The sequence below is a fragment of the Alosa pseudoharengus genome, unplaced genomic scaffold (genome assembly GCF_046254945.1).
Source record: "Alosa pseudoharengus isolate Yale_2024_CS ecotype anadromous, Long Island Sound unplaced genomic scaffold, YU_APseudo_1.1 YU_APseudo_1.1_scf_2, whole genome shotgun sequence".
Taxonomy (NCBI): Eukaryota; Metazoa; Chordata; class Actinopteri; order Clupeiformes; family Clupeidae; genus Alosa; species Alosa pseudoharengus.
Window position 1 is genome coordinate 20,453,533 of NW_027468663.1, and position 143,769 is coordinate 20,597,301.

At 42.3% G+C, this 143,769-nt stretch overlaps 10 protein-coding genes and 2 long non-coding RNA genes across 14 annotated transcripts in view; 5 read left to right on the top strand and 7 right to left on the bottom strand.

Annotated features, from left to right (window-relative positions):
• Positions 1–1,124, top strand: part of LOC143135114 (collagenase 3-like) — a 2,727-nt gene extending 1,603 nt beyond the window's left edge. The window contains exons 6-10 of the mRNA XM_076295837.1: positions 1–35; positions 142–275; positions 375–534; positions 618–721; positions 833–1,124. The exon at positions 1–35 is cut by the window's left edge and continues 95 nt beyond it. Coding sequence (XP_076151952.1) covers positions 1–35; positions 142–275; positions 375–534; positions 618–721; positions 833–933 — 534 coding nt within the window. The 3' untranslated portion in view covers positions 934–1,124. The remainder of the gene's footprint in view (positions 36–141; positions 276–374; positions 535–617; positions 722–832) is intronic.
• Positions 1,125–2,652: 1,528 nt separating this feature from the next.
• On the bottom strand, positions 2,653–4,506 carry LOC143135115 (uncharacterized). The gene is made up of 2 exons (XM_076295838.1): positions 3,948–4,506; positions 2,653–3,736 (listed from the first exon to the last, which is right to left on the bottom strand). Exons 1-2 carry the CDS (start codon positions 4,285–4,287, stop codon positions 2,937–2,939), a joined length of 1,140 nt encoding a protein of 379 aa, XP_076151953.1. The 5' UTR covers positions 4,288–4,506; the 3' UTR covers positions 2,653–2,936.
• Positions 4,507–8,039: 3,533 nt separating this feature from the next.
• cactin lies at positions 8,040–18,555 on the top strand. The gene is made up of 10 exons (XM_076294104.1): positions 8,040–8,326; positions 10,468–11,104; positions 11,507–11,602; positions 11,990–12,135; positions 12,244–12,406; positions 12,608–12,722; positions 12,909–13,101; positions 15,694–15,810; positions 16,013–16,374; positions 17,600–18,555. The coding sequence occupies exons 1-10, from the start codon at positions 8,085–8,087 to the stop codon at positions 18,088–18,090; spliced, it is 2,562 nt and encodes an 853-aa protein (XP_076150219.1). The 5' UTR covers positions 8,040–8,084; the 3' UTR covers positions 18,091–18,555.
• A 513-nt stretch (positions 18,556–19,068) lies between these two features.
• On the bottom strand, positions 19,069–27,395 carry sema4e (semaphorin 4e). The gene is made up of 15 exons (XM_076294105.1): positions 27,274–27,395; positions 25,135–25,455; positions 24,763–24,908; positions 24,197–24,259; positions 24,001–24,099; positions 23,518–23,617; positions 23,275–23,385; positions 22,730–22,881; positions 22,059–22,231; positions 21,661–21,817; positions 21,206–21,428; positions 20,785–20,912; positions 20,334–20,503; positions 20,161–20,213; positions 19,069–19,761 (listed from the first exon to the last, which is right to left on the bottom strand). Exons 2-15 carry the CDS (start codon positions 25,241–25,243, stop codon positions 19,151–19,153), a joined length of 2,295 nt encoding a protein of 764 aa, XP_076150220.1. The 5' UTR covers positions 25,244–25,455; positions 27,274–27,395; the 3' UTR covers positions 19,069–19,150.
• A 1,620-nt stretch (positions 27,396–29,015) lies between these two features.
• stap2a (signal transducing adaptor family member 2a) lies at positions 29,016–37,642 on the bottom strand. The gene is made up of 11 exons (XM_076293165.1): positions 37,541–37,642; positions 34,564–34,635; positions 34,230–34,349; positions 33,745–33,801; positions 32,638–32,789; positions 31,999–32,130; positions 31,614–31,683; positions 31,260–31,362; positions 30,945–31,040; positions 30,370–30,501; positions 29,016–29,818 (listed from the first exon to the last, which is right to left on the bottom strand). Exons 1-11 carry the CDS (start codon positions 37,640–37,642, stop codon positions 29,760–29,762), a joined length of 1,095 nt encoding a protein of 364 aa, XP_076149280.1. The 3' UTR covers positions 29,016–29,759.
• A 1,758-nt stretch (positions 37,643–39,400) lies between these two features.
• Positions 39,401–58,484, bottom strand: LOC143134044 (endophilin-A2-like). Of its 2 annotated transcripts, XM_076294107.1 has the most exons (10): positions 58,123–58,484; positions 49,682–49,750; positions 49,244–49,316; positions 48,992–49,135; positions 47,109–47,242; positions 46,809–46,967; positions 45,101–45,204; positions 42,803–42,933; positions 42,259–42,312; positions 39,401–40,456 (listed from the first exon to the last, which is right to left on the bottom strand). In XM_076294107.1, the coding sequence occupies exons 1-10, from the start codon at positions 58,165–58,167 to the stop codon at positions 40,263–40,265; spliced, it is 1,107 nt and encodes a 368-aa protein (XP_076150222.1). In that variant the 5' UTR covers positions 58,168–58,484; the 3' UTR covers positions 39,401–40,262. The 2 variants fall into 2 exon arrangements, with proteins under 2 accessions (XP_076150222.1, XP_076150223.1); XM_076294108.1 differs by lacking the exon at positions 42,259–42,312 and having other exon boundaries at positions 58,123–58,479.
• A 712-nt stretch (positions 58,485–59,196) lies between these two features.
• LOC143134043 (nuclear receptor ROR-beta-like) lies at positions 59,197–72,949 on the bottom strand. The gene is made up of 10 exons (XM_076294106.1): positions 72,622–72,949; positions 68,560–68,645; positions 67,966–68,107; positions 66,992–67,495; positions 66,549–66,670; positions 66,149–66,281; positions 65,117–65,224; positions 64,147–64,257; positions 62,287–62,399; positions 59,197–61,951 (listed from the first exon to the last, which is right to left on the bottom strand). The coding sequence occupies exons 1-10, from the start codon at positions 72,626–72,628 to the stop codon at positions 61,790–61,792; spliced, it is 1,488 nt and encodes a 495-aa protein (XP_076150221.1). The 5' UTR covers positions 72,629–72,949; the 3' UTR covers positions 59,197–61,789.
• Positions 72,950–90,525: 17,576 nt separating this feature from the next.
• On the bottom strand, positions 90,526–91,794 carry LOC143134046 (uncharacterized). Its single transcript, XR_012988588.1, has 2 exons — positions 91,717–91,794; positions 90,526–90,829 (listed from the first exon to the last, which is right to left on the bottom strand). It is a non-coding gene; the product is annotated as an uncharacterized LOC143134046 (long non-coding RNA).
• A 113-nt stretch (positions 91,795–91,907) lies between these two features.
• Positions 91,908–95,836, top strand: LOC143134045 (G-protein coupled receptor 35-like). Its single transcript, XM_076294109.1, has 2 exons — positions 91,908–91,997; positions 94,598–95,836. The coding sequence occupies exons 1-2, from the start codon at positions 91,980–91,982 to the stop codon at positions 95,510–95,512; spliced, it is 933 nt and encodes a 310-aa protein (XP_076150224.1). The 5' UTR covers positions 91,908–91,979; the 3' UTR covers positions 95,513–95,836.
• Positions 95,837–106,519: 10,683 nt separating this feature from the next.
• LOC143133401 (G-protein coupled receptor 35-like) lies at positions 106,520–108,725 on the top strand. The gene is made up of 2 exons (XM_076293166.1): positions 106,520–106,528; positions 107,799–108,725. The coding sequence occupies exons 1-2, from the start codon at positions 106,520–106,522 to the stop codon at positions 108,723–108,725; spliced, it is 936 nt and encodes a 311-aa protein (XP_076149281.1).
• An 8,767-nt stretch (positions 108,726–117,492) lies between these two features.
• Positions 117,493–118,143, bottom strand: LOC143135116 (uncharacterized). Its single transcript, XR_012988805.1, has 2 exons — positions 118,045–118,143; positions 117,493–117,736 (listed from the first exon to the last, which is right to left on the bottom strand). It is a non-coding gene; the product is annotated as an uncharacterized LOC143135116 (long non-coding RNA).
• A 5,053-nt stretch (positions 118,144–123,196) lies between these two features.
• Positions 123,197–141,701, top strand: LOC143134048 (G-protein coupled receptor 35-like). Of its 2 annotated transcripts, none has more exons than XR_012988589.1 (2): positions 123,197–123,533; positions 138,364–138,682. XR_012988589.1 is itself a non-coding variant. In XM_076294110.1 (2 exons), the coding sequence occupies exons 1-2, from the start codon at positions 123,531–123,533 to the stop codon at positions 139,603–139,605; spliced, it is 1,002 nt and encodes a 333-aa protein (XP_076150225.1). In that variant the 5' UTR covers positions 123,197–123,530; the 3' UTR covers positions 139,606–141,701. The 2 variants fall into 2 exon arrangements, 1 of the variants encoding a protein (XP_076150225.1); XM_076294110.1 differs by having other exon boundaries at positions 138,607–141,701.
• The last annotated feature ends 2,068 nt before the right edge of the window (positions 141,702–143,769 follow it).

Here is a 143,769-nt window from a genome sequence, read left to right on the forward strand (position 1 = left end):
ACTTTGCGTGGAGAGATGATATTCTTCAAGGACAGGTATGAGATTGATTTAGCACATAGACTACATCAACCTATCCGATCTGATGTCTATAAACTTGGTACACCATAACATAAACAAAAGTGTTTATTAATCCTTTTGAAGATTCATCTGGCGGAGTTATCCACTGAGACCAAATCCTCAACTAACCCTAATGAGTAACTACTTCCCTGATGTCCCAGAGAATATTGATGCAGCCTACGAAAATCCACAATCTCAGACAGTGTTAATTTTCAAAGGTGCAAACTACATGCTACAATGCAGTGTCATTAACAGTTTCTGTTTATACCTCTCTCTCCAACAAGTGTCGCTTATAGAAACTCTTTACATATCTCCAGGTCAAAAGGTTTGGTCGCTGGATGGACAGGTCCTTGAAAAGGGATATCCCAAGAGCATAACCAGCATGGGTTTACCAAACTCTGTGAAGTACATCACTGCTGCACTTCATGATCCTGTCACCAGCAAGACATTGTTCTTTGTTGACAAGCACTACTACAGGTATATGCAACATATCAAATGTATTCCAAGTACAAAGTGACTATTAGTTGTGCTGTATCCTGACAACTGGCTCTGCTCTGCAGCTATGATGAAATGCAGAAGAAAATGGATGAGGGATATCCTAAACTGGTGGCAGCTAGTTTTCGTAGGATGACTGGAAAAGTGACTGCTGCTTTCATGTTCAAAGGTATGCAAGAATTGGATTTGGACTTGTCTTACAAGTTACCCTGCAGATGTTGATTAGCCTAAGATCATAACTTCAGAATTCTTCAACCTTTTCCAACTAAATATTTTGCAGGTTATGCATACCTCTACAGTGGCCCCAAGATGTATGAATACCACTACAGGACCAGGAAATTCTACCGAAAGCTGACCACAAACTATGTATTTAGCTGTTAGGTGTTATGTACACTCCTATTCTCTCTATTTGATTTATGAATGTCAAAGGTAACATTGATGGTTTGTTGAACACTCAAAATTGTAAATTATTTTACATGATATTCATGTGAAATTAATGGCATGCATGGTTGTTAATTGAGTGAAAAAATTAATGAAAAGTTGTTCAATAAAGATGGATGTCTGGTACACTATCTTCAAACGGCTTCCATCATTAAAGGGGATTAAGTATCATATTAATGAATGAATAGGAATATTCATGTCAGTATCAAAACATAAGTAGGCAAGCCTTATTTCAAAATGAGGAGTGTTTATATGGGAGGAAAACTGAAATCCTTGGATTATGTATAATAGCCAAGCCATATACCCCATGCTTCAAAGCCACTATGACTGCCAAATAAATCATGCGCATCAACACTTGATGACTACCACCCTGTAATAGCAAAGTATGGTAAAAAAAATATTGATCAAGATTACATTTACAAAAGCAGGAAAAGGGGGAAATATCCCAGGGGGTGAATACTTCTTTTATAGACTATGTTTATATTTGCTCATTGACCTTGAAGAAACACAATTTCATTCCACTTTGTTACACTTCTAACAAGCTATTTAATGCTGAAACAATTCCATGCACTGTGTGCCGTTGTCACTTCAGCTACAGGAATTTAACCAAATCTAGCTGTCGTAGTTGGATGTGGGTCATTTTTTTGGCATCATACTCTGAAAAGCCATTTTTAAACAGCAACATCTGGAAAACTCTCTCACCTGTAGCCTTCAAATTTACAGTCAATATCTGTTACTGATAGCATCCAGACATGGAATGTCAGGGGTGTAGCTCAAGTATAACCTAGAATGGTAGGTACTTAAACTTTTTCGAAAAACGAGACTTTGATCATTCAAAAAAGTATGTTTGGACCTGATACCTGTTGTCCGTTTTTTGGAATATGGCTCTGAAGTTGGGCGAAGAGGTGTTTTTTTCCTTCATTTTTGAGCCTTAATATCTGTGAAACTTATCATCTAAGAGACCAAATTGTGTAGTGTTTAACCGGGTACCAGCGACGCTTACTGTAAAATCTAAGTATTCTATCTGAAAAACAGGGGGCTCAACAACTCTTCAAATGTGCTATTTTATTTCACCAAGCCAAATTTTGGAAGAAGTTAAGAGTGCCTACCATTCTAGGTTATACTTGAGCTACACCCCTGACATTCCATGTCTGGATGCTATTAGTAACAGATATTGACTGTAGACATTGTGAAGGCTACAGGTGAGATAGTTTTCCAGATATTGCTGTTTAAAAAGGGCTTTTCAGAGTATGATGCCAAAAAAATGCCCCTCATTCAATATTTTTTTAATGAGAAAACTATTAACAGTAGAGACTAATAGTTAATATTTTGGATTTTTCTTATTAAGAAGTGTATCTTTTTACTAGAATTTTTTCAGGAAATTCTGAGATGGTCAGGTGAGAGGCATTGGGTGAAAGGAGACGGAATGACTCTCGTATAACCTTACCAGTGTAGCACTGGTTAGCAATAATGATTTGCTAGTTCTTGCTGAAGGTTATGTTCCTTTTGCAATACTGTAGTTAGGTTGCCATCAGGGAAGCTGACAATTCATTATGTACTGTACATGGGTAAACAGAAGAGTTGAATAATTAACATTTCTTAGACAGCTGATATACTGATTAGACAATACATCTTTGCAGAAAGTAAACAAACATAACAAGAGTTTCATTCTAGTTTAATATGAATTTAGATCAAAACAAAGATCTCGAGCTTACAGTCAATGTTAACACACCTGTGAATAAGACGGAAAGAAATTCATAAAAAATAAATGAATGAGTGAACAAAGTATCAAATCAATTCATTTTGCAGCCATTGTCTCAAGAAAATTACTAAGAAATGGAAAGATACTCCACACAATTCATTTACACTTTTCAGTTATTTATCAAGCTTCAGTGGATAATGGGATTTTTGGAGGTACGGATAACCAACTCACCAAATCTTTATCAAATCACAGATTTGGCCTTGCCACACTTGGCACATGGTCTTGTGGAACGTCTTCTAAGTGTGTAGCCTTCAAGTGATTCTAAGGAATCTGCCCCACACAGGCTGCAGGATTCCCCTTTTTCCTTTGACTTGTGGTACCACATGTGTGATTTAAGCTGGCCTTTGCTAATAAAGGACTTGTCGCACACATTACAGCTGAAAGGCCTCTCTCCTGTATGAATACGAATATGATTCTGCATTTGGCTCTGGAAAGGGAAGGTGATCCCACACCACTCACAGGTCAGTAGCTGCTTCTGTTTGTGACTAAAACGGTGCTTGATGAAATCCTTTGGACGGTAAAAAACCTGCTTGCACTCTGGGCAAGTCATGGTGGAGGTTACTTTTACTTTTCTCCTTCTTCTGATATCCTTAGCTGGGATTCTCTCAACTTCTTGTGTCTCTGCTATAGTTGTTTCTGTGGTCTCTGCAACAGCAATTTTGGGCAACTTTCTTGGTCTTCCAACACCTATTTTGGGTGACTTCCTTGGTCTTCCAACCTTTTTCTTTCTTGGTATTGATGAATTTGCATTGTGGTGATGAATGTTAGAGGTCGGACTATGGCGCAACACCATCGTACCCGACTCTGCTTCTTCTGTTAATCGGTCCACCTCAGCTGCTTTCAATTCAAACTCCAGCTCACCAAATTCACCATCCCCATACTCAGACCTGGTGCAATCAACAGGATCCCTCGAGTACACTGTTGCCGTGTCATCCACCTCTTCCTCAGTCAACGGAGATGTTTCACTATCATCATTGACCCCTGCAGTACAATCACACGTCATGTTAAATTAATTTGAATAAAACCTTACAGAGTGGTACTTTTTCATGTCATGCTTCTAATTGAAAATTTTATTTTATGCTGAAATTATGAACATTGCACTGCTCTGTGTGTGACTTTTCTGTCTCTGCTACCAGAAAAAAAACAATAGCCAAAGCGTAGCGTTAGACTATGGCTTACCTAAGCTCCTTACCTTCAAAATCATATTGTTGTTCATCAGGGAAGTCCCACTGAGTGACTACGGTAGAACTAGATTTCGGCTCCAAATCAGTTTGTTCATTCGACGTTTGGAGATTGACTGAAAATTCCCCGTAAGACAACACGGAAGGCTTCTCATGCACGATGTTTCCCGCCGTGTTCACATCTTGCGGTGACACCAACTTTTTTTTAAGGTGATCGATTTCATTCTGTTTCTTACAAAGTTCTTCGATGAATGCAGCAAAAGTGTTATCAAACAATGTAATGATTTCAGCAACAGCCTTTTTGGCCAAGTCATCCAAAATAAGAGCAACGTGGGACTGTACAGTCGACATCTTTCCACAATATGACCAGATTAGTGCTATGCTGGTTACTTGCTAACAAGTATGATGGCTAATCGGTCCACTTTCCTGTTGTTCAACTACTATGTGTTACAACCATTGCAGCATAAACAACGCTGATCAAACAATATAAAATCGTTACTCTGTATGGATTGTTTACCTGTCTAAGGTTATGCTACATATCTGTCGTTCACTGGACTCCTCCAGTTCTTACTCTTACAATGGCTGCCTTGATGCAGACCAACACGGATATAATGGTTGCCACCTACAGGCTCGGAGTCAGAAGACGAACATTTTGTGGCTTTTCTCTTTCCTCAAAGCCCTTTTATATCTTTTGCCTTCCACTCACTCTTGCAGGAAAACAGAGAGAAAAAACATTAAAATAGTCTTTTCTAAAAAGATGGGTTTTAACAATATGCTAGATATAGCATATTGGGTCTTGAAATATTCACAAGAATCCATAGAAATTGAATATTCATGTCATTTGATCCAATATTAGTTATGCAGATGTATCCACCAATTTAATTAAAAATAGAAATTATAAAGATTTATAAGTTTTTGTAATTATTCCATATTTAGTGTAGTCATTCCATATCAGAACCCCTGAAGTATAATCAAAATACAAGCATGAAACTTCAATGTGTTACCTTTCATTTGAGACCAAGATTATGCTTCTACAAAGGGGTTCATATGGAGTAAGCATTTTGGATAACCAAAAGTCCTATGGGGAGTTTCCATAGGGCATTTTACAAAACGCATGAGCATACCTTGGCAAATAATGGTCTAAAGTAAGTAGTTTTCATTCTATATTGATCTAGGCTACATTTGCACACAGCTTCACAAGACCTGATGCTGGCTCAGTTGTGTTTCTAAGTCATCTCAAGTGACCTAGAGGGCTGAAATGTGGTCAGTTCAGAGATGCTTGTTATCCGGCAGAATGAGAAAATAATATTCTAGCCTCTGTAACTCTGTGTCAGTACATCACAGTTTTTCTGATTGTTGTCCGAGAAACTAAAGTGTCTAAGCTTCCCAAAGAGGTCAGGCATTTGATTATAGGCCAAAGAATGTAGGAGCAATGATCTCCTAAGTAGATGATGTACACTGTCGGGCAAAATACTCAAAATGGGGCTTATGCATAAGAATTTAAGGCTTTTTTTAAAAACACAGTCTGTAGGGCCCTTAGATGGACAGGGAGATTATTCCACAGACTGGGTGCAGCTGAACAGAAGGCGCGGTCGCCCATAGTTGATGCCTTGTCCTCAGAGGCTGGAGGAGGTTGGCCTGTCCAGAGTGGAGATGGCGTGAGGAGGAATGGGGGGTAATGAGTTGTCTGAGGTACAGTATAGGGGGGCAGTGCCATGGAGGCACTGGTGGGACAGAAAGGAAACATTGAATTCAAGCCAGGAAGCCAGTGGAGGAATTTGAGGATGGGTGTGATGTGGTGGTACTTCCGCACCCCCATCAGGATCCTGGCAGCACAGATCTGGATGTACTGCAGCTGCTGGATGTTTTTGCTGGGGATCCAGTTGTCCAGCCTGGAGGAGACATTGGCGTGGACAAGTTTTTCGGCATCGGGGAGAGAGAGTATGGGGTGGAGGTTTGCAATGTTCCTGAGCTGGAAGAAGGAGGTATTGCAAAGATGTTTAATGTGGGCCTCAAAAGTCAGGTGAGGGTCCATTCTGACATCGAGGTTTAGATTGAGTATGAGAGGTGGATGTTGTGGCCGGATAAGGTGAGCTTGGGAAGCTATGGGAGGGGGTTGTCACCGCACTTGGCCTCGAAGCTTTTACTAGTATTTTGTACTTCTACTTTCAGTACCCCCCCCCCCCCCACACACACACACTTTTTTACTTTTTAACATTAGTTTACATGCTATCCACCCCGTTACCATTATTGATCTGGCCCAATATATTTTTCTCATAGTTTAACATGTCCTTTTTCAGATAAAATCAAGTCAATTTTTTATTATTTTTAATCCTCAAATGGCACCATTTGCCAAGAATGACCCATAACCACTGAGCTACAGCAATAGAATAATATTTAAGCTACAATGCAGAGGAGAGTACATGTAGCTAGGAATTACCACTGCATCTGTCAGTAGAGGATAGGAGTGGCCACATACTGTACTGTATTAAGTACTAGTCAAGTGTGGTAGGAGAAGTGGTAGAAGAGGAGGTAGAGAAGGGAAGAGACGTAAGTGGAGAGGACGGAGGTAGAGGAGGGAAGAGTTTGTATCAGGTGTGTGAGGTTGTAGGAAGTGCTAGGAGATTAGATATTCTTGGAAGTTGTGTATTCAAGAGTTTTTTTGAGGACAGAGAGGGACGCCCCTGCTCTGATTGGACTTGGTAGATTGTTCCACCATCGGGGGACCACAGATATATTTTTTTTTAAAGTCTGGATTGCCGTGGGTGTGGGGATGGCAGTGCCATACGACGAGTGCAGCAGCCGGGGGTAACAAGCCTTTATTAAAGCATTTAATAAAGTGGGTGCAGACCCAGCAATCACTTTGTATGTAAGCAAACTAAGTACTGACCTGTCTACCTGTAGGACCTGAGGTCCTAAGCTTCCGGACCTGCTGAACAAAATTTAGCCACTTGCACTTGTAGAAAAAGGAAAATTAATTTTTACTGTTTTTTTTTTAAAATCAGTTTTACAGGTTTGCTCTGTGACCCTGGACCTATTAACAGACCACATGTTACTGTTTAAAAAATTGTGATTCCGTGCTACCTATTACTGGAGGGTGTTTATATTAATACAGTACTTGTGTTGGGAGATGCATGTTTTATAAGGACATGTTCTCCTCTGCCATTCCATGCATTGCAGGGTTAACAAATGTGTTCTTCTTAAGAAAAGGCTAGACCAAGGAACAGAAATTGTGATTGGGATCTGAATTGAGTCATGTTAGCCTACATTTGACCTATTTTTGGCATTTTGAATGTTCAGGTGGTGTGCTGTAGGCCTACACCTAGATTCATTTTCGAAGGGACAATTTCACAATCTTGTTCACCCATTCATAGCCTATATTAGCCTATCACTTCAGTCGGGTGACAGGCCATAGTGACAGGCTCATCAAGGAAACGTAGCCTAGCCTACTACACAAGCAGACTAACTTCCTGTCCCTATCCCCATTTGTCTCAGGAGTAGCCTCCTTAGGCCTACTACGTATTTATTACAGTGCTACCAAAGATCCTTGATTACTAACTTTAACCCTCTCTGGTGCTACTTAATTGGAGGTTGTGATAGCCACACTAACGTGTTAACGATTTATTTTAAACATGCGAACGATTATTTTATTTTTGTTTGCACATGATCACCATGTCTTCTCCCGTGCTCCGTATTTTCTCTTTTCCTAGTTCCTCCGTTGTTCTGAGATAGCATCCATGTTTGTATAATTATTTAAGTTAAATAGAGTGTTCAGTGTACTTTTTAGCATTACATTCTAAAATATCCCTATTTAACAGGCCAAATTCATAGACAGTAGACAAATCGGCTAAAGCCAGAGAATGTGTATTGTCTACCGCGTCCAGTGCTGGTTCAAGTCCCATTGTGGAAAACCACATATATGCCTGATTGAAATCAGGTCTTCTGGTATAGACGAACTTAGTAATGGCCTTAATAATGATTAAAACACTCTTTTTAAATGAAATCTAGACTATATTAGAATTAATGTTACCACTCAAATACCATATACACCACAAGAAATTCGGAATATCTTTCTATGCAACTATAGGCAACCTATTTACGCGACGATAGATCTTTAAGGACCCAAAAGCGCTCGAGGAAGCCAAGCAATGGAGTCCAGCCGTCGTAGATCAAGACCACGGTCTCGTTCTACTGATAAAGAGCGGAAAAGATCTCACAGTAGATCTAAATCTTCAGATGAAAGGTCAAGAAGAAATTCCTCAGTGGGCAAAGACACCAGAAGACGAGTGCGGTCCAAGAGCGACAGTTCGCAAAGCAGCAGTGGGTCCGCAGGCCGCTACAGCGGTAGAAGGCAGAGAAGTCCAAGCCCAAGATCTAAAAACAGAAGCAGGTAAGGTTAACGTTAAATTCTCCGCTATCGAGCGTTGTTTATTGTTATCTGAGGATGTTGCACAGAATACCTTAAATGATTTCCTTAGTTAAGAAAAAACGTTAAAGGATTTACTGCATTGAAGGGTTTTACGGCAGGGAAAATATATTTCCACGGAGATTTTTCGTTTGCCAATTCGTGCTTGCTTTTCTGAGGGTGCAGATTTTAATCAAATGCGAGACTGTCCAAAATAATATCAAGCTGTGTGCACATATTGTCCATAAAATCGGATAGCGAATAATATCAGAGTATAACTTATTTTGACACGTTTGACGGGTGACCGCCAAGCACGGTTACATTAATTTCACGATGTTAGCCATAGTTTACACCTATCAATAGCTAATGTTAGCAATAAATAACTCAACTGGTACGTTCAACAGACTGCTTGCTAGTAACTTATGCCGTTAGTCAGCAACCCAGCAAACACAGTAACCTAAAGCGTAATGGTCTTATAATCTTACCTTAATAATGTTCGGGGACATTTATCCGTTCATCAAGTACCTCCTGAACATTACTAGTTAGTTAGTTAGATATTATCCTGACTGACTGTCACCAGTGCACCAAAACAAACTTTTCATTCTGATATACACTTGGTGATACCAGTGCACCAAAACAAACTTTTCACTCTGATATATACTTGGTGATACCTGTAATACACTTTGAAGCTTTTGAGAACATTGTTGCTGGTGTGTCTTATTGCTTCCCAGGCCTGCCTCTGAACTTCTCTCTGTGAAGATAAGAGTCAGTGCTTGACTATTATACCGGAGCAAAATTATTCATTTTCACTTTTTCACTTCAGACTTCACTCTATAAATGTGAGATTCCTTAGAGCAGCGTTTTTTCAAACTGTGGGGCGCGAACTGACGTGAAAAACAGGAGTTTTTTTTTTTTATTATTTTTTATCTGTAGCCTGGGCCCAGGTAGCACCCGATGCGCAATGGACGCACTGTGTTATTCACAGGGAAGCGCTCGTGTCAAGGCAGTTTAGTTAGTCCCGACCTACATGAGATTTTGAACGTTGTTGTGAGAGTGGTGAATTTCATCAAACCCCTGCCCTTAAAAGCGCGTCTATTCTCCACACTTTGCCAAGAGATGGTAGCTGACCAAAAGGCTGTACTGTTTCACAGCGAGGCAAGGTGGCTTTCCCGAGGTAAAGTGCTGTCGCGCGTGTTTGAGCTTGAGCTCCTTGGAGGAAGAGCGCATGTTTGAATCTGCAAGCACGTTCACTAATGAACATTTCTTGACGAAGCTGGCCTATCTTAGCGATATATTTGATATATCTTAGCGATACATTTGAGTTAAATGTCCAGTTTCAAGGCAAAGACAAGCACCTACCTCACCTAGCAAATACGATGACTGCATTTACCAAAAACACTTGAGTATGGGACAGGCGCCTCGATCGCGACAGTATTATGCCTTTGAGATTTCTGAGCGAAATCGCTGAAACGTCTGATTGGGAGCCACTCTTGTGATCCCATGTATTAAACAGTAGGCCTACATCACATCCCTGCAACGTTTATTTCAAAAATATTTCCCAACCAGCAGTGCTCAGTATGACTGGATTATGAATCCATTTAATGCAGCATGTTGGTATTTCATTGAATATATTGTACAATGCTGTAAAATGGCCTATGCTTCCTAATATGTTGCTGGAAAACAGAAATATGTGTGTTATGTATTTATTTATTATTATATCTGCAGCACCAGCTGATTTTAACTCTGTTGAAGAGGATATATTTAGAACTTGTCATTATTTCAATAAATTTGACAATTTTAAGCTTGACCTACCACTTTCTTAGAGCGATGAGGGACAGGTGGGGCTCGAGAATGCCCCCTTGATCAAAGTGGGGAATGAAAGAAAAAGTTTGAGAACCACTGATCTAGTTTGTTAACTACCAGTCACGAGTTGGGTCGCGATAGTCTGTCATTTTTAAAAAGTGGGTCCCCAGAAAAAAAGTTTGAGAAACACTGCCTTAGAGTCTAATTTGAGTTTAATTCGGCCTACTGATAAATGATGTGGCATTATCGAGAACATGGCAATAAACTTGAAACGTTTAACTAATATAAATTTCAGCTAACCCCCGTTTTCAATCTACTCATAGTGCAGAGTCAAATGACCACAGGGGAAAGAACAAAAAGGAGAGGAAGAAGAACAAGAAGAAGTCTAGTAGAGATGCCCGACGAAGCAGAAGTGTATCTCCATCTGGGTCAGATTCTAGCGTGGACAGACCGCGACACCGTGAAGGAAGTAGTCATGACAAGAGGCGCAGGAGGAGTGCCAATAGAGACAGCAGATCTCCCAGCACAGAGCGACAGTGGGGGAACAGAGACAGAGAGAGGAGAAGTCCCGATAGAGGAAGAGGGCACAGGAGCGACGACTCTAGTACCAAAGACAAAAGGCAGGACAGAGGCCGGAAAGGAGATGGCAGAAGTCGTGACCAAGAGGATCGTCGGGAACGATCCGTGTCGGGTTCTTCTTCATCCTCCGATGAATCCAACAGGGGTGGCAAGTCGGAGTCTCAGGCCCAAAGTGCAAAGGAAGAGAACAGAAAACAGAGAGAATTGATGAAAGCTCTTGAAACGCCTGAGGAAAAAAGGTCCAGACGCTTGGCTAAGAAGGAAGCTAAAGAGAGGAAGAAACGAGAGAAGATGGGTTGGAGTGAGGAGTACATGGGCTATACAAATGCTGACAATCCTTTTGGTGACAACAACTTGTTGGGAACTTTCAAATGGCAAAAGGTATTTGATTTCACCTATAGTTTGTAGATTTACTGGTAATCATATTAGTATTCAGTGAGTCACATATAACATTTGATGTCCTTTTTTATTGTTTCATGCTGCAATATAAAGAATGTGTTTGAGGAGGAGTGGTTTCAAAGCTCTTCTAAATATTACAGCAACACTGTGAACAAATTTATATCTATGCTCTTTGGTGTCGTCAATAATCAAAGCCTTTTAGCGCGAAGACAGTTAGTCCAAAACCAACTCATAATCCTGCCTGATCATTGCATTGGCAATGTCAGAGAATTGATCTGCCATATAGTCATTGTAGCATCAGAATCAGTTTGAAGCCATTCTTTTGAGGTAAAAGAACTGCACTGTGTTGCTTGACATTAAGCTTCTTTTTGATTTCTTAATTAGGCTTTGGAGTTGAAAGGAATATCACACTTGAAGGAGAAAGAGCTGAAGGACAGAAACAAACGCATCCAAGAGGACAATCGCAGAGAGCTTCAAAAGGTTTGCAAACTTGATGCAAATGATTAACCTAGTCTAGTGCATGTTTATATGTGATGGTAATTTGCACGTAATATCATTTGCAGCTGTTGTTGTTGTTGCTGTATTGTTACTCATAAATACTGAGGAAGTTACTTTAGAATGTGCAACCTTGTTTGTGTATAATGTGTCAGTGGTGTGTTCAGTCTGAGGGTCTGAAGTGGTGTGTTTGTCTATAATGTGTCAGTGGTGTGTTCAGTCTGAGGGTCTGAAGTGGTGTGTTTGTGTATAATGTGTCAGTGGTGTGTTCAGTCTGAGGGTCTGAAGTGGTGTGTTTGTGTATAATGTGTCAGTGGTGTGTTCAGTCTGAGGGTCTGAAGTGGTGTGTTTGGTGGGGTGCGCATGTTGCAGGTGAAGCAGCTGCGTCTGGAGCGGGAGCGCGAGAAGGCCATGCGTGAGCAGGAGCTGGAGATGCTGCAGAGAGAGAAGGAGGCAGAGCACTTCAAAACGTGGGCCGAGCAGGAGGACAACTTCCACCTGCACCAGGCCAAGCTCCGGTAAGCCACCCACTGCCCTGGAACCTCACTATGCTCAATCCTATCAAAATCAATAACTTGCTTGAGACTGACTGTTATACGCATGTTGGGGCATTGATGTGCATGCAGGTCTAAAATCCGCATCCGGGATGGTCGGGCGAAGCCCATCGACTTGCTGGCCAAATATATCAGTGCCGAGGACGACGATCTGGCTGTGGAGATGCATGAACCATACACCTTCCTTAACGGCCTCACCGTCACTGACATGGATGACCTGTTGGAGGACATAAAGGTGTGTGTCTGTATATAGCTTATGCTGTCGAGGCCGTCATGAATCAGGTCTCTGTGAATGGCATCAGGGGGTTCTTGGTTCATCTGTCCTGCTCATTTATTTGCCTGTGGTTTTACAGAGATGTACACAGTGGTCTCATGTGTATGTGTAGCAGGCGCTCATATGAAATGATTATCATCTGGTTTCCATGTGATTTTACAGATTTACATGGAGCTGGAGCAAGGCAAGAATGTGGATTTCTGGAGGGACATGACCACCATCACAGAAGATGAAATCAGCAAACTTCGCAAATTAGAAGCTTCAGGCAAAGGACCTGGTACTGTCAACATCAGCACATAAAGGCTAACCCATTTAATATTCCGACACATTATATATGGAAAATGTTCTTTATGTAAAAGTGCTTAATGTTATTAAACATAATTCACAAGATAGTACGGTGTTATATTTCGGTAAAGGGTTTTGCATTGTTGTTTCTAAGCCATTGTGTCATACCCTCTCCCAGGGGACCGCCGCGAAGGTATCAACACGTCAGTCAGCACAGACGTCCAGCTGGTGTTCAGGGGGAAGACTTACAGCCAGCTGCAGGCCCTGCACCTGAACATCGAGACCAAGATCCACGCCGGCGGCTCCAACCTGGACATTGGCTACTGGGAGAGCCTGCTGCAGCAGGTGCGCGTCTACATGGCTCGTGCCAGGTGAGTGACATGCACTCACACCGGGGGACATCATGCTTGGTCTCACAAAGGCCACCTTTAAAGATGCCCAGCCACACGTATTTCATTACTCTGTGGTAATGTCTAAAGTTCTACCATGGACTCTGTAACATTTTTTGTGGAAAACATGCCTTGGTTACCTTGTTTCAAGCCATTTTAGCGTGGTATTGAAAGCCTGCATGAAGTCTCAGCTCGATTTGCTCCAGTTCTCATTAATATTCAACGAGCTAAGCTGCTTGACTCTGATTGGCTAACAGCTAGTAGGTTTCGTCCATAACATGACAGGCGTTATCAACAAATTTTAGCTTCATGGCATGAACTTAGCTTGGCTAGCGAGTAGTGCTGTCAAACGATTAAAATTTTTAATCACGATTAATCACTGAATTCCTATAGTTAATCACGATTAATCACATATTTTATCGCATGATTAAAATTATATTATTTTGCATTGCTGAACTTTCCAGGAGTCCATATTAACAATATAAAGCAATTATTGTGTATCTTGATTAGGATTCAAATGAAAGCCAAGTCGACCAAATATAACTGAATCGTGATTTACACGGCGGCAAAGTGCGATGCTGGTGTGCAGAGTTGTATTGAAAAGAATGGAATCTAATGTACAGTAAATGAATGTCGAAAGCAGAGTGTCCACAGCAATTTAAAACACCATTCAGCTGACGGGGAGTTCAGAACTGCGTTGGTGTTTATCATACGAATCTTTGGCCGGCTCGTAAGCCCAAACAAGTGTGTGCAGCATGCCTTTACGTAGCCTACTAAAGGCGCATCATAAAGATAGGCTACATTTAATCTGCATCACGCCCCATTTTAGCGGAAAACAAGTTAACATTATATCATTGATTTTCACTGATGACAGCTAGCCTAATCACACCTTGATGTTACATCTAGTTATTAATTTACAGGCCATTCAATCATTTTACTAACAGGGCAGTTATGAAGAATTATGTGTATGTAACTTACTCATGTCTAAACTATGTACATTACAACCCATTCAGAACGTAGCTACACTTACCATATCCCATGTAAAACGGTTAGCTTGCTAGCTAGCCAACTGTGGAACTTCAGTATAACAGGCATAGCCAATTATCTCACCTAGTTGTAGGAAAAAGGCTACGTTCATATTACAAGTGATAGAATGAATGTGTGACTTATGTTTAGTTGATGTTATGACATGTAACGTAAATGACATGTAAGCTTGCCGAACTTATAGTCAGCCACGGGTAGTTTGACTGTGCCTACATTCGTGACACTCCTGTTAGTAGGCTATAAACTGGAAAGAGCATAATGGTCACATTAATCCCATAAACACACAGATAACTCTTACACCAACCTTATTTTGTGCCTTTTATTCACGTTTGTTTCAAGATTTAGTAAGTATAAGCCCTTTTCGCTCCCCACTTTGATGCAGCATAGGTTTCCATTATCCAAACAGCTCCCTTTCCCCTAAAAGGGGGCGTGTACATGCAGCACGGTCTAGCTAGATCCAGTGTAGTTGTAGTTGTTCTAACGTTACGTAGTTGTTGCAACAGCATGTGAAAAAACTACAAAGTTTGTTACACTAAAAAGAACGTTAATCTCGCCATAAAAAAATTGACGCCGTTAAAATAGGTTTACGTTAACGCCGTTAATAACGCGTTTAACTGACAGCACTACTAGCGAGTGCTAGCATTGTCCAAATGTGAATAAATAAAACCTGCTAAGCTACTGTAGCAAGTTCATTAAACCTGTATAACATAGCACTTCCTTGAGTTGACAATTTTTATTTACAGGCACTGGTCGTAGACTGCGATGGTAGCCTACTGCTCCAGGCTTCAACAGCAACCTTTTCGCAAAGCCTGTGGCATTGTTCCAAAAAAATAAACTGAAGCCATTTGATCCTTAAGTCTTGGTTCTTGGGCAAAATGCATTGTTGAAGTTAGATTTGTGCATTGCGCACAAGTCCGTTGACATTCAGCCATCCTTGCATAGGCCTACGAAAACTGTCACAGAGCTAAACGAATTTTGTGGACATGGTCTCAACTGGGCGAGCTCATGAATAGTAATGAGCTCATCAATTCCATGTCAATCTGAAGAGCTTTTGCAATTGGCCTAATTTCTCCGCTTATTTCTTTTCAGTGGCTAGAGCTGACAGAGGAGGTAGCTGTTCATTTTCACATTCATGACATAGCACAAACACATATGGACCTAACATGTTTAAGTACAAGTAAAAACGGGTTTGTGTGGCAGGGCACCTTTTAAGCTTAGTCCTATCATGTCTATGTGGCATGTATCTGTTATGAACTGACAAGGGCAATTGACTAGTATAATATTGCGTAATGGGTATATAACAGGTACTGGTATGATCGATGAAGCACACACGTGTTTTAGTTCTATCAATCTCAATTATGTAATCATTCTAGTCATCATTTCAGTAGTTTCAAAAAGTATGTTTACTTTTGCTCCTCGTAAGAAGATTGGTCAGTGAGTTTGGCTACGAACACATGCCCTGAGTGCTATGGGTATGTGTAAGTCCTTGTGTGTGAAAATGAAGGTGAGTGTGTTTTATGGTGTCTGCAGGCTGAGGGAGCGCCATCAGGAGGTGCTGAGGCAGAAGCTGTACAAACTCAAACAGGAGCAAGGAGTGGAGAGTGAGCCGCTCTTCCCCATCATCAAAGAGGAGCCGGATGATCAAGAGTGAGCTGGCTTCTCTTTTTGTTTTTCTATCTCTCTCACTGTCTTTCTTCCTACACCATAACAAGCATACAAGGACTTGAAACTGGAAGAGGATGAAAACTGCGTACCGATACACACAGTTGATGTGTTTGTCTTATGCTCCCGTGTCTCTGCAGACTGCCTTTTCTTGTGTAAGACATGTTTTTGTCTGTTGGGTTCCCAGAATGCAAGAGGATCAGCCAGCGGCATCAGCCGAGGCGGGGCCGTCCCGCAGCTCTCAGCCCGGGGCCTCCGACGAGGACCAGGAGGGGGACAAGGGAGCTCCGAGGAGCGAGAAGGAGGCGGAGGACGGGCCGTCCACATCAACAGCGAAGGAGGGCGAGGGCGAGGGAGAGGAGGGCGGAGCGACTGAGTCGGTGCTCACAGAGGACGACCTCATCCAACAGAGCCAGGCGGAATACGACTCGGGCCGCTACAGCCCGGTGCTGCTGCAGAACTCTGAGCTGCCGCTGGACGCTCACGTCATCGAGCTGGACGAGGACCTGCATCGCCTCCATCTCGCCCGCCGCCAGTTACAGGTCACAGGTGGGTGTACCTGTGCAGCTCACATGTTCACTCTCAGTCGTACATACATCATGCCTACAGCATATATCATACATATAACATACTCTCAGTCCTACATACATCAAGCCTACAGCATATATCATACATATAACATACTCTCAGTCGTACATACATCATGCCTACAGCATATATCATACATATAACATACTCTCAGTCCTACATACATCAGTATATATCATTCATATAACATACTCTCAGTCGATACATCAGTATATATCATACATATAACATACTCTCAGTCGTACATCCATCATACTTACAGTACATATCATATACAATATAATCATATATATAGGTAAATATGAGTTTTGTATTAGGATGCTTCTTTTTTATTGTGACTTAATTAAATCACTGGATTTTGTCCAGTGATTTAATTAAGTCACAATAAAAAAAGAATATACCATTCATATACTCTCAGTCGATACATCAATATATATCCTACATATACAATGTTTCCCACAGAATTAAATTCTATTTGTGGTGGTAGGTTTGCAGAATTAACTTAAATGCAACAGTTTTTAACAAATTAGCACAGCGTGGTTATGATGCTAACCAGATTTAAGCACAATTTAGTACAACCTGGAAAATCAATGTGTGGTGGTCAATGTTGATATTGTGGTGGGCCGCCACAAATAAGTCAATGTATGGGAAACACTGATATAACATACTCTCAGTCGATACATCAGTGTATATCATACATATAACATTCTCTCAGTCGTACATACATCATGCCTACAGTATATATCATACATATAACATACTCTCAGTCGTACATACATCAGGCTTACAGTATATATCAAGTTTGACTTCTTGAAGCGCTGCACATATCTGGCTGAAGGTGATGCATGTTTACAATACAAACATGTAACCAGATCTGTGTAACGCTGCAAGAAATCAAACATGATTAACACAATTTTACTCCCAAATAAAAGTTTGAACTTTTCTTGCCTTGTAACATCCACATTGTTCTGCCGACCGTTTTGCTAGCTTGTAAACAAATCCATGTGCTTTATCGTTACTTTTTTTCCACAGTTTGAAATGCACAACTGCTCCAGCAGAGGGGGAAATATAGCTAATCCTACCAAGGGGGCCTTTAACAATGATAACAACTTGCTCATCAGTTAGCCTGTACATCCCTGTATCTATTTTAACCCCGATCATGTCTCCTGTCTGTGTCCTGTGTCAGGTGATGCCAGTGAGAGTGCTGAGGATGCGTTTGTGCGCCGCGCTAAAGAGGGCATGGGAGCGGACGAGGCCCAGTTCAGCGTGGAGCTGCCGCTCACGGGCAAGATGTACCTCTGGGCAGACAAGTACCGGCCGCGCAAACCGCGCTTCTTCAACCGCGTGCACACCGGCTTCGAGTGGAACAAATACAACCAGACCCATTACGACTTTGACAACCCGCCGCCCAAGATTGTGCAGGGCTACAAGTTCAACATCTTCTACCCGGACCTCATCGACAAGCGGTCCACACCGCAGTACTTCCTGGAGCCCAGCCCTGACAACAAGGACTTTGGTATCCTCCGTTTCCACGCTGGACCCCCCTATGAGGACATTGCCTTCAAGATTGTCAACCGTGAGTGGGAGTACTCGCATCGCCACGGTTTCCGATGCCAGTTTGCCAATGGCATATTCCAGCTATGGTTCCACTTCAAAAGGTACCGTTACAGGAGATAGATCATGTGGACCACGAGACTGTATTTTATGTTGCAGCGGTAATAAACTTAAGGCTGGCTCTGTTTGTGACTCAGTCCTTCTATGTGATAGGAAGTATTGTATGTATATGAAGGGACGGAGGATGCAAAACCTTAAAATGTTCAGCACAGTAGTTATGTTTTGTACAAATGTCCTCTTTGCAAAATATGGCTTTGATCAGCAGTCAACCTCTCAGGTGGCTTTGAAATTCTAAAACTGGCCTCTGCTCAGATGCAATGCAGTGCTGGGCAGCACACCGTACCTGCTACCTTTGCAGCTAGATCCTCATTGCCTTTAGTCACAATTCATGGGTAAAGTAAAGCATTATGGCAACACCAAGAGGGGGTACAGCTCTGCTTCTAGTGCCCCATATCTCGCTCCTTTCCTCCACATTGTAATACTTATGTTTTCTAAATTTGTAATTAAAAAATTCACTTGTAAATCTTTTCTAGGCCTGTCCTTATATGTGTTGCACACAAACACCTCTGCAGATTTCGGTCATAAATCTCTTATATCCAAGTTGAAGCGTTTTTGAAATAAGACACAGAACAAAATGTGTGGTGCTGGCACTTGGAATTTATGGATTTTTGTAGAGTTGCTTTGTATTTTACAAAATTAGAGTGACAAGTTCAAACAAATGATTCAAATAATTTAAGTCTTGTTTAACCATTCACAGCATTGACTTCACAATTCACCACCACACTCAACCCACCTTATAACAAACATATCTTACCAGAAAAAATGAAACAATCCATTTACAAATGCAATGATTATATATTGTTTTCCCTACAAAAGTCAGTAATTTTATACCGCTCAAAGATAATGTCTATGGTGAAATTGTAAAGTTTTTTTTTTTCCAACGTGAAAGTTCTTGAACAATAACTTTCCAAACATATGCACACCCTTATCTTTTCTAGCAAAAATAAAAGTAATGTACGATAAAGTAGAAAAAGTAAAAAATTCAAAAGGCCCCTTTTTGTTGGACTCAACATTTTTTTTTTTTATAAAAATGTATGTGGGATGAGTGAATTCCCCCCAGAACTTAAATAACAGACACGTCATCATGGCCATGGCCATCCATTGAGATGGTGTTCTCCAGGTTGGCGTGGTTGTTGTTACGGTTACCCGCCGGGGCTGAGGTTTTCTCCTCGGTATGCTGCAATGGCTGCTGTGTGTTGGCCACTTCACCTCTGCTGCTGTCCGTGTGAGCCTGTCCTCGTCCCAGCTTACAGGGCAGTGTCAAATGGCCTTTGTAGAAATTCCATGCAACTAGTAAAGCCAGCATGACGGACAGTAAGACCACCAAGATCTGCAAGCCGACCAGATGCGGGCGGCTGGACTGGGCCTGAGGGGAGGTGGGGAGCACCCATCGTCCGTCCCCATTGGTCTCCAGGGTGAGCTGGTACTTGGCCTTCTGCCACCGGTACTCATGCTCATGGGAGCGTTCCACTGACCAGCAGGAGTAGTTGGCCGCGTCGGCCGCGCTGGCGTTGAGGATCATCAGGCTGTCATTGTGGACGTTGTACTTGTCCGAGAGCACCAGGGTTTTATCGCCCACATACCAGTCCGGCTTTGCCAGGTTAGAGATAGGCTCACACTCCAGCTTCACGTTGTTGCCTGGCACAAAGGTGCGGGTCACCAGTTTGGCCCTCTCTGTGAAAGGACAAGGAAGAAGTGTAAGGGGGTTCTCCATGATGCATCATTAGTGAAATCTAGAACAGGCATCTTTCCCTCCTTCAGTTGCAAAGGTCAAAAGCCACAATACATAATGGCTCTCAGAAAATGGAGTACATATCAGCTCGTCCACTAGAGCTCGTTTAAATGGACACGGGCCCAAGACACTGGTCCAAAACAAGACATTTCACATGTTCTGGTCTTTCTACCTGGGCATACACTTTTATACTCGCATCACTGTTGGAAAACCATTCCCACAAATGTATTGTCAATCACACTTTAAGTTACTTTGAGCGTGTTATATTATCAGAATTATCATGGAGCTTAATTGCTGGTTTAATAAAGTAATGAAGATCAACGACAGACTAAGTATACTACCTGGAGGGGGGCAGCCAGAGGCATCTCCATTCTGCAGATTCTGAATCAGCTTACTGAGGGACAGAATCAGAGAGGGAGAATTAGCTTGATTAAATGCAGCGTAAGGAAGCAGTGTGCAAGTCCCACAACAGACATGGGGAAATGTGTCTTGTGTGGCTGCTGGCAGCTGGTACCTCTCTGCTTGAGTGGCCACTGGGCTGAGGGAGGTGCACTGCGCTGCAGCGAGGTCCCATGCACAGAACGGGTCCCGGGCATGGACACAGTCCCCACAGGAGGTGTAGCGCCCGCAGGAACTCAAGGGCATCTGCACCACGCCTACCTCAGAGCCCGCAAACAGGTGGCCCTGAACATGCAGTGAAAATCAGAGTTACTGGTACATCACACTGTCACAAACATCGGATCATAATCATACAAATAATAACATCTAAGTGCTTTTTTGTTCAAAATCATTTGGATTAAAAATATTTTTTTTGAATTTGTCACTCAAATTAAGATACATTGTGCACCCACCCATGCATACTGTATACATTAATTATGTAAGGCAGTAGCTATGTAGTACTGTGTATCGTTATTATGTAAGGCAGTAGTACCGTGTATCATTGTAAGGCAGAAGCTATGTAGTACCGTGCTCTTGGAGAGACGTAGGATCTTGATGGCCTCCGAGGACTGAAAGAGCTGCAACTCTTCGATGATGGACGTCTCTCCAGTGTTGTCCTCAGCATAATTAACAGCCTTGAGCACAGAGCCAGTCGCTGTAAGAGATCACATTTCTTATTAACTAGGCCACAGCAACCCTGTTCTCTTAACAGATTATGGGACAGAAAGTAAACTCCAGGTGGTGCAGTAGAAGCATTTAACATTTATATTTGATAATAATATTAATAATAATAACAATATAATAAAATATTATAACATATGCACACAGTGGTATCATAATATAATCTCCACACATATCACATTAACACCCAATACACAAGGCATTAAAGTAAATATGACTTCCAAACTTCTAATCAGAAAAATACAATGTGTATGTGGATATCTACACCTGTGCCAATAAACATGACGTGGTAAGTAGCTCCATCCAAAGCCACTACACTGGCTACTACAATGCGAGTGAACGCGGCTCCTTTCTTGACCAGTAGTGGGCGGTTGTTCATCGGCTCTATCTCTTGGTCCATCAACGGACGGTCTCGAATGAACTGCAGGGTCTTGTCTGGCAGATCCAGAGAGCTAGTAATGCCCTGCTTACGTGCTGCTCCGTTGATACACTACAACCATTCACATGAATACAGTGAGATATATTGACAATACATCAGGGGTGCATTTTCAGGGGTGGAGCAATCTAGTGGTCAGCCTTTTATGGAGCATAAAATGTGCAATGATTTAGGGTGACAATTTTAACATAAAAGAACATTCAGTGCAAAAAACAATAGGTCTAAATCAGAAGGACAGGGATGGGTGGGGAATGGCAACGTAGGCTATCAGGCGAGCGAGCCTCACCGCTCCTGGTCGAGGGGTGGGCAGATCGCCGCTGAACATCACCCACTTCACAAAAGAGGTTTCCACGGTAACAGGCGTTTTGAACTTTCCCTCAGTAAACACTTGTTTTATATCATGCATGCTGTAGGCACACACAGCTGAGTGGTCTGAAGAGCGCCTGCCAAAACAAAAACAATTCATTTGTCTTTACCACCGAAACCACTTAACGGTTCTTCAGCTCTATTTCAACAGTGTGAGAGACTGTCCGCAAGACTGCTTAAAAAGCAGCCCTCCATCAAACTGATGGGAATATGTTACGGTTAGTGGTAGACATGGGGAGGCATGCATTCAGTAAATTGACAATGACTCTTATTTGTTACCCAGACGTCAACAATAACAAACTGAAACGGCTCACGTACATCTGAGGGGTGAAGATAGCGTAGAATACACATGTAGTCCAGCCAGCAGGACACACGCGAAAAACATCCTGCACTAAGTAAGGCAACTGGGACTTCAGGACAGGGCATTCCAGACGTGCTTTTACAAAAGATGTCCATTTCCTCTGAAGGGTTCTTTGTCCACCCATGTCTCCCTATGGGAAAGAGAGGAAACAGGTCTGTATGTCAGGCCAAATTGCAAAAACATTTTTGTTTTAAATAACCATTCAACTGACTTGTCATTAATACAATTCACTGGAACTGTATTTCATATTATTCTAATTCAATACATTTGTGTTGTCAAATTCAGTAAATTGCTTGTGTTTACACTCAAAATAAATTGCTTGTGTTTACACTCAAAAAATACCAATGCTTATAAATAGTCCTTGCATGAATTGGAAACAAACAAAGTGGCTCAGACAAAAACATACACTACTCCAGCCAATCAACATGTTGCTGCAGGAGCACAAAAAGGAAGGGCAATTAGATTATTTCACTTAAATATCAAAAACCTCTTGCCAGAATCACAGACTGCACACTTTGTTGTTTAAAGGGTAACGGTGCAACGGTGTAATCGTGGAAATATGTGTAACAAGGAACTGTTTGACCACAGTTTATTTCAAGTAGGCCATTACAGCTTGTGCGGGATGTACCTTACAGACCCTTGCTACCCGAGACACAGCCAGCTTATGGTAGAAGTCATACTCCACAGCGGTCTCACTGAAGAACAGATAGACCTTGTCATCATCTCCATCAGGGCTATTCTCACTCTCTGGGATATGGTCCATGTAGATGAAGTTAGGCTCTGCAACCAGGAGAAGCTTGAGGTTAAGTCTCTGATCATGCATTTAGTGGTACTCCTGTCAGTTCTTTGGTAGCCTATTTTAGAGAAATGGGTCTGACAGAGCTGTGATGAAACTTTGTGGCTAAAAAAACAGAACATAAAACAATGATCTTATCAGGGCCTCTCCTTGCATGCATGTTGTCTTCATATCAGCAATGACACACAGACAAATAATCGGTTGAATATTCACTCTTCTCTCTTATTTGTTGTTGTTTGGGTACATTCCCATTGATATTGGGCATATTTTTCCTGAGTATTTTAATCATCAGTAGGCAAAATATCTTGACCATCCAATCAGATCGCATGCTTATGTGGTTGCTCAGCAACATTGCTCAGAAAGGTGCTCCATCTCACCATTGAGCCAGGAGCTTTTGAAGTCAGTGCGGATGGGGTCTTCAGAACTGCGCATCACCACAGGCTCAGAGCCCAGGAAGTTCATGGAGGTGGCTGAGTACAGCTCTCCCTCTGACAGACCAGAGAGAGAGAGAAGAAAGATAGAGAGAGAGAGAGAGAGGGGGGGGGGTGGTTTTATGAGTTCTTAAAGGTCTTCAGAGATATTTCAGGGCATTTGTGGACGACGAGGCCATCTGTACTCACCAACCCACACTGAGGAGTACCTCTGGAAGGGATTAAAGGGGCATTTCCCTTTCCCATCCTCTTGGTTATTATGCATTATCAACTGCCCATCTGTGTAGTTCTGGAAAAAAGAATGACAGTGGGAACATTGGCCTGCATGTGAAACACATTTCAGATGGACCCGGAGGCAGTAATATATCTACGGCATGCATCCCAGATTTCAGGGGAAAACCAATGGGTACACTGTCAAACCCATGTGCTGTCAATGTACGGTTTCTGTACACAGAAACAGAAGAAAATAGATATCCAAACTGACCATTTTTTAAAATGTCGTCCCTCTCCCCTTTTTCACATGTGAAATGTAACAGGAAGCAAGAGGTAGGCTGCTTTGAAACCAATAGTGCTAACAATAGTGATGAAAACTGTGCTACTTGAGAAGTGAGAACTATGAGACTGAACCATTAAACTCTCACATCCCCATGTTTCTTGTGTGTGTGAACTCACCATGTAATCACACATTGGATGGAAGGCATTGGTTCCACACACATACATCCTGCCATCCTCTGTCCCATGCAGAATGCGGATGTAATTCTGGCAATCTATCTGGTGAAGACGATGCACATAATAAACAATCAGAAACTAGGCGTTTGCCTTTTCCAGTAGGACTGTTTCATAGAACTTTGTTACAGCAACCACTTACTTCTGGGTCCTTTCCTTTATATGTGCATTCTTTCTGCTGTTTTTCGGTCACACCCCATCTCACCTGCACAGTGACCACAAAAGATGCTCTAGATCTGTTACATCATAACCACAGCCTAGATTTCAGCTATAATTCCCTCATACAGTCAGAGGTGTTTAACAAAAAAATCTTGTGGATTCTGGAATTATTTAACAAGGCAAAAGCACAAATCCCATTATTATGAATAAGCAAAGGCGGTTTACAGATGGTTTACAATGGTTTAGAAAGGGGTGCTTCATATTCCAATTCATATTCCTCAGTATCCTATTATCCAATCATATCTTGTCAGTTAACTTATTTTTTTGCTGTTATCTCAAATATTACCATGTAAGGTAATGAATTTCAGTCAGAGCCTGTAGTCAACAAAACCACTTCAGCCAAATAAAGGCAAAGCAACGCCAGTGTTAAGCACTGGATAGGCAAGAAGACCCAGACAGCACAGGCAAATTACAGGTGATCAAAACATAGACTCATTCTTTTTTTCTTTATTCAGTGTTGATGCAAGTGTAGTTCTCAGATGGTCTTACTGAGGCCTTCTTATTGTTGATGTTGTTAATGTCTAGGGCAAAAATGGCTCCTCTGGTTCCCAGAAAGATCAGACCCAGGTCCTCTCTGAGGGCCATCGTGGTATAGTTCCACACGTCATTCTCCCTGAACAGTTTCCCATTGTCACCTAGTTACACAAAAAACCCATCAGTCAGTGCTGATTTACTTGCCCAGGATATGGCAGCTGAAGCCATCTAAGTAAGTGTATATACTCTTTTGATCCTGTGAGGGAAACATATCCACCAACCGGTTGTACAGCAGTGTCAATAACAGCAAATGTCCATGGACCACTTGAAGTCAGTTTGGGAAAATGTGAGAAACTACAAACACCAGAAACTTAATTCAGCACTTACTGTGGTAAGGGACGGTCTTTCGGGGAGTACAGTCCAAGGGCCAGTCTTGGCTGGACGTCGGAGTTGAACAGAAGAGGTAGAGGACAAACATAGCGGCCAGGACGTACATGGCTTGGCAGCATTAGTGGGTCCAGGACAAAGGCACAGTGAAAGTCCTGGGAGCCGTCGGCAAGCTGTGGCTCCGGATAAAGCAGTGATTCAGGGCACGACGCAGGCAGTCGACTCCTCCACTACAGCCGCTCAGAAGACAAGCCATGGTAAAATATACAGCTGAGAGGAGAGAGACACGGCTTCAAAGGCCTGGGACCTGTGTACGCCCATCTGAGAGAAAGAGACGGAGAGAGAGAGGGAGAGTCGGAGAAAAGGCAATGAAAGGACGCTAAAGGAGTCTTGGTCCTAACAGCAGTATATCTGTCAGCGCTATAGAGATGTAAATGAGAGGTCAGAGAGCTGTTCATGGGGTGCGAGGAGGACTTTGATTTCAGCCTGCCAGGCACCTCGGTATGTGATGAAGCTGCTCAAAGGAGAGTCTCTTGAACAATCTATGAGCTGCAAACAACACATTTCAAAACACAAGTAAAGAATCCTTGCTGCATCACTAGAGGTGGATATGAAGAGCATTTTATGATTGGTAAATAATGTGCTGGTTGACACTGTAAGGTGATTACACGTTGCCAGGTAACTTTAGTTCTTTTGCACAAAGGTGTGCATTGCACCTTCTCTGTCTAGCTTGAGACAAATCCCCAACACCTGCTGAGACTGTAAGCCACAGAGACAGTGGTCTCCACTCATTTAGAAACATCAACACATGCACTACTCTCCTGCATGAAAACTGTGAGGAGCATCAACAAGTATCAATTTTTCATGTCACCTTTTAAACTATTATTGATTTTCTCCAGATGGAGTCCAACTCAATATCCTTTACTGCAGTGGACTAACAGCTGTTGATGTGTCACTGCTAAATATAAGTGTGAAACATTTGTCTTGTAGAGACACTTTAGCAGTCATGGTAAATGCAATGGAACAGAATGTGGCAAACTCACATCCTGTTCACTTAACCGCTATAGTACAGAACTTACCACACTGTACAGTTCAATAGAGCTAAACAGGTCATGAACAGAATAAATATCTCTATGTACTTTTGGAGATGTTTTGTCAATGTATATGATTCTTCATTTTACATTTCAATGGTTGTTTGTTTGTTTGTTTCAGCAAACGAATTTCAGGCTATTTAATGGCCAGAGCATTGTGTGCTATAGAAGCTTAAATATGTTTTTAAAAATCTATGCTAGAAAGAAATTCTAAAACCTTCAAAGGTGAGACCTTACTGAAAACATCAGCTACAGAATTTTGCTGATAAAATTGTTGCCTTTTGGTTTTTAAGGCAGGGCCATTTCAATGGTTGTGTGACTTTCTAATTGGAGATCTGGGATTCACTGGGAACACTACAGCGACTTCTTCTGCGTCCAGCCTCTCCCTCTGCCTGGATCCACATCCCCGCAGAGCTGCATAGCAGAAATGAGCTCCATCATGTCCAAGAATGTAGGCTGCGCCCCTGACATGATAACATGCCTCACTCACATATCTCTCGCCTTGGGCTAGGAGGGGCCACACTCACACAAGCTCACTAACAGCAACCCAGGTTTTAAAAATGGCATAAGTGGTTACCACATACTTGACACACCTGGAAAAGAGGCAACTGTTGTGCAGGTTCATTACCAAGATTGTGTACTTAAGGAATAATAGGCTACTACAACCCTTGTGCTCAGTCTACAGTCCACAGACTGTACAGAGTACAGTCTATATTTAGAAACATATTTGTTTCTCAAACAATAAGAGTTAAAGCTGTTGTTCATCTTAAAGTATTCATTTAACTGAAGTAGTTGTGTAAGCATGCCTGAAACCCATTCAGTAATTCAGTCTAGTAAATGCCAGTCCAGTAAATGTTATTTAACCAAATGTGCAGAATTTGGTTAGAGTGCCGTGACTTCCGTGACTTCAAGTCTCTGGAAGTAGACACACCTTGACATAAGAACCTTCCTCTAATCTGTGTGTACAGGTGTAAAATAAGTATAGAATAAAATAAAATTTAAATACTAAAAAAGGACACCATGATAGAGGAAAACAGAATGTACTGACCTGCCCATTCTTTATCATCTGCAGAGAAACGTAGAATCAGGTTAGTCCGGCTGTCAAAATATGTGGTTCAAAACAAATGACCCAACCTCCTACTTCTGCTGGCTTTGCAAGAAATCTTGCAATCATTAGCGCAGGAACGCCCCTCTATTGAGAGTGCCTGTGCTGCGTTGGTGTGCTTGGGCTCTGAATGGAGCGGAGTGGAGCACAAGAGGAGGGGCCACTCCGCCTCTCAACACTCACCAGTCGGCAACAACCAAACAACATGCAGAGACAGGCTCCCCGACAAGTCACTACAGTTGTCTGCTTGTGTGTGAATGTCTCTGTGTGTGTGTGTGTGTGTGTGGGTAGGTGCACGTCATAAGGCAAGGGATGTGGATGGGGAAAAAACAGCGAAGAGGAAGTGTGCATGGGTGTGTTTATGGTAGTATTGTTGAGGGAAAGAGTAAGAGTAAGACAAAGAGTGGATAGAGGGAGAGAACAAAAGAAAGAAAGAAAGAAAGAAAGGAATATAGAGAAAATGAATGAGAGCCACTTGTTAAATGTTATCCAGTCGAAAAACACACCCACTCCAGTCTGTTTACTTGAGCTGTTGATTTCCCGCCAAAGTTACACAGGTCCTCCTCAGTCTGCAACACATAAGGGGTAGAGGGGGCTTTGTCTCACCGCTGAAAAGACTAATTAGACAATGACAAGTACAGAGGGCTTTCCACAGTTCTCCAGGAACTGACAACATGTTCAGGGGCCTCTGTGGGTATGGAAAGGAATCCAAATGCTGCTAGGTGCTAATGCTCAATAGCTGTGGCTCAATGGCCACAGAGTCAAGAACATATTATAGGGCCTCGTAAGAGCACAAAGGGCAGGAATGTAATCATGTGCAATATGACCTCACATGATTTCCAGAGTGGATGGAACTAGGTCACATGGCAGCTACTGTAAAGCACCAAGTGCCTGGAATAAGATCAAATGTCTACACACATATCATAAACCAGTGCTGGGAAGAGTGATTAGGTACCAGACAATGACACTGTCACATGTGACGCTCAGGCTGAACATGGTTTAGGACAATCTGATTTTGCCCCCATTTGACCTAAAACAGCATAATCTGCATAATCGCACAATTTGATAGGATACAGGTTAATATTGTATTGATAGGTGCTGGTGAAGAAAGTGTCTCTCTGACTCTGAAAAATGTAGAGATAACAAGATGGGACAGATAGATGGGTGCAGACCATAGACTGGTGCAGACATGCTGAGGAGATAGAGAGATATATCACTTTTATCCTCCAACCATCTGGGGAATAATAATTATTTTATGCACTCTGTCTCCCCCTGCAGGTAAATATGGAGTAGCAAAATTACAGGCTACACTTCCATACCAGATTTCTTAACATCATTAGATATAGGCCTACAGCAAGTACGTTTCTGGATTTAGAAGAGTCACTTATAAAGGAATTATCTGAAAATGCACAATGTTAATTAGTTCACAAAAATGTGCTCAAGTGAACCTAATGTCTTCACACATGTATTGAAATGTACCCAAGTAAACTTTTTACATGACAATGAGATGGTAGATTTGCTCTTATCTTTGGAGTCCATAGTAAAAACAAAGATTTGACAGCTGCCCATGCGAAAACCTTTTTTTAATTCAACCATAAATTTGACATTATAAATAACACTGATTTTTTTTTATAAATAATACAAAAACAAGGACAAAAAGAAGCAAATGTATGCAAAAGACAGGATCATGCACAGGTAGACGGTCAAACACAAACATCAGACAAAACTCCATGAGCTTGGGCATCAACACAAATGTAATGGACGAACACGACTAAGTACTATCCTTTTAAGGTATCTTGTGGTTCATAGTTAGTTAGAGGGTCACGATGGAAGATGTGGTTAGTAGCAGTCACTTCAGTGGTTAATCAAATGAGGCCACATGCTGCTGATTGGTTCTCTGTGTGCTTCTTTTTTTCTGTCCAGACCTTTACCAAAGACAAAATAAACAACGTTTGCCCTTTTCTGCAGTGGCAGTTTCTATCGTCAGATCACAGACACGGTGCCCAGTTCTGTCCCAGAGGTGTCATCATGGGCATCCGGAGTTTATCCTGAATGCCAGGTGGACAGGTCACTGTTCAGACAAAAAAAGATTTTACAGTGAGAGGTATATATTGCAGAGTAGTGGCTGCTGGTAGAGCTTTGACCTGTAGTAAACCTGCTGAATTTGAGTGATCTTCTCCAACACCTGGGCAGAGCTCTGTTGACCAGATCTCACAAATGGTGTTTGGCTGTAGTTATCGTCTTTGTTGCCGTTGTTATCCGAACCTCCAAAGAGACCGCACCACATTTTGAATTAGAGTTCACCAGAATGCACCACGTCTGACGAAATCCCGTTGACACAGCGTGATAACAGAAGGCACTGGCAGAGAGAGGAGAGCTGAGTGGCACAGCAGCAGCAGCAGCTAGGGGCGGGGGCCAGCTGGGACAGCTCACTCCTGATTGGTTTTCTGTCTCTTCTCCAGCTTAATTTTGAGCTCCTCTGTGAAGCCTGTGGAGTGGAGGAGAGGAGAGGAGAGGAGAGGAGAGAAGGGGAGAGGAAGAGAGGAAGACTGAGTCTTGACTGGGGATGAGGAAGTAGGCCCTTAGGCAGCATGAATGAGACGTCTGCCTGTGCTGACAGTCTCGTCCTGCCCCCGGATTGTTTCAGAAACTAGGCCACAAGGCCTCCATTGTGCCCCTATTCATGTGGAGTGGGTGAGTGAGCGGGCGAGTATGTATGTGTGTGTGTGTGTGTCTCTGTGTGTGTGTGTGTGTGTGGGTTTACAGTCTGTCTGAGTAAGGAAAGAGGGTGTAACTGAGTGTATAGGCACTCTAGGCAAGACCGGACATTGTTTGTGTACAAAGAGTTAACAATAGCATATGTCGATGAGGTCTTAAGGTCTGAGTGAGTCAAGGATACTGCATGTGTGAGTGTGTGCGCGCGTGTGTGTGTGTGTGTATGTGAGACAGAGACTGAGAGAGTGTGTGTGTGTTTGTTTATATTTATGTGTGACTTATTCCTTGTGAAAGGCAAAACCAGTGTCCATGTCCATGACCTACTTTGTGCGAGAGGAGAAGGCGAGAGGGTGAGGCGCTTCATGGGGCTCAGCGGCGTCTCTGTGGGGGAGAAGGAGCGGGGAGACGCACTCTGGGAGAGCGCCTGGTGCCGCGGCGACCATTTGTCTGTCCCTGCTGAATTAAAGGTGGGAGAGCAAGCAGTCAGAACACAGAGGAGAGAAGAAGGAAGAAAGAAAGAAAGAAAAAAAAGAAAGAAAGAAAGACTCAAACTGCTTGGAATGAAAGGAGTGAGTGGAAAAGGCTAGTGAGATATCACACAGGAAGCCCACCGCTGTGCCAAAATGCCAAAACAAACTTTTGGTTTCATTCATTTCCTCCTGAGCCTTGGCTCAGTAACAGACTTGGCCCCCTGTGAATGCTTCAGTTGTTGAGACTCTTTCTGTCCCCTTTCCTACTCTCATCTTTGCGAGCTGCCTCGGCCATTCGTAAATACTCGACCATAAACAGTCATGCAGCATCACAAACACACGTGCAAAAGCTTATGCAAACATACAGAGACACACATACACTAATACGCATATTGAGGCTGGTAACATTGATCATCATTATATGCTTACCTTGTTTCGGTGGCAGAGCGGGGCCTCGATAGGGTGGCCCACCGCGCACACAGTGAAGTGTTCGTTCCCCATTCTCATCATTAGATGACACAAATGCTGAAGGACAAAAAAGGGGCATGTTGCTTAGTTGTAAAGAACACGTTAAAACAACATGGATCCACAGTTTTGCATGATTAATGGTTTATATGATTTAATGTACAAAATGCAACTAAATGCAAAAAGGAGGATCCAGAAATGCACATGCAATTGTGTGCATGTATGAATGTACTCTGTGTAGAATGAGATCTGCATTGGTGCATATGTATTGTGGCTTACTGATATTCTCTTCGTAAGGCTCCTCCAGTAGGAATGGCTGCAGGGTCCCTGATGTTTTCTCCACAAGAGCGTTTATAACATCATAGAGTGTTTCACACGGGATCTAAGAAAACAGAGAATTAGTTAGCCTAAATGATATTATGGAGCGAAGATGTCATGCATAGTAAATAATACATAACTACACATTAGTGTCTAATGATACCTTCAACAACATTACCTATTCTATGAAGTAACCTACAAAGCATTATCTAAATAATGTCAATAATCAGTTGAAAGGGTTGTCAAGTTGAAAGGTAGTCAAGAAGATGATTTGATACTATTTGCATACAACTCAGGTGAAACAACCGCACATACCGGATTCTCCACATCAATTACATATCCTCCCTGCTGCTTCTGAGTAACCCGATAGTGCCTGAAGACGGACCTAGGGGAGGAAGCCACGAGAAAATGAGACCAGGAGGAGAGGCCAACACTCTGGTCTGTCTCAGTATATAATTAGGTCACTGTTGATATGATGATATGAGGAAATGGCAGCAAAATATATTGTGGTAAATTTGACCAGAGATAAAATGCATTATAGATATAACCAAATAGAATTAAGACTGCAGCAGAGAGAGAGAGAGAGAGAGAGAGAGAGAGAGAGAGAGAGAGAGAGAGAGAGAGAGAGAGAGAGAGAGAGAGAGAGAGAGAGAGAGAGAGAGAGAGAGAGAGAGAGAGAGAAAAATGGTGAGGGCATTACCCGTTGAGATCTTGTCTAGTGGTGACAGCCAGTGAGGTTCCGTCTCGACCCGGTCTGAGCACCATGTTCCCACAGTCAGGGTACCTCTCCAGCAGAACCTCTGCCTCCACACGCGACACAGGCCGAAAACACCTAGGCAGCACACAGCTGTCACACAACCTCACCACCACACACACGCACGACAGCTCCTCTACAGTCTACAATATAATACACACACACACAGACAGACATGCTGCTGCATGTACAATCAGACACTCTGATGTCAATACAGCAGGCACATTGGACTGGGTCAATAATAAAACAACTTTGTGTTTTATAAGTGCTTAGTGCCTGAGTGCCCTGTTTTTTGTATTTTGAGCTGCATCTACACTCAAACACAAAACGCACATGCGCGCATGTGCACTCACACACACATGCGCGCACACGCACACAGTCAGTCACAACCGCAACGTGAGACAAAGTTTACGTGCTATGGGTGAATGATAAGCCAGCATGCTGGTTTCAAATGCAATAAAACAGTGATATATGACCGTAACAAACCGTTTTTCTAGTAAGCGCTTCTGGAAAGCTCTCAGAGTACCATAGAGTCTCACACACACCCTGAGGAGGCTAAGGAGATGAGGGTGAGAGCAGACTTACGGAGGGATCTCCCCCACCAGGGGCAGGGAGAGGGGGGAGGAGGGCGCACGGGAGAGGGAGCGTGTCTTTCGCCGGAGCTTCTCCTTCTCCACCACCTCCTTCAGCATGTGCAGCTGGCCGGGAAGAAGAGTCAGAGAGCTGGGTATAGAAAGCTAGAGAGAGAGAGAGAGAGAGAGAGAGAGAGAGAGCGAGAGAGAGAGAGAGAAAAAAGCTGATTGAATGGCTTGCAAAGTCATAATAGAGGATGAAAAGCTCTTCACGTCTGATGTAGATTAGTCAAGCCCAATACCAGAATGTCAACAGAGCAATATCAGAGAATAGAGGCTGTCTCCATGACTGCCCATAAAAAAAACATGTTTACTACCAGTTGGCAAATTCATTTCTGGCACAGGGCAAGAGGCTTAACCCTGAACATCACTAGAGAAGCTACTCACCATGACGCCCAACCTCAAACTAGATTAAAAAATGTTACAATGTTTGACCAAGGCCAAATACTCAGACGGAGTATTAGGGCCACACATGAACATGAACAACATGTCAACATTAAGTTCGAAATTTCGAGAATAAAGTTGAAATATAATTTTGTCTTTATTCTCGACATTCAAAAATAGTTAGTATAGTTGTTGCTAAACCCGGAACAATTCTGGTACAATTTCACCAAATCATCTGGGCTACACAAGGCATTTTGGTGAGTCTGAGACTGACTGTCCGGATTCAGTGGAGTGGATTTGGAACGGTCGCTCTCTCTCCAAACTAGTTTTGATGGACATGTCAAAATGAAATGTCGAGATTAAATATGATGTCAACTTTATTCTTAAAATTTCGAGATTAAAGTTGACATGATATTTCAACTTTTTTCTCGAAATTTTTAATTTAATGTCGACATGTCAACTGTAAAGTCGACATGTTGAGTTTAATCTCGTCATGGCACAATTCTTTTTTTCCTTCATGTGTGGCCCTAATACTCTCATGTCTTTAAATATTCCAAAAAAATAACAATTCTATACTACTTCCACTCAGAAAAATCGCAACAACTATTAAAAGTACAAACTTTTGAGCAACTAAAATATCTGAAGGTATTTGAAAACAAAGTAAGCATTTACTGACCTCCACAACGGCATAGAGGAATCCCTTCCAGAGCTCACGTGCTTCCAGATTTGATGCCTGTGACAGAGGATATTAGGGAAAGACAAAACAAAGAGACATTAAGTAAGGATTGCTACATGAAAGATTTATGGGTTTCATGTGAGGAGACAAAACACAACACAAAGAGCTATGAGTGGAAGTAGAGAGGGAGAGAGAAAGACAGAGTGAGTGAGAGTGAGTGAGTGAGTGAATGAGTGAGTGAGAGACAAAGACAGAAAGTGAGTGAGTGAGTGAGTGAGAGAGAGAGAGAGACAAAGACAAAGTGTGTGAGAGACAAAGACAGAAAGTGAGAGAGTGAGTGAGTGAGTGAGTGAGTGAGTGAGTGAGTGAGTGAGTGAGTGAGTGAGAGTGAAAAAGAGAGAGAGCCCTTGGCAATGGTATGATGGCATGTCTTCTCTCATCCCTGCACCAGAGTGGTAATCAGTCCTGATGGATCAGAGCCTTACTGTCAGTTTGGTCTCTCCATCCTTCAAGCGCAGACTGAGGCGCGCTGCTTCCAGGTTTCTGTCCCGACCACAGTCATCCGCTAATGAGATAAAGCCACTCAGGTCCAGCTTCTCCACATACTATTTCACACAGAGGATGACAGGGATACACAGATAATATAATTATGTGCTGAGATACATAATCATAGATTTAAATCACATATGAACAGGTAAATGAAAAGTGACCTTTCCGAATTCCTACCAATGCAGCTGCAATAATGCTAAAAAAGTTTGAGACCCTGGTAAAAGCCATTGCACTCGTTAAGACCTGTTTTGGACACCCTCTCTAACTCACATGTGTGTCCTTGGTGTTGTTGAAGAAATACAGTGAATTTCCACACAGACATGTCCACAGCCGTCGAGACACCTGCATGACAACAGACAGATTCAACAATAAGCAAAATACCTCATCATCTGAGAACTGTCAGTCCTATTTTCAACATTTCATCCAGCAGTCTATTAGCTGACTAGCACAACATAATCCCTTTTATACAACAGGCCCGTAGTCGTTAGTGGATGTGGGCTATCAAAAGCTTCCATCTGCACCATACGCCTGCGGTGCGGTAGGCTTGTCAACAATATCGCAAAAGCTACCGGTACAATTCTCACAAAACTTGTTTGAAAGGTGTAGCACAGCAAGGCCGTAATCCTTTGGGGGGGACCAAACTGTGGTGGGGTTTGGGAGACCCCCAAACAGAATTTCAATACATTTCCTGCCATGCAAAATCATTACCAAAAACCACAAGTCAATTGTTAAGTTAGTCAATTAGGGTATTCCAAACTTTTGACAGACATAGGCATGGATAGATTATGAACCCCTGGGCACAGATGCAAAAAGGCCCCCCAGTTAAGATGTAAGGGGGTCCGGGGCATGCTCCCCCAGAACATTTTTAATTAGAAGAATTACCCTTTAAATGATGACTTCTGGTGAGTTTTGTGTAAGAGAAGAGAAGGGTGGAGAAGAAGCAACTTCACGCAGAGGCTTGGGCTTCGGGGCCCCCTGAGCTCTTGGGCCCAGTAGGCCCATTCAGTAATCCATCCCTGGATATACAGTAAACTTATGGTATGACTCCATTTGTCTCCCAAATGTATATCTTAAAATAAATGACAAACGCAATGCAATGGCTCTTTGACTAATTACTTCTTTTTTTTAACTAAGACTTAGACGGTTTGGAGCTGTAGCCTATAAGATTGGTATTTGTATTTTGATTTTATTGTGCATGCGGCTAATCACTAGCCTGACGAGCCAGACCCACATTAAAATGTAGGGTCTGGGCACTCACCGTTTGCAGTGCTCAGTGAGGGGCGGGATAATCAGTTGTCTTTCAAATTCCCTCACCACGCATTAGGACAGCGCTATGAGTCCCAAGCGTTTCCCACCAGCAGAGCTAGTTGGCTAGTTCAAACTTTTGCCAACTTAATAAAAGCTTAACTCATGTCACACTGTTCGCCAACAGCAACATTATCTTATTTGTTTTCAAGTAGCAGGGAATTCAAGCCAAACCGTTGCAACTCTGCCATCAATCATTATGTTAAGCCCGCCTAACGACTCTATACACGATTTGATTGGCCTGATAGAAGTTTAATTTTCCGAGCTCACAAGCCAACGGAGAGTTGCTAGACTAGCCCTGGCTGCCGCTAGGGTGCGTCTAGATTTCTAGGCTAGCTAATCACACAATTTTAACATAGTTTGAAAGGGACAGGATTCAGGAATAGGCTACTAAGACAGGTGCCTCTTCTTTCTGCCTCACCTCACCCCATGCATAGCCTGTCCTGGTGGTTTTGCATTTTTTGTTAGTGGCGTGGACTAACTTATCTTGTGGTTTTTAGTAATTATTTTGCATAGCAGGAAATGTATTGAAATTCTGTTTGGGGATCTCCCAGACCCCCGCAATGTTGATGACTATGATCATGACTATGGCCCTGTTATACAGAGAGAGAGAGAGAGAGAGAGAGAGAGAGATGGTGAGGGCATTACCTAGCCTATATCTGCGAGAACTATCACTTCTGCCTTGAGTCACTACAAAAAGTGGCATACTAAGTAAATAAATAAAACAACTGACAATGACCAGATGTTTATAGGCGTATTAAGTCCTAACTGTGTTTGCTTGAATCATAGTATGTGCTACATAACATTAAGGGTTAAATGCGTTTGCAGAGTTACATTGACGGTCACACACTCCAAAGCTAGCTAAAACGCTGTAAATATCTAAAGCACCCAATCATAAATCATCTCCTCCAGTCCCATGAAGCTCTCTGTAATCTGCATCTCTCTTGGACAAAAGGCCCAAACAGCTCCCTTAGGGGCTCCGAGCACACTCGGCGCTGGGCCACAGCTGTTCCCAATCTGACCCAGGCCCAGCCTCCCTACACATCCTGCACCTGAACCCCCTTTGGCCCAATATCAGCTGTTTTTGTGAAATGGACGTCCTTACCATGCCTTTAGCTCAACGCGCTCAATCTGTCAGTTAGACAGTCATGACACTACGTATAGAAAATGTTTACAGTAGCTGTATTATTACACATTGATCCCGCGTGTAACGCAGTCCATGACACTTGGGTATGTCCAGATAAAGATGATACAATCATGTCAGCGTCTCTCCTTATATAGTCTGTAGAATGTTTTAGCGCTGAATAGGGCACTAAGACACACACATAGCCTATATAGGCTACCAGAGGCATGTCAGGAAATGTGGGATCGTTTTAAGGATGACAACACCAAATTCTCTTGGCAGTAGATAATATAGGCTACAATGCGTCCGATTGTTCCATTGACGCGGAGTCGGAGACAGTGGCGTCTTCTCACTGGCAAAGTCACTGGAATGGCAAGGAATGAACGACAGCGAATGTGACAGATTGCAATTCGACGTCAATTAATTGCACCAATCAAATAATAATAATTATTACAAAAATAATTGAATTAACGAGTAGTGCCGCACTTACAAAGACCGAAAGGTGTTCAAAAATGGTCTAGCCTAAATAGCAAGTGCTTCTGCCAGTGCCAGAGACGAATGTTGCCTTTTCCTCGATAAGAAGAAAGTGTTTCATTGAAGCAACATTATCATTAGGATAACAGGGATGGACTTAATATTGCATTCATCTGTAAAAAGCAGATGATTTAAAGCCCGCCTCGCCCATGCAGTGAACTCTCAGGCTACCCATGGTTACTTATAGAAACCATGTGGAATTAATACTCAGCATACCGGGAGTAGCCTATCAACTATATTTATTGTCTATGTAGACAGAAGAAATGCACGACTGAAGTGGCTCACCTTCTCTTTCGGCCCTCTTTTTTCGAGGTATCCCTCGTAATAACACGGCGGCAGTTGCGCTCTGGATCCACCGGTACGCTGCTTGACTGGAGCAGCCGCCATATGTACCGCCAGCAACGGATTAACAGGACAAAGAGGCTGCTACAGTGATTTGGGAAATGACACGCCTTTTTCTGATGAGAGATCACTGGGGATATCCGTGAATAGTATTCCGAACGGGGTCCTATACCCACGTCTCGGCACAGCGATAGTAATAGGGTTCAATGGGTATCAGTTTAATGCATAAAAAGGTATTCGTAAAAGGCAGTAACACCTTGCGCGTAGCCTACAGTATACCTGAGCGTTTCTTAAATCATATAAATTAGATTTTCTTATTTCTTAACAAAACATTTAATTTAGTGACAGCCTGGACAGAATAAACTAACAAGTTAAGTATAATCAAGACATTTAATTTATTTATTTCATGATTAAATTGCCCCTATACAATGTGTAAATAAAAACATTTCACAGATTGTAGCCTACAAATATCTGTGCAACCAAAACATACCACAGCTATAGTGAACATAATCATTAGTAACATGAATAACATTTTCTATGTAACATTGTCATTAATAAAGTATCCAGGAATGCTAAATACATACACAACATTTGGATGTTGTTTAACTGTTTAATAAAATGTTATGGTCCCCACAAAAGTGTAATACCTATAACATTACCCTAGTATCAGCATGCAAGTACTTGGGTTTAGTGTGGTCATACATGTAAATCATGAGTGGTTTTCAGTTTTTTCACATTATAAGACATCTGAAAAGTCTACAGCATAATGAAAACAACCTTCAACCCAGGACCCTTTAAGCTGATTTCCTGCTAATATAAAGAGCGGTGTACCAAATAACCAGAGTGAGACCCATCATCTGCACTTCCCTATGGTTTTATGGCATTACTGAGAAGAACAGCACAACTGCTGAAACAGACGCATGCCAAAGGCCTTGCAGATACATGCAGAAACATGCAGGCAAGCATAAACTGCAAGGTGTATTTAAAAGCCAACTACATGCTGAGCAAGCTCTGAGATGATATTGATCACTTTAGAAAAAAACACAGAAAACAAACACACACACACAAATCAAACAAACACAAATCAAACAAACGCGCATGCACGCACGCACACACACACACAGCATAAATAACAATAGGGACATATGTAAACATTTAGGTTAGGTTAAGTGTGTCCCTAATGATAAGACAAATGTTCTAAAGCTCAAAATGTTCAGAAATGAGAAGGCTAAATAGCGGAAACAGAGGCTCTGCCTTGCTTCCTATTCCCTTTCTATTGTCATTCACCAACATATTATTTGAGTGTCAAATTATCATTTTCACAAGGCCACTGGCAGTGCTGTGGGAAAGCTACACCAATGAAGCTTATTTGGCCATGAACAGAGAGCAGGGCAGGAGAGAAGCTCATATTCATACTAAAAACAGGGGACCTGGAGCAGAGGGGGCTGACTGATCACGCATGGGATTCATTCAAACAGCCTGAAATCATGGCTCTCCAAAAAGCTTGTTCTGCTTTCTCAATCTACCTAAGCTCTGTCCTCTTAGTCCCTTCATAAAAATGCTGATGTGGATTGTCAAAAAAAAAAAAAGCTGCATAAACCATTTCCACCATCTCCTTTCTGTTTTGCTTTTATCCACTTGTTTTGTGTGCTTTGCCTCCTTGCTCAAAAAAGCACACAAGAGCAAAAAAGAGAGAGTACAGGCAAAGTGTGAAAGAGAGAGAGAGAGAGAGAGAAATTAAACTACAGCAGCTGCTCTGCTGTGACTCAGCCTGCTTGCATTCTGATTCTGATAGGAGCTGCGGTCTTGCAGCAGCAGGAGCAGCAGGCGCAGGTCACGCCAGACGCAGGCCACGCCGGACGCAGTCAAACACTGCAGCACCCAGAGGGGGCGTGAGTCACTCCGGCTGAGAAGGACAGACTCATTCCCACCACTGTCTAACTGACCAACTCAAGGTAACAGAGACTACATTTAACCAGGTTATTATTTCCTAACCAATTCTCAAGTAGTGTTACTTCGCTTTCAAGACTAACTATTTTTAAAAAAATACACCAAACACACATCTGACTCTCTATATAAGATAAAATCTGCAATACAGAGTGGTGTCACAAAATCTGTAGCAACTGTACAGTGTACGGAGACGCAGAGTTGTGACGCTGAGTCATGTGAATGAGTAAATTATTAGACAGCTGCTCATTGTTTTCCTGTTGTGAGTCTACGTCCCTGCTGCACTTTTAAATTTGGCCACTAGAGGGAGGTAGTCATTTGCAAAAAAGGATGAGAGGATGAACAGTAGTGCAGGTGTGAGTTAGAAATTAGATACATACTAAAAGTGTTTTGAAAAAAAAAAAAACAAGAGTGTAAATAAAGAATGATAAGCCAACTCGCAAGAAATAATAGCAGCATGTAAAAGTAATAAATGGCAAAATATTGCTGAACATTTCAGGTGACACTTAATATTGGTTAACATTGGTGCAAAATACGCTCACCCACGTCACTAAAAACATCAAACGACATTTTGTTCATGAAAAGACACCAATAGTTACAGATATTTTTTGGGATTGTAATGTTTTGTCTTTGAAGAGGCAAAGTGCAGATATAATAGGATGTACACCTCCAACCTCCACTCCTCCTCCCACTCCCCTCCTCCACCACTCTCTCTCCATTAGCGTGGCAGAGGCACCACCACCTCCACATAGTTGCAGGGGAAGAAACCTGACTGGCCACGCAACAAGCCCTCGAACCAGTTCTCGTCGATCTGATTGGTCAGCGTTATAACGTCCCCCTCCTGGAAGGCCAGCTCGCCGGCATTCTCTGGATCAAAGTCATACAGGGCCTTGCAGCATGGCGGCTCTGTCGCTATAAGAGACAAAAGGGGAGGACACAAAACGAGACAGTGAGAGCGGACATGATGGAGGGGTGGAGAGGAGAGGAGGAGAGGAGAGGTGAGGAGGAGAGGTGAGGGAGGGGCACAGAGAGAGAGAAGAGACAGAAAAACACAAGTGGAATATGGGAGGGTGCTGAAGCCCTTTCTCCAAATAGGCTGGATTAAAGGAATAAAAGAGTCAAGACAGTTTAACATTCGCCCACACCGGCCATCACCAACAATGTATTTTAGAACAGGGGTGTTGCTATGGGATGGAACCTATTTTAGAACCTTTTTGCATGCCCACATTTATGACATTACAGCACAAATATGAGCAGCTATGGGTAAGAGAAAAGGCAACAATCCATAACAATGAGGAGGTCATTTAGTCACTTGAATCTCTGTTTGCTCCTTTCGCTATTGCAGGTGACCAGACACAGCAGTGTGATGGACAGCAAGCGTGATTGGAAAGAGCTTAGCCAATCCGAATGACAGCTCAGGTCTATAAAGCCAGTGACTGAGACCCCTCCAACATTTAAATGTCAGTCAGTCATGCTGGGATGTGACAAGTGACACACATGGTCTCTTCACAAAGCCTGCTATAAAACGGCCAGAGTGTGTCCAGTCCACATGCAAAACACTAGCACACACACACACGCTTGCAGACTCCACTGTTTTATAGCCTACTGTAAAGATGTTCAGATATGTGGATAATGTCTACAGTCTGGGTTTAAAATTCCTAGAGCTCAAGTTTCTTTGGGCCCGATGGAAAACGGAGTGAATAGAATGGACTTTCTCTGTAAGCCTTATGTTTCCTCTCCTCTTTTTTCCTTTCCCCTCCATTTTCTTTTCCTGCAATTTGTCAAACTGTCTCCACCCTTCCCATGTGGAAAAGCCTGAAACTCACAGGCATGCTACACCAGCGCAGGCATGCTACACCAGATGTGATAGCGGCACAAACATTCAAAGAAATTAGACCCGTCTTCTAAAACTATTTTTATGAACAGAGCGCTTTAATTGTGCATCTGGTGTAGCCCGGCTGTTAGAACTTAAAATCAGTTGGCCTTCATTCTTTCTTCTGAACAAGTAGTTCAAATAATGTACAACTTCATGTAGCATATGAAAACTATGATTAATAGTCATCAGTGGCCTATCTCCATAACAGCAAGAACTACAGGTCCATCTTTGAGGTGTAGATACCATTGGGGGTTTGATGTGCGAGATGAGTCGTTTGACTCCATGCAACTGCTGCAGCCTTCGTAATGAGTTCCTGATGTCCCAGGGCAGGCAGGCCCCAGGGGGGAGTCAGGTCAGATGGTTTGCATACCAGTGAAAGAATAACAGAGAGGTGGCAGCCACTCCCACAGCAGTACTATTCACCTGTGTGTGTGTGTGTGTGTGAACCAGATATAACATAGCAGCTTTGTCATGCAATGAAATGAAAATGTCAATTATGTAACGCTGCAAGTTCACACACACACGCACACACAGAGAGAGAGAGAGTCCTTTCTAATCCTTTTCACCGGACTGCTGCATCAGGTCTGAATCAGACAGGCAAGTGGAATTTGGCTTCATTCTGGAAGATATTTTAAAGGTTTAAAAGGTTCTCACCTCTGTAAAACCAATAACTCGTCCCCATTGCAATTTGGCTATCCTTTCTGACAATTGATGAATCATTTTATTATTATTATTGCTGTAGCCAATCGACTGTGAATGATAAAGCCTGTGTCACTGCCTGTCTGATGAGAACCTGCAGTCCTTTCGTGGTCATCATGGGCCGGTGTGGGGCACTCACAGCGCTGGCGCACAGAGCTTCTGTTGAAGGAGGGAGGTGCTGCCCCCATGTACCCTGTGCCCATGGAGGGGGGAAACACATTAACACATACACAAAAACACATTTCAAATGTGCTGCCAAACACAACACCTCAACTCACGTTAATGTCCCCATCAGAGCTAAGGCATTCAGAAAGAGTTTATTTTTATGGAGAGAACATGTAACCTGTATGCTAATCTTCAAAGGAAGCCTTTTAATGCTATTCAAGTCACCACGGTAGAATGAAAATAAAAAGGGTGACCCATCAGATCCCTACTTATAACAGTTATGAACATATAAAATGAAAGCTAAAAGCAACTCAAAGTAGCATTATGGAAAATGTACACTTTAAACAGCTTGTTTTGATCAGTGAGAATCGCAACCTGGAAATAGAGTTGTATAAGAATGCAATACAGCCAGGCAGGGAATGAGGGTCCAGCTGTCCACTAATTCCCCAATGGCTAATGCCCTGCGGAGAGACGTGTGTGAGAGACAGTAGGAGAGAGTGGCTGCTGCGGATGGTTACCTGGAGCGTAAGTGGGCGATGCAGCCGTGGGGGCGTAGCCCCCGTTGGAGGTATCCTCTTCTGAGTAGCTGTAGGCCGGCCTGGGCTGCACAGCACGGGGCTGACGGGGCTGGGACTGCGCCTCGTTCACCCTGCCACACACACACACACACTTGTTTTGTGTACTTTGTTGTGGTTCTCCCGGTCAGACTGTGTGTGTGTGTGTGTGTGTGCGCGCGTGTGCGTGTGTGTGTGTCTGTCAGAGATGTGGACTCGGGGTCACATGACTTGGACTCGAGTCAGACGCGAGTCATAATTTTAATGACTTCAGACGTGACTTGATAAAATTCGGCATGACTTGCGACTCGACTTGGACTTGAATACTATTCACTCGAGACTTGACTCAGACTTTTCCTCTTTGTGTTGTAATGACTTGACATGTCTCGAGTCAAAAAATAAATGTCCTGATCGTGGACCAGTCACCCCAAAGATGCTTTCACTTCCGTGACGAAAAAAACAAAACACATAGTGAACACAAGCGGGCAGAGCACAGTGATCAGTGCTGCTGCACATGCATCACACACTGTGTAGGGCACCAAGAGACAGAGGAAGGACCAACATTAAATAAATAGTAGCTTTACTGCAAACTGATTTGCATTCTTGTTAGAGAACGTTTACAATGTCAAAATGCCCCAACAGCATGTTACATAAAGATGATACTTTTCTTAAATGTATGCTAGCCGCCTACGCCATTTAATTGAGAATGCGTATCAGCACGCACGAAAGGGAGAGAAAAGAGTGGCAGGTTTCAGCTGGCTTATCATTGTTGATCATGATTGATATCTCCTTTTAAATATAAGAAACGTATAAAAGGAAATCATGAAGGCAACAAAAACGAGATTAGAGGAAATTGCGGATTTATCCGGCTCTCACTACTGTTTTAAACTGTGAGAGCCAGGGCACTTTGACATTGGCTGAACTGACTGTGATTTGGAAAAAGGACAAGAATATGAGTTGTCTTTGCCTTTGTGTAATGGAACTGGTGAGTCTTCAATAATTCGTTTACATGAAGCACATGATATTATGCTGATTGAAACGCATTCCACTTAGCTAGGTGGCTACTGGCTACCAGGCTCATAATTCACTTTTAATTGCAAACAGAAAATGTCTAGCAAGCATCATGTCATTACATGCTTTTATTTCCAAAGGAATGAAAGCTTTTTGTGCCAAATTAATATCCTGCTTATCATTGTTAACATTGTGCTACAGTTTGTGGACTAGCCATAGCTATATTTGAATGGAGCTGGTAAAAAAAATATCATTAGGAGAACATGTGGACAGTGGCACACAATGGGCTTAAAGTGACAGTGCACCATTTACAAATGAGTTAAACAGCATCACATGTGTAGTATTTAAAAAAATAATACTTTAAAACAAAATTACTGTGTCATTATTATCATTTAAATAATATAGAAGTATTTTACTTTTACCTTTGTGGTTGGTTACTCAGTAATATTGTGACTTATGCCGTATTTAAAATGCCATATAAGAAGCTTTTTACTTTTTAATCACAATTAATCTAGATTAATTCATTTCAAAATATGAGATTAATTAGTTATTTTTTTAATCGTTTGATTGCCCTAATAAAAACATAAAATATTTAACCGCAGCAATTTACTAATGTAGCCTATGTGACGATTCTTCTCGTCACCATTTATTGTAATCATTAACCATGACCTTAGCTTAGTTTATGAGTCGCCACTGGCAGACAGCCTAATACATTGTTTGCAGGCAAATCTGTGGCCTAGCTCAGTGAAATGCCATCAGTCAAATTATTACTCATCCTTACAGTGGACGCCGCAATTTGGAAAAACAATATATATTTGCTGCTGTGCTGAGTGTCATGTAGCTATCCGTTTCGTACAGATTACTCAGGTATACTCATGCGTATATTTCACAGGTGTGGGCATGCATATATCGTAAAAGATTTCAAGACAGAAACATTGAACATATTTTAATCTGTATTTTAAAAATACTGTAGATTAGATTGATGTGTTAAAATTATGACCGATAGTCTAACAATGACATTAAGTGAAGAGTACCTGATGACTTGTTCAGGACTTGAAAAAGATTGGGACTTGGACTTGGACTCGACTTTGATGTGACTTGGACTTGGACTCGACTTGCCCTTCTCTGTCTTTACTTCGGACTTGACTTGGACTTGACTGCTAAGACTTGGGACTTACTTGTGACTTGCCAAACAGTGACTTGGTCCCACCTCTGGTGTGTGTGTGTGACCGGGAGAGAGAGGATTCTTACCTTTCCCTCATCCTTTCAGTAAGCTCCTCCAGGACTTGAGTGGCTTGTTTGTGATACTGCAGCTGGGAATCCACCAGGGCTGCCAGCTGACTGACCTGTTCAGACTACACACACACACACACATTATTACAAAACACACACAATACATAACCTCTTCCCCACATCACAAATCAAACTGCTGACGTGAAAGCTATTTGTGTATCTTTATTCAAAATTGTTTTGTGAAAACAAACACTCTTTGAGTCCCACATGTAAATACAAATCAGGCTGGCTATGTCAGGCTGGCTATGTGGATTCTCAGAAACAGCAGTCACAATTTGGACTGGCTACTACTACTCCATCCTCCATCAAATATGAAGGTACTGGGAAGGGAACGATCAAGGACCTTCCACATTAATTATACATACTCACTCCAAGGTATAGCAATCAACTAACTGAAACCAATTGATTTCCATTAGACCAGATGAGGAGGAAATTGACAAAAGAACTGGACCATGCAAAAGCGTACTGATCATTCATTAAGCTTACGACCATCAAACAACCTTACATTTCCAAAACACGCATCTATGACGATAACAGTGAGTCAGAGAGGTGTTTTAATGACCTCTGCATCCTGGAAACGACAGATGCCTTAATCACAAAACCCCTTTTTTTAAAATCCTGGCATCCTGGCATTCAGCTGCAAATGAATGTCTGATTCTACCTACTCCCAGCACTGTCTCAGACTGGTCCAGGGCGTGAGGGCTGGCAGCTGCTCAAATCCACTCACTTTCAGCTACTTCTGTTCCCCAGGGTCACCTACTGGGCCAGATGACTTCAGAACTTCTTTTTAAATAGCCACAGCTTCTCCACTGTTGAGCTCTCACGGACAAGACAATCTGTTAAAGCTCATTTCCCGGTCCTGAAATCTCATTTCCCTTCGTCACACCATAGTGGCTCTGTTTCCCAGCGCTCTCGTGCACCCACTGCAGCAGGTCTTGTATGGACTGCATACGCTCACGTGAAACTTCACGGAACAATTAAGTATAAGTATAAGTATATATACTCTTTTGATCCTGTAAGGGAAATTTGGTCTCTGCATTTATCCCAATCCGTGAATTAGTGAAACACACACAGCACACAGTGAACACACAGTGAGGTGAAGCACACACTAACCCAGAGCAGTGAGCTGCCTGCTACAGCAGCGCTCAGGGAGCAGTGAGGGGTTAGGTGCCTTGCTCAAGGTGCACAGCTTCACTTCACAGTTCAGCTGTGGATGTGGGCATGGGAGAGCAGTGCTCAACCACTTCCCCCGCCGACATTTTTCCTACTGGTCAGGGATCGAACAGGCAACAAGCCCGAAGCCCTAACCAGTAGGCCACGGCTGCCCCTCCAATTCAGAATGGACGCAGTGTCATTGTGTCAGAGTATTTTTAAACAGACTAGATGCACTGGGGGTTTACCCCGTAGAGCATCATGATCCTTCGGTCCAAGTCCACATGAAGCTGAACACAGATTTGTGGAAGTCAGTCTAGGATCATTCCTCAGAAGGCTTGGCAGGTCACGTCAGTGATTTACATGAACAAATATGCATTAACGTCCAATGCAATTGATACATACATATTCTCTCTCTCTCTGTGTGTCTGTCTGTGTGTGTGTGTGTGTGTGTGTGTGTGTGTGTGTGTGTGTGTGTGTGTGTGTGTGTGTGTGTGTGTGTGTGTGTGTTTACGTCAGTCTCCAGCAGGTTGTGCATGCTGCTCTCTGCTGCCTCGCGGGACTCCTCAAACTTCTCCATCGCCTGACGGAGCTCCTCGTCCGGGATCTTCCCTTGGCGCTTTTTCTTGTAATCATAGTCCAGCCGCCTGCTCTCCATCTTCTTCAGGTGATGCTGTGAGGACATGAGCAGTAAACAGAGCCGGACAGTTAGTCAATTGTACTCGCATCTACTTTTTTTTCCTCCCCTGAGGTTTACACAAAGATGGACATGAACAGTCGATAAAAGTACAAAGACTCAATCCCAACTCTGCACCTGAATGTCTTTCAGGTCTTTGTCCACTAGGGTCTGGAACGGGTCAATGAAGTTCTGCTTGACATCAATATCCAAAGAGTCCTTCACCTCAGCCAATCTCCTCATTGACTCGCCAACCTCAAGGAGAGCACCCCCTAAGATACATGAGGCAAAGACAACATAATATCCTATTAATACAGCAAGGCTGGGTTGTTTATGAAGTTAAGAAACTTCACTTCAACTCATTTAATCTTGTGACAGAGCTGCAGAAAAGCCATTTGATATACTGTACATCATGACATCAATTCCATTCAAGCATATAATGTCTCGGAACAAAAATGTGGGGCATTTAAAAGAGAGCAAGCTGCAGCTCAGAAAAAAAGACTGATGGCATTGAGGCCCTGTAGGGTTGGCGCTCATAGCTTCAGTGCTACAGACACTACTGTCTGAAATCATGCATGCCCTCTAGGGGTGTAACGGTACACAGAAGTCACGGTTCGGTTCATACCTCGGTTCGGACATCACGGTTCGGTACGAGTTCGGTACAATGGAGGGAAAAGCAAAACAAAAATGCAGAAAGTATTTTTTTTTGTACATGTCTCAGGCTGTACCACCTAGTGTCATACAGTCTCTTCCCTGAGCTATCTGCAACAGCCTGAAGTGTGTAAGATGTAGGCTAAACAGTACAATAAGTACCCAGACTCCATCTGTAACTTGTAAACAAAATAAGACAATCAGCTATAAAACTGGGCCTACAGCATCTCTTATTTCTGAAAGTGCAAATTACATAGAAAAAATATTTTTAAAAATCCACTTAAGCAAGACCTTCAACATCTGTGTTTAGTTGTATATGGAAGGGTCTACAATTTGCCTCAATATTTTTTTTATTGTGTGTAAAGTAATAATCTAGCCTACTAACTGTGAAAATATCACACTATTTTCAGTCAACAGTTTAAAAAAAAAAAAAAACGAAATTGCTCCTTTCATTTCATACACAGACTACAACTAGAAGTCACGTGACTTTGCCCTTTGACGTTAACTCACCGTAGCATGGTTTGTTTATTAGCCTGGTTAGCGTTGTCACTTTATTTTACTCTATGCACTTAACACTACCAGAACCTCATGTGAGAAGTTACAAGTTACCCCAACATAAAGGTAATTACCACGCGATTTACATAGCTTTCTGTCATTACGAAATAATTTAATTTAAGCCATAGGTTTTGGCCCTATTTGTATGTGTATCCAAAGGCTGCTGAAGCGCAGGGGAAGTTTTTTCCCCTCGTTTCAGTGATTGGTAGCCTACATCATCTGGGTGATGGCTTCGAATATGTGTAGCATTTTTTCCACTCACATACCCAACAACTGCTGAACAACGCCGACACACAGTTTCATCTTATCCACCACTCTTTCGCCTGTACTAACTAAGTTCTCAAACTTGCGATCTTAAAGAGACTAGCGGATCCTCGAACTCTTGTGGGTCTAACCTTAGTGCTGCTAATGACTGACTGAATCGACCGACGACCTGACAAAAAAACATAGGCGCCAATCAGAGCTTCAGAGCTAAGGCGAGGCTACAGATTAGCGTTAGGTGTCGCTAAAGAACTCGCGTAACTCTCGCTACTTAACAGTAATTGCGCATGACATTAATTAATCCGCACACGAGTTTTATGTATTTTTATACGTGTATTCTCCGTGTAAATTCATGCACCGAACCGTGACGCCCGTACCGTTTCGGTTCAATACGAATACATGAACCGTTACACCCCTAATGCCCTCTGTCAAAATCCAATCCCCAATCATCTTCATGTTTGAGCGCAAAAGAGAACCAATACAAAACATTTGCCATTACTTGGTATAGATGGGTCACAGTCACAGTCTCAGTCTCTCTCTCTCTGTCCCCTTACCAAAGTTGGTGCTGGCTCCCATCTCAGTGCCGTACTTCATCATACATTCTCCCAGAAGCCCCTCTGCCTGTGGGTAGCCTGTGCTGCGGGCCTGGCCCCGGATTTTCGAAACGGAGGTCATCATGGAAAGCTTCGCCCGAGATGCTGCGGCACAAGACAATCAGGGGTCAGAGGATGCAGGACAGAGGACGCAGGACAGAGGATGGGAGATCGAAATGGAGAGCGTATAAAGGCAACAGGAGTGCATTTCACCTGGGTTCGGCTGGAGGAACTCTGTGGTTTTAGCGAGGACATCCTGTATGGCTTTGCTTGTGATGTCTGCCTTCTGTTAAACGAGTACAAAGAGTTAAGCAATTTCTCAATTTCCTTTCTGAAACCCAACTCTAAATGGCAGAAATATGATTACATTTGATTATCCATCTACAAAGCTGCCATGGATGTCACTGGTCAATACAGCTATCAACAGCAGCTCTCTTAATTAAATAGCAGATGAATGAATTCAAGTAATGTGTGCATCCACTTGATATCTTTAGCAATATGAAAGTAAATATTAGAATATTATAGTAACATAGTAAAATGTTTAGGGAATGTTCAAATTTGATTCTGTTTAGTGGCTCTAGGCTGCTACGATTGGCAACATCATCTGGGAAAGACAGTGTTATCAAGTGTTCGTCATGGGTCACCACGTACACGCTCAAGGTCTTTGAAGTCTTCATCGAGTTTGGTTCCTTCTGCGGTCCCCACTTTCTCACTGACCTTCTACATAAGTTCAGAGAGAGAGAGAGAGAGAGAGAGAGAGAGAGAGAGAGAGACAGAGAGAGAGAGACAGAGAGAGAGAGCGATAAACACAGTGTAAGATTGTTGATTGCTGAAACCACCTGGCAATTTGACAAATGGGTCTCTGATTCAATATGGATTGGAATGAAAGACAGCATGTTTTTAAAGTCTTTCATGCCAAAAGCAAAAGCAGGTTACAGCTCCCAATCTCTTCTTGTTAACATAAGTAAGTAATGCATGATAAATATGCCATCTTCCATATGTTAGCACAAGTGGTGAATTAACAAGAATAATTTGCAAGGATGATGCCATAAAGCAACACAATTCTTTTACCTTACAATAAAGGCTTTAAACTCACTTTGATGCTACAATAACTTGTATTACAGAGAAGAAAGTCTCTAACAATGCCAAAACATGCCCGGAACACTTGATATTGCACTATGTAACATTGTTGATAGGCTAGGATCATGAGCTATACTGCCTATTTTTGAAAGCCCTCCTTACACTGAAAGACTTTTTAAAGATTTGAAAACATTTTTGAAAGACTACAGTTTCAGACCCTCTCACATCTAAAGTTAAGTCACAGACTATGATTTTCCAACGACTAGGGATCTTGCAGGGTCTAGACCCTAGACTGCAACTAACTGCAAAAAAATATTTCCCATCGTGCAATAGATATCCACAGGAACTCAAATTATAAATAATAAGAAAACATTTTTGTGTTTCTGCGTGACATCCCTAAACAATATAGATTTGTTCTATCATGTGGAATAGCCGACTAATTTATAAAAAACAAAATAACAAATTATCATATTCATGGGTTTCATCAGGTCCCTAGATTATAAATGCAGACTGCATGGTGCTTGATTAATGCACCTGTGGCAAGGGACCTGATGAAACCCCTGAAAAGGTTACAGCTGTCACCAGGGGCGTCACTAGATCTAGAGCTGCACTGGGCCACAAGCACCTTTGGGGTGTCCGGGGGCATGCTCCCCTGTAAGAAGATTTGGTATATTTTAACATTTAAATGCATTAATCTGGTGCACTTTGAAAAGAAATTCAAAGTTTAGCCTTAATTATTTTTTTTATATATGGATGGAAATATTTGTGCTGTAGCCTAAATTATTTTGCGCTTCAGAATTTTTACTGTGCACACACAGGTGGACTAGTTATGATGATACTGCAATAAGTCCACAACCACAAAGCATTTGCTGAGTTTCACAATTCAGAAATGGTCAAAAATAGTGTACATTTCAGCACTCCATGAAATTATGCAGTATAGCCTAGTGGTCACCTGTGCTGTTCAGCTAGTTAATCTAAGATAAGCTAGTTATATTGGTCATTGAGTTATATTAGTCATTGTAATGGCCATCCATACATCCTATATCTTCCTTTTTCAATGGAGTATTATGCACTTTGGATATCTTACGTGATTGTAGCCGTGTCTAAACAACAGAAAAGCTAATCAAAATCCGTCTGAATATGAAAGCATATAGGGCAGGACTTGGACCACAAGAAAAGGTGCGATATTTCGAGAAATTACGGTTTATTGGCAGCGCAGATCCATATGGGTGAGGGAGACGCAGTACCAAGTTCAACCACAAGCGCCCCACTTCCTCCGATAACTTCTGGCATTATTCTCCTTTCTCCCTGTTTTTTAATAACTTTTGGAAGTCGATACCTACACCAGATGTTTTTCTCAGTCTGACCTATTGGTACAACCTAAAACACGGCAATAATTAACCATTTCCCTTGACGATGTTAGGGATTTACTTCAGTGCCTAATGCTTTCTAATGAGGTGAGTATCTCCAATATGGCAACGTCCAGATCTGATGACACGCCGTGCAAACCCCTAATTAGGTGAACCTGGACTTGAGATTTTACTGGGGCACGCAAGGGTCTAGTGCCCCTGGCTGTCGCCTACTTTATCCCTTCCTGTTTGGTGTTGGATCGAGGTCACTATTGGTTTTTATATTGTTCACGTCTCTATTTGCATGAGCCACAACTAAAACACTTGCAAAACAATTGTCGTAACGGCAAAACTAGAAAAAGACTGACTTGCATTACGCTTGCCGCTGGCCAATGTGATCCCGCCTAAAGGCTCTGGTATGGTCGTGCGTCACATTTGCGCGTGTCCATGACGTGCGTCATTTTTGCCGTGGACGTGAAGCATACTCCAATTTCTGCTGTCCTGAATGCGCATTAAATCGTTAAGGTTAGCGCCTGCGCACTACGGATTAACTGTGATACTCTGCCCCACCAACTGGGGGCGGTACGTCGAGCCTGAAAGTAGGACACAACCACCAAAGAAGCCTGAAACGCCTGAAGAAAAGAAGAACGTGGGATGTGCGAGCACTGAACGAAGGAAGCTGATGAAGGAAAAAGCACCACGAGTACGTTCGCCTGTCTGCTGGGAAGTTTGATAGGCTGGCCCATCGCATCGCTCCATTTATCATCCACCAGAACACACACAGCACACCTGTTGGTATAGCTGAGAGACTAGCTTAACCTACTTGCTTATTAGGCTACTTAGCCTATAGCTAAGTGCAAGGGCAGCAATACTGGTGCGATACAAAGTAAAGACATTTTTCTAAACACAGCATGGTAAGAAAGAGTTGTGCGTACAGATGTCCTCAATTAAATTTGTATTGAGTCTTCACACCTGCCTCATACCAAAAAGTATGAACCAAAAACCTGTAAATATGACGTGTCAATAAAAGTTTTGAAGTAACTATTTGTGTTCATGTATAATGTCTCACTGATAATGGGTGTATTTAGAGCGAGAGGTAGCCTAGGTTATTCCTTCAATTATTATTATGATAATGCATCCAGTGTTGACAGGCGAGTTTCGAGATTTGAGTTCAGCATTGTTCAGGAGTAGGCTAGGTGATAATGATTGCACCTGGGAGAGGTAGGCTACATTCCCTTTATTATTATAATCACTTTGATAACGCATTATATAGGGCGGAACAGGTGAGAATGCATCTCGATCAGCAAGTGTTACTGGGTTTCGCCTGAGCGTTGTAGATAGATACCTTTAATTGGCTCTGGGTTTCGCGATTTGATTTCAGCATACGCTCATTTTTAAAAGATGCATTTAATCCGAAGTCATGTCAGCTGTCTATGCAGGGAGTAGGGCTGTCACTTTTTATTCAAACATGACGTGAAATATCCGTAGTCGAACTATACATAAACTATTCGGTTTTTAGTGCTGTGTAGCGCATTTCCCGGTGTTGACAGGCGAGTTTCGAGATTTGAGTTCAGCATTGTTCAGGAGTAGGCTAGGTGATAATGATTGCACCTGGGAGAGGTAGGCTACATTCCCTTTATTATTATAATCACTATTGATAACGCATTATATACGGAACAGACGGGAATGCATCTCGATCAGCAAGTGTTACTGGGTTTCGCCTGAGCGTTGTAGATAGATACCTTTAATTGGCTCTGGGTTTCGCGATTTGATTTCAGCATACGCAAATTTTTAAAAGATGCATTTAATCCGAAGTCATGTCAGCTCTCTATGCAGGGAGTAGGGCTGTCACTTTTTATTCGAACATGACGTGACGTGAAATATCCGTAGTCGAACTATAATTAAACTATTCGGGTTTTAGTGCTGTGTAGCGCATTTCTACAGTCTATGATTAGTTTTATTTTATTGTTTGCCATCTCATTCAGTGCTATATGATCCAGGGCTCATGACCAAATCAAGCCAATATAATAGCCAGTAGGCCTAGCCACAATGAGCCCATGCAGCCACCCTGTTTCGACAATCAAAGGTAACGCACAGAACGGCCAGCAGACAGATAATTACGTCCCCAACTCATCTAAAATGTGGTGTCTTGAAATACTTTGGGTTCTACACCATAGATGGTAAAGTGACCGTTAAATATAATGTTAAAGAATGTATCTGTGGATTGTGGCTTTACATCGGTCGAAGTTGACTCCATGTCGTGGTGTCTCACGTAACTCAAAGCCAGGCAAGCTGAGGACAGGCGCTGTTCCATCGTCGTTATGGTAACCAGTCTTCTTCTGTCTAGGTTTGTTTCTACGTTTAAGTGTTGTTCTTCTATGTGGTCCACCTACTGGAGGGGAGTGTTTACAGCAGTTCCGTTTCACACATGCGCAGTCTACGCGTCACTTTGAAGCATGGTCTTAAATTTCGGTCGACTCAAAGACGAGACGCATGCTGTAAAAATGACGCAATTCTCGTCACGCGCTCACCAGTGCCGCGTGCGCGGGACCGTACCATAGGCTTAAGCGTAACGCAACGCTCAGACCATAATAAGTTTTATCTCGTTCCTAAGTAACAGAAACGGTTTGCCTAAACTGACAATTGAGTACACTCGCGTTGCGCTTTGAAAGTTGAACCAAGTTTAACGCTCAGCTTCTTCAATGCTAGCGTTACGCGCTGCCACCGTCCGCTGACGAACCATAGAGAACAATAGGAAACCTGCCGCTTGCCGCTGGCCAGTGTGTGTGCACGCTAGGAATAGGATTGCCTATCCTGTCCTATCAGCCTATCCTGCCTGACACGCAACAGACACGCGACGTTCACGCTACGTTCCCGGTGTGAAACAGGCCTAAACGATCTAGTTAGCGGGAGCGCGCCACAACTCCCATAATTTCTGTCCGACTTTGGAAATTTGGTCGCCGACTGTGAAATCACACCAAAATCATACAATGTATGACCGGCTTTAAATGGCATTGAATATAGACATATGAATAATAAATAAATAAATAAATAATATGAATAATAAATATCCATATGTCACAATTCCATACAATTCCATGGTGATTCTATAACTGTATACTCACCAAGACACATGCCCACTCCACTCCTTTATAACTTCATTTCTAACTGACAGGCATTACTCATTTCCTCTTTGATATCAGACAGGACATACACTACTCACAAAAAGTAAGGGATATCTGGCTTTCGGGTGAAATTTAATGTTTCAGTACAGAAAGTACTAAAACACTGAACTGTTGGTCATGTGCATTCAAAAGTTTAGATAAGGTCTCAAGTTCACCTATAAAGGTTATAGTGGATTTTAGGTTCATTCTGAAATTTCACCCAAAATCCAAATATCCCTGACTTTTTGTGAGTATTGTAATTACAGGGCTGAGGTAAGCCACATGCCTGTGAATTTACATTCCTCCTCACCAGTGTCACAACTGCTGCTATGATCAATCATTCCTCATTGTTTCAATTGACCTGCCTTAGCTAGGCTCTCTCTCATCGTGGCCTAATTCTGTTTTGGAATGTTCATAAACGCAGTTCAACTCAAATAAATGTAAATGTGCATAGTGCAACACCGTGCATCAAAAGTGGTTGTTAACCTGCAAGTTGCTCTCTAAAGGTAAACTATGCAGTATTGGCAATTTCTTTACTTTTTTCTCGGTTTTTGCTTCTTTTTCGCTGGCTTTGTCATGACAAATGTCTGAGAAACTCCATCGCTACCTTTTTCTAGCCGGTGCCTGGCGTGTATGTGTATTTGAATGCAGTAAAGCAATTCGTTACACTTGTTATGCTTCCTGACACTGAGGCCGTCGGCCTGCCAGCCGACAGTTGCAAGGGTAGTTTTTCCGCTCACAGGCGCTAGGGGGAAGCGAGACGGCCACCATTCAAATCAAAAAAAGTCATATAACCATTCCAATGACTCTGAAGCTGTTAAATGAGGGTAAGTTAAGCGAAAAAACTTGCATATTAAGCTAAAAAACCTGCATAGTGTGCCTTTAAATACTCCATCCACTACACCATGATAGAGAAGAGCTCTGAAAACAAGTTTGACATTCTGAAAAGAATAGACTGTACCTCATCATAGCATTTCAAATAGGCCAAAATGGTGAGGATATGGCACTAAAAATCTCTGAACTACAATATAACTATATGCGCCAAGTTTGCCAAGGGGAACAGTTCTGCTAGAAAAATTGAGATGGCTCCCTCTGCGTAGTTCTCATTTTCTTTCCCCAGATCTCATCAGAAAAATTTCCCTCGGATCAGCAGAACTGACTCGCATAGGCCCTTACCCCCCTCTCCCTCTCGGTCTCTTTTTCTCTCTCTCTCTCACACACACACACACACACACACACACACACACAGAGTAAAGGAAGCATAGCGCTTCCTCTCTACCAGGCGAGCCTAGTGACTATCCACTCTGTCCAATATGAACAGTAATTTTTTGTTTGCAAACATCATCTTCAAACATTGATCTGAACACAAGCCTTTTATAGAAGCAGTGCAAGTGATCGAAATCAGCCATGAGACCCAGAGTAAGCAGCGCAGGAGAACTGGGCCTGATGGTGGTGAGGCTGTGCAGAAGTCTGTTTATTTGCGCAGCCGATCTACCTGGCACTGTTCTGGCCAACAGCCCCACACTGACACTCAATCTGGGGAGTACAGTTGCTCATATGCACTTGACTGAAGATCGGACTGAAACACTGACTCCATTGTGTAACTCCTCACAGTGTAACTCAGTGCAGCTGTCCAGCAGGCCCCTGACTGGCTACGTGCAAATAGATCGTTTCACAAAAACAACTCAAAACTATTTCATAGGGGCACTATGGTCTAGTGGTGTTTATACACCTAAAAAAATTATGAATTTCTATGGGTTAACAAGCAATCCTAGTTCTCCCAGAGGCTAGGCTACAGAGAATTGTCAAGATTTGTGTGTGTGTGTGTGTGTGTGTGTATGTGTTTGTGTGTGTGTGTGTGTGTGTGTGTGTGTGTGTGTGTGTGTGTGTGTGTGTGTGTGTGTGTGTGTGTGTGTGTGTGTGTGTGTGTGTGTGTAAGTGAGTGCATAGGTGAAAGAGAGAGCGAGAGAGAATGTTGACTAATATCTCTCCTAACCAGGCAGGTAGCCTACTGCATTACATCGGAATCTGGTTTGACAACTTTGACATTTCAATGTATTACTAACCCTATGGACCAACACCCAGGTTAAAGACACAGCACAGAGACCAGGGAGGGACAATGCGTTGGATAGCCCACACTTTGTTCTGTGCTTACTATCCTCTACCTTTGTTGTTCCCAAACAGACCCCTATTGCATGACAAGCGCACAAATCAACACAGGGGGGCAAAACATCAGTTACACAACTTTCTTGTCAGACTGATCTCATAGGCTACACGTCCAAACGGTCACCCTATGTGTTGATGTAATGGTGACAAAAAATGTGATATCATGTGCCTTCACGTTTAATCATAGCCACTCTTAACATTATTGTGGTGGTCCAGTATGTTGGCAGCCTTCTGTACCTACTGTAGGCAAAGCTAGAATAGGCTACTGTGTGGGCTACTTCCATATGCTAGAGGAGACTAGAGGATAGAACCCAAAGCATTAACAGAGCATGCACTACCAGGGACAACACAAACAACGTTTAATCAGTGCAAGTTATCGATAATAATATGACATGTTCACCTCACTAGCTACAACATCGCCAGGACGGTGGGTGTCTACATAAGCGATGAAACCAAGAGCTACCCCAAATCGCGTTAAGTCTGCATAAGAACGACAAACAATTCTAAGGACTTGCGCAAGTGGACAGTTCGGTCGCAAAGCAGTTATCCGGAACTCCCCCTATTACCGTCGGTCCCGTATTTCCGCCGTCTTGCGTGTATGTGTCACTTAATATCAATTTCTATACAAACCAAGACGGCGGACTCCTAAAGAAACGCAACCACCCACACCATAGGTGTATCTAAATTAGCTATGTACCAAAAATTACATTTTACCGTGACTCGAAGAGCTGTAAACAGTGTTGTAAGGCTGCGTGTACACAACCGCTTGGAGCTCAAGTGGAATTTTAATTTCATGACGAGAATTCTCAGTCTAACCGTTCATGTGCCGTTGAAACGGGGTAAATAGGCGACCCACCAGGCCAGCACTATAACTCCGAGCGTGGTAAACAAAATCGGATATTTCAGGCAGTAAATGCTCCCGTTAAGAACCAAACCAGATTTTGTTCAAATCTACACACCTATGGCTACTGAAAAATGTAAGGTTAATTTAGCAAATGTTATTCTGAAGTGTTAAAAACATCGTTGTTTTAGAATTTCTTAACAAAAGTGGTGATAATTGGGGGTGTTACGGATAAGGGTGATAGGCTAACGCTACTTTGAAACATTCAGTTTTTGACAAAAAAATCCCGCACGGTTGCCATAACGTTAACATTTTCACAACTAATCAGGCACGTATGCCTGTGGATTGACCATTTCATTAATGTAAAAAAACTAGAAATTAAAGCGTAAGAAGTTGACAAACGTAGGCCTAATGTGTGCCAATAGCCTACATTAAGTTGAAGTTTGCTTAGCTACATATTGCGACGTAACATTGAAAAGTGATTTTTCTTACCTGACTTGCTTTATAAAACTGTTTCTTAAAGCCAGCAACAGACATCTTCGCCGAAGTTTTGTTTAACTCCACTGTATGCGTAGCTCAGATAACTTGTAGCTTAGTCTGTAAAGCCAAGACTGCGCCTGATAGGCAGATTGTTTTTCAACTTTCACAATGTTTCCGATAATTTTCCCACTTCTTCACCACTGCACTAGTCTCCGCGTCTTCAACTTCGGCGCCAGGCAAATCAAGTTACGGTTCCGAAACAGAAGACACTTCCGGGTCACTTGGCCTAAATGAGTTTGTTTTTTCTGGCTACATGTGACAACCAATGTCACAATATGTATTGTGTTCGTTCAAATAAATTCTGTAGTTTATAACATTTACTAAAAAACAAAAATCGAAATGGGTGTAGGCTATGCCATTGCCTACACCAGTGTTTTTCAACCTTTTTTGTGCCACGGCACACCTTTGACACTTAAAATGTCCCACGGCACACTCCTGTGTGAAGAAAAAATAAACATACCATAGCCTAAAATTTCAAATAATACACAGATATGGCCTTATTATGGCTTCTATGCAAGACCTGCTCAATAAAACAAGCGCCCTCTGTTTCATTTGTAGGTGACTATAGGCCTATCTAATTTAATTGTTGTTATGAACTGGATATGTGATGATTCTGTGAATACTGGATATGGGGCCCCATTGTACAATGCCTGCATACCACAAATAGTGCAATCATACAATCAATGAAAGCATGTGGTTATAAATTCTTTGATGCAACAGTTGCTTTTCTGGACCAGTGAGTGACATTTGGGTAATTTTCTGCGGCACACCTGATGATCTCTCACGGCACACTAGTGTGCCCCGGCACAGTGGTTGAAAAACACTGGCCTACACTGAAATTTCAAAAGGATATGGACCTAGTCTACTGCAACTAGACTATCAATAATAATAATAATAATAATAATAATAGTAATAACCAGCTTCATCGTAATCAGACTTGATGTAAAGGATGCACTTTGTGTAGATAAAAATTAACTCATGATAAATCCAACATTTAATTTCAATAAAACTCACAATTTCATCCAATTGTATTCATTTATTTTTTTATTTGTTTTAAAGTATCCTATGTCTTATATAATTCAGGCTCAAAGATCCTGTAATATATGCAGAGAAAAGAGGAAAGGTCTTTGACACTTTGTGATTGACATTCACAAATATATATATATATATATATATATATATCTAGCTACTGGACACAGTGATCAAGGATAAAGGGTCTCCTACTCGGTGCAAAGTGTGGAGTAGACTACGTGAAGCCTGGTGAGACAGAGACCAGCTATCTCCCTGAGTGTCTACGTTTGGTTGATGCTTTACTTGATGCATCCAGAATATTCAGATTAAAAACAAAACAAAAACAAACAAAGAAACAAACAAAAAACAAGGTGCTCTATGGAGAAACTGAGGCGTCGGACAGGCTGTGCTGTGTTCTTACTGAGACTGTCAGAGAGCAAACGTCCAAGGCCCGTGGCAGATTGTTAGATGGATAATATAAAGTAATGGCAATTGCACTGTAAGTATATACAATCAGATTCAGGTACTTTAGTGTTACTTAGAGATACTGTAGAGATTTTTGTTAAATAATTCCAACGATAATTTAACTGTTCTCTATCTTCTGTCGGGCATAACACATACATAATGTACTGCACCAATACATCCGTATCAAAAGCTGTTATGGCCTACAGCTATCCCCTATATTTAAACAGTGCTGTTACATGTTCCGTAGAGTGCTGCTGATGGAATTGCGAATGCAAAATCAGGGGGGTAGCTGAGATCTCTGTCAACTCTTGAGTTGTGCCGAAGTACATAAAAGAACAACAGGACGGAAGGACAGGAAGTGGTCAAACAAGCTAAAGGAGAAAGGAGCCTCAATTTACAAAATATTACATTGAAAATCCTGCAGTGTTTTTACATTGGGTGTGTCCTGTCCAAGTCTGATGGTGGAGACTGTACAGGAGTATATCTGTGTCCAATTCCTGCAGATCGAAGGTTAGTATAACATTGTTTCTGAGAACACAAACTAATATAAATGCTTCTTCTCCTAGCAGAGTTCCTCTTCCGCTCAGATCATCTCAGGATTGTCAAACAGGGTCAGGCTGTGAGGTCTGGGGCCCTCCTTTGGGCTTCTGATAGGTCCATACACAGACTAAAGCAGCACTGACCCCTTCGCCTTCATGTAAAAAAAAACGTTCAACAGAGGAGTTCTGCTCAAGACGTAAAACTCCGTCCCCATTTGGCCCTGGAAGTGACTCTGCTACAGAGTCTCTCTGGAGGGTTCTGGAGGGTGGAGTCTGCACACTGTAGAGAGGAAAACCCTGAGAGCCAAGTTCAACATGGCGACGAAAATCACAACTTTCCCAAGAGGTCGTCGGAAGCCTCTTTGGACAGTTTCCACATCTTTAGTTTGTCTGTGCTGTCATGCCTCATTTGTACATAATTTCCCTGGAACCGGAGGCCAATTGACAGGTGACCACCCTGATTTGGATCCGTCTCTCTTGGTATTTCTCTCAAAAACTGACCAGCTGTCCTCCATTTTACCTCAATGACTTCCTTTCTTTCTTTCTCTCTCTCTCTGTTGCTTTCTCTCTCTCTGTGTATCTCCTAATATATATTTATTTATATACATTCTTTAAAATAATCATGTATAAATGTATGTATAAATTAAACAAACATAGTCATTTCTCACTCTTTCTCTAAGTGGCATTTTCAGGGGAAAGGGATATGGGACTGAGGTTTTCCATTGCATTAAAAAGAAACATAGTAACAGCACCAAACACTGAATGAACAAGTGCCTGTACAAACAAGTACACGACATGAGTTATAAGTGCTTTAAACACGGGAGCAATATTTGAATGTGTGTGTGTGTGTGTGTATGAGAATTAGGATTTCTCTTGTTATTTTGTAGATGTGTGCCACCTCAATGTGTGTATAGTGAGCCTCTCAGCTCTGCATCACCCCTGTCTGTTTGTCCATTTTGTGAAAAAGGGAATACTGAGAGTTGATCTTGGTCCCTTAACACCGGTAATATTAGGCTCCAGTGCTGTGCCCAGATAATTCAATGATATCTGAACTGCTAAAAATACTCTGGCCGACAGGGTTCATAAAGTACGATGCAGGGCCAAAAGTAGAGTCTGTACATTCGGCCTCTCTGGGGAGAAAGTGCTACGGCCGGGGCATTACATTCATGATCAAACTGAGGAGGGGGGAGCAGGGGAGGCGAGAGAACTGGGGTCTGTCCCATCACGAGAGCTGGGCATCTCAAGTACATGCAAGGGCTAGACAACACAAGTCAGCGTGTGCTGATGGAGCGAGAGTCCAATGTCCTGTGTGGTCAATGGAACTGTTAGACACAACATTGATGGATAAAGTGTTGGCCCCTTGCAACAGTGATTGGTGCTGGGACAGACAGACAAGAGGGGCATGGTAAGAAGGGGCTTCTTGACAGTGAATAAGTGCTGGATTGTCGCAGAACTGCTGCTGGTTAGCTGAGTTTCACTCAATTTAAAGTCTTTTTTCTTTTAATTTCCCCTATCCTCCAAACACAACCTCTCTGTCATTCTCTCTCCTTCCTAACCCTATCTCCCTTTCTTATTTTATTTTCTCTCTCTTTCTCTCTTTGTGTTTAGCTGTTGGTGGAATCGGGAAAGGTGATTTCACTGCCAAACACTTCCCGGTAGAGTGGAGGAAAGCTGTGGGCTGTCTCAGGGTGAAGCAGACGGAAAAACTCCAGCTTGTCAATGTGGAGATTGCAGATCGACTTCATCTGAGGAAGCTTTGAAACCATCTGAAATATAGATGGGGGTTAGAGAGAGGATAATTAGTACACGCTCTCATCATTCAAAGACATGAAAATATGTACTTTTTTGTTTCAAGCAAGGCATAAGTTCATTATCAACCTAGCAAAGCTTGATGAGACAAGCACTACCATATCTTATGATCAAAAAGATGCACTTGCTCTCTTTGTTTAAATTATGCACACATGAGATCCACAGAATGGTCAAATGAGCTTTACTATCTTCAGGACAAAGTCTCTAGGCTTCCTGCCTCCTACTTCCTGAAGAGTAACAGAATGACTCGTAGTCAAAGTAAGACTAGAGATGGTCCAGTTGCTCCACGTACCTTATCCAGTTTTTCAGCAGATGCTCCGGACATGTGTAGACTGTGCTGCAATGCCAGGTAAACTTTCTCCTGCAGTTTATGAACCTGCTGGGTGTCTGTCAGCCAGGGCCGATCTACAAAACACAAACACGCTATATTCACACACTGCTTTCAAATTCAGCATATGTAAACATGAACAGTTCGTTGCTGCTATGACATTCATTATAGTCTCATGTGCATGGCATAATTGGCTATTTATTTTCTTTTTTACTTTTTATTATTTGTTCATTGTCTGTCTTGTATGTCTTGGTGTCACGGGTACGCTGGCGATTACGCCGCTTCGTCCATCTGGCATCTTTTGTCTTGTTCAAATGACATTCTCTTTGCATTTGTGTTTGTTATTGTTATTTTTAAATATATGTGACCCTGCAAGGCGAAACCAGCCGTTTTGGTAAAATTTACAAAATTAAGTTATTGTACTCACACGAACGACCATAAACTAAGCTTTTCAACGATATGTATTGCAAAAAGTATCGCTAAGATAACCGCATCCAAAGTTGGCATGGTTCTCCTGTCACGATACGCCAGAAGAGGACAAAATCACCTTTTTAAGTAAATTGTCACGTGCGATAGTGTGAGGGCACAGCTATGATTAGCCTTACGGTAGCGTGACTTTGAAGCGGATGACTGACTACCATAGTTTCAACCGTGCAATGAGTCTTTTTTTGCCCCCTAGTTAATACCTGGGACGGTCATAAGGTGTCACTAAAGAATATAATTAATGTATTTTGGGGGAAGTAAGGGGAGAGGAAGTTCTGTGTACACAGATTGTGTATAGCCTAGCCTACTTTTAAAATGTGCTAGCCTACTTCAATGGAAAACTTCTCCTGGTCCCTAAAATGACGCCAGGATATTTCTAAAAGTTTGTGCTTTTGACCGTTCTTGCCCTGAAAGGCAAGTCTTTCACATTCATATTACATCTGCCAAGAACGATATAGAGCTGACACATTGAGTAACGAGTAATGAGTAGCCTAATGAGTAAATTAGCTCTACCGTACCCTACCGTAAAACCTTATAGCGGCGTGGACAAAGGGAATGACTGCTAATGTGTTGAATCTTCACCTAAATAAAGTAAGGGTTTAACAGTCAAAACGTATGTTTATCCGTGAAATTTGTTCACAATATGAAAGTGTAGACTGTATACTGTCTAATTATGCGAAAACGTGAAATTCGACATTTTAACCTGTACGTTTGTTTATCGTGGATTTTCTCAAAATAGCACCGTGCGCCAAACGACTAGTTTCGCCTTGCAGGGTCACATATTTGTCATGTCTTGGTGTCACGGGTACGCTGACGACTACGCCGCTCTGTCCGGCATCTTTTGTCTTGTGTTTGTTATTGTTATTTTTTTAAATATATTTGTCATGTCTTGGTGTCACGGGTACGCAGGCGACTACGCCGCTCCGTCCGGCACCTTTTATTCTGTGTGTCAATGTCTTGTATGTCAGGTTGCCTAGTAATGGGGACGCTGGCCAGATGTGCCGCTTCTTTTGGCCTATTTTTGTTTGATTAATTATTTGTTTGTTGTTTGTTGTATAATTTGTTTGTTCGTCTGTCTGTGCTAGGCTTGGGTATGCTGGCGAGTCACGGCACTCAAGTCCATCACATAGTTGTTTTTGTTTGATTCTTTGTTTGTAAACTCAGGGCATTGCTGTAAAAGAGCTTAATGCTCAGTCAATTTCCCCTGAATAAACAACGGTTGATGATGATGATGATAATGATGATGATGATGATGATGATAATGATGATGTCTATGCTGTACATTGCATTCAAAATGCAAAAGCTTGCATAGCTGTTAGGTAAATGGCTGTTGCAACTAACCTGGGGATAGCAGAACAGCAGCACTAAACAACGCCATCTCCTCCTCCGACAGCTGAAGACGGCTCAGGCCTTTGGCCAAGTCAAAGACAGCGTTTACAAGGTCATCACAGCCTGTACACACACATACAGAGAGAGCAAGAGAGAGTACAGAAGAGGTTAACATCCAACACAAAAAAACTCTGCATGTGTTCTGTCTTTTAGATGTTCTGCTACAAGGACTTGTTACACAAATAGCTGAGGTAACAATTTGAATGGATTCACTGACTCATGCATAACCCATTGGCAAGGTATCCACAAAATAAAATGTGTGCTGTGTATTATCAGATGTTGACATTAGTCTGGTATTTTTAAATCAACTCAGGTGTAATAACGTGGGCCAAAGTAAACAGACTTCCTAAGATACAGCATAACTCCCTCGGTGTAATCTCCCTGTGTATGAATTTCCCCTTGGGGATCAACAAAGTATCTATCTATCTAACTATCTATCTATCTATCTATCTATCTATCTATCTATTTATCTATCTATCTATCTATCTATGTATGTGCAGTTGGGCATAGGTTATATTGCAGTATTAGAGAAGGGAGCCAATGGTGACTATAAAGAACACCTTTTTAAAGCTGATGACACCTGGGGCAACTTTTTGAGCAAGGCTGCTGGGCAATTTTCCTCATTATTGTGGTTCTGGCATGTTCCCAATTTATTTTCTGAAGAACTTTAATCATCAGTAGGTAAATCATTATGATCCATCATGATCAAAAATAAATGGAATTGGTTATGTGGTTGCCCAGCAACATTCATCAAAAAGTTGTCCCATGTATAAGGGATGACATTGTTATGCAGAATACACGGCACATTACACTGCTACAGAGTTCAATAAAATTGTTACCACACAAATATATAAATAGATGACTAGAACCTGAACCATCAAGCTGATTAAGTTGTTATTAGATACAGGCGGAGAGCACTCACCTAGAGCCTTGAAGAGCTGGGGACTGGCAAACTTGCCATCGAAAAACATAGTGTTGTTAGAGGAGTTGTATGCACGACACACACGGATCAGCAGCACCTCCAGGCAGCCTGGAGAGGACGACCATAAACAGAGAGAAGAAGGGGGAAGGGAGGGAGGAGGGAGGGGGGAGATGCTCCACCGTGCAATAACATACAAGGTGCAATTTTGATCCAAGTAGATGTGCAAAGAGAATGTCATTTGAACAACACCAGGATAAAGATCAGAATTGCATTCAACCAAAACACATTCCAAACATTTATATTTCAACAAAATTGAATATTTATATAAAGGGAATTTATATAAATAGAGAATTGTTTGATGAGTAATGTTTGACGGATTTAGGTTCATTTTGGGTTTGATTATCCCGCCAAAGGGATTTAGTTATGAGATTGATAAAAGTGCAACAGAGAGCACATAGAGAGAGAAGATTGGAGAGACAAAGGGACAAAAGAGCAAACAGTTAGCTCAGGAACAAGACAACAGTGTTCAACTACATTCAATGGCTATGCAGTACTGAGCAGGCTGTTGGTGTCAATATGCGCAGGTGAGAGTGTATACTGGTAAGTCTGTATGTTGAGGGGAGAGAGAGAAAGAATGAGAGAGTTGTGTGTGTGTGTGTGTGTGTGTGTGTGTGTGTGCGCGTGTGTGCGGGCCTGTGTGGGCTCTAATGTTTTCTCCATTTGTAGTTGTCACCTACCTGTTGCCCGGTTAGGCAGCTACAAATGGTCAGACACAGACTGGCACCCTGGTCCCAAATATGCATGTTTGTTTGCTGACGTGTTCAGATGTGTGACAGAGAGAGACACCCGTTGAGTCCCAGAACAAATATGACGCCCGCTTTTCCAGTCTGTGCACAACTAGACTAACAGGTATCATTCCTCTGAGTGTGTCATCTTTCGTTTTGTAATAGTGTGTGTGTGTGTGTGTGTGTGTGTGTGTGTGTGTGTGTGTGTGTATAAGCCTGTGCATGTGAGACGGTGATGCTTACTGACCTGCTTTGAGCAGGATGATCTGGTCGTTCTGGCACAGGTCCATGAAGCCGCTGATGCGCTTGGCAAACTCCACCACGTACTGGACGGCGTGGGTGATGTGCAGGGCACAGCGGGGCCACATCCACTCGGCAGACTGAGGACATGACGGAGGAAGACACACAAACAAACATGTGAAGAGGGAGGGCGGGAGGGGGGGACACATTTCCTCATATGTCCACACAGCAAAATGGGCTTGTGCTTTTGTGAGTGAGTGAGTGAGTGAGTGAGTGAGTGTGTGAGTGAGTTAGTGTGTGAGTGAGTGAGTGAGTGCGTGCGTGCGTGCGTGCGTGCGTGCGTGCGTGCGTGCGTGCGTGTGTGTGAGTAAGTGAGTAAGTGAGTGAGTGGCAGCTAGGGGGCTCACCTTGCACTGGAAGTGGCGCGTCTCCTCGGACGTGTACTGACTCCAAGTGAGCCTCTTCAGCTCCTCTGTGCCGTACTGACATGTTTCCAGGTGGGACTTGACCACATTTTGTGTGATTCGCTCTATAACAACACACACACACATACAAACAAATTATTACCACGGTATTATACAATATCCTGCTGCAATTCCTACAATTCTTAGATTGATCAATCAAGTTCATTAACTCTCATTTCTAAACCTAAACTCCACTGTGCCTTCCATCCTTCAATTCATCCATTTTCCTCACAGTCCAATCCCCACTCATCCAGTCACCTGCCCTGGCTTCCACTCATCTATCCAACAGTGGTGTCTATCCAACCACCTCTGCCCCATCTGTCCTATCAGCCCTGCCAACACCTTACAGTCCCTCCATCCCGTCTCACGGCCCCTCTCAGTCTTACCTATATCCAGCAGGGAGCAGTCGTCCGGCAGGGACCCCAGGGGGGAGTGTGTGAGCACGCCCGTTTCCGCCAGCATCTGGTACTCGTGCTTGACCAGCGGACTCCCTCCGTCTCCCGAGTCCATGCTGCTGGGCTCAGGCGAGCTCTGGTTGGAGGAGCCGCTGCCAGCGCTGCCCCCTCCTCCTCCTCCTCCGTAACCGCCGCCGCCCAGCATCTCCAGGCCACTGCAGTACTCGCTGGCCTCCTCGGGCGTCAGTGGCAGGTCGAACAGCATGTCGGGCAGCGCGGCAATGTCGTCCAGGTCGCTGAGGGTGGTGGTGCTGGAGCCGCCACTGCTGTAGGAACGGCTGTTGCCGCCCTCCTCCCCGCTGTCCTCGCGGCCCCCCTGGCCGCCCGCCATCACCGCGCCTCCGCTCAGGCACTCGGACTGAGACTTCTGGTGCTTCTGCACCTCGGCGTACAGGCTGTCGCGCTGCTTCTTGGACATGCGGCCGAACTTCACCGCTGTGAGGGTAAAATGTTATGATTAGATCTTTAAGGTAAATCCCTGCTTGTGTTGTACTGTATGTAGGCAGAGTTGCAGTGCATGTGGCAGGGCAACTGACTGCTCTTGTTGTGTTCATCTAATATCATCTCCGAATTTTCATTATTATAAAATAAAAATGTTACATATTATTGTACTTAATCTTGGTTGCATAGATGATGAGGAGGTGAGAACATTGTTTGATTGATTGTTTGAATGATGGACAGACTGAATAGATAGCTTATGTTAAAATGCTAGTTAAAAATGCATTACATAATGGGGTTTATGTAATATCAGACCTGTCCACTTCTTTAGCTTTGAGAGTAAAAAGGCCACACGTATTGTTACATTATGTTACATTATATTACCATCTCCCTGGATTTACGAGTGTGTGCAGAATATCTCTGACACCACGCAAACACACAAGGACACATCAACAGCCCGTACTCACCATCACGGCTCATGCCCAGTGTCAGGCACTTCTGCAAACGGCAGTGCTGGCAGCGGTTACGGTTGGTGCGGTCGATGAGGCAGTTCCTCTGCCGTGAGCACGAGTACATGGCATTGTTTTGTTGGCTGCGGCGGAAGAAGCCCTGCAAGAGGAGAGAGAGAAGAGGGGGTGGGTTAGCCGACATAAAACACTGGCCTGCTGTCAGCTTGGCTCAGCCTCTTCATTAGAGCGCTATAGTACAGACATCATCTGAGCAGATGTGAGCCGTTTCCTCCATGTGGTTTCAGAAGGGCTGCATGGGCACGCGTCATGTTCAAAGCCCCTAACAATTATGAGCCAAGAGTGTTGCCATCAACCGACGCCGAGTTTTAATGAAGGAAAAGAGAGAGTTATATAAGGCCTCACAAAGCTAGTCCAGGAACTAGAGTGCTGCTCTATAAATGTTTAATCAAACGGTCTGCCTGGAATTTCTTTTGTCTAGTTTCATACAGCGGCGACTTTGAGTTCAAAGCGGTCTGCCAATGGCAAAATTGGTATCAAAACTGCCAAAAGCCTCTCCATTTGATAGTTTGCCAGGTGCTTTTTCCTGCTTACCTTGCAGCCTTCACATGTGATCACGCCATAGTGGATCCCTGAAGATTTGTCCCCACAGATTTTACAAGGTATCACCTCAATTTGGGCTGCAAAGACAGAGAAATGACACATTACAACACAATTCACGCAATATAAGCATACCTGACAGACATGTGATGTAATCATGAGGACTACAGAAGCACAACAAATAAGGTTGTGACAAAAACAGAATACTTTCCAGAAGACACCCATTGATGTAGAAGTTATGCAAATGAGCAGTGCACTCACTACACAGAGATTGTTGAGTGATTCTGGAGGAGCAATTAACCATTGAAACATTAAGGCTATACTTTGTGAAGCACTTTTAATATTTACTTAGGCCCTCTACCTTGATTGTGTGATATGTTAAGAGGTAATAATATTGCACCCCTCATCTTCTCATACAAAAGGAAAATCAACAACACAATGAGATCACTAGGTTATCCTTATGCAACTATACCCATCAAGATGGAGAGTGCATTATGTTGGTTGCTTTTAAGTATGTGTGTGTGTGTGTGTGTGTGTGCTAAGCTGCTCCAACTGAAGACACTGTGCCCTTTCCTCCATGACAGGAATAGCCTGGAGTCATGTGTCAGTCAGTGCAGCATCCTGTGCCTTAACACCGGCAGACTGTACTGTATATCAAGAGCTGAGCTACCAGTTAGGTAACAAGGTAATCAGGAAGACTTTTCTATCTCTCTCTCATTCACAAGTATATAAAGCTCAATCTGCAGCTCAATCATAAAGCGCACAACATAACTAGCTCAATAAAGTTAGTCACAATAGTTTGCTGAACATGCATTTTCCTACATGCAGGATGATTATTCAGCATTAACTTTTAACAGCTCTCTCTCTCTCTCTGCAATATAACACAGAGATAATAGCTGGAAAAAATATCTTTGTCCTCCATTTTGTACTCCTCGTTCCCTCTGTCAGCCGAAAGCAATGACCAGGATATATTGAGGCATGCAATGGAAAAATCTGTAATCCCATAAGCGCTCCCCCTCCCCCTCCTGTGCTCTGGTTATATAACTGCCGTCTGCTAACATTCCACAAACACAGTCACTGAGGGGCGGCCAGTCTAGTAATGCTACCGCTCCGCCCTTTCACCAGGTATTGGCTGGCTCCAGAGTGAGTGGATTTCTGAGTGGCTGCGCAAAATGTCATTTAACTTGACTGGGCTGTCAGCCCATCTGGATGAGCTGTCCTACTGACACACTTTCCCATTGAAAAGGGGAGGGTGTGGGAGGCAGCGGAGTGTTCACCATTTGCAAAGCCTTTTCCTTTTTTCATCTTTTAAGGTGGAACAGCAAAAGACTTCGCATGGAGGTTATGCATAAAACAAACAATAGAAACAAACAGTACCTATACCAAGTCAGCCTAATACACAACCTAAAACATACTCCGTTATACACTTTACAAACCAAAGCACTACATTTTAATACACATTATAAGGATATGCACATGTTCATAAACTGTCTATTACATCTGGCTTGAATTAGGCTACAGACCATAGGACCTAAACCTACTATTAAACTGCAAGACAAGACAAAGAAGACAAGTCACAATAACACTTTTAACACAATTAAACCAGATAGTGGTTTCCTATAGTGGACAAATCTACAATTATGAATTCACACAGTGGCACGTAACCACCTGACTACAGACTACAAAGCAATCGTTAACTCTACTGATGCACAGAGGGAGAGGCACTATCAGCCCACATGGACACAAAGAGACTACATGACTAAGTACATGCAGAATGAAGGAACTGCCAATCGAAATGGTTATGGTTACTTGCAGGCTGAGTGCCTGTTATGTCATAGCTAAGGCAGACAGTTGTTGGGGTAGAAAGAACAGAAAGCCAATGACCTATCCTTGAGGGGTGACTTTTACAACCCATTATGGAACTCATAAAACCTAAAGAGATTATTTTTAAGACTGTTAACAGCCATGGTAAAGACAACCTGAGATTTAATTATTTTGTTCTGCCACTTTGAGTATGGGTAACCACAACCATGTTGCCATAATGTCATGCGATGTATAAGCATGCCCAGGCATGTTCCCGAGCCAATAGTAATGTCCAGGAAAAACAAGATTTATGTGTAATGGTGTCCAAATGCTGAACAGCAAGCACAAACAGGCTCCCATTAAACGCAAGGCACGTTATGTACTACCAGCTTTTTTATCTCTGTTTGTAAGAGTGCATCGTGTCCACGTAGCTTTACTAGTTAGCCCTGTTCGGTTATTACTGCACCACCCGTTTTTGCTCCCCACCTTGTGCCGTGCAAAGGTCACACATCCACGAATGAGATACTTGAACTTTCAACTTTATCCATCATCTACCGAACTTCTATAGGTCATCTTCCCTCTACACATGAACTGATTATTTGTGCTGACTCCTTATTTCTGTGAGATATGCTGTAATTGGGGATATCTAAGGAGAAACACTGCTTTCTAGTTCATGCTTTGTTATCGGTGCTCCTGAGAAACACTTTGGAAATGCAATCCCAGCAAGTTGTGAGGATATGTAATTTCCTAGAAAAGTCTATGGGGAAAAGAGTTGGGTCAGGAGACAGGCCAACTGAACTTAATGAACTCTGCAGATCTAAAAAAAATCCCACCGTCTCATTCAGTATCCTTTTCAAACAAAAAACACACTGCCTTACTGTTTACAGCTGCTAACAGAAAATACACAACTTTACAACTAACTAGTTGCTTCCTTACGTAATGTACAAATAGGCTCGGCTGCTGACATGTTAATAGGCCTATAATAACCAGTGTTATTCCAACAGCAGTCAAATGTGAAAATAGTAACCACACAAACCAAACATAACATGTTATCTATTGTATCAGGTGACATAGGCTAGTCTAAATGAAAACATGCATTTGCATAAAATCCACATAGTATTATACCATACATTATCCCTAACTTAATCCAAGAACTCTTTAGTAGTCCACTAGTCTGTATCTCAAGTTCAAACACCCACCACCAACAGCGCTACTTTGCAAACAAACCGCGTGGGTTTACACGTCCTACCTAAGACCCGCCCCTTTCCTCCCCTCTCCCTCTCTTAGCTTGCCCCCCTCCCCCTCCCGCGGGTGTGGCGTAATGTTCGGTGACATAACTAGGTCAGTAGAACAGTTAACTCTCTACAGCTCACACAGCCGGCCATGCTGGAACCTGAAAACAACAACATGCTCACAACACGCGACTGATACCACTGACATTAACAGGAGACAGATCTGCAAGTTTTCGTCCATGAAATATCATTGTGGCCAATCAGTTGAGCCAAGTTGTCAATATTTGACAGAAACCATGACCGTTATGCTACTAACCAGTTGCAACAATTGTGGCAGAATTCACGCTACATATTTAACATTACGAATTGTTACAAAGTAACATTGATTGCTACAATAGGAACATTTCATTGATTATTGTTAAAGATACATAGAGTGGGTCTATTGTCCCCCTCCCATTACAACGTACGCCTTGTCATAAAAAACAGATCATAAGGCGTCCTCTACAGATTACCTTAAACAAACTACACACACGTAAACAAGGCAAGTGCAAAAATCTGTAAAATACAATACCCTAATATATATGGTCACAGTTATGGTTTGCAAATCGCAATAGAAATACAACGTCGTAACTATTTCTACAAATGCTGAGGGGAACATGTCTGCACAAATTACTGCACACCTATTCAAACTAGGTGGCTAGACTTCGCTGTTACTCAGCAGTGCAGGAGTCCACCTCATGGTCAGTGCGAACTGGCAAGCCCATCACAGAGATAGAATGGAGGATTACTGTGATACGCAGAAAATTATGTAAGTCCTCCTGCAAATGAAACTTCAACATTGCACCCATCGTGCATGTTTAGCAGTGCAAACTGAATGTATATGCAAAGAACAGAATGGCTATGCATAATTAATATTAAATGTCTATACAGATTATAAAAAAATATATGCACCAGACACAGCTGAATATCTCAACAATATTTGTTGGCGCATTTACATGAAATATCATAATGATTTACTCACCTCTCATTTTGATTGTTTCTTTGGGTTGAACTCCTCAATGTGAAAAAAATGCCAAGTTGGCCAGCTAGGTGGCTAGCCTCAGATAGCTAGCAGAATATAACCTTTTAGCTCCAAAGTGGAGCATTATCGAGAGTAAATATAACCGCAAATATCTCTTGATCTTTGTTCTTCAGCCGTCGAGATAATTCATGCAACTTTTGATATACGATTTCTATAATGTACGGCACTCAAGAGCAACGTCGTTGTCGTCGTTCCGATTTCTCCTCCCTTTCCTAGTCAATCCTTCCCTCTCTGTGCCTTCCTCTCAGTCTACCCTGCTAACCTACTTTTCGACGCGTGGACTCTCACATGATCTCACTTTGCTGGCCCATACAGACTCCACACGGGGACGCGCATCCTTCCCCGCTCTTAAGGTGGATCCGTTCTTTCTAGTTTTACGCATAGGTTCTGCTTTCGCGTAGACCACATTTTGGCAAGACGATATGCCTAAAAAATAAACACGATAACTTAAGTGTGTGCTCCAATGCTCTTGCTTTGTGTACCCCCCCCCCCCCCCAAATAATTTTATAGTCACCGCAAAGCTGCCCAAAATTGAGCATAATCAGGCTTCAAATAGTTAAAAACAATGTTTTTGGATGTCACCATAGCCTAGTTAAATAGATAAATCCGAAGACAGTCTGTAAGCAGGGTAATTCTCCTTGTGTAAATTAATGCCATAATATTTTTATTAAGTGGTTAATAATGAATAGTTTTGTAGATAAATCTGGATTACAATATTACGTTTTATCGATGTAGATTAATACAAGGCTTTCAGTGATCAGTGTTTGTCAACACTGATTATGTAATCAGAATTGGAATCATATAATGTGTGCTTCTGGCTCCTTGTGTGGACATCTGGAGAATGGAACCCAGATTGTCTCATGGACAGTACTGTTTTGATATTTGTAAAAAAATATGTGACCGTTCAGTCTGCTGTCAGTGTAGCCCATCTGATTTAGTGCTAAGGGAGTAGCCATGGATAGTCTCATTTGGTGACTTGGTGTGTTATAATTTCACATTATAATTCCTATTTTGTTTCAGTATGAAAACCAGCATTGATTTGTATTTTCTGGTGATAGATGATAACTGTGCAACCACGGGTCGTGGGATTTAATGATGCAATTCACTGGCAGACTGAGTTATGAAACAAGGAGAAGGGGAGATTACAGTAAGTAGGTTAGTAGAGCAGCTAAGGAGTACACAGCAGGCTACACCAAGCACTCCCATTCTATGGTCCCTCCCTCCCCTCTCTCTCTTCCTCACACTCTCCCTCCCTGCATGCACACGCGCACGCACACACACACGCGCGCGCACACACACACACACACACACACACACACACACACACACACACACACACACACCATGACTTCCCTCCTAACATTATTTTTGTCCATGTACAGTGTCCTTCATGTTAAGTTATATAATTTCCCATTGTCTCTCTTTCCATTTCTTCGGGGTATGTTTATTTTTGAAGGTCTATCCATTGGGCCATTTCTTGGGTTCCGGTCCCTTCTTGCTCCTCTTCGAGTCTGTCGGCTCCACTCATAAGGAATAATAGAGAAATAAGCATTGTATGTTTTTTTAAAGAATCTGGTAAAAACAAAACAATTTCTTCTGTCTCAGTAGAAATCATTTCAGTGAGTACACATTCTCGCTTCTTTTTAAATCATTTGTTCCCCTCTTTGCAGCCTCTCTCAGCTCACTGTAACCACTAGCAACCATGGTGACACTTTGACCCTAACCCTTACATAACCACTGACAGACTGAAATAGAGAGAAGCAAAATGAGAGAGAGAGAAAGAGAGAGTGAGAGAGAGCGCAAGCACTAACAGGCATGTAATGTAATAGGTAATAGGCAGCTGCTTTTCATTACTATAAAAAGGAAGAGTGGTTGTTGAGTAATTTGCAGGCGCTGAGCAGAGATTGAAAAATGGCATAGATAAGATAAGAGAAGGCCAGGAGATATACAAAAGCAGGTGACTGATCTGAGTAGAAAAACAGTCAGATGAGAAAAACAGAAAGACGAGAAGAAAGAAACAAATGGACCCAATAGACACACACACACACACACACACACACACACACACATACACACACACACACACAGTCACACAGCGAGAGATAAGGGAACACAAAATGTCGGCCGAATGACTGAGCAATACTCCTCAGCACCATCTCCTGCTCTCAGAGCCCTGTATGGACTGCGCCATATTCCACATGGATTACATTACAATCCTGTTCCCAGCAGAGTAATCCCTCTCCCACTTCGCTCTCATTCCATTAATCCCTCTCCTTTCTCTGCTTTCAAAAGCACTCAAATCCCCCTCGCTCTCCACCGAGCAGTAATCTGCCATGACCTCAGGCCAGTGCCACTGGGTCAGTGTGTTAGCCTAGCTCGCTGTCTCCTGCTACTCCTCACTGCTTCTCTCTCCTGAATTTACATTACACAGATTAATTTAGCAGATGCTTTTATCAAAAGCGACTCACAATATGAGGAATAACACACAAGGTGCATTGCAAAGGAGGGCGTAGGTAACAAATAAATACTACTTTGCAAACACAACCAGACTAAGATGACAACCAATACTTTGCCAATGCAACCAGACCTGCTCTGGTAGCACTTGGGAGGTCATTTCACCCAACCTGTCACCATAGGGAAACAACACATGAAAACAGTCTGGATTACCGTGTGTGTAGGGGTGGCAGTGCCAGACAATGTCCCTAGTTAAAACACAGTGGTCGAGGTGTAGCATAAGCCTTGAGAACATTTTTAAGTAAGTGGGTGCAAACTCAGCAGTCCCTTTCTAGCTAGGTATCAGTGACTTGAATTTGATGCATGCAGGATGCAGCTGAGGATAACCAGTAGAGATCAATGAACAATGGGGTTGAACATTCTGGACGAGACCATCTGAGAGAACATGAGAGATAACTATTTAACTACTGTTTACTGGGAGACCCGTTGTGGTAACAATGGTGTATGGCTCACAGCAATAGAGTAATTTTTGCCTTATAATGTGCATGTATGTTTAGTAATTATGACCGCCGCGCAGCAAAGCGGCGGTCATATAGGTTTAGTCAGAATTAATTTTTTTTTTTTCTTTTTCGCATGCCCAAATTTCCGTCAATGAGTCCCGGGACACTGAAAGACCGGGGTACACGAAACTTGGTGGGCATGTAACCCCACATGGATAGCATGGAACCATCGTTTTTCGTTTTGATCTGTAGCCCCCCCGCTGGACTGGACCCCCCGAAAGGAGGGTAGGGCAGACACAGTTTTCTGTGAATATCTCGAAAACCGTAGGGTTTAGGAGGACCATTTTTTTTGTATGTTGATCTCAAGGGGCCATGTCAACCCATTCCATAACCACTCATGTCATGTATAGCGCCACCTAGTTAAACACAAAAAAGTAAAAATGAGGTGTTGTAATTGAAGGTATCTGTGACCTAACATAGTCAAAACTGCACGAAATTGTAGGATCATTATGACACCCTCTGTATGCACGCCAAATTTTGTGGAATTCCGTTCATGGGGGGCCACACAATAAATTAATTTATGTTACTATACACCAACTGGCCTGTGGGTGGCCGGAGACAGTTTTCTGTGAATATCTCGAGAACCGTAGGGCCTAGGAGGTTTTTTATGTATGTTGGTCTTAATAGCGCCACCTAGTTAAAAATTAAAAAGCAAAAAATTAGGTGTTTTCATCACAATATCTCTGGCTGACAAGGTCAAAACTGCACAAAATTAAAAGTGTAGGATCATTATGACACCCTCCGAATGCATGCCAAGTTTTGTGTACTTTCGTTCATGGGGGGCCTTACAATAAAATAATTTATGTGTACATTTAGTGACGTACACCAACAAGGATTCCCGGGACACTGAAAGACCAGGGTACACAAAACTTGGTGGGCATGTACCCCCACATGGATAGCATGGAACCGTAATTTTTCGTTTTGATCTGTAGCCCCCCCGCTGGACTGGACCCCCCGAAAGGAGGGTAGGGCAGACACAGTTCTCTGTGAATATCTTGAGAACGGTAGGGCCTAGGATGACCATTTTTTTCCGTATGTTTGCCTCCAGGGGTCATGTTAACCCATGTCATGTGCACACATGTGCACAAACAGATACACACACACACACACACATACAATCATACGTATGACACATACTCACACAGTAGACATATGTACGCTTGAATGCACAGGCACATACGCAGGCACACACACAAGCACGCACACACACACACACACACCCACACACACACACACACTCACACACACACACACCCACACACATAACATAAACATAACACAAACAATCAAGAATTTCTCAGAATTATGAACAGGCAAGATGGAGGTGGGGTTGTATAAAATAAATTTTACATGTGAAATCTATGAACTAATCATGTTTTGGTACTTGTTGTCTAGCAGATACCAGTGAGAATTGAATGTGGATAATGCAATTTAGTGAGACAGTTAGAATCATATAATTTAAATTTAATTCAATTTCAATTGTTTATTGTGCTTATAGAGCGCCAAAACATGACACATGTATCATGGAGCTTTACAGAATGTAGGCAATCAGAGAAAGAAGGAAAGAAAGGAAGAAGAGAAAAGCAAGAGAGAGGCCCATGGGTAACAGGGGCGAGGAAAAACTCCCTAGAATTGGAGATATATATAGGAAGAAACCTCGAGCAGATCCACGACTCAAGGGCCTGACCCATCTGCCTAGGGTCAGTACATGACAGTAAGGTCTGTATACATGACAAATGCATATGATAGTCGGGTGTAGAGAATAAGACATGGTGTTAAGCACTTGAGCTGAAAGTTACAAGAGGTGGGATGATTACGTATCCGTTATGGTAATTCATTATTCCTGATTTAGTGACAGAAAGTTCAATAGTCCAGCGTTGGAATTGTCCAGGGGAAGGGAGTTGTCGAGGGGCATGTGGTGGGTTGGCAGATGGGCCAGTAATCCAGGCAGAGTTGTCATAGGCTGGTGGTGGGTCGCTAGGCTGTACGGGCCAGGAGTCCAGATAGGGGGCAGTAATAGGGCAGTCGAGGATGGGACTTCAGGTGAGATGGGTGAGAGGAGGGCCAACACACGGATGGTTGATGACTGGTGATGATATACCTCACAAGTGAGGTACAGTAAGGGGAAAGAAAGAGAGATGTAGAGTGGGTTAGTATTACTGAAAATCAAAATGGTTAATGTCAATGAGTAATCAGTGGTACTATACAGTATATTGTTACAGTATACCATGGTGGGAATAGGCAAGAGAGGGAGAGTTGAGGGAGAGAGGGAGAGAAGGGGGGAGAGGAGAGGGGGGGGGGGTTGTACGGCGTGACACATGAAAAGTCCATGACAGCACTATGCTATAGCAGCATAACTAAGGTATGGTGAGGGGTAGTCGACACCAGCGCAGGTATGGTCAGTGACCACCATCGCACGCGCGACTGGGGTGCCAGTCACACGAGGACTCAGCAGGGTGGTCCATTCCAAAAACCCTGAGGTGGGTGAATTTCACGCACCATACCTAACTATGGGAGGCAGTAAAGAGGTATGTTTTAAGTCTAGACTTAAAAATAGGGAGGGTGTCTGCTAGTCGAATTGAGGTAGGACGATTATTCCAGAGGAGGGGTGCGCGATAGCTGAAAGCTCTGCCTCCTACTGTAGTTTTTGAGATTCTTGGAATTACAAGAAGGCCAGTATTCTGTGATCGTAGCGGTCTGGGTGGGTTATATGGGACTAGGAGATCTTTAATATATTCTGGTGCCTGGCCATTAATGGCTTTGTATGTTAGAAGTAATATTTTGAAGTCAATGCGACTTCTAACAGGCAGCCAGTGTAGAGATGCCAGGATAGGGGAAATATGTTCATATTTTTTAGTTCTAGTGAGTGTGCGAGCAGCTGCATTTTGTATAAGCTGTACGCTCTTTAGACAGGTGTTATTGCAGCCAGCGTATAGAGCATTGCAATAATCAATCCTTGAGGTGACAAAAGCATGGATTAATTTCTCAGCGTCTGATAGGGATAAAGACTTCCTTATCTTTGAAATGTTCCTTAAATGATAGAATGAAACTTTGGTAATCTGTTTTATGTGATTACTTAGTGATAGGTCTTGGTCAATTGTAACTCCTAGATTTTTTACACATGTGGATGAGGATAGTCGGAGATCAGTAAATGTAGCCTGCGATGAGGATAGGATATCCCTCATCTTTTTAGGACCTAAAACCATGACTTCTGTTTTATCGGAGTTCAAAAGCAGGAAATTGTTTGTCATCCATGTCTTTATGTCTCGTATACATGTGTCAAGTTTGGCTAGCGGAGTCAATTCGTCAGGTTTTATGGAAAGGTATAGTTGTGTATCGTCTGCATAAGAATGACATTTAATGCCATGTTTCCTAATTTCTGAGCCTAGAGGAAGCATATAGAGAGAAAATAACAGGGGCCCTAGTACTGAGCCTTGAGGCACCCCATATTTTACCATAGTCTGGGTAGATGGTTCATTGTGAACCTGTACAAATTGTCTGCGGTTGGAAAGGTATGATCTAAACCAAGCGAGTGCTGAGTCTTTAATGCCTATCGAATGTTCAAGCCTGTGGAGTAGTATGTTGTGGTCTATGGTGTCAAAGGCAGCACTGAGGTCCAGGAGGAACAATATTGATATATGTCCATTATCGGCAGCGATGAGGAGGTCATTAAAAACTTTAACTAAGGCTGATTCAGTACTGTGGTGAGCTCTGAAACCAGACTGATATAATTCTTGGATTTTATTCATATGCAAGAAGGTACCAATTTGTTTCGACACTATTTTTTCTAGTATTTTTGACAAAAAAGGGAGATTAGATATAGGCCTATAGTTGGAGATTAGATATAGGTCTTTCAGCGTGATTTCTTTTTGTGTAAAAAATGTGCTGGACTGGGCGGCGGTCATATTTTGTACCGCTCTGCGGTACATCTAGTTGAATCTACTATAATGTGAAGTCTGTAAGTCCTTGTGATTTAACCAGCCAATAACATTATTGCATGATGGGCTATTTTGTATGTGAACTATGCTGGTGTGCGATGTGTAGGTTTGCGTACTGGAGAGATACCAGGGAGTCCCATTTCCATTTATGTTGGGTGTTATATTCATAGAGGTAAGATGAAACCCTGTTTATTGTACATGTATGTATCACTTATCATTGATTGATACTGGTTTATACTGTATTTTACCATGGACAATGGATTTTAACTGTGTTTGTTCCTTTAATGTAACCTAACTCTTGCCTCATTTCGCTTTCTTTATTTCGTTCCTTTTGTTTGTTGATTTGATTGGGCCTAAGCATAGGCGTGGCTGTGTTCACTTATTTGCCCCTCTCCATCACGGTGTGGGGCAATGGGTGTGGTATTGGCTGCCCCAGTATTCTGCTGTGGTAACGTTAACATCTAGCTTTGCTTATTCCTCACCCAGCCAGCTAGTGCTAATAGCAACTCTATCCTTCCCTCTCCCCTCCAGAGAAACAGAGTGTTGCCGTTGTACCGCAGGGCAGGTCGCCGGATCTGAGTCCTCTTCTTCGCGTGTTGTACACAGTATTTGTAGGGGTAACGTGCACCTCACTATTTGCAGTGATCACTCTTTGCAGTACCTGTGCCTATGAGTGTGTGTGTGTGTGTATGTCTGTATGTGTGACTAGGCAGAATCAGGAGCACGGGTGGTGTGTTGGTCTCACTCCTCCTCCAGGACAGGTAACTCCTCCCGAACAGCTGATCCATCTTAACCAATAACTAATTAAATTCTGGTAGTCCTGGTGGCAGCCATTACCTTCTTCTTGCTGGCCTATTGGGCTTGATATATAATTTGGCAATATCCTGAGAAGCAAACCAAAGCTTGCATTTTTATTGAACTATTCATTAATAAATATTGTTTACTTTTATACTGAAATACCACGTCTCTGTCTTACTCTTACTCAAGTATGTGTGTGTGAGGGCCCTCTTGTCTTAATTAAGGTATTGGAGGTCTAGCTTAAGTACATCTTGGTGTGAAAGCCCCCAGGTGGCGTAGTCCAGCACCCTAGAATCGAGACCTTTGTCATATGACTCCAGTAGGTCATATGGTCAGGACCAAGAGCTGTGGGTGGCATGTTTAGTTAGGCACGACCTGATTTTTCTTATATTGAATAGTGTGAGGCAGTATGACTGGGAGACAGAGGATACATGGTCAGAGAAGGTCAGCTGGGCATTGATCATGGTACCCCAGTTTCTTGCAACCTTGGTAGGAGATAAAGAGTATAAGGAGTCAATGTTCTTGCTGATGTTGTGATGTGTATAGTTAGCCTCCTGCTTTCTCTCAGCACCTCCCTCTTCCTCCATTTCCCCCTATTCCTGAGGCCTGCTCTCTCTCTCTCTCTCTCTCTCTCTCTCTCTCTCTCTCTGTCTCACTCACTCATTTTTCTGTCTACGGGTAAGCTCAGTGATTTCAATTCAATTTCAATTATTAAAGTTCTACTAAAAGTGTAAAGTGTCCCAATTATGTTTGAAAATCCAGACTCAGAGCATGGCGCGCACCATATTCATTCAAACTCGAGGTGAGCATTAGCCTAGTTTAAATCTCTATCAAATTGTGTCCACGTTTCCTTAAAGCGGCACACACAGAGGAGACATTTTCACATACACTGTTAAGTTAGCCATTATCCATAACAAAGGTCGCAAAGTCACACCCTTCCTTTTGCATGTGGTCCGTTTTTTTTACTTTTCTCCTGTTCCTTCTTCTCTTTGTTAAATCACTACTCTTCTTCTTGGTTCTACTATAGGGCTAGTAGATGAATAACCTTATGGCAACCCTATCTTAATGGACACCTTACAATGTGGAGATGGCTCCATGCCCTGGATAACAAATCAAAAATGTTTCAGTCATATACAAGGATAGACAAGAATAGAAAGAAAGCAAAAAAGATTGGTTGGGGACTTCCTACCGTGACAAGTGCTAATACTCTGCTAATACTGCAGGTTGTATACGGCAGTGTTTTTTAACCTTTTTTGTGCCACGGCACACCTTTGACACTTAAAATGTCCCACGGCACACTCCTGTGTGAAGAAAAAATAAACATACCATAGCCTAAAATTTCAAATAATACACAGATATGGCCTTATTATGGCTTCTATGCAAGACCTGCTCAATAAAACAAGCGCCCTCTGTTTCATTTGTAGGTGACTATAGGCCTATCTAATTTAATTGTTGTTATGAACTGGATATGTGATGATTCTGTGAATACTGGATATGGGGCCCCGTTGTACAATGCCTGCATACCACAAATAGTGCAATCATACAATCAATGAAAGCATGTGGTTATAAATTATTTGATGCAACAGTTGCTTTTCTGGACCAGTGAGTGACATTTGGGTAATTTTCTGCGGCACACCTGATGATCTCTCACGGCACACTAGTGTGCCCCGGCACAGTGGTTGAAAAACACTGGTATACGGGATCTGTAAAGGTTCTCCTTCACAATAGGCTGACAACAGCCATTGTCTGCAACCAACAACTGCGAGGCACAACAACATGACTGTCATAAATCCTGAGCAACACCATATGAAACAAATACAAGCCCAAATAAAATTCAAAAAGTCCTGTGGCTCTTGCTGTTTATTGCAATTTAGTACTGGTTCTTTCATGTCTGGAACATTTCCCAATATTTATCATATTTTTATTACAGTTTTGATGACCATTCATTGTGTAACTTGCAGAAGCATCATGATGCGGATGTCAGGCATTGAATTAGAGGGGGTGCTGGATCTACATGCAGTATGGAACAGAGAGGGTCATTCTATAGACTGTTTGCACAGGTACTGCCCTGCCATAAGTAAACACTGAGCAATACAGAATTTATATTGTCCACACCTGTGCTGAGAACAATATGTACCATTAGAAACAGGCAAACACATCTCTCTAACTCACAGAAAATCTGGCCACACCCGCATATTTTTGCGTAGGCCTACATATATACGCACGTATTCCTGACCCATTTCAAAACCTCCCTCTTTAAAAAACAAAGTACCAATGGACAGCTTGCAAACAAGCCACCTGCTCGGACTGATTTGTATGGGCCAGTGATGCAAATAGGTGACATACGCATCAGCAGCAGTACCACCCAAGCTGCCAGCTACCATTTAAGACGTGCAAAGGACAGGCTGCACAGACAGCGAGAGCGAGATTGTGGTGTTTCCATGGTGATGGTCCGTATGTTGTTTATCTGCAGTGAGTCAGCGTGCTCTGCCATGTGAGTGATGAGAACAAACACAAGCCCCTGCATGTGAGGCCTCGTGGCGCTTTGCAGCGCGTGGCTCGCTTCAGATACAGACATCATTTGTGAGACCTTCTGAGTTGAAATGTCTGTGTGTCTGTTGTTACCACTGGCACATGCCCAAAGCCTCTACATTGCTTCTACCACACTAAACAAGCATTCACACAGGACAGGCATAGCAAACGAGCGGCCTCAGAGACTATGGAGTAGTGAGAGAGCGGGAGAAGGATGGGAGCGAGAAAGAGCAGACGAACCAATGTAGTCCTGAGAGTATGAAGTAACGCAGTAGTGTAGTCTAGTTAGCTGTAGTGGATATACTGTGATGTAGACTAGTTAGCTGTGGGTATACTGTGATCAACTCCAAATGTTAATACGTATCCTTGCCTATTCTAAGTGGGTATACTGAGCTGGTGATGCTTTTCAAGTGGGTATACTACATAGTCCTGCATATCAAGTAGACTACACCACTCAAGTAATGGCCATGATGTAAACGCCTGGCATGACACAGAGAGAGCCGGTGGAGTGGAAAACTCATCTCTCTCTCATAATGGAGTGAGCACCTTCACACGTCTGTTCCATCCCTCCTGTCTTTGTGTTGGTTCCCGTCTGCCCTCCTGGCCTACTTTCTCTACCCCCCACATGCTTTCGCCTCCTCTTACCTGCCTGAGGACACCACAGGGCACCCTCCCTCTCTCCCTCCCTCTCTCCCTCCCTCCCTCTCTCCCTCCCTCTCTCCCTCCCTCTCTCTCTCTATCCCTCTCTCTCTCCCTCTCTCTCTCCCTCTCTCTCTCCCTCTCTCTCTCTCTCCCTCCCTCTCTCTCTCCCTCTCTCTCTCCCTCCCTCTCTCTCTCCCTCTCTCTCTCCCTCTCTCTCTCTCTCCCTCTCTCTCTCCCTCTCTCTCTCTCTCCCTCCCTCTCTCTCTCCCTCTCTCTCTCCCTCCCTCTCTCTCTCTCTCCCTCTCTCTCTCCCTCCCTCTCTCTCTCCCTCTCTCTCTCCCTCCCTCTCTCTCTCTATCCCTCTCTCTCTCCCTCTCTCTCTCTCTCCCTCCCTCTCTCTCTCCCTCTCTCTCTCCCTCTCTCTCTCTCTCCCTCCCTCTCTCTCTCCCTCTCTCTCTCCCTCCCTCTCTCTCTCTATCCCTCTCTCTCTCCCTCTCTCTCTCTCTCCCTCCCTCTCTCCCTCCCTCTCTCTCTCCCTCCCTCTCTCCCTCCCTCTCTCTCTCTATCCCTCTCTCTCTCCCTCTCTCTCTCCCTCTCTCTCTCCCTCTCTCTCCCTCTCTCTCTCCCTCTCTCTCTCTATCCCTCCCTCTCTCTCTCCCTCTCTCTCTCTATCCCTCTCTCTCTCTCTCCCTCCCTCTCTCTCTCCCTCTCTCTCTCTATCCCTCTCTCACTTACTTGATCTCTCTGCTGCACATCTGTTGTTTGAGGGCTCTTTATCACCCTGGTCGTATTTCTGACAATTTTGTCTTCAGGCCTTGTGACACAGAACGATTACGGTACAGCATTGTGAAATGAAAAACAGACATAAGAAAAGGCCTAACCCTCATCCCTCCCTGTTTCCCTTCCTTCCGTAGGTCCTTTCTTTCTTTTGTTGACCTCTCTTTTCTTGTTCCGCCTGGTAAACAAATGCTGATGTTTGTTTTCCGTCTGTCGAATCCCAGCTGAATCACTGTTATTTGTGTATTTGAATTCACCCTTATTAGAGAGCCGAGCCTCCATTTTACATCTGAGCCGTGAGAGGAGGAAACAAGGACCCCTAATGGGCAGGACTGACACTGACGCTGAGCTTATGTAACAGTGCTCTGCACTCAGCCCAGCGGGAGATCCGCAGTCCCCCGCTGTTTGGTCCACCACACACCCAACACTACAGTCTCCAAGCTGCTAAGGGGTAATGAGCGAAGGGGTCAGCCTGGATCTGGTCTGTCTTCAGCAGGAGGGTGGCTTGGGTGGCTCTGTTTGCTGTGTGCTTGTTGAACAGCCATCCCTCCTCCTGCTCAATGTCCTTTGGCGCTCGGTAAAGGACAACTGCACATGCTTATAGACCCTGCTCACGACCACAGTGGGCTGCATTCTGTACGCCTCTGGAGGTCTCCAACCCTGCTTTCCTCTCAAACGGCCTCAGCCAAAACCAACAAGACTGCATGTGGCTGATGTAATAATTATGTAATGTGTGTCTTCTAATGCTCTGCAGACAGGAAGAAAACAGGAAAAGAGTCTCTTTCTTTCTTTCTTTCTCTTTCTCTCTTGCTTTCTTTCAGTTCTTGAAGATTTGAGTAAATTACCAACTTCTGGTTTCTAAATCAATTCCAGGCTTTTGATTCCCAAAGCAGGATGAAGACAGATGATCATTATGTGTCAGCAGTTAAATCATCCAGAGTGATAACAGAGATGTTACCCTATTGAAGTGGCAGCATAATAATACAGATTTGAGGGATATTTGTTTATGTAAATGATGAGTTGTGTTTCACAGCCCCTGCAGAGAGACTGCACTGCGTCAGTATGTGGTAATATAGAGCGAGGGGGGGGGGCAGTAGGAGAGAGAGCAAGAGATGAAGAGAGAGAGCAAGAGATGAAGAGAGAGAGCAAGAGATGAAGAGAGAGAGCAAGAGATGAAGAGAGAGAGCAAGAGATGAAGAGAGAGAGCAAGAGATGAAAGAGGGGAAAACAGTGAGGGAGGGGGCGAGAGGCAGCGAGAGAGAGTAAGGAAAGGGGGCGTGTCTCCACTGACCTAGTTACAGCTGCACAAGCCGCTCCTCACTACCAGCAGCACTGGGCTATACTGGCACAGCACACTGCCGGGCACTGGCCAGAGCCCCTCACACACACACACACACACACACACACACACACATACACACACATGCATGCACACACACACACACACACACACACACACACACACACACACACACAGACACAGACATGCATGCACACACACACACACACACACACACACACACACACACACACACACACACACACACACAGACACAGACATGCATGCACACACACACACACACACACACACACACACACACACACACACACACACACACACACACACACACAGACACAGACATGCATGCACACACACACACACACACACACACACACACACACACAGACACAGACACAGACACAGACACACACACACACACACACACAGACAGGTGCACACATGCATCAGCATTACCCCAACCACACTCTTAAAATGAATGTGTTGTCCCTATCTGGAAACATCAATACAAAACAATGCAAGTTGTGTTATTTTCAACACATATTGTGTAACAATTAAAAAAAGGAAACAATACAAACTGTTAGGTCCCTCTCTGGACACAGAGATGTGTTACTGTAAAAACAACACAAGTTGTGTTGTTTTCTACACAGTTGTTTTAAGAGTGCAGCAAACACCAACCTATAGGCTTCAGACCTGACATTTGGCCATGACCACCTGTTCCATACCACTCTCTAGATCTCTAAAAAGTCAGTCTGTTATTTCTATGAAAGCACTTCTTTGCTCTTATGTGAAAAGGTCTCAAGGTTACAATTGTGAACTCACTCTGGTGGATAAAAACAAATCCTTCACGATATCAGCACAGCTCGTAAATGTTGGTGTTATATAACCAGGCCATTGGCCAGTTTGCGCTGAGCCCATGTCTTTATTTAGTTGTGAAAGTGTGAGGGTGTATTTAGAGTTTAGAAACACCCCCTGAGTTTCCCCTCCCTCCCTGTGTGGAGGGGGTGGGGGACGTTTGAATATTAATCTCACTCTTATCATAACAGCAAAGAGAGAGAGAGATTTATGTGTGTGTGAGAGAGAAAGAGAGGGAGGTAGGGAGAGAAAGCGAGAGAGAGAGATTATGTGTGTGTGTGTGAGAGAGAGAGAGAGAGGGAGGGAGGGAGAGAAAGAGAGAGAGAGGGAGAAAGGGAGAGTGAGAGATAGATTGTAATCAGAAGCAGTTCTCAAAAACTATCCTGCTTCACTTCGCAAAACGTCTGCTCTTAACTTCCTAACTAAATATCTCATTCTATTTGTAGTTATTGCCTGTTTCAAGTAGACAAGTTTATATAGCTAAGGTTAAAAAGTAGGCATATCATTGGAACAAAGTCACTGTCAAAAGGTAGATTATTTGTAATATATGGTCAAGTAAATAGGAAATTCATTAGATGTGTAACCAAGTTATTTTCCAAACCTAGCAGTCCATAGAATCCAATAATCAACACAAGCATTGCTAAACATTCCAGTGCTTATGTTATGAATGATTAAGTTGCACATGCATTTAATGCTTTAAAAGTATCATATATGCTAATTGATAGCAATACATTTATGGTTAAAATGGATAATAATTTAACTTCAAGACTACTTTTAGTTAGCCATGTAACCCTTCTTGGTTTTAAACAAAGACACCATCCCCTCCCCCAATGGAATGCTAATGTGCTGGTTCAAGGTCTATCAAAAGGATGTTACCTTGATATAATGTATCCATGTGTCATGAAATGTAATTGTATTCATGTTTGCTATCATTCTGATAGTCTCAGTACAAGGATTGTAATTATTTGATTGTGAGAATGTTTGGAACATTCTATAAGTGATATTTCTGATATATATGATATCTCTCCTCATGCTATTCTGATAAGAATTGATAGGTGTGAAGTGGGTGTGAGTAGGTGTGTCTGATACCAAGTGGAGAACCAACCAAGTGGGCTTGTTTTTGGCGCCATTTTCTTCTTTGTTTAAAGCATTTAAAAGTAACTAAACTGCAAGGTTTGTCAGATTTTGGATTTTTAGACTTGGACTTATAAGATGTAGAACTGAAGAGAGGAGAGGTTGGCTACAGGCCAACCTAGGCCTTTCAGGCCTGGGCTAGGCCTACATAGACCATAGACCTTTTGTGTACCCTCTCTGCTTGTAACAGAATAAACTTGATTCCTGAGTTTTACCTGAAGTTCGCCAGTCTAAGATTAATTTTAAGTAATTATTCACCTACAATTACTTTCATGATAAAATACAAAACCATGTTTACAGTAAGCCCTGCCCTGCTGGAAGCCATAAAGACTGTTTTAATGCACTCATCTTCCCCTTCACCTTTATCTGTGTCATCTTTTTACAATGTACGTACTGTGACCAGCTGTAGCAGGTTCAACTTACAGATCGCATCAGTGGGAACAGCATACCCTCATTAAAAGGGCAACACTGTCTCATAGTCCCTAAAAACGTCCCTCTTAACACACTGAATAGCAAGACATTTTACTGCAGAGATTTTCAAAGCCATTGTGATCTTAAGTGTGAGATCAAGATTATCATATTCTCATACCACCTGCATAACATCAGACTAGATTGTTTTTTATGAAATCTAGGGGAAAGCACCTTTCTCATTCCACACTATCCAGCCACTTCAGTGTGGCCTTTGAGCATGGAATGGGTTTAATCTGTCTACCAGAGCACCATGTGATGAGGGACAGAGTGGTCCTGATTGTTTACGGCACCTGAGCTGAGGTGAGGGATCCTCACGTCTCTGATGAAGAGGCGTTGGGTCTCATGAAAGCCACAAACGAGCACAGCCAGGTACTCTGTTGAGTCTGGCATCTCAACACGCTCTGTCAAGACAAAGCCAGACCAGACAAGGCAAGACAAGATACAATAATGCTTTGGGGCAGCCATGGCCTACTGGTTAGCACTTCGGACTTGTAACCGGAGGGTTGCTGGTTCGAACCCCGACCAGTAGGCACGGCTGAAGTGCCCTTGAGCAAGGCACCTAACCCCTCACTGCTCCCCGAGCGGCGCTGTTGTTGCAGGCAGCTCACTGCGCCGGGATTAGTGTGTGCTTCACCTCACTGTGTGTTCGCTGAGTGTGTTTCACTAATTCACGGATTGGGATTAATGCAGAGACCAAATTTCCCTCACAGGATCAAAAGAGTATATATACTTATACTTAATAAGCTAAGTTAATCATTTATTTGTCCCCACAACAGAGACATTTGCATTGTTACAGTGGCACAAATTGACAACAAGGCATAGAATTAAAAAGCAGGACATGTACAGTAAGAACATAATACTAAGGTGACTGCAAACAAAATAGTTCGGTTTCCCCACTGCACATGGTTATTGCACATATGAGAAGATAATGAAATATCTGAGTACTAGTAAAGCTTGGTTGATGTGCAATTTAGGATTCATCACAATCAATTATTATTATCAATTATTATTTTATTGTTAAAGCAACTCGCTTAGGGCACCTAAATGGCCAGCAGCAGCATTGATAATGTAATATCTGAGTATTAGTACAGCCTAATAAAGCTTTGTTGATGTACATTTAAAGTGCGGTAAGACAGTTCTAGTGTGCTGTACGGTCTACTGGAGCTCTGCAGCGGCAGGAAGGAAGGGCCCGTGCGGTTTCTCATTCACACACCACTAGGGGAAGCAGCTTGTCACTGAAGCAACTGTGCAGTGTTGCCAGAGTGTCCTGCATTGGGTGGGACTCATACAACAACATGGTAACATGATAGCTATATCCTCCTCCTTTCTCCCACCACCTCCACCGGACCGAGCGGGGATCCCAGGACAGCACTGGCCTTCTTACCCAGCTTATCTCTTCCTGTCCCCAAAGCAGAGATGCTGCTGCCCCAGCAAACCACCCCACAGAAAATGGCTGATGTCACAACAGTATCCCCTATAATCCGAAGATAGAAATGGAAGGAACAGTCCCACATATGAATGGTCTGCACATAGATAGGTGTGTCTGTGTGTGTGTGTGTGAATCTGTTTACTAGGGTAAGGTAGGCCTACTATCATTATGCAATCTGATAATCTCATTAGTAAATCCTAAATGTCAGCCAGAGAGGTTACTGATTTCATAAGACCATTAACACCTGAACCACCTGAGCACATCGACAGAAGACCAGATGAATCTCCCTCAAATGGTGCTGCTCTGACATGCTTTAAATTGTAGTTATTTTCAATGGAAATGGAAAAATTCCTCTATGCTCCTTTGTTTTCAGGGTTTTGCTTGAACTTGTCCTCCCAATCAGTTTAAAAGTCCAATCTGAGTAAAGATGATATCTACGTACATTTAAGTTGCTTGCAGTGTATGAGACCACCTTGACACCAATTCCCGACACATTTTGTGTGTGTATTTGTGAGCACTGTCAGACGTAACTGCTTCCGCAGTCTGTTCATTTCAATTCCCTCAACAATGACTGCACCCCCCCTTCCCATTCACAGAGGCAGGCCTACTGACACACTTCTATAGAGCTGTTACTCAAAGGCCAATTTCAGCCGTTCCAGTTTGAACCACTGACCCAATTATTGTCCAGGTTCAAGACCTCCGAGGACAGATGATTGTGTGTGGTTCCCATGATATTGGTAGGACACAATTCACTTTTCAATTCCTTATCCTGTGTTTTTCCAGTCATCCATTCTGACCTGTCTTGGGTTTTCATCTGTGCCACATATTTTGTTTGTCATTGAAGTCTTTGCCATTGGGACACATTGTGCAGAAATATCTTTTCATATTTTTTTCCTTAGCATTTTAACAACTGTTGGGGGAGAATGAAAATGATGATGGCAAATGGAAAGACAGTTTAATAACACATTAAATATTTTTACTGTCCTTTTGATTGTGCCATAATGAGATCAAATGACATTTGAAACGTTTCAGAGCAACTGAATATTGGTAACCATTTCTTTCCAGATGGTACATGTCCAATACAGTTAATTTTGCTTTTCCAGTTTACTCAGAGAATTCTGGAATCCAGTTACTGTATGCAAGGGAAGACCGAGACATTTCCAGTCCTTGGAATATTCGGATAATGGAGCACATTTGTCCCGGGCCACACTGAAGTCTTGGCTCGTTGGTGGGTGGAACCCTTCCATGCAAATATGGCCTACAAACAGATAGAAATCAATTCAGATAGTTAGTTAATTAGTTAGAAACTGTATTATCCCCTTGGGGAAATTTTTTCTCAGTAAGTGATGCATGAAAACATAGGATAAGTTATCTGCCTCTGTTTTGACATAACAAGAACAAACAACAAGAAACAAACACTCACAGCCCCCAATCACATTAGCATTACACATTCCCCCATAAGACAATGACACAGGAAGACATTGGACAGGACATATTAACCATCAACAAATCCCATCTCTACACATGGCTTCAGTGCATAGTGGCCAGTACTGCACTGATGCTGTCAATATACAGGGTATAAAAGCTGTAAAAACAATAATATACAGAATAAATTAGTAATTCATCTGTGGGGGGTTTCTTGATAGTCATCGAAAACTGTGGGCACATCCCAGATGTATCACATTATTATTTATCTGGGTCTGATTTACCCCCTGGATCTTCCACAAAAGAATGACATCATGACATCTGGGTGCTTATTTATTTTCAGGTTTTTTGACTGATTGAGAATTCCAGTTTAAGTAGTTCTAGTTCATTTAGAAAGGAATTACAAAAAACCAAAGTTCAGCTGTGTGCAAAATATATGTCTTGATTAAGGCAACATAAATAGATGACTGAACAGTTTGTTCTCTCACCAGGAAGACATTCTGTGCAGAGAATGAACAGAAAGGGTTCTGACTGTGACAGAGTCAAATCAATTCATTGTGAATGTATTATTTCCCATCAAAGACAGGGTCAGTGTTCTACTAATAACAACAGACCCAGACAACAGATAAGTTCATAAACTGGAGGTGGTTGACTAGAACTTCCTCTGAGTATCAACGAATAGAAGTGCAGTAGCAGTAGAAGTGCAGGAGAAAAACTTACCAAATGGGAACAAACAGTGCTTTAGTTACGTGACTCATGGCCATACTCAAACTGCTAGACGTTACTGTGGTAATGCATAGTTCTGTCTCTGACAAACCACAGTGTCTGCACTGCCTCTACTCCCACGGCATCAGTATAGAGACACCTACAGTCGTCACGCTTACCTGCTCTCTCTTAGTTTCCACAGTGCTGTCCTCAGCTCATTTAGATGATTTAATAAAACTACATGTAGGCTACATACTGTTCGTCTCTCAGCAGCAACCATGAATGTTTCAAACGTGGTATGTTCTCATTTATCTTTTTTACATCTAATATCAAGAGATTTCTACAAGGTCACACAAAAGATAAACATTTAGAGCACTGTAAGATAAATGTGACATGTTTAAACTACAGTATGTTTAGTGTTTCATGTTTCATCAAAGAATACATTAAATTTTAAGAAATATTAAAAACCTCATGAAATATGGATCATTCATTACAATCTAGCTATGTAAAAATAAATGTCGACAGCCCACATGAGATCTTTGATCATGCTTAAAAATCAAAGTACCGCTCTCGACTAGATGTTACAGCAAGGATGAAATGTGCTCGGTCACAACATGTTGTGAATGATTGGGGTCGCCAACGTTTTGTGACAACAAAATAAGGTCACCTGCCAAAAAAGGTTGGGAACCCCTGTCTTAGTGCTTAGTGAAATACTGAGTGCTTGTTGTTTGTCTTCACTCTTATATGGACTCTATTTATGGAATCAGTGCGGCTTTGAGTAAGACCAGAATATACATTTACAACTGAGTAGCATATTGCATAGCCTTTGGGGGCAACTTCCATACATCAAAGTAAATCACTCTTTTAAGACATTAACTACACTCTTAAAATTAATGTGTCTGTATCTGAACAAAGATGTCTTAAACAACTCAAGTTGTGTTGTTTTCAACACATTCGTTTTAAGAGTGTAAGCTCAAAAGTAGCAATCTAATGGAGGCACGAAGGTGACCATGGCTCATTTAGATTTTAAGGGTAGGGACTGACTATTAGTTCAAATTGGTCATTGAGGTTGCGAGTGGAGTCGGATGCCATGAGCCTGCATTTCCTGATGGCTTGTTTCTCAAATATGGCTGCAAGGGTGATCTGGGGTTGTCCACTGATCTTAGCACTCCTCCTAATTATTCTGTTGAAAGGGCCTTTATTCAACTCACTCAGGGATCCAAACCATGCCAGGATGTCAAAGGTGAGTGTGGATTGAATGAAGCAGTTGTGAAAAGCTTGTAAAATTGCTTTCTTGACTTGCAGTTGTCGTAGCTTGTGGAGGAAGTACAGATGTTGCTGACATTTCCGGTCGGTGTTGTTTTTAAATACCAGCTCATCGTCAGTGATTGAGCCAAGGTATTTACCCTCTTCCACTCTTTCGATGGAGCAGGGGGGCTGGTGGCGGAGAACCTGGGTGTTGGTTAAAGGTTCAGGCTTTGTGAAAGAATACAATATCGGCTACCCCATTAATACTAATCTTGGTCATTATGTTATGAGGGTCCCCTGTCAGTACTTGGCCCAGGCCGACCTTGAAAATCCTGAAAATCACCCTAATATTCCCCTGCCTTCATGTGCCCTTGGCTATGGAGCCAATCAACTTTCTAAATGATGCAGCAACATCATATGGTATAGGGGCGTAAATTAACTGACTAATTTAAGAGCTTGTACCGCAATGGCTGTTCGCCTCTGTGTAATTTCTCCACTTCATCATAGGCTTGTGGTCATGTGGTAAGCACTGAAGAGGAGGCTCTCACAGTGACATTGAGTAAATACACATGAATTGCCATTCCACAAGAAGGATTATTAAGTAACTGCTAAACTTTCAAGAGTGTTGTAAGACCTTTGGTCATTCTGCTCACACCAAAGGTCATCATGGGGCAGCCATGGCCTACTGTTTAGCGCTTCGGACTTGTTACTGGAGGGTTGCCGGTTCGAACCCCGACCAGTAGGCACGGCTGAAGTGCCCTTGAGCAAGGCACCTAACCCCTCACTGCTCCCCGAGCGGCGCTGTTGTTGCAGGCAGCTCACTGCGCCGGGATTAGTGTGTGCTTCACCTCACTGTGTGTTCACTGTGTGCTGAGTGTGTTTCACTAATTCACGGATTGGGATAAATGCAGAGACCAAATTTCCCTCACAGGATCAAAATAGTATATATACTTATACTTCTTGATAAAATCCCTCCTTGGCAAAGGAGTGATTAAAGTTAGGGTTGACCAAACCACCAAAGGTCACTGTTCTTATAGGAATTACCTATTCAAGTCATCGTGTTGCGTTTAATGAGTAAGTTTATGTCAATCTGTAGTGTCAAGTTTGAGTATTATAAGTCAAAGCAGCAAGATGACTGAGTGAAGTTGAAATAATATTCATTTCAGTTGCCAGTAGACTATGACTTTAGAATCTTCCTTTAGAAGCTTCAAGAAAGACTTCAGTGATCCTCTGGCACCTGATCTCTAGTGCAGTGCTAAATCTGTCTAATGACTGCACAGGAAGAAGACTCACACCCTTCTCTCTACAGATAATAAAAATGAGGAACCAATAGTGGTGTTAAACTCTTACAGTTACTCTTACAGTTTATTATTACTGTTAGCATGCATACCACAACAGGCTGTTCCTTTTAAGGCGCAGTCAGCAACATGAGTGGAAGTCAATTGTTCTAAGAGTTTGACAAAGCCAAGGACAGTCGTTGGTATGCTTCTCCTAAGATTCTCTATCTATGAATGATATAAACCTGATTTAAACAAGCATTACACCATCTGCAACAACCAATAACGGTTGGCTCTACCATTAACTAACTCTCTCACACCAACTCTTTCTGCCCTTTCTCTCTTGGCTCTGGGCCCTGGCTGGTGTGTAGACGTGTAATGAGAGCTGGGCAGATGAGCCCCAGTACTTCCAGCGGGTGCTCTACATCCCAGTGTTCCTGCTGGGCCTGCTGCTCAACGTCTCGGCAGTGACCGTCCTCCTCCTGAAGCGCCGTCAGTGGATGGACACGCACATCTACACGCTGAACTTGGCCCTGGCCGACCTCGCCCTGGTGCTCTTCCTGCCTGTACGCGTGTTTGATGCCTACCACCCTCTGGAGCCCTCGGACTTCTGCTCAGCCATGTTCTCCATCCATTACATCAACATGTACGCCAGCATCTTCACCGTCACCTGCATCAGTGTGCACCGCTACCTCAGCATCAGGTTCCCCTTCTGGGCCCAAGAGCGGAGCACCAAGAAACGGATTGCTGTGCTAGTCTGCACTCTCATCTGGGTAACGCTGGTGTCTATATGCCTCGTGCTTGGCTCTGAAAACACTCACACACATTTGCGCTCATGTTACAGCCGTTCTGATAAGAAGAGGCAATCTCTTACATTCTTATTGGTGGTGGTGATATTGGGCTATCTCCTCCCACTAGTGACAATGACTTTCTGTTCCATCAAGACCTCTCGCATTCTTTGGACATCAGGAGAGCATCAGAGTGGTGAGGAGACCTCTGTGCAAAAGAAGACATTTCTTCGACTTATAAAAGCCAATTGGATTGTGTTTGTTGTTTGCTACACACCTATCCATGTGGCTATGTGGATGGTAATGTACCACGATTGTTTGTCCTCACTGGAAAACGGGATTCATAACTTCCGTGAGGTCGCTGAATGGATTGCCACCACAAACTGTTGCTTTGATTCGTTTGGATATTACTTCTTGTTGAAGCAATATTTAAAAGATGAATCTCAAAGTGATTCAGCATCACCTACTAGAGGCAGAACAAAATCATCTGACTTGTGAATGAACTTCACCTACTAAACTACTAGCAAGTGTCTTCTACCATTACAATGAATGAAATGTTGTGTTTCAAAGCTTGATCCTTTCACTTTACCCAGTCCTGGCCCAATTCAAGCTGATTCAAGCTTTCTTACTAGATGTTATGACTAACTTGTAATACTGGACTCACTCAGGTTGTTGGTTTTCTATTAGCCTCCCTATAGGTATTGACTTTATATGTATGAATGTATATAAATGTTTTGTATGTATTTGTTTGCTATTCTTCTGACAATTCCATATGAATACCTATGAGATGTGGAAATGCATAAATGTATGTGTTAATGTTAAGGTGTGATGTCTCATTCTTGTATGCGCTAGTTTAGAACCAAATTATAGAGTGACCTTCAGCAGTTCTAGGTGGTGAATTATCATAACAATGGAAGGTTAAATGAGCCCCATTCAACAAAAGGCCTCTCAGTTAGCTGCTAATCCATTTGTATTGCGCCACAGGCTAGTTGCAGGATCCACATACAGTCCAATAACATATTCAGTTAAAAACAGTAAGCATCACATTCCACAGACAATATATCAAATCTACATCATTGGAAAAAGAGCTGGAACACTTTACAGTAAGGGTACATGAATTGTAATGAATTCATGCATGAATTAATTAATGATTTATGCATTACTTCATTTATTTATATCTTATGAATCATCAGGAATTGACATGAGTTAATAAGTCTCTCAATTATGACCTCATGCATGAACAACACATCAACTAAAGCATAAGTTAAGGTGGGTACCTTAAGCATGATCATCATGATTACATGCATTTAAGGTTAATTTCTCATGATTTCATCATATTTGTGGCCCCTCAACTAAAGTGTTAACAATGGCATTTACTTAGAGAACTGCACAAGTTGTGATCAAATTGGAATTTGAGTAGTGATGACCACTTTTGTGGCAGAAAAAGAAATCATGATCATTATAAATCATAATGATGTGCCCACCATATTTAATGCTTTAGTTGATGTGTTGTTCATGTATGAGGTCACAAATGACAAACTATGAACTCATGTCAATTCCTGATGATTCATGAGTGGAATGAAGTAATACATAAATCATGGATTAAATCATGCATAAATTCATGAAGATTCATGTACCCTTACCGTAAAGTGTACCAAAGAGCTTATTAATCATATTTTTTTTTATGAATGTTACTCTCATGGCAAAATAATGTGGGAATAATACAAACCCATACTGTAGCGGCTTTGGGACTTGTTTAGAGATGGACTGTAATCGCCCTCTACTGGAAATCTAATGTCTGGTGTGTCTTTCACATTTCTTTGTTTATTTGCATTTTCTTCGCAACACCCACAAACATGGGGCAATGGAACCTGCAAAATGCCTTTTCCTCTTTTTAATGCAGGGATATGCAACACTTGTTTAAAGAATATTTAAAACAGTTAAAACTATGGCAACTCCTTGGCTTCAAAAGAGATATTGAGTATTAAACATGCACACCAAAACACCAAACAAAGTCACATGTGGTGAAAGCAAGGCGTCAATGCATTCAATGTGTGTAAAGGCTGTAGTGAATAACCACTAAACAAAATACTTTGAAAACCAATTGGTGTACAGACCCTCAAGATTACAGTTTACAGTTCCAGCAAATACAGTGTTAGGAAGGATACTTTTAAAATGTATTCCACGACAGATTACAGAATAGCCTACCCTGCCCTAAAATCTATTTTGTAACATAACTCAAGTGAGTAACGTATTTTGAATACTTTGGATTACATTATCATTGTATTATATTTCATTAGCAATGGATGAAACAGTTATGTGAGGTTATGTGAACTTGTTAGACACATAGTGTCAACAACAACCCACAACCTGCTTTACGGTAAGGATGGATTGATATATAAGCCTATGTGCTATGAAACGTTGTTCACATCATTGTGTCAAAGAACCTACAACAGAGATGTTTTGTCTGCACAAAGGCTACCAACTCCCAAACAAAGTACAAATATTTTTTTATGAATTTCAACAGCACAAAGGCAGTTACATGCCTTTTTGCAGAACACTCTGTCAAGAAACGAGAACCTATACTGGCCCAAAACATGGGCTGGATATAGGCCCTACTGCACTACAACAAAACTAATTTTACATTTTACATTCCCTGAGAGGTTTTTCTTTTAGGCTATCAATATTAACAGAGAGGGGGAAAGAAAGGAGCTGCTTGAGAGATACATAGGCTACCTGGTGTGGTTAAGAATACCGTATTTTCCGGACTATAAGTCGCACTTTTTTTCATAGTTTGGCTGGTCCTGCGACTTATAGTCAGGTGCGACTTATATATGAAAAAAATTAAATAATTGAACATGTTTTTAAATGTTAATGTATATTAACTGACATGAACCCTACATGAAACATTATCGTCTACAGCCTTGAGAGAGCGCTCTCAAATGCACAAGTCGTGAAACACACGTGCATACTTAAATCCTCAAATTACTGCCGTGATTCTATTTATAGCTGGGCCTCAGATTCGGACAAATAAAAGCCAGTATAATTTTGTTTCAATTTAACTCATAAAATAGCTCTTCTTAATAATTTATATTGTTGGTTGTGTAACAGGACAAGGTCCACGCCCCTTGTCTAGGTCAGGAGTGCCATTGCAAGTGGCTCTTGGCATTCGTAGGTGAGCCAATCCGCATATAGTAATGGCTTTATTAACTTCAGCTTTTAATTTGAAAGCTGACGTCATAGCTGCATACTGTTTGTCCACCTGACTCCTGCCTTCACCGCGGGATCCCTTGTGCTCTTTTGGCCTCCTGCCTGCTGTGCATGCTACCAGTGACATTCCTGGACCACTGTCGGTCGCAGAACATGGGCCACATAACCAACCTGATCGAGCTTGGTGGTAACACAAGGAGCGGCAACATCAAGGCTACTTTGGTCCGGGTTTCCGAACGCTGCTGTTTTGTTTTTACCTAAGTTGTGATGGTCGATTTTACATGTTTTGTTCATTGTATGTTTGTATACGTTTTAACTTACACACGGGAGAATAACTGTATACCGGACGCTCTCGTCCAGCATTAGGCCATAGCTCTATTGTATAAAATACGATGTTCACGACACCCTTTGTGAGTGCATATACTGTGCAGTGTTTGTATTGGGAGTATTGGCTCGTCCTTTGATTTTCCTCTTTTGCCGGACCGGAGCTGCAGGCCAACTGGGGTGGCTGGTTATCTCGAGGGGGTGGCGTCCCTTCACCTTTCTTGCTGTGGTGCATTCGAGAACTTTACTATTGACATGTTCACGTGTGGTGTGTCTGCAGACCCTCCCTCTGATATACTCTCCAGCCCTGGGTAAGCTCCAGCCCTGTTCCTGGCTCCTCCCATCCCTCCTCAGCCAGTACTCTAATGATCTCACTCTGGTGTATGTATGTGTGTGTCCAGGCCTTGTAGGCCGTCTGTGTCAGTGCCTTAGTGGCAAAAGATCTGACTGTCTGGAGAGAACTCACTCCCTATATGTTTTTAATATTTGTAATAAAGACAGTTTATTTTTGGAACCACGCCTCTGGTTTTCTGTGACCACGAACCTGTGTTGCCTGGTTGGGCTTCATATACCAAGTTATAGTCCAACTGATTTGATTTGAATATTCTGAGGGGCAGGGCCTCAGATGGCGTAGTCGACATTACTATTAGAGAGCTAACCTACCACTTGCCACAGTTGGTTTAATATTGTTGCCAAGAAAGTCATTGTCCTACACCATGAGTCTCTAACACATTGCTCTCAAGCTAGCACGCAGTCCCAGGTTAACCTACATTTAAACACAATTGTTGCTGCCAGGCATCAGCCTACGAATTTTATAAAAAAGTAAATCATGCATAATTTTAAAAATAACTAAATTTAGGCTATCTTAGACCTCTTTGGCTATACGAAATAAGGTTTCCCTTGCAGCGCAGCACAAGTTCCATGAATGAATGAATGAATGAAAGCGGATGCCTTATCTCGCAATAAGCGGATGGACATCCCGACACTCTTTCATACATGAAACTTAATAGTGACCCAATGCCATTGATAGCCTACCGGTATGCTGCTCCAAACGAAAAGTATAGGCCTATGTCTCACAGTAAAACGCAAGAAATGAAGGCCTATAGCTGACTCGAATAGGCTACAAGCCATGGTCCAAATAAAGGTGCTGTGCAGTGGCGTAACTATAGGTGCAGCAAGTGCAGTCGCACCAGGGCCCGTGACCTCCCGGGGCCCGTCGCTACCCCCGCCCTGCCTCCTTTTTTTTTTTTTTAGAACTTTAGAATGTTAGAGCACGGAGAGTGAAGCGTCACTTTGACGATCTATCGGAAGATGAGCGCTTAACCGATGCAGAGAGATACTTCAAAGTGCAGGTATTTAATAAACTCATCATAATCAGTCAGCTCTCCCAAAGATTTGCAAGTATGCGAGAAACTTGTCATGTGTTTGAGTCTTTACGTCCTATGACCCTTCAACTCGCAGGTGATGATGAACTGCTTGAAAAGGCAAGACGTTTGTCAGACCATTATAGCAGGGACATTGCACCGACATTCCCAACACAACTCCTCTCATTCAGGTCTTGCTTTAAAGCAGAGATTTCACAGAAGTCATCTATTTTTCAACTTGCCAAAATGCTGGTGGTAGATTATGACAGTGACAAGTTCTGAGTGTGCCACGACACTTATTCTAAAGATTATGACAGTGTAACATCCACATTCGGGGAAGTGTGTACTCATGTTGTTTCTGACATTGCCTGTGACTGCGCAACAGCTAAGCGATCTTTTTCCAAACTCAAACTTATTAAGACCTATACCTAAGGAGCAGCATGGGGCAGGAGAGGCTCCTGTCCATTGAAAATACGAGAGCCAGAGCAGTAAATATTGAGAACATCGTTGACGATTTTGCACAACGAAAGGCTCGTATATGCATGGCCTTCTTCTAATGGCCTAATTCACGCATATTGGGGATTGTATGCATATAAATGATTTTATTTGGTTTCTGGACGGTTAAATAAGTTAGGCTACATTAAGTTTTGTTTCTGCGCAGTGCGAGTTTATAAGCAAGCAATCTACGCTTGCAGTTTCCGCAGAGGGTTGAAGAGGCGCATTGAGTGTTCCCATAATTCCATGCGAGTGGATGTTAATGCAGTAATATTAGATTACCCTAGCCTGCAGGCTGTTAATAAAATATTTTTTTAATGTTTTCACATGTAATGGATATATAGTCGTGTGTTTTTTATTTGAAATTGTAATCTGTAACTACTAAACTACTTCGGTGCCTCAGGCCCTTTGCATAAACAATTGAAGTCACCCTTAATGCGTATTGCATGTATCAGAGCTAATTCATCCTGGGCCAAACTTCGTCGATATGGGGCCCGCGAAGCGCTCTCGCACCTGGGCCCACCATTGTCTTGTCACGCCACTGGTGTTGTGCTTTGCTCAGCCATAAATTCAGGATTCACGATAGTCTGTCCCCTAAATATTCCTCACCCGTTATCTGGACATGCATGAAAACATTTGAAAACAAAACTCTCTGCCATGTAATATTTGATCGCTGTTTTGCTACTAATTATCTTTCACGTGAATACGCACAGAAAGTGAAAGTAGGCCTACTGCGCTCCGTGTCTGTAGCTGTCTGTTCACGTCCGCAATCGATTATAACGTTCCTCAAATGGAGAACACATCCATGTTCCCTCGCATTATATTATAGGCTGTCATGCTTCTGTGTTTGCGGTTCCTGATCGCTAAACGTTTGTTTTCCTTTCTTGTCGATAGCGGTTGATGTAGAAGCACGTAGGTATAGGCAGGGATGGATTACTGAACGGGCCTACTGGGCCCAGGGGCCCAAGGGGTCAGGGGGCCCTGAAGCCCAAGCCTTTGCATGGAATCATTGCCTCAATATCAACAAATCAGGATGTAGGCTATGAATCTGATTGAATTTAGTATTGGCCATCTCCAAAATGCACCAGAATACAGGAAATCACATCAAACAAATTAAACATTTTCTGGGGGAGGACCCCCAAACCCCCTCTCCCACATATACGACAATAAGTGGGGGACCCTTAATACATCTGGGCCCAGGGGCTCGAAAGTTCATAATCCGCCCATGGGTATAGGCTATAATAATTTGACTTTAGCGGTGACAAATCCTGCTGAGAGAGAGAGAGAGCAAAGAGAGAGAGGCGCGCGTGTGTGTGTCTGCATTGGGTTCAATTGATGTCAGAGTTGGTCCGCTTTCAGGCCGCTCCATTATTAGATTAACGTCAGACAGCGCTGTAAAATGTGTGGGAATCTCTCGCATTATGATGGCTAGTGTTGCGGGACTTTTATTAGTATGCTCAATACTTAGTAATAATTTATGCGCAATCCCGCGCTGAAATTTAGGCCCTGGTTTTAAATGCGCATCTTTTTTAGCTTTTTTTTGCTAAAATTTCATGTACCACATCAGCATTTTTGTTCAGTGAATCTTTTGTAAATTGCTTTACAATAGCGTCGGGCACTTGTCAGCAGCCTTCGGCTTGCCTCTTGCCACTATTCACTTCTTCGTCTTCAAGAAGATAGAATTCTCAATATTTTTGGCCTCAATGTGTTCAGTTACATAGTCTGTCTGTTCTTAGTCTTGGATTTTGTGAAATAAATTTCTAAATATCACCTGCTTGCTGCAGCTTCGGTCTGCACGTCCTTTTAAAACCGCATATTTTTCTCTCTCGAGCATTTAATCTGCTGCCGGCTTGTCTCTCCACATCGTCCAAAATGCTTGATTGCATTGCATTCTTCACATTTTTAGCTAAATTTTCATGTACCATATAAGCATTTTTGTTCAGTGAATCTTTTGTAAATTGCTTTACAATTACCGTCGGCCTATATGCCTATTGCCTTGCCTCAGCTTCGGTCACGTCCTTTTAAAACCGTCTTTTTCTCTATCGTGAGCATTTAATCTGCTGCCAGCCTGATTGCATTGTATTCTCCACATTTTAGATACATTTTGGTGTACCACATGGTATTTTCTTTCAGTGAATCTTTTGCTTTGCAATGACCTTCCTGCCCTCCTCTTGGCTGCCTTCACTCCTTCGTCTTCATTAACATTAATCTTTTTGGCCTCAATAATCCAGTTACATAGTCTCTGTTTTTGGTTTTGGATTTTGTGAAATACATTTCTAAATAAATGTGACTTATAGTCCGGTGCGACTTATATATGTTTTTTTCCTGTTCATGATGCATTTTTTGACTAATGCAACTTATACTCAGGAGCGAATTATAGTCCGGAAAATACGGGTACTTGAATTTGAATAGGGAAGAGCCTTGGCCTGCATGTTATAATGATTTAAAATGCAATCCCTGAAATGTATCAGTGTAACTGTATTCTGAATACCAACCATTTAAATCGTAACTGTATTTAAATACAATTACATGTATTCTGTTACTTCCCAACACATTTGGATCTAAGATGCAGTCTGTTAATGCAGGACCATGTTTGAGTCTGTCAATGCAGGGCCATGTTTGAGTCTGTCAATGCAGAGCCATGTTTGAGTCTGTTAATGCAGGCCATGTTTGAGTCTAGGTAAATGTGCAGTGTAAACTGTACAGTGACGGCCTGTTATGACCACCCAACCGACTCGGCTTATACAGAAGTAGGGAGCCTGTGGGCACCATCAAACTCAGGAAGGAGCTCTTGCATTGGTCCAGTCTGCCATGTACAGAATGATTCAGCACAGGGACTGAGGAATGCTTTAAGCTATGACCATTGAAGGCACTCTGGACTGCACCGCAAGATGCACTGTAATGCATCTTCTCAGCCACCTGTGCACACCATACTGTACTGTATCTTAATATATAGGGTCAATGGCATGCATGTGTCCAAGTGTGTTATTTTTTATTTATGGTCTTAAATGTATAGTATGTATCATTTTATTCTAATAGAAACATTTTCAGTACAAATGATGTCAAATGTAGTCATTTGGTCTGCAGTGTGGATTTTCATAATGATTATGACCGCCGCTAGCATAGTCAGCGTAGCGGTCACATAGAGATTGTCAAAGTTTTCAGTCATCTACTTCCTGATTTTTTGGTCAACGATACCCGGGGGGACACTGAAAAATGCAAGTTGCATGCTTGTTCTGAACTGCACCAAATTTCATGTGTATGATTAACCTGACATCCTCTGGGGGTATGCCAAGTTTCGTGGAATTTCATCCATGGGGGGTATAAACTAAATGAATTTATGTGTACATTTGGTGACTGTACACCCATCGGCCTGTAGATGGTGGTGTTGAGTAAAGGGTTGCTGGTAGAGGATGATGAGAGGAGCTACAAGGCAGGACTGTCTTAAACACACTCTCTCTCACAAACACACACACACACAGTAAGGCTTTTATTGTCAGTATGCATTTTGGGTAACCAAAAGTCCTATGGGGAGTTTCCATAGGGCATTTTACAAAACGCATGAGCATACCTTGGTAAATAATGGTCTAAAGCAGCGGTCCCCAACCACCGGGCCTAACCGGGACGTAGCCTACGACAAGAGTTTTAAAAAAAATGCATGCAAACTAAATAAACTCAATTTAATTCGCAATAATGTCACATTCGCAATAATACCCACTGACGATGGCACTGACTGAGCCAGATACCTCAAAGAAAAAGAAGGGGTCATTCAATACGAAATATGACGAGTCATATTTAAAATATGGTTTCGCAGAGACCGGTGACTCGCATGCACCAAGTCCTTTATGTGTGGTATTTGGCGATAAGTTGTCAAACGAAGCAATGAAACCATCAAAGCTAATTCGACATCTAGAGTCCAAGCATCCTACACTTAAAGACAAACCCCTTGAGTTCTTTGAGCGTAAGAAACGCGAGCAAGAAGGACAAAAAACTAGTGCGTAAAGCAACCACATCGGTGAACGTGGCTGCGCTAAAAGCCTCATAGTGGCTAGTCGGATTGCTAAATCTAAGAAGCCCTTTACTATTGGGGAACAGTTAATTCTGCCTGCTGGTAAAGGCATGTGCAATGAACTCCTTGGGGAGGCTGCAGCTATGAAAATAGCTCAGGTACCGCTTTCTGCAAGCACTGTCCATAGGCAAATTGATGATATGTCAGAGGATATTGAGGCACAGTTGTTAGAGAGGGTGAATGGGTCACCGTGGTACGCTATCCAAGTTGGTTGGTTGCAGGTCACTGACCAGAGTGTTTGAGTTGCGAAAGCCGCTGCAGAGATTTCTTACAGGAAAACAGTCACCGTTAGCTGCATATTTTAGTGATGAGGGCTGGGTGTCAAAACTCGCTTACCTGTGTGACATATTCGGGTTGCTTAATGACCTCAACCTGTCACTGCAGGGGAAAATGACGACTGTCTTTAAACTGGCAGATAAAGTCGCTGCATTTAAAGCCAAGCTTGATTTGTGGGTACGTCGAGTGGATCGGGGTGTATTTGATATGTTCCAAACAGTAGTGGGGGTTTTGGGAGAGACTGAGGCAGGGCCCTTTCTCTCGCAGCTGGTGCACGATCACCTTGTTGCGCTTTCAAATGAGTTTGAGCGTTACTTCACATCCTCCAAAGGGGGGAACCAATGAGTGGGTCCGCAACCCATTTGTCAATATCCCGAATAGTCCTAACTTGTCAGCGCAGGAGGAAGAGCAGTTGATCGAAATAGCAAATGGCCGTGGTCTTAAGAGTGTGTAGGCTATGAGGAAACCTCTCTGGCGGGTTTTTGGATGAAAACCAAAGCAGAATATCCCGAGATAGCCGTAAAAGCGCTGAAAACGTTGCTACCATTTCCCACCACGTATCTATGCGAGGCCAGGTTTTCGGCAATGACTGCAACTAAGACCAAATTGCGCAATCGACTGGACATTTCAAACACACTGAGGGTGTCACTGTCTTCCATCACCCCCCAGATGGAACCTTCTTGTTGCAGGGAAACAAGCACAGGGCTCCCACTGATTATATTCATAATGCACGTTTAGTTCCCATGTTTTGTTACCATATTTTGTTAAGCATGTTCACACATGATAGATGTAGCTTCAAGTTGTTCAATTTTTGTTCAAGACCTGGTGCTAGGGCTCAGTTGTGTTCAATTGACCTAGAGGGCTGAATTGTGGTCAGTTCAGAGATGCTTGCAATCTGGCAGGAAGGGAAAACTATATTCTAGCCTCTGTAGCCCTGTGTCAGTACATCACACAGTTGGTCTCTACTGAAACTACTGTGTCTCAGGTTTCCAAAGAGGTCAAGCATTTGATGGTGGGCCAAATTGGGTGAGAACAGTGGCTTCTAGAGTATAAGAACAGTGCGATTTCGGGGGAAAGCCTAGAGATGGCCCGTCCGTAATAGTTAAACCACACAAAATTGAATTGTAAATGAGAGTACACCAGAGTCCTAGCCAACACCATAGTAATTTATTGATATTTATTGATTAATTTAAATCGGCAACCCTCCGGTTACAAGTCCGAAGCGCTAACCAGTAGGCCACGGCTGCCCTATTATACTTCTATACTTACTTACCGGTACTTGCTTATACTACCGTACACTCTTAAAACAAATGTGTTGTCCCTATCTGGACACAGAGATGTCTTAAAAACGTAAAGAGTGTAAGCTCAAAAAATAATTTCCTGTACCTATCTATATCACTTTGAAGAGGGTTTCAGCAGACAAACTGAAGTATTTTTACCTTTGTAAGTGTAAAGAAAGAGTATTTTTAAAGACCAAACTCATCTCATTTTGCATCTATTGACAGTAGGTGTTAGCAATCTAATGGAGGCACAAAGGTGACCATGGCTCATTTAGATTTTAAGGGTAGGGACTGGCTAATAGTTCATAATTGGCCATTGAGGTTGCGAGTGGAGTCGGATGCCATGAGCCTGCATTTCCTGATGGCTTGTTTCTCAAATATGGCTGCAAGGGTGATCTGGGGTTGTCCAATGATCTTAGCACTCATCCTAATTATTCTGTTGAAAGGGCATTTGTTCAACTCACTCAGGGATCCAAACCATGCCAGGATGTCAAAGGTGAGCGTGGATTGAATGTTCAAAGCAGTTGTGAAAAGCTTGTAAAATTGATTTCTTGACTTGCAGTTGTTGTAGCTTATGGAGGAAGTACAGATGTTGCTGACATTTCCGGTCGGTGTTGTTTTTAAATATCAGCTCATCGTCAGTGATTGAGCAAAGGTATTTACCCTCTTCCACTCTTTCGATGGAGCAGGGGGGCTGGTGGCGGAGAACCTGGGTGTTGGTTAAAGGTTCAGGCTTTGTGAAAGAATACAATATCGGCTACCCCATTAATACTAATCTTGGTCATTATGTCATGAGGGTCACCTGTCAGTACTTGGCCCAGGCCGACCTTATCCTGAAATCACCCTAATATTCCCCTGCCTTATGTGCCCTTGGCTATGGAGCCAATCAACTTTCCAAATGATGCAGCAACATCATATGGTATTGGTGCGTAAATGAACTGACTAATTTAAGAGCTTGTACCGCAATGGCTGTTCGACTGTGTAATTTCTCCACTTCATCATAGGCTTGTGGTCATGTGGTAAGCACTGAAGAGGAGGCTCTCACAGTGGCCTTCAGTCATTGGTTATTCTGCTCACACCAAAGGTCATCTTGATAACATCACTCCTTGGTCACTGGTGTTATAGGAATTACCCATTCAGGTCAGTGTGTTGTGTTTACTGAGTTAGTTTATGTCAATCTGTAGTTTCAAGTTTGAGTATAATAAGTCAAAGCAGCAAGATGACTGGGTGAAGTTGAAATAATATTCATTTCAGTTGCCACTGCCAGTCGACTATGACTTTAGAATCTTCCTTTAGAAGCTTCAAGAAAGACTTCAGTGATCCTCTGGCACCTGATCTCTAGTGCAGTGCTAAATCTGTCTAATGACTGCACAAGAAGAAGACTCACACCCATCTCTCTACAGATAATAAAAATGAGGAACCAATAGTGGTGTTAAACTCTTACAGTTACCCTTACAGTTTATTATTACTGTTAGCACGCACACCACAAGACAGGCTGTTCCTTTTAAGGCGCAGTCAGCAACATGAGTGGAAGTCAATTGTTCTAAACTCAACAGGAATCCAAAGAGTCTGACAAAGCCAGGGACAGTCCGGTATGCTTCTCCTAAGAATCTCTGTGTCTATGAATACATGATATAAACCTGATATAAGCAAGCATTACAACATCTGCAACAACCAATAACGGTTGGCTCTACCATTAACTAACTCTCTCACACCAACTCTTTCTGCCCTTTCTCTCTTGGCTCTGGGTCCTGGCTGGTGTGTAGACATGTAATGACAGCTGGGCAGATGAGCCCCAGTACTTCCAGCGGGTGGTCTACATCCCAGTGTTCCTGCTGGGCCTGCTGCTCAACGTCTCGGCAGTGACCGTCCTCCTCCTGAAGCGCCGTCAGTGGGTGGACACGCAGATCTACACGCTGAACTTGGCCCTGGCCGACCTCGCCCTGGTGCTCTTCCTGCCTGTACGCGTGTTTGATGCCTACCACCCTCTGGAGCCCTCGGACTTCTGCTCAGCCATGTTCTCCATCCATTACATCAACATGTACGCCAGCATCTTCACCGTCACCTGCATCAGTGTGCACCGCTACCTCAGCATCAGGTTCCCCTTCTGGGCCCGAGAGCGGAGCACCAAGAAACGGATTGCTGTGCTAGTTTGCACTCTCATCTGGGTAACGCTGGTGGTGTCTACATGCATCGCGTTTGGCCCTAACAACGTTCCAGAAAAATTTAGCAATTGTTACAGCCGTCTTGATGAGGAGAGGGATTCTCTTATATATCTCCTGTTATTGGAGATATTGGGCTATCTCCTCCCACTAGTGACAATGACTTTCTGTTCCATCCAGACCTCTTGCATTCTGCGGACATCAGGAGAGCATCAGAGTGGTGAGGAGACCTCTGTGCAAAAGAAAACATTTCTTCGACTTATAAAAGCCAATTTGATTGTGTTTGTTGTTTGCTACACACCTTTCCATGTGGCTATATGTTTGGTAGAGTACCACAAGGTCAACATCGAAAGTTGGTCCTCACTGGAAAGCGTGATTCATAAGTTCCGTGAGGTGGCTGAATGGATTGCCACCACAAACTGCTGCCTTGATTCGTTTGGATATTACTTCTTGTTGAGGCAATTTTTAAAAGATGAGTCTCAAAGTGATTCAGCATCACCTAGAGGCAGAACAAAATCATCTGACTTGTAAATGAACTTCACCTATTAAACTACTAGCAAGTGTCTTCTACCATTACAATGAATGACATGATGTGTTTCAAAGCTTGATCGTTTCACTTTTACACACCCAGTCCTGGCCCAATTCAAGCTGATTCAAGCTTTCTTTCTAGATATGACTAACTTGTAAGACTGGACCCACTCTGGTTGTTGGTTTTCTGTTAGCCCTCCTATATATATTGACTTTACATGTATGAATGTAAATGTTTTGTATGCATTTGTTTGCTATTCTGACAAATCCATATGAATACCTATGAGATGTGGAAATGCATAAATGTATGTGTTAATGTTAAGGTGTTATTTCTCATTCTGGTATGCGGTAGTTTAGAACCAACTTACAGAGTGATCTTCAGGAGTTCTAGGTGGTGAATTATCATGAGGGTCATTCCATGTCAATTCAACCAGGGCCCACGTACCTAGGTCTCAAAAAATTCTGAAAAAATTAGGTGTACCTATGTTACCTAGGAAACACACTGTAAAATTACTTTTATGTAAGATTAATACTTTCCAAGATACAGCCAGTTTTACACGGGGAGGGGGGTGTTGATTTTGTTACTCCACAGGTTACTCTATGCCAGTGGTTCTTAAATGGTTGTACGCATACTCCTGGGGGTTCTTGAAGGCACTCCAGGGGGTACGTGACATTTTAAAATATACATTTAAAAAGTAGAATCCATGCAAAAATATTTTCAAAACAATTATTTCAATTTCATTATCCTAAAAACCCAGAGTCCCCCCATACCAGGATGGTTCGACCAACCTCTCACATGCCACCCTAGCCTGGCGGGCCATCCTATATCATTGACATGTATAGTCTGGCATCGAATCATTCACCTCGCGTAATCCAAGGGGCGGGCAGAGAATTGTCTTTCAAACTGCCTAGGCATGCAATAGGCCAGCGCTACGACCATATCCGTATCCGGTCGGCAAAACGGCAAATACATCCTTCTTCGAAAGGAATGACTTAAGTGCATTGTGTTGATCTACTTTCAAAGAAAAGCACAAGTCCAACTCCTCCAAAGTTGACGCCAACGACAACAAACAACCGCTCTTCGTTTGCCATAGCCACCTTACTTGTTGTTCACCGTCGCAGGATGTCGTTATCCTGTTAAGCCCGCCTTAAGACTCTCTAACGAAATAGAGCGCTGTGATTGGCCGTCATCCACGGTGTTAAGCCAATAGAAATTACTAGACGTACAAGCTGAGCAAATTAATTTGCCGCCGCTAGGGTGCGTCTAGATTTCTAGGTTAATGCCACCCGCCATCACCTGTCAAAACTGAAATGATGGAGTCATGGTTGAAGCGTAGAGGTAATTCTTGTGCGCTGGTTAGGGGGTATTTAGCTGAAAAAATATTTCACAGGGGGTACATCACTGAAAAAAGGTTGAGAACCACTGCTCTATAGAACCACAGGTGGCACTGTAACTACATAAAACAAATTGATCTCAATGGTGCATTTTGCCAATGATCAAGGTGGAAAATAAAAAAGAAAGATTTGCATAAGACAAGTCAAATTGGTGTTTTTAAAAAGAAGGGATCATGGAGAATAAAGAAAAGAATATAAAAAAAATCTTTGTATATTCCCACAAGGTGTTTTGGGTGCTATGAAAATGAACCAAAATGATTTTTCAGACTTGTGAGGTCTGCTGTTCAGACAGTGAAGGAATTTATTTTCTGTTCATTGCTTTTTGTGAGAGTGTTTCTACTTATCTCAGTGAGGAAAATAAATCAAGAGCCATGTTGAGTACAAATATGTCTTCTGAAGGCCTAAACAGAGCCCAGTCAAAAACTCCAATAAAATTTTTATCAACTTTGAGGGACAACTATAACCATGCAGGATCATCCAGACCAAACATGACGATTTTGCTACATACTATTCCTATTTATGTACCAGCATGCAAAATATGAGCCTCCTACATGGTTAAGTTCTTGCACTATGGGCTTGTGAACTTTGACAGAAAAAAGAGGGCGAACAAAATCGCCACCTCCCTCCCCCTGTAAAACTGGCTGTATCTTGGAAAGTATTGATCTTACATAAAAGTAATTTTACATTGTGTCTCCTGGGTAACATTTGAGACCTAAGTGCGTGGGCCCTGGTTGAATTGACGTGGAATGACCCATAACAATGGAAGGTTAAATGAGCCTCATTCAACAAAAGGCCTCTCAGTTAGCTGCTAACAAAAAGTATAGAAGTAACTTCTATACTCTTTGCTGCTAATCCATTTGTATTGCGCCATAGGCTGGTTGCAGGATCCACAGTGTACAGTGCAATGACACATTCAGGTGAAAACAGCAAGAACCACATTCCACAGACAGTATGAAATCATTGGAAAAACAGCTTATTAATAGTGATATGTACATATTTTTTGTGATGAATGTTACTCTCATGCCAAGATATTGTGGGAATAATACTGTACAAAGCTAGCCTGACCAACCAGAGCATAATCCAACTCCTTCTACTCTATTGCTCCCCCTGTTTCTTCACCATACTAAATGTCACCAGCAAGAACAAACTCGTTAAAATCTCACACTTAGCATCCAAGATAATACAGGTTCTTCACCCTACTCCCATCTGGCCGCAGATACAGAGCCCTGGACTAGAAAAAAACGCACTTTAAGAAAAGTTTTGTACCCTCAGCAATCACTGCACTTAACAAACTCCTGTGACAATCATCCATCCCCCCTATTCTTTTGTGTTTTATGTTGTCTGTACTGTCCACCTTTTTTGCTTGTTTGGTGTTGAGGAGGGAGGGAAACTGGGGGGAGGGGGGTATGGGGGTGTATTATATGTTATATGTCATGGGGTGTGTTATGTTATATGTTATATGTATGAGGCTGTGGATATCCTGCATGGAATATAATAATGATATGTGTGAAAAAGAATATCCTTATAGGACAATAAAGACTCTATACTATAAGAAACGAGAACCTATACTGGCCCAAAACATGGGCTGGATATAGGCCCTACTGCACTACAACAAATCTAATTTTACATTTTACATTCCCTGAGAGGTTTTCTTTTAAGCCTATATTAGGCTTAATGATTTAAAATGCAATCCCTGAAATGTATCAGTGTAACTGTATTCTGAATACCAACCATTTAATTTGTAACTGTTACAGTTGCTGTATTTAAATACAGTTACATGTATTCTGTTACTTCCCAACACATATGGATCTGAGATCTGAGTCTGTTAATGGAGGACCATGTTTGAGTCTGTCAATGCAGGGCCATGTTTGAGTCTAAGGTAAATGTGCAGTGTAACCTGTACAGTGACGGCCTGTTATGACGGTGACCGTGATTTGTTCAAGTAAGAGTTGTTCCTGGACCAACATTCTAAAGACGGTCCTGGACCAACAACTCTTTAACCAATCACAGCCTTGTGATGTCATCAATGTGAGTCTTCTGCTTCTCCCATTGCCATTTTGAAATTTCCCTCCAGAAACAACCAGTGGATCACCAACTTGTATCTCAATAAAGGTAGGTCCTTGCATATTTATGTGTAAAATAGTTGTAAAATAAAGTAATTCAGAGTGGAATCTGAATATATGCACCTTAGATTTTTTTTATTTTCGTTTTAGTTGACTTGGTTCCATGTTTGTCTAATGTTAGCTGCCAGGCTAGGGACCATACATTTACTGTAATACATTAGCTTCCTAATAGGTAATTCAGTGGCTATGCATCTTTTAAATAACTTATTTCGAAGGGATACAGTAGTTGAAGTAGCTTTGAAGCTCATTTAGCAATCTTGGTACCGCTGTTATTATGTTAGAGGCTAGGCTAGTAGGGAACATAAATTTATGCTACCAAATTAGCTTGCTAATAGGTAGGTGCAGCATGCAACTATGTGAAGTGCCAAGCCGGTGTTATGTTAGTTCACTTGCTAAGGAGCACACTTTTGGACTACTAATGTAGCTTGGTAATAGGCTAAAGCAGTAGCTTTTGTGTGTAAATGGTCCTGGAGCAACATTGCCATGTTGGTCTTGGACCATCTTTACAATGTTGGTCCAGGACCCACATTGTCGTGTTTGTCTAGGACTGTCATTACAATGTCGGTCCAGGACCGTGTTTACAATGTTGGTCCAGGACCCACATTGTCATGTTTGTCCAGGACCGTCATTACAATGTTGGTCCAGGACCCACATTGTCATGTTTGTCCAGGACCGACATTGTCATGTTTGTCCAGGACTGTCATTACAATGTTGGTCCAGGACCGACTTTACAATGTTGTCTTTACAATGTTGGTCCAGGACCGTATTTACAATGTTGGTAAGGGACCGTCTTTAGAATGTTGGTCCAGCACCGTTTTTACAATGTTAATCCTGGACCAACATCGCCCTGTTGATCCTGGACCAACATTGTAAAGACGGTCCTGGACCAAAATGGTGGTCACTCCTGGAAGATGTACAACAAACAAAAGTGACTGCTTTAGGGCACTATCATGACATTCTAATGTGCATCGTCACTCGTCAAAAGTCTATTCAAATTTAGTAGGATGTCCAGTTCACATTGGGAGGGGTTTCGTTATCAAAAGTGGAGCGCATGGCGCAACAAGGTGTTCCTAGGTTTTTTAATCAGTCATATGGGTGTGTTTGGGGAGTAACATCATTTTAAACCAATGAGAATGACATCTGTGCTCAGGCTTTACTAAAACCTAGCATAGCTTTCACGCATTTGCACTCTATTATTTGAACTCATTGGCAAAGTGAAACTAACTTCACCAAGGAGTCAGTCAACTACAAGACAGTTATATGCAGTTACTTTCACTATTGACTGACAATGGGTTACCACCGAAAACATAGGCTGGAAAAAGCAATACTTACCCTAATGTTGCTCAAATGACTGAATAAAACAACATTTATCCTGCAGAGGAGTTGCTTATATCTCGTGACAGTGCGTCTTCAGCTGTGCTCCATACGTGTCTCTCGCCTCTCCCCTAATCACTTTTAACCGTCATTACCAATTTGCAAATGATGGTGAATAACTACTCATCATTAGATGTACAGTATTTCGTAATATCTTTATTCTAATTATGTTTCCCATTGTAATCATGCAATTTGTAATGCTTTGCATGGACGTGCACTGGTGTGCGTTCATGAATGATAGAAGGATGGTGCGTGCACCTGCCAATGACTGTTGACATGCGCTCTTAAAATAGCATATGAACAACTCGCCATTGACTTCTGACCAGGTTTAGGTGGTGTATGATAGCGATTTTTAGACAACGCGCCAGGCCCCTCCCTAGGTTGTTAATTGCCACACCCCTGGTCGCAATGTTTAAAAAATAAACGTGCAAAATACCGAATTAAGCTTTGCGCTGGTGAATAACGAGCTTTACGCAATGCGCTGGAGCCCAAAATACAGCCCCTAGCCTATTACCAAGAAGAGACCCAATAGTTGATATAGCTTTGAAGCTCATTTAGCAATCTTGTTGCCATGGTAATTAGTGCTAATGTTAGCTGCTAGGCTAGGTAAAATACAAAAAAATAGCTTGCTATTAGGCAATACAGATCTGTCAGTTGTCGTTAGACTGATTTTTTTTCTTCCTACATTTCTGAGAAACTTGCCATGTTTAAACCTTAAACATTAAAGCTATTTTTTCTGCTTTGTTTATTCCAGGTCCATCATAGGGGAGTTTGTCCAGGTCCATCACAGTGAAGCTGGTTCAGGTCCATCATAAGGAAGTTGACCCAGGTCCATCACAGTGAAGCTGGTCCAGGTCAATCGCAGGGATGTTGGTCCAGGCTCATCATAAGAAAGTTGGTCCAGGTCCATCACAGGGAAGCTGGCCCAGGTCCATCATAAGAAATAGCACTCTGCAGTCTGCACACACTCTGCTCTGGTCTGGACCCAAATGAATGGTCAATAGCCTTGTGCAATGGCAGCAACGTCTGCTACACAAGCGATACATCACTGTTTCAATTTAATTTTCTCCTCATTAATCTGTTTACACTATAATTTAAGGGGGTGGGACATGGAACAGCAGTTTAAGAAAGATAAGATTAGTAGGGGATTGACTTTTGCCATGTTAAGCTATGGAGACTGATGGAGTGTGGGTCGGTAAGAGTACTTATTTGGAAAAATATATTGAATTATATTTTAAGTGTCAAAAATATATTTTTTTTGTCATATTTGTCAATATATATTTTGTCAATATATATTTTTTGTATATATTATATTTTATATTATATTTTTAATTTTCTGGCCGACAACATCAGAGACTATGAAAACAGACTGCCCACCTGCACCAACACCGCAATATTTCCAGATGGAAATTATCCATGTGGGCACTGAGCACAGGACAATTTCACACACAAATGTCACTCCTTTAATCACCCTATAACAGGAAAAGAACTATGGGTTAAAAGAAAAATCACATGCAGCTCTACTAATTAGGTATATTTGATCAAATGTCCCTGTGAGAAAGCATATGTAGGAAAAACACGCAGGGCTCTGAAGACAAGAATGTGAACACAGAAGCAACATCAGAAACAATCATGATGAGTCCCCTGGCGGTTCATTTAAACACATTTGGAGGTTCATAGGGATAGAACAAGTCAAAAACCACCGAAGAGGAGGGGACATAGACAGTCAGCTTTTAAAAAGAGAGGCTTTTTAGATCTACCACCAGGGAACTTTAGCCCCAAGAGGGCTTAATGAAGATTTTGTAATCAGACCTTTTCTGTAATATGAACTTGTACTATGGACTGTGAACAGAAAGTCTAATGAATGATTGAACTGTATATTTTTTCAAATCTGCATTTGTATACACTAGAGATCTGTTTTGGTCTTATATAAAGTTCTACTAATGTTTCTTATAATGTTCTTATGCATTTGTTTGGCATTAGTCACGCCACAAGCTTGCCTGCCATACCTGTAAGGGTTAATGAGTCACTGAGCTGGCTCCCCCCTATAGGCCAGGTGATTTAGACCATGTGCAATGCCTGTGTTTGCAGTGAATCTGAGGAAGAACAATCAAGGTCATAACGTCTTGCCAAACTATGAGAAAATAAAATCAAGAAAAGAAAATACCAAGGAGTGTGTGGACTTTTTCCTAAACACTTTTGCTTGTTTTTGTCCTGTATCTGGGATTGTGCACAAAGTCCCTTTACAAGTTGTTAGAGAATGGAGCCATACACTTTTCTAAGAATCTCTGAATTTACCTGTATAGGTGTCACCAAGCCATATATAATTATTTTACAATCTCAGAGAATCATGTTTATTGGTTGCAAAAGAGTTTGGGGTAGATTGTGGAAAGACAGTGGCAACATACTGTAGAATAGCATTCACAATGTATTGTAACATTGTAACATAATGTGTCACAAAAGAACAGTTAACATCGCTATAGAGTCAGGGACATCAGTATAACTTTACCCAATATAGCCTTTAACTTTTTCTTTTTGAGTAATCTTTGACCTATTGTACAGTTGAGTCACATTTCCTGTTTGGAAACAATGGCTGATCTTGCATACTGTACATTATTTGAGCCACATGGCAGTCCCATGTTTGAGGTGGGCTACACGCTTCACAATGACAGCAAAGAGTTGTTATCAGACATTCACTAAGACTTATTACCCAGCACCAATCTATTTAATAAAAACTTTTGGAAGTGCCATTAATGATATGTTATAAAATATTATAAAATATATCCGACCGAGGCCCGAATATTTTAAAATTAAATAAAGGAAAACCGAATATTGATCCTTCATTTAAATTTCCAGTATTATCGTTATGTGGTATATAGGAAGTGGAACCAAGTCAAGCAGCATGCGTGTCTTGCCGCAGAAAGCTGCGTTGTCTGATGGACAAAGCACATAACGATGACAACTCTTTGCTGTCATTGTGAAGCGTGTAGCCCACCTCACAATGATTCTGCCATTTTTATAGCTGTAACAGTAAGTGTTCACATTAATATAATGTTCCCCATACACAAAAAAATATTTGACAAATATTTTCACAATATATTTTGAAATATATGTACATATTCAAAATTGACAGAAAAAAAAACAATTTTGACACTTAAAATATATTTTTAATATATTTTTCCAAATAAGTGCCCTTAACGCCCCAAACTCAGTCAGTCTCCATAGCTTAACCCATAGCATTTACACCCCTATTTTGAGTTTTTCCTCGAAATTGCACACCGCCTACTTAAAATGGCCCTGTTGCCACATACTTTGACTTACAATCAAGTGCCTGACCTCTTTGGAAAGCTAAGGCCTTGTAGAATTTTTTGGTACCAATAGATTGACTGTGTGATGAACTATCAGAGAGTGGCAAAGGGTAGAATGATAGTTTTTTTTATAGGCGGTTATGTACATCTCTAGAAATGACCACATTCTGCCCTCTTGGTCACTTATTTTCTCTTGAAAACACCACTGAGGCCCACTACCAGGTCTTGTGAATCTGTATGTCAAAGTAGATCCTTATAGGATGAAGTATGATTGTGTGGGACCCATATTTGTGTGGGCATACACATGCGTTTTGCTAAGTGTCCATTTGGAGACTCCAAAAGGACCTTTGGTTACCCAAAACTAAAACTCTTCCTATACAAGAACCCCTTTATGTAGAACCATGATCTTGGTGTCAAATGAAAGGTTACACTCTCTGTGTCATGTTGCTTGTACCATGAGTGCTTTGCAGTGGCTGTGCCATGAGTCCAGAGAAGCATTATCTGACCTGAAACTCTTACTTTTGCTCCTACGCCTTTGAGATTTCCATGAAAAAAGGACAAACAAGGTAATGCAGTGAACATTTGTATTATAAAATGAAACAAAGGTAAAAAATAACAATACCCTGGCAAACGAAACATCAAATGATTCACATTCAATGCAATAGAAATGTATTTATGTTGGCAACCACGGTCAACAAAATGGAACGTGTTATGAACAACTGAAATAGTCTCGGCCACCGACTCCTCTTCCTCAGACACAGGATCCTCAGCTCTTGTTGTTTTGCTTGGCGGGGCCCAGTCTTCATCACTGTCACTGAAACAATTGTACAGGTGGAAGTTAGGCTCAGACCCACTAAAGTATATGAAAACCCTTCCCAACAACTTATACAAATGATATAAATGTGTGTACTCAGGTCACACCTCCCCCTGCTCTCTCTTTTACACACACACACACACACACACAAACACACACTGCATTCTCACCTAACTCCCCTCCCCCCCAGGTACCAGAACACTGTTCACACTATGAAACAAAGCTAAATGAAAAACTATGCACTAAACATTACAAAAACAAACTAAACTGTATCTGTAACTGTATATGGATATAAGTAGTCTACTCACAGCTCAAAATCAGGGTCCTTCCCAGCTAAAAAGTTCTGCTCCTCCTCGGAGTCGCATTCCGAGAAATTGCTTTCTTCTCCTTCATCGATGTCCTCCAGATCGATCTTCAATGTCCTCGGGTTCTTCGACATGTTTCGTCTTTTTTTGTCTCTTTGGCATGTTTTACGAACAAAAACCTTCAAAAACATGTCTCTTGCTTGTTTAGTAACAAACTTCCAAACCACTGCTTCGGAATCTGGTTACGCATGGGCTATGCGCCTTGAGTTTAGCCGACAGGGAAGTAGAATGTGACGATGTGTCACATGTCTAAAGAAAGCTCTGCTCATTGGCTACACGGACATCTAGGTCCCATCTCATTGGCTCACTCAGACACAGCGCTATGGCCATTCAAAGACTGGTTGTCAGATTCATCGCTTACGTGACTCATTGGCTTTGATGGCATCTATCTCGACTCTCATTGGTCCTACAGACATGTAATGGGTATCGATGGAATCAGAAGAGCCTCGTGAACACGCGGAGTACCGTGAATCCAGCGACAATAATGGAAGTAGAACCGAAATATCTGGATTTCCGCGAAAACTAAGATTTTACTTCGCTTCTTTTCGTATGTATCTGTTTTGTTTGTACTGGCGTGTACAACTACTCAATATATTGGCAATAAAACAATGTAGATATTTTACATCTATGGATTCTTACGAAAATTTCAAGACCAAGCATGCTGGGCTAACTTATTGGTACGGCCATACAGACAAGTGACAAAGTATGAACGCAGCAACTTTGGGGGGTGGTGGAGGGGGGTATTCTGATATGTTATATATCGGGATAAACTTATATTTTACACACGAAATATATGTTAATTCATGGAAAGCTTTACATATATCGATTCTTGAGTTTCTCAGCTTTAAAATGGTATATAGCATGACTATGGTAGTTCATGATAAGGTGCAAAAAAATGCATGGGGGTTGTTGGGGGGAGGTGGGGGGCACTGTATTTTCCCGAATACGGGTCACCCGTAGTGTACTGTTAACATGGTAAAAGTCAATCCCCTACTAAACATCTTTCTTAAACTGCTGTCCCACCCCCTTTAATTATAGTATAAACAGATTAATGAGGAGAAAATGAAATTGAAACAGTGATGTATCGCTTGACCATCCATTTGGGTCCAGAGTGTGTGCAGACTGGTATTTCTTATGATGGACCTGGGCCAGCTTCCCTGTGATGGACCTGGACCAAATTTTTTATGATGAGCCTGGACCAACATCCCTGCGATGGACCTGGACCAACTTCCCTGTGATGGACCTGGGTCAACTTCCTTATGATGGACCTGGACCAACTTCCCTGTGATGGACATGAAGCAACTTCTCTGTGATGGGCCTGGACCAGCTTCACTGTGATGGACCTGGACCAACTTCCTTATGATGGACCTTGACCAACTTCCCTGTGATGTACAGGGACAAACTTCCCTATAATGGGCCTGGAATAAACAAAGCAGGCAAAAATATTGTATAAAGGTTTAAACATGGCAAGTTTCTCAGAAATGTAGCAAAAAAGAAAAACGACAACTGACAGATTTGTATTGCCTATTAGCAAGCTATAAAGTCGGTCCTGGACCAACATTGTAATGACGGTCCTGGACAAACATGACAATGTGGGTCCTGGACCAACATTGTAATGACGGTCCTGGACAAACATGACAATGTGGATCCTGGACCAACATTGTAAAGACGGTCCTGGACCAACATTGTAATGACAGTCCTGGACAAACACGACAATGTGGGTCCTGGACCAACATTGTAAAGACGGTCCTGGACAAACATGACAATGTGGGTCCTGGACCAATATTGTAAAGCCGGTCCTGGACCAACATTGTAATGACGGTCCTGGACAAACATGACAATGTGGGTCCTGGACCAACATTGTAAAGACGGTCCAAGACCAACATGGCAACGTCGCTCCAGGACCATGTACACACAAAAGCTACTGCTTTAGCCTATTACCAAGCTACATTAGTAGTCCAAAAGTGTGCTCCTTAGCAAGTGAACTAACATAACACCGGCTTGGCACTTCACATAGTTGCATGCTGCACCTACCTATTAGCAAGCTAATTTGGTAGCATAAATTTATGTTCCCTAGCCTAGCCTCTAACATTATAACAGCGGCACCAAGATTGCTAAATGAGCTTCAAAGCTACTTCAACTACTGTATCCCTTCGAAATAAGTTATTTAAAAGATGCATAGCCACTGAATTATCTATTAGGAAGCTAATGTATTACAGTAAATGTATGGTCCCTAGCCTGGCAGCTAACATTAGACAAACATGGAACCAAGTCAACTAAAACGAAAAAAAAAAAAAAATCTAAGGTGCATATATTCAGATTCCACTCGGAATTACTTTATTTTACAACTATTTTACACACAAATATGCAAGGACCTACCTTTATTGAGATACAAGTTGGTGATCCACTGGTTGTTTCTGGAGGGAAATTTCAAAATGGCAATGGGAGATGCAGAAGACTCACATTGATGACATCACAAGGCTGTGATTGGTTAAAGAGTTGTTGGTCGAGGACCGTCTTTAGAATGTTGGTCCAGGAACAACTCTTACTTGAACAAATCACGGTCACCCTGTTATGACCACCCAACCGACTCGGCTTATACAGAAGTAGGGAGCCTATGGGCACCATCAAACTCAGGAAGGAGTTGCATTGGTTATTTTTTCTTTACAGTCTTAAATGTATAGTATGTATCATTTGGTCTGCTGTGTGGATTTTCCTAATCATTATGACCGGCGCTAGCATAGCGGTCATATAGGGATTGTCAAGGTTTTTTTTTCCATTCCGTCATCTACTTCCTGAATTGTTGGACACCGAAACACCGAACATTTTTCCTAAATAACTAATTTTTATGGTATGTTGGTCTCAAGGGCCTACATCATCCTGGCCCATAATCATGTGATATTGATGAAAATACTGCTTTAATCGCCCCTATCTTCAGTTGAGATGTTCTGAACTTCACCAAATTTCATATGTATGATTAACCTGACATCCTCTGGGGCTATGCCAAGTTTCGTGTAATTTCATCCATGGGGAGTATAAAATAAATTCATTTATGTGTACATTTGGTGACTGTACACCCATCGGCCTGTAGATGGTGGTGTTGAGTAAAGGGTTGCTGGTAGAGGATGATGAGAGGAGCTACAAGGCAGGACTGTCTTAAACACACTCTCTCTCACAAACACACACACACACATAAACACACATGCGCACACACACATGCACGCATACACACACACGCACACACACTCACATTCTGCATTTCCAGTATTGGAGTTACGTAGTTTGTCCACCAGATGCCGCAGATCTTTCTTCAAGACAAGCTCTGCTGCAAGGCACATTCATCCACTTCACTTCTGAAAACCACAATGGATCGTTACTACGGACATGCTTGGTTTTTGCTGCAGGTATGTTAATCTTTCACCAGCTTAATGCTATATCCACAGGTAAAATAACATTAACGTTTGCATTGGTTGAGTGATGGAGGCTAGTTTGATTGTTGGTGTAGTTGTGAAACATAAACGCTGTTATACCGAGCAAATGACAGCACTGTAATTGTCTCCTTCGACTGTCATCCCATTGTGTTCTGATCATACTGACAGGAGCTAAGTTAGTTAGCCACAACACAAACGTTCACTAATGCGATGGTTTGCTGATGGAAGATATACAGGGCTGCTCTGGGGCCTACTAGTTAGCGCTTCGGACAAACCGGAGGGTTGCCGGTTCGAACCCCGACCAGTAGGAAGCAGCTGAAATGCCCTTGAGCAAGGCACTTCTCCCCTCACTGCTCCCCGAGCGCCGCTGTTGTAGCAGGCAGCTCACTGTGTAGTGTGTGCTTCACCTCACTGTGTGCTGAGTGTGTTTCACTAATTCACGGATTGGGATAAATGCAGTGACCAAATTTCCCTCATGGGATCAAAAAAAGTATACTTATACACAATTGTAAAATGTTACATTAAGACCACAAAAGGTAAATAAATGTGAGCATCTAAGCTAACGTTCATTCCCAAACACTCACAGCTTCTACACACAGTTGCGTTCCGTCAACGCATGCCAGTGGGTTTTCCCCGACGGTAGCTATGCAAATGACTTGAAGTATAACCGTAATTTGATTGGTGGGTGCCATCTGTCGGTGCAGCAACAGCTGAACTTCTCAACAATTTAAAATACTCAACTTCTCAGTCAATTTAAAATACTAAATCTATTTTTTTTAATCTGGATGAAGACCCAGATTATTTTATGTTTCTTGTGGAACTCCTCCATCTGTTCTAACGCCAGCCAAGTCTACACATTTGGGAAACCTGACCACTAATGGCACTAGACAAATGCACATTATTGACAATAAAGTGTAGGTTTAAAGTTTTTAGGTTTTCTATTAATAAACATATGCTGAAATATAACAAAATAAAAATAAAATGATAAAACTATATTGTATGACAGACCTGGATCAAGAATATGAATTATAATAATAGACATATTTTACAGTATCTGAAGTAATGCCAGAGTGAACCCGCATCGGTAGCTTACTTGGATGACTTTAGGGACCAAACCTCTATAGACATTGTCAATACAGGCCTAAACAGGTCATTCAACTGCTATACATAACCGTTAAAACACGAAATCCCATGGTGTTTAACTGCTTGAATATCTCCGCAATCGAACTGAGACAACCCATTGAAAGAGCGGAAAATACACTACTTAACAAATACAAAATATACAAAAAATCTACTCAATACAGTAACATGAGTAAATGTAATTCGTTACTTTCCACCTCTGCATCTGGGTGCTTATTTATTTTCAGCTTTTATGACTGATTGAGAATTCCAAAGTAGTTCTAGTTCATTTAGAAAGGAATAGCAAAACACCAAAGTTCAGCTGCACAATATATGACTTAAGGCAACATAAATAGGTGATTGAACAGTTTGTTCTCTCATCAGGAAGACATTCTGTGCAGAGAATGAGCAGAAAGGGTTCTGACTGTGACAGAATCAAATCAATTCATTGTGAAATTTTGAATTTATTATTTCCCATCGAAAACAGGAACTAATAAAAAACAGACCCAGAAAACAGATAAGTTCATAAGGTGGAGGTGGTTGGCTAGAACTTCCTCTGAGTATCAACGAATAGCAGTGCAGTAGCAGTGCAGGAGAAGAACAAACAGTGCTTTAGGTACGTGACTCATGGCCATACTCACACTGTTAGACATTACTGTGGTAATGCATAGTTCTGTCTCTGACAAACCACAGTGTCTGCACTGCCTCTACTCCCACGGCATCAGTATAGAGACACCTACAGTCGTCACGCTTACCTGCTCTCTCTTAGTTTCCACAGTGCTGTCCTCAGCTCATTTAGATGATTTAACAAGACTACATGTAGGCTACATACTGTTCGTCTCTCAGCAGCAAGCATAGTGATCCGTTTCAAACAAAGCAATGGTATGTTCTTATTTATCTGTTTTACATCTAATATCAAGAGATTTCTACAAGGTCACACAAAAGATAAACATTTAGAGCACTGTAAGATAAATGTGACACGTTTAAACTACAGTATGTTTAGTGTTTCGTATTTCATCAACATGAGGGATTACATTTGTGTAATTTTCCCTTTTGTCCAAAAAAAGGAAAAGAAAATTATTCAGAATATTGTCAGATTTTTTTGTCGCCACAAAAATACAAAATAAGGTCACCTGCCAAAAAAGGTTGGGAACCCCTGTCTTAGTGCTTAGTAAAATACTGAGTGCTTGTTGTTTGTATTCACTTTTATATGGACTCTATTTATAAATGTAAACACATTCTTGAATCAAGTTCATATTCAGCAGACTATGTTAAGACTCAATTTGACAGACAATAGAAATTACGATCTGAAACGTGCTCAGGTAGTTGCACTTCCTTGGACTTTTGAGTACATTGAATCAAGTTCATATTCAGCAGCCACTGACTGCTTAAATGTTCCACCTGAAACGGAAAGTCTGGTCTAACATCAGCCACGGGTCTATTTTTGGATGATGACAAGTGTACATTTTTGTTTTGGTCCAAACAACATGAATCAGTGCGGCTTTGAGTAAGACCAGAATATACATTTACAACTGAGTAGCATATTGCATAGCCTTTGGGGGCCACTTCCCTACATCAAAGTAAATCACTCTTTTAAGCCATTAACTACACTCTTAAAATGAATGTGTTGTCCCTATCTGGACACAGAGATGTCTTAAAAACGTAAAGTCTTGAGTTTGTGAATTCGCTTAAATAAGCTTATGCTGTTAACAGCAACCATAGACAGTAAAAGAAAGCAGCAAGTAGCCTTTTTTTGTAAGCCAATTTTTGTAGTTGCTGCGTCCATTCATTGTTATTCTCTCTCCTGCTCAAACAAAAGTTGTGCGTGCATTAAGTTGATGATAACGTGTTTAACTCTACTTTACATAAAATATTGTAAATAGCCTACTGTCATGCAGTTAATGGGATACTGTGCAGAGTTGGAAAGTTAGGTGAACTTGGAAACTGTTTCTTGTTGTTGAGTTGCCTGATGGTAAGGTACTAACCTGACTCTCGCCAGATGAATTTCGTTCCGCCTAGCTCCACTCATCCATCTGGGATCGATCCATTGGAGTGGTCAGGGCCGGTTCTCCCTATACGCACACTACGCAAGTTGCGTAGGGCCCCGCAAGTTAATGAAGGCCCCCTCCCCCGTCTCCCCTTGAGTCAAGCTAGTGACAGACATGTACACTGTTGTAGCGACAGTGCCTCATACATTAGGAAGATGTACCGAATTAGCATTCAGGGCATGAAAAACGGAAGAAACTTCACGAGAATGAATAGCGGGAACCAGGGGGTCAGGATTTGAAGGGTTAGCTTCAGCCACTTAGCATGGCATTTGGCCACTGACATTTTTGAAAACATGGCGTTACATGGTTGAAACTTCCGGCACCAGGTTTTACATGCTGATTGGTAGATGACAGCTCATGCACGAGTTTAGTGTTGGGCACAAGCGTCCTCGCGCGTCCACGTTGGTTTGCATTTCTGGAAGACTACAAATAAATAACTACCTACTTGGATTAAGCTACTGATACTTGTTTTAGTGCCTACATGGTTAGGCTGTATCAGACATCCCAAGTCTCCCGGAAGTTCCGGGAGTCTCCCGCATATTAACAGCAGCTCCCTGACGCCCGCAAATTAGACAAAGCGCGCACGCGAGACCTAGACTTCAAATCGCGAGTGCATCTGAGTGTAGCACGCATACGACAGGGGAGAGAGAGAGGGGTGGTGCGTGTGTGCCTGAGCGCATCCAAGACAGAGAGCATCCTGAATGGCCTGTTTTGCTAAATCAACCAATCAGTTTTCAGTGTAGGCGGGCTTTTTATCTCTTTTCTCCCGAACTTAATCAGTTCAGTGTATCTAGGAACAGGAGCGTCATGGAGTCAGTGCCCCCCAAAAAAGGAAAATGTAAGACCCATTTCAAAGTGTACCCTTGTCTCATAAGAGTAAAATATAATGATAGACCTAGTCTTGCACGCTGCACTGTTTGTAACAGTGACTTTAGTGTTGCCCATGGCAGGTTAAATGATTGCAAAAGACATGTTGAGGTGAGTTTAACTAGTGCCAATTTATGTTCATAATATTCTATATTCAGGCCTATACATGGCTAATTGCCAAGGCTACATGAAAAGACCAAGAAAAAAGACCAAACTACCAAAATGTACATATTTTATTTTTTACAATTTCTATCTTCCTTATTTGGTGTACTGACTAGACATTATTGAACAAACATATTAATCTGTATTTTCAGATTTTTTTTTTTGGGGGGGGGGGGGGGGGCTTCGTGATAGCTCCCTGAAATTACTTTTTGCAGGTTGGGATGTCTGCTGTATTATACCGGACTTTGTGGTTAAAAGAAAATTTAAATGTTGTCATATCAGGATATTATTTGCCTTATGTGTGGGTTGACAAGGTAACTGACTATGACCATACATTTTAGCAGATGCATAGCAATGACCTATATCCAATTATTAGCCTACTCATTGCATTGTGTATGAAAACTATTTTAAAAACGTAGACTGTAGTCCATGACAACGCAACGTCTGGATCATGTAACCTGTCTCCCCAAGTGATTTAAAACGAAACAAATGTCAATTACTTATGTAGGTTGCTTTCTTGCAACACTGACATGATTAGGCTTTGATTTGATTTAAATGGCCAGGCTTCCAGTCGAGGCAAAAGCCAAATATCAACAACAGTTGCAGACTCTTGAAATGCCTGCTCGAACCACAATACCCGAGGGATGTGCGCTTCTATCGGTAAGTTTAACTTGGGTTAGTTTCATTTCGTCTGCCTGCAAATGTAGCCTAGGTTTAACAAGCTGCAAATTAACACTGGGTGCAGCAAAAATCCCAGCTATCCACAAGTTTCTTACATCCCATGTCTACTTAATTATAGTCATTTTCGTTGGGATAGCCTATTGCGTAATAGGCCTACAACCTGTCCAAATATAGCATTTAGGAATCATTATTTGTGTAGCCTAATAAGTGACTCAATATTGATTCCAGGGTTTCCCGCAGGAAATGTGTTAGTCAAGGTGGTAGGTCGTAGGCAGTGTTGGGAACGTTACTTTAAAAAAGTAATTAGTTACATTAATACACAGGATTAGATGTTAAAATCCCTTGTGCCAAAATCCAAGGTAAAAACACATTCAGAAGCCCCTGCTCAAGTTTAACTTTAAAAAGCACACTACCCACAAATCCGCCAACAAATGGTCACAAGCACAATGCAAATGGCCTATCCAACAGCAGTAGCCTATATAGTATGCGGCATGTCATTGGGGTTATCAAGTGGGCACCCTCATTCACCGATGTTTCGTTAAGTTAGGCCCACGACACCTCATGAAGGCTTAACAGTGAAACCAGCGTCCTGGAGACACTCCCCTCCATGCTACCACCATATTACCACATTGAAATATCCAATACTCAAAATACTCTTAACCAGCCCAGGCATGGTCTAAGTTGGCTAGGTCGGTCCGTCCCGTTGATGTGGACTGAACCATAAACCATAAAGAACCTTAGCCAAGTACCATCACCCTAGGCACAGCCCATCACAAACACAAAACAAATTAGCCAGTTAGCTTAGCCCATTATCTTAGGCCCCATCCCAAACACAAAACAAATTAGCCAGCAGTTAGCAGTTAGCTTACGCCCCATGCTGCCCCATATTACCACAACAAGCATCCAAATACCCTTAACCAACCTAGGCATGGTTTAAGTTGGCTAGGTCGGTCCGTCCCGTTGATGTGGACTGAACCATAAACCATAAAGAACCTTAGCCAAGTACCATCAACCTAGGCACAGTCCATCACAAACACAAAACAAATGAGCCAGTTAGCTTACCTTAGCTTGCGCCCCAGGAAGGGTAACTTCTCCTTACCCACGACCAAAACAAATGAGTCAGTTAGCTTACCTTAGCTTGCGCCCCAGGAAGGGTAACTTCTCCTTACCCACAACCATTCGCTTGCCCGTTCTGCTGCTAAGGACATGTTACTAACCACCTGCCTTAGACTTCGACCACAAATGCCCAATTCAGACAGCAAGCCAATAGCAGATCTGGCCACAAACCCACGTGCACCGATTTCAATAGGCCTTAATCGTGCACTCCAACCTCGCTTAGCTGCCTCCTCTGCTATTTCAGTATATTTAGCTCTCTTCAGCTCATTGGCCACTTCCACTCTGTCTTCCCAAGGAACAGTGAGTTCAATGAAGTAAACTATCTTCTCTGAATCCGACCATAGAATTACGTCAGGACGTAGCTTAGTACTCACTATATGTGGAGGTACCGCCATCTGCTGGCCAAGATCAACCTTCATTTCCCAGCCCGCCCCATTTTTCAACTGGCCGGTTTTGCACCTGGCCTTCGCGGAACAAGGTTTATCCCCCTGACGTACAAAGTTAATTTGCCTTACCCCTTTACTAGCTGCTAATGAATTGACTTCTCTTCTTTTATCCTCTATTGCCGCTGCCACACATTTCAATACCTGGTTATGACGCCACGTATACCGCCCCTGGGTGAGACTTACCTTGCATCCTGATAGGATATGGTGGAGACTGCCCACACACGAGCAAAGTATGCATTTATCATCCTCACCAAACCATTGACTTAAATTCTTGGGAGATGGGAGCACATCATATGTAGCACCTAACATAAATCTGATCTTACTAGCTTCCATGCCCCATAGATCTTTCCATTTAATCTGTCTTTTTTCCACCCCTTCCCAGTTCACCCACTGCCCTTGTTTTGCCTGCGACACTGCCTTAGTACATCTTACAGCCTCCTCCTGTCTATGCATTTCCTCCACTACCATTTTCCTCTTTTCTCCTGCAGAAGCCTTACTCCACAAGGGTTTACTTGCACCCACCCCTAGACCCCCCCGCCCGTGCTGCACATGGCCCATTATATCTCTATGCTTCAATGCTGATTGAGCTTGCTTAACTGCCTGCTCTGGGTTCCACTTCCTCCCTGCATTAACTGAGGGTGCAACTTTCCTCACCACTGGGTCCTTGGACTGAGTAAGAGTCAATTCCAATCTAGCCTTAGCACACTTAAATTCCTCTGTCAGACTAGATATTGGCAACTCTACAATACCCTTCCCATACAAGGCTACACTGCTTAAGCAGCGTGGGACTCCGAGCCATTTTCTGACAAAGGAGTTGATCATTTTTTCCAACCTCTCTACCTTTGACAGAGGAACTTCATAAACTGTCAATGGCCACATTAGCCGAGGCAACAAACCAAACTGCAAACACCACAGCTTGAGCTTACCTGGCAGCCCCGACTTGTCAATTTTTGCAATACCTTGCCTAGTGACCTGTCTCAAGTCTTCAACCTGTGATTTATCACTAAGGCTTGCATCATACCACCTTCCCAGGCTCTTCACTGGTTTCTCCAGAACTGTGGGAATCACCTCCTTATTTATAGCAAACTTCTTATCTGTTACCTTCCCTTTAATAATTGAGAGACTCCTAGACTTACTTGGTTTCACCTTCATTCTGGCCCATTGCAGATTACTATTTAACTTACCCAGCAACCTGTTGGTGCATGGAACGGTTGTCGTCAAGGTTGTCATGTCGTCCATGAAAGCCCGAATCGGGGGGAGGCGTGGCCCTCCCTGCAACTTCTCCCCGCCCACTACCCATTTTGAGGCCCTAATAATGACCTCCATTGCCATTGTAAAAGCAAGTGGGGAGATGGTACATCCGGCCATGATTCCTATCTCAAGTTGTTGCCAACCTGTGGTGTAATCAGCTGTAGTAAAACATAATTGAATATCCAGAAAGTATGCTTTTACTAGGCTTTTAATGCTACCTGGGATTCTGAAATAATCAAAGGCCTCCCACAACAGACTATGCGGCACAGACCCAAAAGCATTAGCCAAATCCAAGAACACAACGTGCAGGTCTCTCTTCTCACGCTTTGCTAATTGAATTTGGTGCCAAATCATGCTGGTATGCTCTAAGCACCCGGAGAAGCCAGGAATTCCAGCTTTTTGCACCGTGGTATCAATTAGTTTATTCCTTTCAAGGTAATTTGTCAGTCTCCGTGCCACCACACTAAAGAAAACCTTCCCTTCAACATTCAGTAGACTAACTGGCCTAAATTGATTAATCTCCACTGCGTCCTTTTCTTTGGGAATAAATATTCCCCCAGCCCTCCGCCAAGCCTTGGGAATACTCTGCTTTTTCCAAACTATCTTCATTAATTGCCATAAAAATCTTAAAACATCTGGTGCACTCTTATACAACCGGTAGGGCACTCCATTAGGTCCTGGGGCTGAAGAGGCCCTTGCACGTTTTATTACTTCTTGCACCTCTTTCCACCTTGGTGGACTATCGTCGCATTGGCTACTTAATTCACCAATAGGTGGGATATCAGCAGGAAGTACCATCTCCCTGAACCTCTCCCTATCTTTGTGCACTCCCTCTAAATACTCCTCAAGCTTCTGCTTAGGTTCAAAAAGACTACCACTCTTCTGCATTACGAATAAAGACTTAACAAACTTAAATGGGTCTTTATAGAATGCTAGTCGGGCTCGTGATTTCTTCTTCCTATTTTTCCTAATATTTTCAGCTCTTCTTAGCACTACTAACCGCTCCCTCACATCTGCCTGTAGACAGTCAATACCTTCCTTCTCATCATCTGTAGCTTTTCTCCACTGCTTCTTAAGCTGCCTCCTCTCCTTGATAAGTTTATCTATCTCCTGCTGGCGCCTAGATTTGACTACCTCATGTTGCCGTTTTGTCCTTCTCTCAATAGTCCCAAATCTTTCCTTACCATAGCTATAAATAATGTCTCCCATTTTCTCTAATTTGCTTTCAGCCGTCCCCTTGAGCTGACCCAGGATACTGACCAAATCACTATTAACATCTTCCCACATTCTACATTCTGCTGCGCCTGGCCATCTAACCCCAGGCCTATGACCATTAATCTTCTCCCTCCTTGGCTGACTGGCCTCTCTCTCTGCCTCAGTGCTAGAACTTACCTCAACAACAGGGGTACTGATGTCCTGCGAACTGTGGGTTTCTTCCTGTCGCTGGACTTCAACCGACTGACTTGATGCACTTCTTAAGAAATAGCTATCAATGCGGGGACCCTGTGTTCCCTCTACCAAGCACTTCTTTTTCCCTTGATGAATTTTCAGGCCCTTTAGACTTGTAACCTTCTGCCAACCACACACACACATCTGCAGCTTTTTCCTCAGTTTTCTCTGAACTAGTGGCTTCCACAAACATGTTTTCCTTACTCGTAATCAAATTCGTTCCAGGGTCAGTAACCATGTCTATCACAAGTGAGTCATCTTCCGCCCCTGCTCTCGCTGACTCTAGGGGTATTTTTTCATTATGTCGTACTGTAGCTTAGTAGGGTGCAGCCCATAGCTTAGTGAAGCCTGGGCTACTGCCACAATGAGCTGCTAACCCATTGTAGCCCCGGCGGGGTCTATTCCCTCCTGTCAGCCGTCTTTCCGTGCTGTCACAAGGTCTTTCCCTAGTTGCCAGCTGCCCTATTCACAGCAGTCACTAGCCTACACTAGCTTCAGCATTACATTAATACACAGTTATAGTTACTAACTACTTGTTCCAAAAAGTAACTGAGTTAGTAACTGAATTACTCTATGATAAGAGTAACTCGTTACCAGGGAAAGTAACTATTTGCGTTACTGTTAAAAAAAAAGTTGCTATATGTCAAAGAATTTGGATTTTTTGAGCAGTTTTGAAAAGCCAGTTGAAATTAGTAGAACAGACAGGTGTTTGTAGGCTACATAACTTTCAATATTTATTAGATAGATAGATACTTTATTGATCCCCAAGGGGAAATTCAAGATATTGCACATCGACAGACCTACGGTTGACTTCAGCCTGTGTCATAGGTTTTTGTTGTGAGGCAGAAAGATCTAGCTTTTGCTGCTTGGAGGACTTTGCTCCGAGTCCTTCTTTGCTAGTGGATGGCGAGCTATCTATCATCTGTGGTGGAGATAGGCTATCGGTGTTTTTGGCCACTAGCTTGGATGCGTGTGTGAGATGCCTCATTAAATAAGAGTTGCTCACAACGGATGTCGACAAAGTCTTCGCTCCTGGACATAATGTAGCCTACACATTACATGAACGTTCTTGCCTTTGACCACAATGAATTTGAAGTAGTGCTTATATCTCCACCTTGAAAATGCAAAATTTTCATCGGATTGCTCCTGACCTCTGCTGTTTCATGGAATCCCTACTTTAGCTGTTGCGTGTGTGTGTGGCGCGTGTGCTGGCAAGTGTGTAAAAACACTGGCTCTGATTGGGTATCATGAAACATGACTCTGCCTTAGCCAATCACAATCGCTTACGTCGTTATTAACCCACCTCCTCACTAGCTGTGAGCCAGGGGTGCGTTCGGATTACACAGTTTATTTAATCAATGCAAAGTAAGTAACGCACCGCATTTAACGTCCAGTAACGTTAACGGCGTTGTAACGTTGTAAAAAGTAATTAATTAGATTACTCCGTTATTGACAAATCAACGCCGTTAGTAACGCCGTTATACTTAAACGCCGTTACTCCCAACACTGGTCGTAGGTCTCGGGTGGGTGTGTGTGTGTGTGTGTGTGGGGGGGGGTCTGGTATCGGTTGCCATCCGAGCGGGGGGGGGGGGGTTCTTGTATCGGTTGCCGTCGGTGGGGGGGTGTGGGTGTTGGCGTCTTGTTTGTGCGATACACTACAGATTATACTCTGTATATTTAACAATTATTTATTAAACACTACAATTTTAAATAAATAACCAGCTTCTCAAAATAACAGTTAACAAAGAACAAAGTAACAACACCAAACAAACTATACAACAGTATACAAATATTTCAAAATATTTGTGTAATTTGTGCAATTATTACAAACTATAGAACAAGTGCAAAAGAAAGTGCAAAACAACAAAATGTGCAAATGTGATCAGTCACTACTTATGGCAGAGCTGACAACAGCTGGCATTGTTACAAGCCATCCTCCTTGGCTTTAAAAAGATCATTTCAAGGGCCCTTTGGTAATTGCACTATTTTTTACTATTGGACCATTAATGCTTATCTTCATGCAGGCTGTCAGACTGTTGACCTGCAGCCTGTTCCGCAAGTCTGTCCTGATCTATACACAGAGAGTGAATGAAGTTTAGATCATTTTATAGTTTTGTGTAATATGGATGGAATTTGAGCGCGGAGCGCTTTTTAATTTAGAGGCCGGAGTGGCCGCTCTGTTCCGCTCCCATACCGCTCACACCACGAGTCTGAGGCATGCCCACTAATAAAACCAAGACCATTAAATTTCAAAGATATTGGCCATATAGCCTAAGTTCGTTGATGGGGATGGAGTTAGCTAAATAATTTAGAAAGCATACGCGTAGGCACGGATGGGCCTGGACGGGCCTAGGCCCGTCTATTGTCAGTCTTGGGCGTCCGATTAGACGCGCAAGTCAACACTGTGCTGAGAGCATGTGGCTGTTTACTCGGCCGCTTCTCCGGTCAAATTCGCTTCAGGTCAATTTAGCTCCCCGGTCCCATAAGAGCAACGGCAATATATAGCCTATTTCACTCAGAACATTTATTTTAAAAGACTGCAACACTGATAGTGCAACAACAAACAAGCTTGGCAATGTTAACTAAAGGGATCAGTCGGGATTCATTGCCAAAAGAACGAAAATGACAAATTACGCAGTCGGCTAAATATTTTAAACTTGCGCCAAACGGATGAACCCAGCATCAGTGCATCGCATAAATTAAAACACAAATTGAAGCAACAACTTGATCATCGGACAACCCTACCACTAAACCTTTCCATAGGCCTGCAACGTTTATGACATAAAAAGTGGAATATGATCGCATTTCATCACACCTGACAATTAAACGGAGCTGTGGCTGCTCGCGATTTGACTGATTCTTGAGAATAAGGAGCGAGATATTTGCACCGCTCAGCTCCGCTCACTAGGTCTGATTCGGAGGCATATCACATATGTAAATATTATAAAATCTGATCATTTTTCGATTCATGACACGTTTCTTCTTATTTTTTAATGGTTCTGCGGAGAAGGGAGATTGGCGTTGGTCACGGTTTTTTTTGACGACGTTAAGGCGGCAGGCTGGTTTTGCCTTGACTGCAAAGTGCTGCGGAAAACCCTGGATTCGCATTGTTTATTATCACATATGAACATCACATTAAATAACCTATGACTTAAGACACAGGGCAAACTTCTACCACCATTCCCAAAATGTTATCCCAACCAATGAAATAAATTTGCGCTTATAACGAGGTGAAGTGAAGCGCGTTCCCGAACAAATTATTTTCCTCTGAGGGAATGTCCAATCTTCATCAACGACATACCGTTGTACCTGACGTTGTCTCTGTCTGTAACGTGGAATCTAATAGGCTAATTCTAGCTGCTGCCAGAAACGAACACCCATGAAACGCCATTTTCATAAAGATGGCTGCGGTCAATTTCAAACTTTTTTGGCATAAGTAGCTAGCCTAGCATGGGCCATTGAAATGAATGGGGGCGGGGCTTAGTCACTCTCTCCAGTTATATAAAATATCTCCATGGCGGGAACAGCAGTCGGGTAAACTTCTGTTCGTTCCATGGTTAGATGTCTACACGCATCTCCCCAGCGCGTGTTGCTGGCCTAGCTTAGGCCTACCTAACAGGGAAGTGAATCCCCTGATCTGTCTGCGCCTTGCTTGCCACCCTTTCCCAGTCATGGTACTTCGCAAAGTTTCATGTCCCGTTTTTTGAGGGCGACTATTAAAAAAAAAAAAAAAAAACTCATCTTTGCGCTCATGATAACGTGCAGCTCAGGATGAAACTATCAGTTTTTCAGCAGAAACATGCGAGAACCTGTCGAAACTGGTTCACTCTTCCCATACGTTATAAAAGTACATGTTTACAATATTTCAGTCAAGCTTTAATTGGTTTACATGGCCTACAACTGAACGTAGGCTATGCAAAATGGAAAGTAGCCTAATGTAGGCTATTAACTTTGAAAAGCTGCATGGGCAATAGATGCATTAGACCTATATGAAGTATTAAAATGATTAGTCCACGTTTGAAAAAAATATTGAAGGGAATCAGGACAGCCAGTTCAGTAGAGCTACTCTATGTCTTTGGCAAGCACCCTACAGACACAGGTGAAGAACAGTCAGCCTCAGCCAGTATAGGCTACTAGCACAATCAGACCCTTACAAAAAACAATTGCATTACAAGTGCCAAACTGCAGATTTCTGAGTATTAAAACCACAGTTTTGGAGGAAATATTTAGCCTACAGTTGTTATGCAGGGAATGCAGTAGGCCTATTATGGACACATAAAAAATACTAGGCTACTGCACTTAGCCTACAATAACTGAACTGTACTGAACTGAACTGTAAGGGGATATGTACAGCAAGCATCAAAAGCAAAAGGCCCAGACCCTAAAACTGGGCATTTATAACTGTGAAGGTCCTTTATGGGGGAAAACACTATATTTGGTAACTTCCGTATCTATTGACGTGCTACTTCAACCACTCACATCGAAGCCAACCTGTGACGCTGAGAACACTCAACAATCGCCAGAGGCGGACAGAGTACACAGCTTCATTACTTGAGTAAAAGTACAGATACCCTTTGCTAAATTTTACTCAAGTACAAGTAAAAGTACAACAGTCAGATGTCTACTTAAGTAAAAGTACTAAAGTACTTGTTTTTAAAAGTACTTGAGTATCAAGAGTACAAGAGTACATTTTCTAAACATTGCATTACTACTGCCACAGTGCTTACATTTATGTACAGAAACATCCTACATGGAGTTATGAAACAATTTAATGTTAATACCTTGGAGAATGTAAAAGGAATTGAAAGTAAAATCAAGTCATTTTCATTTTTTTTACCATGTTGCCAGGGATGGGCAGTATTTCTAATACATGTATTTAAAATACGTATTTCAAATACAAAATACTATTTTGTAATGCAGTGTTTTTCAACCTTTTTGTGCCACGGCACACTTTTGACACTTAAAATGTCCCACGGCACACTAACATCCTATGTGAAGAAAAAATAAACATACCATAGCCTAAAATTTCAAATAATACACAGATATGGCCTTATTATGGCTTCTATTCAAGACCTGCTCAATAAAACAAGCGCCCTCTGTTTCATTTGTAGGTGAATATATCTAATTTAATTGTTGGATATGTGATGATTCTGTGAATACTGAATATGGGGCCCCCATTGTACAATGCCTGCATACCACAAATAGTGCAATCATACAATCAATGAGAGCATGTGGTTATAAATTCTTTGATGCAACAGTTGCTTTTTTGGGCCAGTGAGTGACATTTGGGTAATTTTCTGCGGCACACCTGATGATCTCTCACGGCACACTAGTGTGCCCCGGCACAGTGGTTGAAAAACACTGTTGTAATGGAAACACTTGAAGCGAAAACTATCATTAACTTGTTCAGAAAATTGAAATAGTCTGGCAAGGTGGGGCCACAGCTTGGCACATTCCAGGGATGGACCTGCTGGGTCTTCATCCATTGTTTCGTCCATGGTTTCGTCTCTTATCTAAATCTAACCATGGAGTTGACTTTGGCGGAAAGCTGAAGGTGATTGCTGATGTCCCAATCAGTGGCGCCTGCACAATCCAATCACGTTTGAGAGGTAAACAACAAATTGAGGGTTTCCGAGATTTTTCTTTTTTCCTTTATTACTCACGGTTATGGATAGAAATGTAGTGGAGTAAAGAGTACAATATTTGCCTCTCAAATATACTTGAGTAAAGTCATGAGTACTCCCCAAAAATGATACTCGAGTAAAGTACAGATCCCTCAAAATTGTACTCAAGTACTGTACTCAAGTAAATGTACTCCGTTACTGTCCGGCTCTGACAATCGCTTAGAGGAGAGCTTATCTGACAGATCTGCATTGTCTATAGTGAGGTAATGTTAGATTACATTGCAAAAATATCACCATGCATTCATAACCTCGTGATTCAGTGAGAGTGATCCCAAAACATCGGAAAGTGACATTTCTGTATTACATTTTGTCAAGAGGAAAAATCAATAGCTAACTGTTCCCAACTGACTATAGCGCTGTGAACCATTCCTGGCTGCGCCTGGCAAATCCGCCATCATAATAGCAATCCACTATGGAACAAGCGTGCCTGTTGTTAAAGGGAATGTGAGATGACGCTCTGATTGGTTTATTGCACGTTACACCCAAACCACACCCATGAGTAATGTAGCTACTACAGACCACCCCATTTTAGATTTGCGTCGGGCGCAACAGTCATTATCCCGTAGGTAAAATAGAAACAGCGCCCAAGATCCGCCCACAAAGCGATTTGCGCAAAGTCAATTGCGCTAGAGTGCAAGATAGAGCCCAAAGAGTGTAAGCTCAAAAAATCATTACTTGTACCTGTCTATATTACTTTGAAGAGGGTTTCTGCAGACAAACTGAAGTATTTTTACCTTTGTAAGTGTAAAGAAAGAGTATTTTAAAAGACCAAACTCATCTCATTTTGCCTCTATTGACAGTAGGTGTTAGCAATCTAATGGAAGCACGAAGGTGACCATGGCTCATTTAGATTTTAAAGGTAGGGACTGGCTATTAGTTCATATTGGTCATTGAGGTTGTGAGTGGAGTCGGATGCCATGAGCCTGCATTTCCTGATGGCTTGTTTCTCAAATATGGCTGCAAGGGTGATCTGGGGTTGTCCAATGATCTTAGCACTCATCCTAATTACTCTGTTGAAAGGGCGTTTGTTCAACTCACTCAGGGATCCAAACATGCCAGGATGTCAAAGGTGAGCGTGGATTGAATGAAGCAGTTGTGAAAAGCTTGTAAAATTGCTTTCTTGACTTGCAGTTGTCGTAGCTTATGGAGGAAGTACAGATGTTGCTAACACTTCCTAAATATATGGTCGGTGTTGTTTTTAAATATCAGCTCATCGTCAGTGATTGAGCCAAGGTATTTACCCTCTTCCACTCTTTCGATGGTTTGGCTATCGACTTGAGGAGCAGGGGGGCTGGTGGTGGAGAACCTGGGTGTTGGTTAAAGGATCAGGCTTTGTGAAAGAATACAATATCGGCTACCCCATTAATACTAATCTTGGTCATTATGTTATGAGGGTTCCCTGTCAGTACTTGGCCCAGGCCGACCTTGTCCTGAAATCACCCTGCCTTCATGTGCCCTTGGCTGTGAGGAGGCTCTCACAGTGACATTCAGTCATTGGTTATTCTGCTCACACCAAAGGTCATCTTGATAAAATCACTCCTTGGCAAAGGAGTGATTAAAGTTAGGGTTGACCAAATGACCATAGGTCACTGGTCTTATAGGAATTACCCATTCAAATCAGTGTGTTGTGTTTACTGAGTTAGTTTATGTCAATCTGTAGTTTCAAGTTTGAGTATAATAAGTCAAAGCAGCAAGATGACTGAGTGAAGTTGAAATAATATTCATTTCAGTTGCCAGTAGACTATGACTTTAGAATCTTCCTTTAGAAGCTTCAAGAGAGACTTCAGTGATCCTCTGGCACCTGGTCTCTAGTGCAGTGCTAAATCTTGGGGATCAATAAAGTATCTATCTATCTATCTATCTATCTATCTGTCTAATGACTGCACAGGAAGAAGACTCACACTCTTCTTTCTACAGATAATAAAAATGAGGAACCAATAGTGGTGTTAAACTCTTACAGTTTATTATTACTGTTAGTAACATACTACAACAGGCTGTTCCTTTTAAGGTGCAGTCAGCAACATGAGTGGAATCCAACAGGAATCCAAAGAGTTTGACAAAGCCAGGGACAGTCGTTGGTATGCTTCTCCTAAGATTCTCTGTGTCAATGAATACATGATATAAACCTGATATAAACAAGCATTACAACATCTGCAACAACCAAAAACGGTTGGCTCTACCATAACTAACTCTCTCACACCAACTCTTTCTGCCCTTTCTCTCTTGGCTCTGGGTCCTGGCTGGTGTGTAGACATGTAATGAGAGCTGGGCAGATGAGCCCCAGTACTTCCAGCGGGTGCTCTACATCCCAGTGTTCCTGCTGGGCCTGCTGCTCAACGTCTCGGCAGTGACCGTCCTCCTCCTGAAGCGCCGTCAGTGGATGGACACGCACATCTACACACTGAACTTGGCCCTGGCCGACCTCGCCCTGGTGCTCTTCCTGCCTGTACGCGTGTTTGATGCCTACCACCCTCTGGAGCCCTCGGACTTCTGCTCAGCCATGGTCTCCATCCATTACATCAACATGTACGCCAGCATCTTCACCGTCACCTGCATCAGTGTGCACCGCTACCTCAGCATCAGGTTCCCCTTCTGGGCCCGAGAGCGGAGCACCAAGAAACGGATTGCTGTGCTAGTTTGCACTCTCATCTGGGTAACAGTGGTGTCTATATGCCTTGTGTTTGGCTCTAACAACACTCCAGAAAAATTGTGCACATGTTACAGCCGTCGTGATGAGGAGAGGCTTTCTCTTACATTCCTCTTGGTGTTGGTGATATTGGGCTATCTCCTCCCACTAGTGACTATGACTTTCTGTTCAATCCAGACCTCTTGCATTAATCTGCGTACATCAGGAGAGCATCAGAGTGGTGAGGAGACCTCTGTGCAAAAGAAGACATCAGGAGAGCATCAGAGTGGTAAGGAGGTCTCTGTGCTAAAGAAGACATTTGTTCGACTTGTAACAGCCAATTGGATTGTGTTTTTTGTTTGCTACACACCTATCCATGTGGCTATGTGTTTGGTAGAGTACCACAAGGTCGACGTCAACCGCACAAGTTGGTCATCACTGGAAGGCCTAATTCATAACTTCCGTGAGGTGGCTGAATGGATTGCCACCACAAACTGTTGCCTTGATTCGTTTGGATATTACTTCTTGTTGAGGCAATATTTAAAAGATGAGTCTCAAAGGGATTCAGCATCACCTACTAGAGGCAGAGCAACATCAACTGACTTGATGAACTTCACCTACTAAACTTCTAGCAACTGTCTTCTTGCTGGCTACCACAGACCTCTGCAGTTTGCCTACAAAAAAGCTGCCATCTTTGAGATCCGGTATCTGGCAAAAATAACATGGAGATTTTGAATTGTCACACCTGTTAAACTCTCACAGGGATGAAAAAGTCTGAAATGCAGACGTTTTCCTGAACACACTTTTGTCCTCTGCCTTCGAGTGGATACTGTGATCTCCGGTTTGTGAAGGCGGTTTGATTTTTGCCACCCCAGATGCAACTTGCATTAAAGTGTAAGTTCAGTGTAAATGTACACATAGTCCTGTTGTTCAAGCTCACCACATGCACCCCTTAGGAAAAAGAATGAGACAATTTGGGATAACATAGGCCAAGTTATGGACAAGCAGCTTAAGCAGACCCGTGGGGGCATCAAAACTGAAACTGACAGTAGCTAAACTGAAACTGACAGTAGCTCCCCACTGCCCCCATGGTTCTGCTTTAAGCTGGCCTATGTTGTTAAATGGGCAAACAGGGTAGCTTTTTTGTAGGCGAACTTCAGAGGTCTATTACAATGAATGAAATTATGTGTTTCAAAGCTTGATCCTTTCACTTTTACACACCCAGTCCTGGCCCAATTCAAGCTTTCTTACTAGATGTTATGACTAACAGACTGAACTCACTCTGATGTTGTTGGTTTTCTGTTAGCCCCCCTATACTGTAGATATTCACTTTACATGTATGAATGTATATAAATGTTTTGTATGTACTGTATGTTTGCTATTCGGATTCGAATATCTATGAGATGTGGAAATACATAAATGTATGTGTGAAAGGGGTAGTTCGGAATTTTGGACCAAGTTAGCCAGTGTGATATTTATCAGTGGAGACCGTTTTCAACATGTTTCATCCAGTCCTTCTAATTGCAGAGTTCGCTGTTACTAGGCTAGCGCAAGTCAGCGGTAGGCCTACATGATTAGCCTGCCACTAAACAGTCTTACCCACTCCACAGTACACCCAAGGCATAATCAAATCTACATCATTGGAAAAAGAGTGTATAGTGATATGTACATATTTTTTGTGATGAATGTTACTCTCATGCCAAAATAATGTTGGAATAATGCAAACCCATACAGTAGCTTCTTCGGCACTTCCTGTGTTTATAGATGGACTGTTATCGCCCTCTACTGGAAATGAAGTCTGGTGTGTCTTTCACATTTCTTTGTTTATTTGCATTTTCTGTGCAACACCCACAAACATGGGGCAATGGAACATGCAAAATGCCTTTCCCCTTTTTTTATGCAGGGATATGCAACACACTTTAAAATAATATTTAAAACAGTTGAAACTATGGCAACTCCTTGGCTCCAAAAGAGATTGATTATTAAACATGCACATGTGCCACTAAACAAAGTCACATGTGGTGAAAGCAAGCTGTCAGTGCATTCACTGTGTGTAAAGGCTGTAGTGAATAACCACTAAACAAATACATTAAAAGCCAATTGGTGTACCCTCAAGATTACAGTTTACAGTTCTAGCAAATATAATGTTTGGAAGGTTACTTTTAAAATGTATTCCGCGACAAATTACAGAATACATGCCCTAAAATTGATTTTGTCGTTTTTTGTGTTTTGTCTTGAGAGAAAGTGGATTAGAACATTATGTCCAATATTCCAATATGTGGTTTAATGTTCTGCATTTCTCATTAGTGGGTCACTTTGATACTAAAAGTATGATTCTATGTAATGACTGTATGATATCTGTCCCTGTGTATATCTCTGTGTGACTGTGTTTAGAGATAAGCAGGAATATTATGACTTTGCAGTGTTTCACTGTTCTGCATGGCTGCGTCAGTAGCTATCTGCTCCGGATTGCCAGACTGCCACTAATCAGGGTCTGATTCAGTGTAGTCCACGTGAGATGGGATGACCAACGCCATCTCCCGTCAGCCTGGAAGGATACTTAAACTCTAACTATTTCCTTGTCTAGTTAGAGCAGCTGATGGATCTTTAGGTGAAGTCATGCTGTCTCTCCCTTGATGCGCATCATTGTAAATAAACTCTGTTCCTGATTTTTCATACTATTGGTCTGACTGGGTCTCTATTAAATCTATGGTATCAAAATTACCATCAGTCTGCACATAGGCTACCAAATCCCAAACAAAGTATACAAATATCTTTTTTTTTATGAATTTCAACAGCACAAGGGGAGTTATATGCCTTTCTGCAGAACACTGCAGAACACTCAAGAAACGAGAACCTATACTGGCCCAAAACATGGGCTGGATATAGGCCCTACTGCACTACAACAAAACTAATTTGACATTTTACCTTCCCTGAGAGGTTTTTCTTTTAGGCTATCAATATTAACAGAGAGGGGGAAAGAAAGGAGCCACCTGAGAAATAGAAATACATAGGCTACATGGTGTGGTTAAGAATATTTGAATTTGAATAGGGAAGAGCCTTGGCCTACTGTACATGTTATAATGATTTAAAATGCAATTCCTGAAATGTATCAGTGTAACTGTATTCTGAATACCAACCATTTCAATTATAACTGTATTTAAATACAGTTACAGTTGCTGTATTTAAATACAGTTGTATTCTGTTACTTCTGTAACACATAAGGATCTGAGATGCAGTCTGTTAATGCAGGACCATGTTTAAGTCTGTTAATGGAGGCCATGTTTGAGTCTAAGGTAAATGTGTAGTGTAACCTGTACAGTGACGGCCTGTTATGACCACCCAACCGACTCGACTTATACAGAAGTAGGGAGCCTGTGGGCACCATCATACGTCGAGCCATGTACAGAATGATTCAGTACAGGGACTGAGGAACGCTTTAAGCCATGACCATTTTAGGCACTCTGGACTGCACTGCAAGATGCACTGTAATGCATTTTCTCAGCCACCTGTGCACACCATACTGTACTGTATCTTAATATATAGGGTCAATGGCATGCATGTGTCCAAGTGTGTTATTTTTATTTTTATGGTCATTTATTAAATGTATAGTATGTATCATTTTATTCTAGAAAAATATTCAGTACAAATGATGTCAAATTTAATCATTTGGTTTGCAGTGTGGAGGTTCCTAATAATTTCTAGATAAATAGTTCTCATGACACAGAATGGATGAACAGAGTATTTCACTTTGTTCTCTCATGTTAACATAGAAGGCAACTTCTGTATGTCATAAACATGTTCAGATGCTATTGCAAAACCCCTATTATAATACAACAGTTTTATCTGACATCAAGAGTAAGAAATATGAAGAACTCTTTTCTAACAGCTAATTTTATTATTTTTTAAATTCTTTGTTGTAGAATATGATGGTCTACATCCTATGATCTAAATATCCGGTTCTGAAATACATTACAATAAGTCAATCTGTCTGGCTTGAATGTAAGTATAAGTAAGTATATATACTCTTTTGATCCCTGCATTTATCCCAATCAGTGAATTAGTGAAACACACTCAGCACACAGTGAACAAACAGTGAGGTGAAGCACACACTAATCCCGGTGCAGTGAGCTGCCTGCAACAACAGCGCCGCTCAGGGAGCAGTGAGGGGTTAGGTGCCTTGCTCAAGGGCACTTCAGCCGTGCCTACTGGTCGGGGTTCAAACCGGCAACCCTCGGGTTACAAGTCCAAAGCGCTAACCAGTAGGCCATGGCTGCCCCATGTGATACATACGAGAGGTTAAAATGCATTCACAAGTAGTTTTATCAAGATAGAGTATTATTTTCATGAGGTCAGGGAAGGTTCTGGGATCTAAATAGGTGTGAAGGATTCCAGGAATCTTCAGGTCAAGGGCTGTTTCCACAGGTACAGGTTGAGGGAGCTTCTAAATTATTGTGATAATTGAAAACCTTCAAAAGTTTATGGTGTTAAAGGCTGTAAGAACGAGCAGTTTGACTTTATTGTGTGTCCGTATCAACAACTGATGTGTTTGGGTTGTCTGTCTGTCAGTTGCATTCTTTTCATTTAATTCTGAACTAGTGCTGAGTGATGTACCAGATGTACTGGTTTTATTTTCCCATGATATGACTTTTTTCAAATAGGCTTCCATCATACCAAAGCATAGCTGATTCACCACTAGAAGCCACTAGAAACACTATGGAATGCCGTGCAGTTTACTGTGAGGGTATGTTTACAAAATTGGCCATTTGCATTAATGATGGACAATTT

Excerpts from the sequence above, each read along its gene's own strand:
- cactin (XM_076294104.1), top strand. The coding sequence starts at position 8,085 with ATGGAGTCCAGCCGTCGTAGATCAAGACCACGGTCTCGTTCTACTGAT. Across the intron at positions 11,105-11,506 it reads GAACTTTCAAATGGCAAAAG|GCTTTGGAGTTGAAAGGAAT; the intron begins GTATTTGATTTC and ends TTTCTTAATTAG. Across the intron at positions 13,102-15,693 it reads GTCTACATGGCTCGTGCCAG|GCTGAGGGAGCGCCATCAGG; the intron begins GTGAGTGACATG and ends TGGTGTCTGCAG.
- LOC143134044 (XM_076294107.1), bottom strand. The coding sequence starts at position 58,167 with ATGTCTGTTGCTGGCTTTAAGAAACAGTTTTATAAAGCAAGTCAG. Across the intron at positions 49,317-49,681 it reads ACTTCAAAGACCTTGAGCGT|AAGGCAGACATCACAAGCAA; the intron begins GTACGTGGTGAC and ends CTCGTTTAACAG. Across the intron at positions 42,934-45,100 it reads ACTGAAAGGATGAGGGAAAG|GGTGAACGAGGCGCAGTCCC; the intron begins GTAAGAATCCTC and ends TGTGTGTGGCAG.
- LOC143134043 (XM_076294106.1), bottom strand. Across the intron at positions 62,400-64,146 it reads TGCTGTTCTGCTATCCCCAG|ATCGGCCCTGGCTGACAGAC; the intron begins GTTAGTTGCAAC and ends TGTGTTTTGTAG. Across the intron at positions 61,952-62,286 it reads CTGCTGAAAAACTGGATAAG|ATGGTTTCAAAGCTTCCTCA; the intron begins GTACGTGGAGCA and ends TCTATATTTCAG.
- sema4e (XM_076294105.1), bottom strand. The coding sequence starts at position 25,243 with ATGTACGTCCTGGCCGCTATGTTTGTCCTCTACCTCTTCTGTTCAACT. Across the intron at positions 23,618-24,000 it reads ATCCAATGTGTGATTACATG|AACTACACAGATGGGCAGTT; the intron begins GTGAGTTCACAC and ends TCTTTTTTCCAG. Across the intron at positions 20,214-20,333 it reads GTGGCCACTCAAGCAGAGAG|TAAGCTGATTCAGAATCTGC; the intron begins GTACCAGCTGCC and ends TCTGTCCCTCAG.
- stap2a (XM_076293165.1), bottom strand. The coding sequence starts at position 37,642 with ATGGCGGCTGCTCCAGTCAAGCAGCGTACCGGTGGATCCAGAGCGCAA. Across the intron at positions 34,636-37,540 it reads AAAGAGGGCCGAAAGAGAAG|GTGTCTCGACGGCTGTGGAC; the intron begins GTGAGCCACTTC and ends GTTGTCATGCAG. Across the intron at positions 31,684-31,998 it reads ACTAGACAAGATCTCAACGG|GTCCGTCTTCAGGCACTATC; the intron begins GTAATGCCCTCA and ends TTCCTCCCCTAG.
- LOC143135115 (XM_076295838.1), bottom strand. The coding sequence starts at position 4,287 with ATGTCGACTGTACAGTCCCACGTTGCTCTTATTTTGGATGACTTGGCC. Across the intron at positions 3,737-3,947 it reads ACAACAATATGATTTTGAAG|GGGTCAATGATGATAGTGAA; the intron begins GTAAGGAGCTTA and ends ATTGTACTGCAG.